This window comes from Puma concolor, chromosome B4 (genome assembly GCF_028749965.1).
Source record: "Puma concolor isolate L17-30 chromosome B4, mPumCon1.1.hap2, whole genome shotgun sequence".
NCBI lineage: Eukaryota > Metazoa > Chordata > Mammalia > Carnivora > Felidae > Puma > Puma concolor.
The window spans coordinates 29,765,320-29,909,498 of NC_141673.1; the positions used below are offsets into that span (position 1 = coordinate 29,765,320).

Here is a 144,179-nt window from a genome sequence, read left to right on the forward strand (position 1 = left end):
AAGAAAGCTCAAATTATATAATGCCACAGACCTGATAGATAGAATGATTTTGCTTTCAATATTCACAGATTCCATCCTTGAAGATTGATTTGTCACTATATTTACTGCTGATGTCAGTCCTCCTCTTTTAGATTTGGCTGGTCTACCTTGTATAGGGAATAGAGTGTGTTTCCATGAGGTGAGAGTCACTTTTGAACAAGGACTCATGGTCTCAAAATAATGAATATGTATAACGGAAGTAAGAAATGAAGTACTTCAGAGGAGAATAACACAACTAAGACTTGGATACTATGATATCTACCTATTTTACAGGTATTCAAGCATATAAATCCTTTGTTTTTATTAGTGAGATGAAAGGATCCATAAAAGTTACTGGACTCACTCAAAATCACAAAGCCAGCTGTGGTAGGCTGGATTAGAAGTGGGGTATCTTGGCTAACAGGAATCTTTTTTAAATTAAGTCAGTAAATGATCATTTGTTTACGGTGGTCATCTACCAAAAATATAGCAACTTATCCACACAACCAATCATCCAATGACATTCTGAATCCCTTTTTACACAAGGCTAAGTCAGATAAATAAAAAGGTACAAGATATTTGGTTAGCCTCAGGGAGAGTTTACAGGATTAAGACATTCAGGTAGAACTGGTTATTCATGTAGAAGGAGGCCAAATTCACCCAGGAGTTTAAAAATAAATAAGTCTCCAAAGAAAAACACCAACTGTGAGTGATTCAATCAAAGAATGGTTTCTTCCATTTAAATCCACATTTTAATAAACTTCGTTTTCTTTTAGGGTTTTCATAATAATGAATCAAAAGATATATATTTTTCCATGTATTTTAATGTTATTTTGGCTATTTCTAATCAAACAGTAGAGATCTGTAGGGAATCATCTCAAAATAGGCATACACCCATTGTTTAGCTCACATGACCTTGTTCTAACTGACTTCTCTGCATTCATATTTTTTAAATGCCATGTGAGATAGAAACAGCATAAATCTCTTGTTTGTGGCATTTAAGATTTCTGTATCTTTCAGACTTTCCAAGTCTACAGTGAATAAATAGTACATGTTCTACTTACTTTCAGTGGACTATAAGATGTAAAAGGCGCTGGAGATGAAAGCACTTTGCAATCTGCGAAGAGTTAAAAAGAAGTTAGTTGCCATTACGATAAAGGTCATGATGGTGAAGACGATGCTAGTTGCTTTAACACGTTTTCTTTCTGTTATCTGACACAGCCGAATATGCAATTAAAGTTATTAAAGCTGTGTTGCTGTTGATTGGCCCCTTATAGCAATGTAGTAAGTCAGTGGAGTTCTGAATTTTGATCAGGACTTTCATAAGTTATGTGAATGTTGGTAAGTTCCAAATCCACATCTGAATATTCTTTGCTATACCTAGACAAAAATTTAAAAAGAAAGAAAATCGCATTTTATTGGATCTCAGGATAGTGTGTGACTCATTTTAATTTTGATATTAAATATTTTTTAAAAAATCCTAGAATATTTTTGGCTAATTGGGAGATTAGAGGCCCTTTATAAAAGATCATAATGTATATGAATAAAAATATTAATACTTCTATTACTTTTACTATGTATTTCTATTTTAATTCTTATCCTCAGAGGCTCTGATATTATTTTTTAGGTTTATATATTTATTTTGAGAGAAAGTGAGCATGAGCAGGGGAAGGGCAGAGAGACAATGAGAGAGAGAATTTCAAGAAGCTCCACGCTGTCCGTACAGAGCCGAGCATGGGGCTCGATCTCATGAATCATGAGATCATGACTTGAGCTGAAATCAAGAGTTAAACGCTTAACTGACTGAGCCACCCCGGTTGTCTTCTGCTACCAATTTCAGTTTTTTTTTTTTCATACTTTAATTTATGGAAATTTTCTAAGCTACCTAAAGTGTATTCTCAAGGAAAGAAGATGAAAGTTTTCTCTCCATCCATTTCATGCATTCCCCCATTTTCTTTCCAAATAACCATAATTCCTTTATGGATTCAAACTGTAATAAGAGCTATTCTACAATGATGCAGTGATACTATTGTGACAATCCACTTTCATCACCCTCAGTGCTACCCAACTTGATAGAATATAATATGAAGAAGAGCCCAAATATGTATATTTCACAGTGAAATCATTTATTTCTAAATTTAAAAGCAGTAAGAGGATTATTATTAAAACTCATATTTTTAATAAATGAATTTATACTAGGTAACAAATATAACTTAATTAATGGAGATGAAATGAAGTCAAAACAGTAAGACAGTATCAAAGTTAGATTGCTCAACCCACAATTAGCTCCCAGAAGTGAGTAGGATTTTTTTAAAGCCTAAATTAAATAACTGAGTGATTCAGTTCAGAATATAATAGTTACTCCCTACAAGTTTGAAAAAAAGTTAAAAGAACTTGTTCTTACTTTGCAATCCTATAATTCCTTTCTTTTAAGCACATTTTTTGAATCCACAACTATATGGTCAATTAATCTTCAACAAAGCAGGAAAGAATATACGATGGGAAAAAGAGTCTTTTCAACAAATGATGTTGGGAAAATGGGACAGCAACATGCAAAAGAATGAAATTGAACCACTTTCTTTAACCATAAACAAAAATAAATTCAAAATGGATTAAAGACCTAAATGTGAGACTTGAAACCATAAAAATCCTAGCAGAGAACACAGGGAGTAACCTTTTTGACACGGGCTGTAAGAGCTTCTTTCTAGATAAGCCTCTGGAGGCAAGGGAAATAAAAGCAAACATAAACTATTGGGACTTCAAAATAAAAAGCTTCTGCACAGCAAAGGAAACAATCAACAAAACTAAAAGGCAACTGACAGAACAGGAGAAGATATTTGCAAGTGACACATCTGATAGTATCCAACATACAAAAAGAACCTATAAAACTCAACATCCATAAAACAAATTGATCCAATTAAAAATGGACAGAAGACATAAACAGACATTTTTCCAAAGAAGACATACAGATGGCCAACAGACACATGAAAAGATGCTCAACATCACCTATCATCAGGGAAATAAACATCAAAACCACAATGAGATGTCACCTCAAACCTGTCGAAATGGCTAAAATCAACAACACAAGAAACATCAGGTGTTGGCATAAATGTGGAGAAAGGGGAATCCTCTTGCACTGTTGGTGGGAATGCAAACTGGTGCAGCTGCTGTGGAAAAAAGTATGGAGGCTCTTCAAAAAGTTAAAAATAGAACTACCCTGGGATGCTTGGATGGCTCAGTCCATTGAGCGTCCAACTCTTGATTTCTACTCAGGTCATAATCCCAGGGTCATGGGATCATGTCCCACATCAGGCTCCATGCTGAGTGTGTAACCTGCTTACAACTCTCTCTCTCTCTCTCCCTCTGCCCCTGTCTCCAGACCACGCTCTCTCCCTCTCTCTCTCAAAAAGAAATAAAAAACAAAACATTGAACTATCCTGTGATCCGGCAATTCCACTATTAGATATTTACCCAAAGAATACAAAACTACTAACTAATTCAAAGGGATACATGCACCCTGATGTTTACAGCAGCATTATCTACAATAGCCAACTTACAGAGACAGCCCAAATGTCCATCAACCGGTGAATGGATAAAGAAGATATATATATACATATATACGTATATATATATATACGCATATGTAGTGGCATATATATATATATGTATGTATACACACACATATGGAATATATATATGGAATATAACTCAGCCATTAAAAACAATGAAATCTTGCCATTTCCTATGACATGGATGAAGCTAGGGAGTATAATGTTAAGCAAAATAAGTCAGTCAGAGAAAGACAAATACCATATGATTTCACCTATATGTGGAATTTAAGAAACAAAACAAATAAACAAAGAAAAAAGAGAGACAGAGGCAAATCAAGAAACAGACTTTAACTGTAGAGAACAAACTGATGGCTATCAGAGCGGAGGTGGGTAAGGCGGATGAATTAAATTGGAGTGGGATTAAGGAGTACACTTGTGATGAGCACTGTGTGATGTATGGAAGTTTTGAATCACTGTATTGTACACTGAAACTAATATAACACTGTATGTCAACTAACTAGAATTAAAATACTTTTCAAAAAGTAATAAAATAAATATATTTTTAAATATATTAAAATATTTTAATGGACAAAAATTACAGATATAACATTTTTAAATATATTACTATATTTTTATATTTGCATCTCATCTTTAAAAACTAAATATAGCTAACAACAAAAGCCTTGGCCACCATCTCAGTGTTTTGCCTCCCCAGAACTATTGCCTAATATCAGCAATATATTTCTGTGAATGTTTTTACACCTTTACCACATATGTCTATACCATTGACAATCATGCTGTTTAGTGTGCTTTAAGGTTTACATTATGATTTTTATATCGTACATAGCACTCCATTGTCTTAGTTCCCCCAAATCATAAGTAAAATCACAATAAGGTCAAATAAAATTTTAACTGTTTCTATTCATTGAATGTGTCTTTTAATTTTTTGTAATGTTTATTTATTTTGGGGCGAGACAGAGTGTGAGGGGGGAAGGGGCAGAGACAGAGACAGAATCTGAAGTAGTCTCCAGGCTCTGAGTGGTCAGCACAGAGCCGATGCAGGGCTGAACTCACAAATGGTGAGATCATGACCTGAGCTGAAGTCAGACCCTTAACCAACTGAGCCACTCAGGCACCCCAAATGTGTCTTTTAAAAAGCTCCCTTTCTGTCACCTTTTCATCAAAAGATATTTAAGAATGCAAAACAAGAAAGGTCAATAATAACATTCACCATTTGCAAGGGTGCCTGGGTGGTTCAGTTGGTTAAGTGTCCAACTCTTGATTTCGGCTCAGGTCATGATCTTGAGGTTCGTGAATTCCAGCTCCCGACAGGCTCTGCACTAACAGCATGGAGCCTGCTTGGGATTCCCTCCCTCCCTCTCTGCTCCTCCCCCCCCCTCAAAATAATAAATAAATAAACATTTTAAAAAATTCAACATTTGCAGTACCTACCTATAGCCAGACCTGTAGCTTTCACATTCTAGTAAGCAAATACTCCTTAGTTCTGTCTCCTCTTAAGCAACATGGTGTTGACACAGGAATGAATTAGTGTGAGACACTATTAGGATCTGATATAATACATTTAGCTAAGACAGTGACTTGGCATCATGAAATTCATTTCTTCATTTTCTGAACTGGTAAAATAAGTGTATAGAGAGATGTAGATCTGACACCTGCTTCATTCAACTTCATTATATAACTGAAAAAAAGAAAGCAGGGAAATGAGCTTACCAATTACAAATTGATGCAATGCAAATGTTCTTTGGAAGTCAATTATTTGGAATTTCACAGATATGTCTTCACAGATACAATGTTATACACAGTGATTATTATCCATTCAGCACAGGGAAGTCTAGTGATTTCGCACAATGAGTACAAGGTTTAGAACTCTATGCAAATTAAAAAGTACTACCAATATTTATATGAAGAAATGCTATATGATAGAAAATGTGAGTTTCTAGGCATATTTACATTCCTACTGCAATGAGTCAGGAAGTTCTGTCCACAGCTCCCCATCTCTACCAAGCATCAGGAATAAGATATTTCCACAGACAAATACTGTCTCTATTTGACAGCACTTGAGGCCAAGGATCCAGTTGGTGTCTCAAGAGTTAGCAGCTGCGGTGGGCCACTCTTTAATGAAAGACAATCTGAGGAAAAACATCAAGGAAGGGGACTCCACAAGAAAAGGCCTAAGGACTTATGGGTGTCAGTGGTCCCTGATACCATGTGCCTCCATCTTGAAACAGTTTATCAGTCACCTCCTTTCTCTTATTCCACTTACTTTAGACATTGGCCTAATATTCTCTATTTCATTGCTTCACTCTTCCTTTTGACAAGTGTTTCCCATTATGTCCTCCATGGGAGGAAATCAGTCTGATTATGTGGCCTATTTTCGGAGTCAAATTCAATGGACCATTTGGCCAAATCTCCATGAATGAAAGACTTCAAAATTTTGACTTCTACTTTTTTTTTCAAGTGTATTTATTTGAGAGAGAGACAGAGAGAGAGAGAGAGAGAGTCTCAAGCAGGCTCCATACTGTTAGCACGGAGCCTGATGTGGGAAACTCATGAACCACGAGATCATGACCTGAGCCGAAACCAAGAGTCAAATGCTTAACTGACAGAGCCACGCAGGTGCCCCTTGGCTCCTACTTTTATCACCAAATAAGCTTATGTATACAGTCATGAGAATACATCAAAAGGAATGAAAGATGATATTCATAAGTCTTTAATTATTAAATTTAAGGAATAAAATAATTTATCATATTTATAATATTGTCTTGTACTTCTTTGGTTTTTAATATAGTTAGATCTCAAAAGTATGTATGAAAACTGATCTCTTCTGAACTCTGAGAAGGCAAACCTATACCATTCCTAAAGACAAAAAAGACCTGCTCATTTGAACTTTCCTTTTGTAGTGAAAATTCTCATCATCCTCATTTTATGTTTTTGAAAGAGCACCAGGGTACAACCACCTGGCCTGAATGCCATTGCTTCTCCTACTGCAACTGAGAAAGACGTCCCTAACTGATGAGGGTGTTCTTTCTTGCTGAGACAACACACCGGACTCAAGCCTTTCTAAACATAGCATTCCAAGAAATCACTAAAGATTTATCAGTTAGCAAGTGAGATGAACTATACGTATGACCTGTAACTTAGATGGTATAGGAAATATCAAATTATAGTGATTTGCTAAAATGAGTCTCTGAGTATAAAAGGACTGAAGATTTAATTACCTCAGAAGAGGCAGAAAAAGAGACTCTGCCTCTCTAAGGCATCAGATTAGCTGAATGTGAAGGAATGCAGGATGTAGAATAATGTTGGGGCAACGTGAGTGACCTGAGAAAAATAGCATAAGGAACTGAAGATGCTACCCTGAAACCTTAGAGGTGGAAAGGAGAAGTTGGAAAAAAAAATTAAGTTTATTTTTATTCTCCCATATACCCTCTCTTCCACATCATTCCTGTTCTTCCCAAAGTCCCTTCTGGACCAACCTTGTATAATATAATATTAGAGTTGATATGAAGGTAGGGGCTACTTAGAAGTAGTTGACAGAGGAGAAGGAAAAGAAAATCCCCAAAAACAATAGTGAAGAGGGAAGCATAATCATCGCGCTCTTGGGAGAAATTCTCGTAAATGATTTTTCATACATAATGACATGTAGATGATGATGTAGTGTGTTGGAGTATGGCACAAATTGTACAGTATCCTTTATTCCAATAAATTTCCTCGTAAAAAAGTTTATTTATTTATTTATTTTGAGAGAGAGAGAGAGCACATGCGTGTGGTGGAGGGGGCAGACAGAGAGAGAGAGAGAGAGAGAGAGAGAGAGAGAGAAAATCCCTAGCAGGCTCCCTACTGTCAATACAGAGCCTGAACGGAGCTTGAACCCACAAACAGTGAGATCATGACCTGAGCCGAAATCAAGAGTCAGATGCTCAACTGACTGAGCCACCCAGGCACCCCTATTCCAATCAATTTCCTAATTAAGTTCCACTATGTGTATGTGTCCTACTGTCCCTAAAAGGGGAAGGAGAGAAACACTGGGATCATGTAGCATGGTGCCTGGTGGCAGGTGATCTTCTTTAAAGGATTGGATACTCCCCCCAACACAGGTTTTTACTGTTGCCACAGGAATCTGCAAAATGCTCGTGGTATCTTATGAACACTGAAATTCCCGGTGGTTTCCACAATTGATAAAATAGAATATGAAAACAGACAGATAAGCATAGAAAAAAATCTTTCAAATGTTACCGTTATTTTAAAATAAAAACTAATTGCACAACAAACATAAGGTACTAGCTGCTGTAATAACTACACCCCAAATCATAGTTGCTTAACACAAATATTTGTGTTTATGGGTGGGTGGCATTCCATATTATCATTCAGGAACCCTGGTTTATTCTATCTTGTGTAATTTTCATGTTCAACATATGGATGCCAAGGAGGCTTTGTAGGTCATCTCACTTAGCCTGCCAGAAGGGGAAACAATTGTATAGTTTGACTGTGGAGGTCTTTTCAATCCAAACCTAAAAGTGGTTCACATTCCTTCTGCTGCATTCCATTGGCCTGGTTTTAGTCACATCAACTCAACTGACCACACGATGTACTGAGAAATGCATTCTAGCTGTGTGTCCAGAAATAAAAGAAAATGGATTTGGGTGAACATATAACCGTCTCTTCCTCACCCTACCATAGAGACACTGTTCTCTCTGAACTGTGCTAGACAGTCTCCTTGTGTTTTTCATGTAGTCCTCAGAACAAATTAATGTGGATATTCTCTTCATTTTATAGATGTGGGAAATTCAAGATTATTTGGACTGGATCAGGACTTGCTGTATAGACAGCATCAGAACTAGAAATTTACTTATTTCAAAATTTAGTAAATGGATTCCAAAGGCCAGTCCATGGGCAGCTGCAATACAATTCTTTAGAGAACATGTTTAAATATAGCTTGATGGGAAAAAGCCCTGGAGATTCTCATTCAGTAACTTTGGGTTAAAGCCCAGTAATATATATTTTTAAAAAGCTCCCTAGGTGGTTCTATGTATGTCCAGAATTGGGACCAGCTGCTCTGAGTTTTCTTGAAGTCAATCACCAAATGGACCCTACAGGGGCATGAAAATTAGCTGTAATCAATTGCTCTCACAGGACATAAACAACATCAGACCATTCCCTCATTCTATCAATCTTTCATTAAATATGAAGAGAGGACATTGAAGTATTCAGTAGCTTCTCAGGACAAACTGGTAACACGATGATGATATTTGAATGGTAGCACTTGTCCATATGGGAGTGAACTGAAGGATATAGTAATTCCAAGTGACATTAATCATCAAGCAGACATGAAATAATAAGTTTGGTAACAACAACCAGATCATTACTCAGCTGGGTGGCATTTGAATTGGTATCCTAAAAAGCTCCCACTGTTTTGTTTCCAAAGCTGAGTCTCTATCTTAAAACACTGTGAGCATTGGTGTTACTGGAAATGATAATGGTTAGACAAAATTTTCCTCATTTGTCCAAACTAAAAGTGTACACTATACTTTGCATCTTCCCCTAAATGGCTGTTCCGAAAATCTTGGAGACATGGAGAAACTTTGCTAAAGGACATTTCCTGTTTTGAGCTCTTTGATATTAGTGTAATCTCCCACTGTTAACCTTAAGAGTACATCTGAGTTTTTAATCTAACATTGTTCTGTGTCAATTCAGATAACAACACATCATTCTTTAGAACAGATTCTGTTAGTCTTTGTGACACTTTTGCAGCTCTAGCTGGAAACATAAAAGGATGCATTCTACAGTTTGAAGTTAGGATGCAAACTACAGTTTGTAGTTACATATATGTATATATGTATGTATGTATATATATGTATATATGTATATATACAATGATATGTATTGTATACAATATATAATATACATTATAATATCAAATATATGATATATATTGTATATACAATATACAAATGTATATATATACAATATATAGTATAATATATACATTCTCATTATACTAGTATATATATCCTTAGTGTACACATATACTAAATTACCAAACACATGAATACACTAGTGGAGAGCATACACATATTGAAATTACCAGCTATTACTTAAATCCAAATTTACAAGACTATAAAACACCAGATTAAAAATAACTTGCATAGTCCCCTCCACTTAATTTCAAAAGGGTTCAGGAAACTGATGTTTGCTAAAGCACTCAGTCACACAACATTTGCACATTTGGACAATATTTAATATAAGCCATTATTTGAAATTACATATAGCTCACTTAATAAAAAGGTAAAATCTGCTGTTCTCTTTGTCTTTTAAAAATTATTTCCATGTGTTGTAATTTAGCATGGTATAATTTGTTTCGAAAATTAAAGTAATAAAACCTTAGTTTGTTGTGTGTCTGAATGGTGGCAATGATTGTCTCAGTGGGTGGCTGCAAATGTGGGGAGAAGTCATTGTCAAGATATGCAGACAGAATAAATACTATTTACTAAGGGCTAATGTATAAGAACTAATAATAGACATATTGTTGCATGAAAAAATTACCTCCCTAGGAGAACTAGAAGAGTTAGCTTCACTGCAGTTAGCATGCATATGTTTTCCTTCTAAACCACTAAAATAACCTTCTGGGGAAAAAAAAAAGGAATCTAGAGCAATCTTCTCTTTGTCATCTTTTTGTGTTGCATTTTCTGGGATTGTGTGGTAGCCTATGAAGTTAGTAGTAATTAATGATGATTATAATCATTGGATTATTAATATTTTAGAAGCATGTTAAAATGATTATTGTACTCATGTGAAGCACCATGAACACATGTAATTGTGATAATGCTGCCTATTACTTTAGTAATTCAAGCAATGAGTGCATAATAAGAGACCAATGAAGGACAATTTCAAAATGAGTGTATGTGTATTCATGTAAGAGGAAAATTATTAAAATGCAAAGCTAATCAGCTGGACAAGAAACTTTCTAGAACTGTTCATTCTCAGACCTTCTTCTGCAGAGAGTTTTGAATTTTCCCAAAGCAACACCCTCTACAAAGAGTGAAATTTTGAAAAGTTTTCTTGGATCTATAAAGTTCCAAGTGCCAAGGCACAGAAACTTTCTGTCAAGATCTAATGTGCTCAGATATGAAAATACCAACATAGATAAAAACGAAGATGTGGCTCTCACATACTTTTTTTCTCTGATGAATTCTTTCAAAACTACAAATGAGTTTGTTTCTGCTTTACAAGAATTTGGTCATGGCTGGTAATTTTGAGCCTATTAAATGGAAAATAGAAGGAAATGTCAGACTCCTCTGTGAAGCACCTTTTGTTGAATTTCTAAATTAATTTCACAACAGCTCTATGGGATCAATAATATCATTAAACCCATTTTACTAAAGAGGAAAGACAGACATAGAGATATTAAGTTGCTAGTCTGAAGATGCACAGTTCTCTAGCAGCAAAGATATCAAACCCTGGCAGGCTGTCTCCAGAATTTAAGCCCAAGGCTACTTCTCTACACTATGGTACACAGAATTTAAAAACTACGTGGGCAGAAAAGCATTCTTACCCAAAGGCTTACAGCTTAGTTGAGGAGATAGAACATAAATACCAAAAACGCATTTTCCGAGTTGTAAGTAGGCGTCTTTTTAAATTCAGACGAAAGAGTAGGTAGATCTCTTCCTTTGCATATACACTGACCGAGGTAGAATTCAGTGAAATACTTAGCTCATGCAACTGGATTTAAGAAGACTGATTATTACCTCTCTTCTGCTAAAATTCATTTGTCCACTATTTCAAAGGATATAGTGAAATCTGAGGTTCTATTTTTATAATTTTTATATAAATTCACAATTGTTCTCTTTGCACAATAAAACAAGCTATGTTCTTTTTAAATACATTAATCATCTGTAATTTGTTCATATGAATTTAATGAGTGGTTTCTATTCATTTGCTAATAGTTTGTCTGTGTAATATAATATTACAAATTTCAATGAGCGGAGTGAAAGTATTCCCTCTTTTTATAATATTTATTTTTTATATAGAAAAAGGAATTCAGGGCGCCAGGGTGGCTCAGTCGGTTAAATGTCCGACTTCATCTCAGGTCATGATGTCGCGGCCTGTGAGTTCGAGCCCCCTGTCGTGCTCTGTGCTAACAGCTCAGAGTCTGCAGCCTGTTTCGGATTCTGTGTCTCCCTCTCTCTCTGACCCTCCCCCACTCATGCTCTGTCTCTCTCTGTCTCAAAAATAAATAAACGTTAAAAAAAATTTTTTTAAAAAGGAATTAAAGTTGAACAAAAGATGCAAATGCCCCTCAACAATAAAATAAATAAATAAAATTTTACTAAAAAGATTCTTTTAAAAAATGACATGTAGGGGTGCCTGGGTGGCTCAGTTGGTTGAGCGTCCAGATTAGGCTCAGGTCATGGTCTCACCGTTGGTGAGTTGGAACCCCACGTCGGGATCTGTGCTGACAGCTCCGAGCCTGGAGTCTGCTTTAGATTCTGTGTCCCCCTCTCTCTGCCCCACCCCTGCTTATGCTCTTTCTCTGTCTTTCAAAAATAAATAAACATAAAAAAATGACACGTAAAATACTTTAAGTTTCATTAAAATAGAAGATCGAAATAATGGGAATATTCAATAAGTATTTTTCAGAGATTAGTAAAATGATTTGAAGACTATTAAAATCAAATTGAAGCTAAGATAGTATAGAAAATAATCCAATAGTCATCAGGTTAAATCCCACAGACAGGTTCACTTTACATCTTCAAAATGAGGGAAAAAAATCTATTTTAACATGTTTTCCTTTAAATTAAAGTTAATTTGATTGAAGACAAAAATCAGAAACAGAACATACAGTAAATACTGGCAATGAGAATATTACACATTGACATTAAAGGAATTTGAATAAAGCCATATATTTGAAGTTATGGTCATAACTTGAAAATTTTCAATTATTTAGGAAGAATGAGAATAAGCAAACTAAGCCAAATGTGTTGTATGTGAGAATTATCTGTGGAGCTCTGTTCTGTAAAATGAAAAAATCCACAAAGGTTCTGATTATTCACATTTGATGTTGGGGAAGAAAATTCTCCTGAAATTCTTTTATTTTTTTTAATGTTTACTTATTTTTTTGAGGGGGATGGGCATAGAGAGAGAGAGAGAGAGCGAGAGAGAGAATGAGAATCCCAAGCAGGTTCCACGCTCAGTGCAAGCCCCACACAGGGCTCAATCTCATCACCACAAGATCACAACCTGACCCAATATTAAGAGTTAGAGGCTGGGGCACCTGGGTGGCTTGGTGGGTTAAGTGTCTGACTTTGGCTCGGGTCATGATCTCACAGTCCGTGAGTTCGAGCCCCGCATCGGGCTCTGTGCTGACAGCTCAGAGCCTGGAGCCTGTTCCAGATTCTGTGTCTCCCTCTCTCTCTGCCCCTCCCCTGTTCATGCTCTGTCTCTCTCTGTCTCAAAAATAAATAAATGTTAAAAAATAAAATAAAATAAAAGAGTTAGAGGCTTAACCAAGTGAGTCACCCAGGCACCCCCTAAAGTCTCCTGAAATTCTAATGCAGGTGATCTTTGGCCCACTTTGAAAAACAGTAACTGAACATTAAACTCAAGATTCTGCTTTCCAAATGGAAAAGGGAATATCTAGTTTTAGGCAAAGCTTTTTAAATACTCACTTGTCACAAGCATCCAACATAGCACAATTAAATCTTACTTATATTACTAGGAGGTAAAACAACAAAACTGTACAGGAGGAAGAACAAATCTTTTACTTTCTTCCCTACACATTCTTTGATCTTGATCTCTGCCTTAGAATTTAATTCACAGACATGGAGTCATTAAAGAAAATTGCTAATGCCAATGTTTCTGTTTTCTTTGAACTAAGACTCTCTGAAGGTGTGTGCCTCAATAGGGTGGCAAGTTAGAACCCCAGAAAATTAGAGGCCAGTACTGGATTCTTCTATAACAGAAATGCCCAAAGGTCTTTAAGAAAATGTTCCCTTATATTTGACTTTAAATTACTCAGTGCTTTCTGTAACTGTCTAGTGTATCCAAAAAAAATTGAGCTTTAGGAAGAGAAGGAGCTTATTCTCAAATTTTTGTTATCAAAAGAGAACCAAGAAATGGGAGAATTGTATGGCATATGAATTACATCATAATAAAGCTATTTGGAGAAAAAAAAAGATGAGAGAATCAAGATATCTGGAACAACTCACAAATCCAATTACAAGGCAGTCTGAATAATGAATGACTAAAGAGCAATATATGGGAGGAAATATCTCCCTAGTATCCATGGGAATACTGGAAAGGATGTTGGACTTGTCACAGTATTAAGTGAGAGACTTCACAAGTTATTTTAAATAATAAAAGGAAGGATAGCTCTAGAATGCTAGATATTTTGAAGACACAACAATTATGCTTGGATAACCACCAAAGAAGAAGAAGAAGAAGGAGAAGGAGAAGAAGGAGAAGGAGAAGGAGAAGAGGGGAAAAGGAAAGGAAGAAAAAGAAAAGAAAAAACTAAAACTAAAAAAGCTAAAACTTTTTATAATATTTAAATTTTGTAATACCGCTTGATTGATAAACTGTCCTTGGAACACAGTACATATTGTGGCTCATGGGGTTCTAGAAGAGAAAACAGCTCATATAAGAGGGATCACATTTGTGCTAACATTAATATTGAGTAAATCAATAACCAAACGTATATTAATTAATTTCTGGCTTTTACTTTCTATATATTCACCTAAATACATGAGAAAAATATGAACTGACCAAATTGTCAAGCAATTATGTACCAAAATTCTTTTTACATTGAAGTTTTCTCTTGAGTTTGAAGAAAAACTATCACAGGAATCAGAATATGAGTAAACATAATGAAACAATGGAGAACAATCAGCAATCTTAAATCCTTTGCAGAACTCTATGGAGAATGAACAAATGGATGAACTAATAAGTTAAAGAAAGATTAGCAAATTTGAAATATATAATATATTTTTCCCTTTGTGGAATTTGTGTCCTACTTTATCATTTACAGCTTAGGATGTAAATAAATTCAGGATTTATATATAAATGAAAATTAAGAAGATATTCATAAGTCACTCTTTCAAAAAAGGGGGAGAAAGCCATATAAGTTCTATATATGTGAACAGAATAGAAAACTGTCATCTTTCGTTAGAAAAACAAGTGTTTTTTAGTGGTTATGCCCTCTTTTTAGTATCAATTATGCTGGCCATTGTTATTCTCAGATAGAAAGAACAGATTTTCTTCTTATTTCCCTTCTACGCTTTGTTTTGAATACCGCTACTTAGTTAAGGTTTCCACAGAGAAATTGTTGTTAACATAGTCATTTTTTCTTATACGTTAGTTCCAGCTCTGCAAGTTCTATCTCTGAATATACTAAAACATGTCTAAGAAAATGAATAAGGACAAAAGAAATTTATATAAGACATTAAGCACATTGACCCATATCATGGTTGTCCAACAGACCTAGTACTCTGAGTTGTATTAATTTAAGGCTTTATTGTGAAATCAGTCTTTTCTAAGACATAAGCAGAAGAGAACATGGGCCAGAGAGCATTACTTTACTAAAGACTTAGTGATATTTAAAGATCATACTGGCAAGATTTTAATTAGGATAAATTTTTGTTAATTTAAATGTATCAAAAAATATATATCTTAATTTTAAAATTCTTTCATCTTAAAGCAAACAAAGCTTGTTATTCTTTCCATAAGATGTTAATAAGATGGTGACAAATTCTTGGTATTTTTAACATAATTAACAGTAGATTATTTAGGATCTTTCAAGCTACTTTGCGATGTGGTTTTTGTTTTTAACCTCCTTATAATTAGGCCAAAGATAACAGTTTAAAATTAAAATTAAAATCGCTAAATTTTGATGGATTTTTTGAGATATCCTATTGCCCAATGTGATAACTCTCTCAGTAAATTTAGTATGTCATGATTGTAACAAAATGACAAAGAGTTTTGTGGTTGTAAAGCTTAAAGACCTCGGAAGACAATGACTTTTATCAACTTAGAGAGTATAATCAGAATGAGAAAAAAAAAAATCAAACTGGATCAAACTATTAAATAAGTGATTTATTTTTTTTTGCCTTGGAGGTAATTTATATACATAATTTGATCAGGTAAGATGGAAAGATCACTGATCACTGAGTCAGAATCCCTGGAGACTTGTCTTATTCAATACAGTTATGACCTGTTTCCACATCTATAAAAAGAAGGTATTGGACTGAGTCCTTAATGATCCTTTCCCGCCAGATTTCACACTTCATTATTACAACCAAAATATACATTTCCTCTAGAGATTTTCATTTCCCTACATTACAAAAATTACATAGTTATTGGGTATTCATGTTCTTGGAATCATGAAACATATTCTGTTTACTGTTAACTTGAAAACCTATGGAAAATATTGGAATTATTCTGTAGCTGTCTTCTAATCCGATTTGATAAATGTTTATCAAATATTTATACACTGAGAAGGAATTGTAATGGTAGAAATATGAAATCACAAAATTCCAGGCCAATGCTGGAAGATAAAGTATTACATGGTGAAGTGTCATCCATGTTGTTATGTGTTACATTAGCTTATAAAACAACTAAAAAAGGAGTGCTCTCTTTTGTCATGAAAGGAAAGTGTTGTGGAAGAAATAGCTTTGTGGCAATACTTAGATTGTTTGAATTTCAAAATGAAAGATTTTTGAGCGATATAAAGAGGAATTGAATAGAGGAAACAACAGACTTACACAGAAATAGTTGTAAAATCACAGAGTTCAGGTTATGGTGAATTGTAAATCATACTGATTAAACCAACTTGCTAGCTCTCCTAATCTAAGAGTCTGGCTTTCAGTGGAATGTGCTCTTCTCTTTTTTTCCTTTATGATTGATGGCCCTGGTCCAGCCACATTCTTCTTCTCAGGCCCCACTGTAACCAACAATACAATTTTCAGAAAAGAAAAAAAAAATATGTATCTTCAATGATTAAAGAATTGTTCAGGGGCACGTGGGTGGCGCAGTCGGTTAAGCGTCCGATTTCAGCCAGGTCACGATCTCGCGGTCTGTGAGTTCGAGCCCCGCGTCAGGCTCTGGGCTGATGGCTCAGAGCCTGGAGCCTGTTTCCGATTCTGTGTCTCCCTCTCTCTCTGCCCCTCCCCCGTTCATGCTCTGTCTCTCTCTGTCCCAAAAATAAATAAACGTTGAAAAAAAAATTAAAACAAAAAAAAAAGAATTGTTCATACCAAAATTAATTAATTGCACTTAAAGGACCCTTGCTTGGTCCATCTGCCTTCTGTGACACTCTAGTGGGACTTGTTGGATTTTTCTAAGAAAGAACTAAAGTATTCTTCATCTTTGGTTCTCTTATTTGTTCATTCACCTAATAAAAAATCAAAGAGAACGAATTACATGTAATATTTGTTTTAACCAATAGACATACAATTATGATAAAAAGAAGGTACTCTTAACTACAGAGAATAAACCAATGGTTACTAGAGGGGAGGTAGATGGGGAAAGAGTTAAATAGGTGATGGGAATTAAAAAATACACCTGTGATGAGCACAGGGTGATGTGTGGAAGTGTTAAATTACTACATTCTACACCTGAAACTAACATAACATATGTTAACTGGAATTAAAATAAAAACTCAAAAAAAAAAAAAAAAAAGACAGGTGCTAGCTTATATTCTAGTTGGGGAAAATGGTAGATAAATTACAAATAAAGAAATTAGTTTCACATAAGTTCTCTCAAATAAATAAAAAGAGAAAAATGAATTAGAATGAATTAGGGGAACAAATGTGAGAAGAGTTAAATTATGAGAAAGAGGAAGTCATAATAATATTGAAGGAAGGACTCCCTAGACCTGACTACATGACTACCTGACCTGTCTCACTCCCCTCTTTATCAGGCTTACTTCAACACCATTCAAGGCTCAGTTCAGATGTCATTTCACCAGGAAAATTTTTTTGATGACAAGATTGGATTAAGTGCCCAATCTCTACTCCAAAGTTAGCACTTATCCTAGTGAATTGCAATTTCCTGTTTCCTTGTCTGTTACCCCACTGGATATATTGAATGTAGACTAATGTAAAAATGATAAACTCTGGCATTCTATAAAACTGCATCTTGACTTATCTCTTGAGGCACTGGTAATTCATGTCTGATCTCCTGAGATACAGGGCTTCATGTCTAGGCCAAACTTTTTGGCAAATTCTTGTGTGACCTTTCTTTAATATAAGCTTCATGTTTCCTTTTTAAAAATAAACTATCAACAAGGATTTTTTGATCAGATGAGGTTCTAGAGACAGAAAAAAATTGTTTTAATTAATTTTTTTTTTACATTTATTTATTTTTGAGAGACAGAGAGAGACAGAGCATGAGCAGGGGAGGGGCAGACAGAGAGGGAGACACAGAATCCAAAGCAGGCTCCAGGCTCCGAGCTGTCAGCACAGAGCCCGACACAGCGCTCAAACCCACAAACCACGAGTTCATGACCTGAGCCAAAGTCAGATGCTCAACAGACTGAGCCGCCTAGGCACCCCTGGAGACAGAAAACTTTAACAGAACAAAAGAAAAAGTTAAGTTGCCATTACATTTAACTTAAAAGCTGCCAAAAGTGTCAAGTTTCCAGTTCCCTTCCAAAGATTTATAGTAAAAACAATGTCTTGATTCTGCAAAGCTAGAAAAGTGGCTCAAATCCTTAGAGTAGTTCCCTGCACTTGGGGAGGCTCCCCACATCTGTATTTAAAAAAAAAATAGAAGTAATCTTAGAAATTATCACACTGCTACCCTGCACAATAACATTTAATATAGATGAGAACGCATCCCTATACTTTTACTTTGAAGTATAACCTTTTTGTGTATTAATTACGTCACCATTCACTTCTCAGAGCATTTTTGTTTTACAGAAAAGAAAAATCACCAGAGTATACCTTTTCAAACAATGTTACATGACTGATTGATGTATGTAACTTTTCACAAGTATGTGTGTCTAAAAATGTATGTGAATGTGTATTATGCCTTTTGTTTTTCTGATTTGTCTTATTCCTAGCCCACTAAGACTTATTTCCATTAGTTCTTGTTGAATTGTCTTCTACAAAAATATCAAACCTCATAATTTCTTCCTTACTCATCCTCAGCGGCCTGGGTTCCATGGTGCTCCCTAGAACTTACGGTAAGCACCTGCAATTCATGGATTTCCCAAGTATCAGAACAAATACTAGAAATTAGTACATCCTCAATATGTGTTTATTTCAAAAACCTATTTCTTACATTTTCTGGAAATATAAATTTCAAACGTGGGACTATTCCTTATATACATTCTAATTTTTGTTAGTGAGGCAATTTGTTGTTGCCCTGCAAACTGCAATTCATAATTATTCTCACCTACCCTGCTTGGAAAGGGTAGGAGCTTTTTGTTGTTTATTAGCTCCTTAGCAAAGTCTCTTCCTGGATAAAAAAGAAGGCTCAAACCTGACATGCCAAAAACCAAAACTTTGATTTATTTTTCAAAAAACTATTTCTTTACAGTCCTCCGTCCATTCTCCTAGTTGTTATATTCAAAATCCTTGGACCCATCCTGTCTCTCTCTTTTGCTTATATCCCACATCCAATCCATCAATAAATGCTGATAGCTCTAATTTCAAAATGTATCCAGAATCTTTACCTTTACTACTGTCAGATAAAACTTTGACTATAATAATCTACTTAAACTGATCTACCTTTTTCCACCCTTGTCTTCCTACTCTTACCACCTAGACTGCACAAAGCAGTGGGAGTAGGCATTTAAAATCATGAGTCAGATCATGTCACTCAAAGCTCCCCAAGGTTCTCCCATCTCAGTCAGACTAAAAAAGAATTTTCCATGCGATGTAAGGCCCTACATAAGCTGCTTCAATTCCTCTCTCTTTTCTCCTACCCTACCAATTCCTCTTTCTTTCTTCCTTTCTTCCTTCCTTTTGTACTCAATCCATCTCAAATTGAGCCCTTTACCATTCTTTACACATGACAAGCAGCCCCCCATTTCAGACTTTATGTACACTATTTTTTCTTCACAAAACATTTTTCTTTCAGATGTCCATATAGCCTTCTCTGTAATTTATTTAGATCTCTGCTCAGAGATGTGTTTCTCAGGGACAGTTTTCCTAATCACCCTTTCTAACACAGCCATTCACTCTCTTCACCCAGTCCATGTCCATTCTCGATCTCCCTACACATTTTTTTTAAACCTGACTTCATATCATATATGTGGTCATTTTTAATACTAGCCTCTACCACTGGAATATAAGCTCCATGAAATAAAACTTCATTTTGTTCAGGGCTGCCTGAGAATTGTTTCTTAATCAGAGTAATGAAGGTAGTGCTTCCCTCTGGAGCAAATCCTGGACAGTTTGGTAGCATCCCCCCTCATAAGAAGGGGGTTTCTTAAACTTGGGGTTCTTTGGCTGTGACCCACTCTGTGCACAGGATCAACCTGAGTTATTTCTCATTATCCCTGTGGGATGAGAGAACACGGAGCTCTTGTTGCTTGCTGTGCTGTAAGTTGTAAACTCCTCTCTCTCGGACTCAGGATTCTGCAAGCATCTATGTAACTGTGGAAGGCTCCTTTATTTGTGGCAAGTAGGGCAAAAATCTCAGATCCTTTACAGACCTCACCACATAGGACCCGGCACTCTCTGCTAATGCTATGTACTCCATAATCCTCAATTTACACGGTCATAACTAATACAGTTTGGGACCCAGAAAAATGCTTCTCCGTGCCTCTTGCCATATGCTCTTCAGAAGACAAAGACAACTGCCTCTCAGTTCTTGAAGATGTGTGGGTTTTGCTGCTCCCCTGGGTGATAGACATTGCTTTGGAATGCAGGGCAGTTTTGAGGGATGAAATCTTAAGGTAGAGAATGATTAACTCATAATTAATCAGAGTAATTAACTCAAAATTCTTCTCGGATTACATGAATGCAGTATGTTTTTGCATAAAGTATCATTTCATAGTAGTATTGATGATTCTTGCTTCTTTCTCTTTTCGTTTGTAGATCTAGATGTACTCAAGAATTAATGTGATGCTATCAACAGTTGCACATGGTACTTGAAGACTAGTTTACAATATTTAAACAATTCACACTATTCTTTTCTTTAATGTTGATTTGTTTATTTTGAGGGGGGTGGGAAGGAGAGAGAGGGAGAAAAGAATCCCAAGGAGGCTGTGAGCTGTCAGCGCAGAGCCTGACTTGAAGCTCGATCCCATGAACTGTGTGTGAGATCATGGCCTGAACCGAAATCAAGAGTTGGACACTTAACCAATGGAGCCATCCAGGTGCCCCCAATTCAGATGATTCTTAAAATAGAATATATGTCGTTCCAGATACAGCATGCGTGGGACATGATACCTATGCTTTGAACTGGTTTTTAGATCTAGATGCTGCTTTATGAGTCAGTAAAAATTGTTTCTATAAGTGATAATAGTTTATGCGATAAAATTAACATTTCTGTAACATATGCTCCAATAAAAATAATTTAAGCAACTTCATTTCAATGTTTAAAAATAGTATGTGAAATTCATGGTTTATGTCCAAGTTTTCTTTGAGAATTTTATTCACAATTTCAGTTGCCTCTACTTCAGTAGTCCAAAGTTTCTCTAAATTAAAAAATTATCAAGAACTACAAAGAGTTAGGAAAAGTTAATTTGGCATTATTATCAACAAAACACAGATTATATGAAAATTGGTAACAAGAATATACTTAATGATTCTGTTATAATACAAAAAAGAAAATGAATGTCATAGAATAAATGTATAATAATTTATGAATTATGTAAGTCAAACGTCACTGGCTCAAACACACAACACCAAAATATTGATAAGAATAATTAAGTTCCATTATATCTTATATTTTGCTGATTTTCAGCCATATAAAAATTTAATTTATCACATATTTTTGAATTTTAGTATGAAGGTATATTTTTCAAAGTAATTCACTTTATAAATTTTAGAAGTTAGAAATTTGGAGTCTAGGGCTCCAGTTTTACCCTGTCCCTTGTATACACGTTGCTAGGAATGAAACCAAATGCTTTATTTGGGGTATGCAGATCAGAGCAGGTTATTTGACATATTTCTTTTTTTATTTTTAATGATTTATTTATTTTTGAGAGAGACATAGTGCAAGTGGGAGAGGGGCAGAGAGAGAGGGAGACAGAGAATCAGAAGCAGGCTCCAGGCTCTGAGCTGTCAGCACAGAGCCCAGCGCAGGGCTCTAACTCATGGACTGCGAGATCATGACCTGAGCCCGAAGTTGGATGCTCACGAACTGAGACACCTAGGCACCCCAACATATTTCTATTGAATAAACAAGTGAAGGGTCACATCTGACTTTATCAATATCGGCAGTTTCTCACTTGTATATATACTTTCAGCAATTTGTCTTTTCATGTGTAATATTTTCCACATTCACTATCAGTCCTTTTTTTCCACAATTAGCCTAATCCAAGCTTTCTAATTTTTAAAGAAAGATAATGTGTAGCTATAGTTACTAGGTTACATTATTTCCTCCTTTAAAGCTCTATACACATCATTTCTCTGTCTTAGGAAATTTATTGTTTTACTGAAGTCTCTTACTAACCTGATTTTAGTTCTTTGGGGGATAATTTATTTTCTTTGCTTGGATACGTTCAGAATTCTTTCCTTGTTTTTGAAATTTAAAATATTCAGACATGCTTCAAGGTAGATGCTCCTTTTATTCACTTGTCCTAAAAATATATTAAGGCTTTTAGTTTCCAGACCCAAAATCTTTTCCTTTTTATTTTTTCCCCCATTGCTCTGGAAAGCTTTCTTCTGAAAAATGTTTGATTGTTGGCTCTATTTACTTTTTTCTGTTTGCTTCTAAATATTTATCAATGTATAATAATTTATTTGTGATGAAAGAGGTAACGCAAGTTATTTGAGGAATTAATCAGTTTATATCCTCACTAAATTCCATACCAGTAATGTATTTGTAGGTTAAAAGATACAATTATAAGGGGCACCCAGGTGGCTCAGTTGGTTAGGTGACCAACTTCGGCTCAGGTCATGATCTCCCAGTTTGGGAGTTTGAGCCCCGCGTCAGGCTCTGTGCTGACAGCTCAGAGCCTGGAGCCTAGTTCAGATTCTGTGTCTCCATCTCCCTCTGCCCATCCCCCATTCACTCGCTCACTCTCTCTCCCTCTCTCAAAAATAAATAAACATTAAAAAATAAAAATAAATAAAACAAAAGGAATATGAATCTGAGTTTTATTTCATAATACAACTTGGTTTTCTCCCTGAAATTTAGTATCAATCTTTAAAACCATGATGCACAGAAACAAAACAAATAGTAAACAGGCATGTTAGCTCATATTAAAAGTTTTGATGTCAAAAGAGGGAGATATATAAATTCAACTCTGGAGAAAGCTGTTCTCCTATGTTGTTAAAATCATCTTAATGTAGCTTTTAGTTATAAAGCTGCAAACATTTTGAAATGGCAGTGTTTGTAAAAATGTGGCACTGAGGAGTTAATGCATTCTTGGCAACATAAGGGAAGAAACAATTTTCTTTGCAGTCAGAGGTATGTCCCTGTAGATTATGTTCTCCCAGTTTCAAAAAAAAATGTTTTTAAATTTTATACTTAGATTTTATTTGTCTGAAAATTATGCTTTTACTTGTATAAAATCCTGTGTGTAGGCATGTGGGTTCTTAAGTAGTTACTTAGACTGTGAGGTAAAAATTGGAGACTGTAAAAAGGATGTTAGGCATGATCCTCACCTCACCTTGACAGAAGGATGATAAATGAGAGTGAACTATTGACTTGGCAAGTTCAACTCCACTGGCCTAGACATTTGATGTTCTCCACATGATGTTATTTTTTGCATACACTGTTGTCTTACTCAACACTCAATCCCAATACTCTTTTCTCTTTACTGTGATTTCCCATTTCCTGCAACAAGAGATGGTCATGTGGCCCATTTTGGGACAACAGGACATAAGTAGAGGTGTGCTGGGTAGGTCTTCTGGAGACGTGTTTGCTCTCCTAATAGAAGAAACAGAGGTCCCCATTCCCCACATCTTCCTGCTTTAAATGTAGGTATGTTTCTGCATCTGAGCCAGATATCAAGCTATTACAAAAAGAAACTAAAAAAAATTACAGAAATGATGAGCTTGACATTGTTGGGCCATTGGCACATTAACAACATCCTCTTACTTCCTGATTATGTAAGAAATATCAAGCTCTACTCTCATTCATGGACACTGGGACTTGTCTGCGTGATAACGACTATAACTCTGTCAAATATTCCAAGACACTGTATACTTTGCATAAAAGTTAAGGCAAGGGTGTTAGATTTTATTCTGGAAAAATATTCTGGAAAAGCTTTATTTTGCTTTTTTTTTCTCAGTGTCTTGTGGCCCTTACATCTGGAAACAAAAGACCAAATATCTTTGATGCATCCTCAGTGGTGAAAGAGCTGGTCCCTGGTCCACAGGAGCACATGGAGAGATTCAGAAGAGTATTATCCTGTAAGGGATGCTGAGAATGAGCCCATATTCATTGAGCATAGCTTCCTATAGGTGGGGAATTTTCCTGAGTGCTCTCCTCTTCCCTTATCCATTACCCCTGAAAATTTAGGAAAGTATTACTGAATGTTGAGTCTGGAGTTAACTGGATCATGAAGAGATAAGTAAACCATTTCCATTTAGAATGATAAAGCAGGGGGAGGGGGGTGCAGTTGATTCCTTAGTCCACAGTGTTCACAAAGGATAATAGTGGTGTATACTTGAATGGTCTCATTAGTATTAGAGGAAATGATATGTGTGCTTAAAGGAGAATTCAGAGGAGAATGGTATATGGGACATATTCCTGAGTACCTGTGACACGACACTCAGGAACTCTCAGAAGCAACAGATGACACTGAGATATGCTCAGCACATCAAAGACCCTACATCATCATACATTGGATGCTGAAGAAAATGCAATTAAAACAACATCAGGAGTTAGTAAGTCTAAAAAATTGTTAGTAAATCTAGGAAACAATTGAGTTAAATGAATTTATATTAATATAAAATATTATATTTGCAAAACCAAACAACATACTCCTCTCTCTCTCTCTCTCTCTCTCTTTGCATTCAATGTGATGCTATGATTTCCAGTGTATTCATTCTGGGGAAAGAAAAAAATTGACTTAATTGAAGAGTGTTGACATGGCCTACAAAGTCCAACATCCAGAGAATTTCTTCTGTCTTGATTTTACCATACTTTGTGAAACCATAATCTCCTAAATGGCAGATAATGAAACATTATAATTTTTCAAGTTTGTCACAGCACTTATTGAAGAGAGATTATGCAAACAGGGTGGTTTGACACAATATTGTTTGTGTGGTCTAATAAACTAAAAATGATTCTGATTCACTGGTTAGTTTGATTTTTTTTTCTTAGGGACTTTTTATTAGTGATGAAGACAGATTGATGGTTTTTACTCTATAATTGTACTTTAATTATCATCAATTATGGTACACATAAAGACTATCAGGTAACTCACAGTCTTGAAGGTCGTTCCATGTATTCAACTATCCAACTTTATTTCATTGCCACATTTTTGTGAAGCACAATAAAAATATACACATTCTTTCTTGTAGTTGTTGATAAAGGATGATCACAAATTAAATAAAATAAATAAATTGCTCATGTAATTTAGATAAACAATGAACTAATTCTCATATCTAGTTCTTTACATTTGCTTTGAAGAAATGTTTTCTTCATTAAAGGAAACTGACAATATATATAACACTAATTTTTAAAACTATGACCATGATCTTTTTCATGAGCATATTTGTGTATTGGAAAGTAAATCAAGTTTTAAAATTCCTGCTCTATGTCCTTACAAATATGCCTAGAAAAGATGTATATTCAAACAATTGCTTTTATGAAATCTATCATTTTATAATCTAATTGGCACTTTGAGATTCCAGGGAATGATGAAGTCACTTGCAATGCCTCTAAAGTTGGCCAGATGAAAGGCTGCACAGGCTAACATTTCCTCCATTTTGATTGTCATTTATTTGGTCCCTTGTGACCATTTATCCATATATTTTTCCTAATTTATTCAAGTTACTGATAAATTTAAGTGTTAAATTTTAACACTTTTATTTGCTAGGTACTATGCTTACAATTTCACCTGTTTTACCTCATTTAACACTGTCTCCCCAACATATATACAAAAACATAAAAACAAACAAACAAACAAACAAAACACTTTACAATCTAATTAGATGTCAGGAAATTTATCATTTTCCACAAAATGGTTAAGTAATGTTTCCACCTTTTATTGGCTAATATATTGCAGAGCCAGAACTTGAACCCCATAAATCTAACTCCAGAGAACCTTTTTGAACCTCTCATTTGTCCAGCAAGGGACTGAGTATAGGTTTATCTTCATAGAAAATATTCTTCTAAATACAGCAATCAATGATCAGTAATGCTGTCACAGCTCTACAATCTTTTTCTAACTATTCCAAAGCCCTATTTTCTTCTTCTAACTGTTTGATGGAAACCTTGGGAGCTTCTTTGGGTGAAATCTGAAACTGGCCCCCAGACAAGAGGGCAAGGGGAGACTGAAGAAAGAGGCTGACCACTCCAGGTTAGTAGGTGGCTGGTTTAATAAGAGAACTAAAATATTCAAGGATTCTCTTGAATGTCTGCAGGATGACTAAATTTCCCCAGGTGCCCACTAGAATCTTAAAAGTTTATAAAGAATCCTTACCTGAGTTTAATCACATATGCCAAAAACAACGCATTGCTCTCTCAAGGCTGCATCCTTAAAGATAGCTTCCACTGTGGGAATGGTGGGCAGAATGTACATTCCATGGACAGGAGAGGGGGTGAGGAGCCTCCCATTGACTGGGTCCAGTTCATGGGTCAACTGGAGGTCATATCTCCTCTATGACCTCCAACATAAGGCATAGATCAAATTGTAACTATCAACATATTGTAAAATAGATTGCTTACATCATATGTAGAACCTATTATTTAATTATGTCAGTTGAGAAAAGAAGATTTTACACTGGCCTCATTTTTCAACCTAATATTTAATTGATCCTTTATCCTCACCTCCTCTAATTTTGAGTTTTATCTTCTAAGTTACTGTTTTTTTTTTAAATTTTTTATGGCTTATTTATTTTTGAGAGAGAGAGACAGACACAGAGCATGAATGGGAGAGGGGCAGAGAGAGGGAGACAGAATCAGAATCTGAATCTTAGGCTCCAGCACTGTCAGCACAGAGTCCCACGCAGGGCTCGAACCCACAAGCCTTGAGATCATGACCTGAGCTGAAGTTCGACGTTTACCCCATTGAGCCACCATGCAGCCTCTCTAAGGTACTTCTTAAACAGAATTTGGAGGAAACTTCTGGCAACATTCTTATGGTTTTGTTTTGTTTTTGTCTGTTTGTTTTTTGTTCCTTGCCCAAAGTGTTGTGTAGTTTTCAACTGAACACAATCTAGTAGTTTTCCTTAATTATTTGCATAATTAATTTTTGAGCATATCATTCAATTGTCAAAAAAGAAAAAAAAGTGTTTAGGTCCATTTTCTTTCCCACAATAATACAGACTATATTTTAAGGAAGCATCAAAAACTGTTTGTGCTTTCATAGACTGACTACTGCAGCTTACTTCTAATTGACTAGTTGTGGTATTATTTTCACTGTGAACAATGTCATTACTTTAATAACCACCAATGATTTGGGGTTATTACAAATATCCCTCATTATCTTGAGCATTTTTGTCAGATCGCAGACTAACAGTTCAAATTTTTGCTTTTAATAATTCATCCACTTTCTCAATTGAAAATGTAATTTTTAAAAGCTAACACTTGGAAAGCATATAAGTAGAATGTCATTTACTGGATGGTTGCTAATTATTAGCTGTCTACCATCAATTCCCTGCTCTTCATTGAAGCCTAATTTCCTTAGGGACAATCTAGACACCTACCTCCCACTAGCAAATTTGATGCTCATGATAACTGCCTCTTCTTCTCTACTCATCGTCCTATGGAGTAAACCCATGAGCTGAGCTTGGAATCAGGCTGAAAAAGGACAAACATCTCAACAATTTAAACTGATAGCCTTAGCCAGCCTCTGAGGATCTCTACAAACTTCCCTCATAATTTCTCTATAAATATATCTCCAATAAAGCCTGACATAATCTTCATGTATGTTAACACAATCCATTCTTCTTTAAGCCTCCAAAATGTCTCCCTGATTTCTCACTCTCATGATACTCTCTTATGTCTTTGAACTTCTATAGCACTTATATTTGTAGCTTTGGGTATTAAATTATATACTATAGATTAATGCCCTTGGGCACTAGATAATATACTCTCTTTTGCAATGTTACAAAGGCATTTTCTGAAGCCAGATTTGTCAATGAATTTATAGAGACAAAGGCCTCTTTCAGCAACCAGGAAATTGTAGCTGATATAAAATAACTGTTCAAATTGTTAACTTGAATATTACAATGTTTTTAGTCATTTCTGAAAATCTGTAGAGAGATATTTTAATTACTTAACTTTTATAGCTAATGCCTTTTGGAAGTTCAATATACCCAGTTTTTCTGGCCCATAAGAAAGGTTATGAAACAAGTTTGAATCCTGTACATAATGCATTTAAATCAAAGTTTGCCTTAGTTTCTTAACCTGAAAATGTACAAATATCTAAGTCAATTCATGAACATCATTCATTTTATGTAACAAGAAGGTAATTCATTAGACTCAAAAGAAAAGTCAAGATTATTCCATAGTCTTTCAATTCAATGAACCAGACTTTGAGTTTGTGGCATCTATGCCTATGCCACACACACACACACACACACACACACACACTTATGCATAAGTGAAAGCAGTGTTAAAGCAGTGTTAAAAGTTATGGGGAAAAATTAGGAGTAAGTTGTTATTCTACTGCCTGTGACATGGTATAATCTTATTTGAAAGTGAACCTAGTTTAATTGTAACTGTATATCACAAAACCCACATAAAATGCCATAGATAATTTGAATAGGCCTATATCTGCTAGAGAAATTGAGGGAATGACTAACACAAAATAGAAAGCACTGAGTGCAGAAGATGTGTTCACTGGTGAATTCTACCAAACATTTAAGAAAACACTGTACCAATTCTCTACAATTTCTTCCAGAAGATGAAATACTTGATAACTCATTTTATGAAACCCACATTAACATAATACCAAAACCAGAAAAAGATATAACAAGAAAAGTATGGATCACCATTGCTCATGACATAGATACAAAAATTATCAATAAAATATTAGAAAATTGAATCTTACAATGTATAAAATAATTATACACTATAACCAAATGAGATCTATCTCATATATATAAGCTGGTTCAACATTTGAAAATCAATTAATGTAATCCATCACATCAACATGTAAAGAAGAGAAATCACATGATCATATCAAAAGATGCAGAGAAAGTATTTGACAAAATCCAATAGCCATTTGTGATAAAAATTCTGAGCAAACTAGGAATACAGGAGAACTACCTCAACTTAACGAAGAACATCTACAAAACACTTACAACTAACATCATATTTAATGATAAGAAACTCAAACTTTTCCTGCCAAGATCAAGAATAATGCAAAGATGTCCCCCTCTTACCACAGCTTTTCTTTTTTTTTTTTCTTTTTTTTTTTTTTAAATTTTTTTTTTTCAACGTTTATTTATTTTTGGGACAGAGAGAGACAGAGCATGAACGGGCGAGGGGCAGAGAGAGAGGGAGACACAGAATCGGAAGCAGGCTCCAGGCTCTGAGCCATCAGCCCAGAGCCCGACGCGGGGCTCGAACTCACGGACCGTGAGATCGTGACCTGGTTGAAGTCGGACGCTTAACCGACTGCGCCACCCAGGCGCCCCTACCACAGCTTTTCAATGTTGTACTGGAAGTTCTAGCTTATGCAATAAAAAAAGGAAATATAAGATATACAGACTGGAAAGGAAAAAATAAAACTTTTTTTCACAGATGATATAATCTTCGATGTAGAAAATCTGAAAGAATTGACCAAAAAAACCCCTCCTGGAACTAAATAATTATAACAAGGCTGCAGAACGCAAGGTTAATATTCAAGAGTCAATTGCTTTCATATATACCAGCAAAAAAACAAATGGAATTTAAAACTAAAAACACAATACCATTTACACATTAGCGCTGCCCAAAATTAAATACTTAGGTATAAATCTAGTAAAATATGCACACAATATATTTAAAAACTAAAAAACGCTGGTGAAAGAAATCAAAGAACTAAATAGAGAGACATCCTGGGGCACCTGGGTGACTCAGTCAGTTAAAAGTCAGACTCTTGATTTCAGCTCAGGTTATGATCTCATGGTTTCGGGAGTTCAAGCCTGGCTTTTGGGCTTTGTGCTGACAGTGTGGAGCCTGCTTGGAATTCTCTCTCTCCCTCTCTGACCCTCCCCTGCTTGTGTGCTTTCTCTCTCTCTCTCTCCCCCTCAAAATAAATAAATCAACTTAAAAAAGATAGACATCCCATGCTTATCAACAGGAAGGCTTGATATTGTAAAGATGCCAGTTTCTACAAACTTCATCTATAGATTCAATGCATCCCCAATAAAACCTCAGCAAGTAATTTTAGATATTGACAAACTGAATCTAAAGTTTACATAGAGAGGAAAAGACCCAGAATAGCCAACTTAATATTTGAGGAGAAAAAAGGCAGTTGATTTATACTACACGACTTCAAGACTTTACTATAATTACTGATATAAGCTACAGTAATAAAGACAATATGGTATTGGTGAAAGAATAGTCAAATAGATCAATAAAACAGAATGGAGAGCCCAGGAATAGATCTTTATATAATCAACTGATCTTTGACAGAGGAACAAAGACAATACAATGGAGAAATAATAATTTCTTTAACAAATAGTGATTCAACAACTGGGTATCCACATGCAAAAAAATGAATCTAGATGCAGGCCTTACATTCCTCACAAAAATTAACTCAAAATGAGTCATAGTAGATAACACAGGAGAAAACCCAGTGATCTTGGGTATGATGATGCCTTTTTAGACACAATGCAAAAGGTATGATCCATGAAAAGAACAATTTTAAAGCTGGACTTCATTGAAATTTAAAACACCTTCTCTGTGAAAGGCACTGTGAAGAGTCCAAGAAGAATACAATCCACAGACAGGCACAAAATATTTGCAAAAGACACATTATACAAAAGACTGTTATCCAAAATATACAAAGATATTTTAAAACTCAACAATAAGAAAATTGAACAAACTGATTAGAAAATAGGCAAAATATCTAAACAGATATCTCACCAAAGAAGATATGCAGATGGCAAGATGGTCAATATCATAAGTCCTTAGGGAATTGCAAATTAAAACAACAATGAGATACCACTATACACTTATTAGAAAGGCCAAAATCCAGAACATGGACAACACCAAATGCTGGTTAGGATGTGGAGCAACAGGAACTCTCATTCACTGATGATGGGACTGCAAATGGCACAGCCACTTTGGAAGACAGTTTGGTGGTTTCTTAAAAAACTAAATGTACCCTTACCATATGATCCAGCAATTGAATTCTTTGATATTTACCCAAAAGAGTTGAAAACTTATGTCCACATAAAACTTCCACATGAATGTTTATAGCAGCTTTATTCATAATCGCCAAAACTTAGAAGTAACCCAGATGGAATGGATAAACTGTGGTATGTCTAAATAATGTAGTAGTATTTAACACTAAAAAGAAATAAGCTATCAAGCTATGAAAAGATATAGAGGAAAATTAAATGCATATTACTACATGAAAGAATCTGAAAAGGCTATATTCTGCATAAGCTTAACTATGGTACATCTGAAAAAGACAGAACTATGGAGACAGTAAAAAGATCAGTGGTTTATAGGGATTGAAGAGATGTATGACTAGGTAGAGTATAGAAAAATTTAGGGCAGTGAAACTATTCTGTGTGATATCATACATATCATTATACATTTGTCAATATTTATGGAATGTACAACATCAGGAGTGAAGCCCATGTAAACTACGGACTTTAGGTGATAATAATATGTCAACATAGGTTCATCAACTGTTTTTTTCAGTTTATTTATTTATTTTGAGAGAGGGAGCATAAGCGGAGGTGGAGAGAGAGAGGGGGAGAGAGAGGGAATCCCAATGTGGGGCTCAAACCCACAAACTGTGAGATCATGACCTCAGCCAAAGTTAGACGCTGAACTGACTGAGCCACCCAAGTGCCCCACATATGTTCATCAACTGTAACACAAGTACCACTCTGATAGTGGCGGTGGTTTTGGGACCGGTGGTATATAGGAACCCTCTGCACATTCTACCCAATTTTGCTGTGAACCTAAAACTGTCCTAAAAAATAAAGTCTATTAAAACGTTGTCAATTTCATAAAAACTACAATGAGATATCACCTCACACTTGTCAGAATGGCTAAAATCAACAACACAAGAAACAACAGGTGTTGGCAAGGATGTGGAGAAAGGGGAACCCTCTTGCACTGTTGATGGGAATGCAAACTGGTACAGCCACTCTGGAAAACAGTATGGAGGTGCCTCAAAAAATTAAAAATAGAACCATCTTACAATCCAGCAATCACACTATTGGGTATTTACTCAAAGAATACAACAACACTAATTCACAGGGATACATGAACCCCTATGTTTATAGCAGCATTATTTACAATAACCAGGATATGGAAACAGCCCAACTATCTATCAATAGATGAATAATAAAGAAGATGTGGTATGTGTATATTCAGCCATAAAAAAGAATGAAATCCGGCCATTTGCAACAACATGGATAAAGCTAGAGAGGACAATGCTAAGCAAAACAAGTCAGAGAAAGACAAATACACATGATTTTACTCATACGTGGAATTTAAGAAACAAAACAAATGAGCAAAGGGAGAAAAGAGAGAGAGAAATCAAGAAAGAGACTCTTAATTATACAGAACAAACTGATGGTTACCAGAAAGGAGGTGGTTAGGGGACAGGTTAAATAGGTGACACGGATTAAGTAGTGTGTTTAGTGCGATGAGTACTGGGTGATGTATGCAAGTGTTGAACTACTATATTGTACACATGAAACTAATATAACACTACATGTTAACTAACTGAAATTTACATAAAAACTTGAAACACAAAAAAAGACAAAAAAATTCAAAAATAAAAAAAATGGTGAATTTCAAATGTTCTTTTTATTTTGTCTTAAGTTTCTTTTCCTTGGGACTACCTTAGTAAGGAGTTTTTATTTGTAAATACATAATAAATAAACATATACTGTATATACTATGCTAATGTATTAGTAACAAATAAACTTTAGATGACTTCATGGTCTGAATTAGTCTTTTCCATTTATTTAATGTCATTTCTCAGTTAACAGAACCCAATAATAGGTGGTTACGAATATGGTCCCAAATATATTTCTTTTAGGTTTACAGGTTACTTGGGGATTTAAAATTTTCCTATGATATAAACTTTCCTTTTTTATTCTTTTTCTTTTCTCTTTCTTTCTTTTTTAGAATTGGCCAATGTTTGTAAATAGATTGTTTCAGTGGTATAGCTGCAGGATGTTTAAAGGACATATATGTGGCAGTGGAAATGAAATGGAACTCAAAAGGCTTAGGTTCATTTCTTAGTTGTGATCTTCACAATTTGGGAAGTTGTGAAAACTTGGGAAAGCCCTTAATTTCCTTAGCTTCAATTTCCCCATCTCTATAATAGAAATAAGGAGGTTCATCGTACATCTTTAGGATGGTAATCACTGTAAAAGCAGGTGAGTGAGGGAGAGGGGAGCCAAGCCCAGTGACTGACAAACAGGAAGTATTCCAAAATTGTTACCATACATTGAGCTCTTAATATATGGCAGGCACTGCTAAATATTTTGTGAATTGTAACCATAGCACCAACATGATAAATATATTTTATCCCCATTTTATGAATAAGAAAATGGAGGTTCAAAAAATTTAAACAGTTTTCCCAAGGTCACATGGCTAGAAATGAACATGGTGCTCAAAATCCTATCAGTCTGATTCTCCAGCATCCAGACCTTCCTGGGATTCCTAGCATTGATTGATGGATGGGGATTCATTTATATTGACAAGCAGTAAAATATTATTATTTACTCTTCTCCATTAGAGTCTGACTGACATGACAGAAACACAGTAAAAATCAGAAACGAATGGCATGGGAGATGTGCTGTGAATACGAGGTGAATAGCAACATAAATAGCAAAAAAATGAATTTTTCTAGTCAACGAAGAAGAAACGTGAATGGAAACCATGGAGGTTCTGCCCATAGCTTCATCTTTATCTTTCTATATTTTTTCCCTTAACATGCATTAAAGAATGAGAAAGAGCCAAAAAAACATTAACATTTCTAAGCAGAAATTACTGAGGAAAGTGGTTGCCTAGCAGCAAAAATATACTGTTTTGACATTATAGTGAGGGTTGGATGAAACCTTAAAATAGTTCATTTTAAAAGCTTAGGGTTGCTTTGGAAATGTAAGGACATCTGGTCTTTTTGTAGAAGTTTTTTGTAAGAGGCTTTGTATTAGTTTTATATGCTGTGTAACAAATTACCAAAAACTTAGTAGCTTAAAATAACAATTTACTATTTCACAGTGTCTGTAGGTCAGAAGTCTAGGCCCCACTTAATGTGCTCCTTGGCCCAGGGCCTCTCAAGGTCTCAGCTGGGCTGTGCTCATATCAGGGGGCTGGAGTAGGAAGGATCAGGTTCCAGGCCGCCTCAGGTTTGGGCAGAACTCATTACCTTGAGACTGGAAAATTCTTTGTCAACTTTGACAGTGATCTAAAAATTATTTTCAAGTGACAAGATCAAGTGTTGATCTTAACAAAATAATTTTACACTAATGTCCACATAAATGTTTTTCATATTGCATTAATTTTCGGACACAAACTAGTTTAATGAGTTTGGCATTCTGCATTATTTCTTGAGCAAAATCAATTTATAATTCTGTATATTTTTTTCCCTATAGATGAATCTTGAATACTTTGGTAAATGAGGTTCATCTGAACAGATACAAATGTCAAAAATAATTTTCCCTCTAGTTTTAAATGGGGTAAAATGAACTTAAGAAAAAAATCACAGGGGCGCCTGGGTGGCGCAGTCGGTTAAGCGTCCGACTTCAGCCAGGTCACGATCTCGCAGTCCGTGAGTTCGAGCCCCACGTCGGGCTCTGGGCTGATGGCTCAGAGCCTGGAGCCTGTTTCCGATTCTGTGTCTCCCTCTCTCTCTGCCCCTCCCCCGTTCATGCTCTGTCTCTCTCTGTCCCAAAAATAAATAAATAAAAAAAAAAAAAAAAAAAAAAAAAAAAAAAAAACGTTGGAAAAAAAAGAAAAAAATCACAGAATCTGGTTGAATCAGTATAATTGCTTTACTTCAATTTGTTTTTGATTCACCATAGAGCTTCCTTCTGATTTCTAGATATCTTGGCTTCATTTGAAAAAATGAACAACGGAAAGTTTAATTACACTTTGAATTTTTCACAAATCACTTCAATTGATTTTTTAAAAAGTCATCTAACTCAGATGACTTATATTTATTAAAATCATGTATGTTGATATAGAAATGTACTACCTATAGCTTTCTGAGATTACTGTTCTTTTATAAATAGATAAAGTGAGCTGAATTCTCATTCCCTATGGAATACCATTTTTCAACATTTTGAGGTTAACCAAGGATAGGTCTTACTTTTTCTTGTTTTTTTTTTACCTGTTACCTCTTGGGCTGATTTGCTACTTCATTCCTCAGGGCTCGCCCTCTGGCTCTCTCACTTTTAAAATGTTTATTTGTATATTTATCAAAGTTAGTTATGCACATAGTTCAATGAGGCCAAGTATTTTATAAGATATTTATGTTAAATATAGTAACTCTTATACACTCAAATCCAATGATCTCTCTCCCATGACAACTTTCAAAACTTCCTGCTTATACTTTAGGTATTTATCTGTGTATCAGTTGAAAGCATCAGCCCAATGCAGAAAGCACCACCGTAATTCCAACAGGCAGGAATTCTAGAAGGCAGATTATAAGCATAAATTAAGAAATGGTTGGTAAGGAAAGTGTAATTCTTTCATTTAAAATCCAACTCATTGTTTTTATATATGTTCTATTACCTACTGACCAGAATTCTATTAGAGAATCATTGCTTGCATTCTAGTCATTTTTATCACCTGCCTTCCCATTTAGAGTGCAGAGGTCCTTACATGCCCTTAATATTCATATTTAAAGCTACATTTTCTAAGAGAAAATCTGCTATATACTGGGTTCCTAAAATAGACTTTACCAAATCAAATTTTAACTATTTTTGGATGTCTACGTGGCATATGTTGTATGCTGACTTGCTATTATATTAGATTCTTTGGGGACCTATACTTCTTTAGGTTTTAAGAGTTATGAAGCACCTTCTGGAGAGTCATCACCCTCAAGTACTTCCCTATCTTATCGCTAGAACCCTAGTGTGCTAAAGATACCTCTTCAAGTTCATACACTGCAAAGGGAAATATATAAAATAAAACAATGATCATCCTTGTCTCACAAAATCCCTTAGCAGAAGCATAATACTGAGAGAAAGACCTATCACCCAAGATGAGAAGGGTAATCGAGGAAAACTGGCTATGTTGCCACACTTCCCACAGGTATTTTAATGCCAATTTTAAGGTATCATAGAATCCCTGGCAAACGGTAGTCTGTTTTATCACTGGTAATTTTAGGGCAGACATCCAGACACAAGTCTAGTCTACCTTTAATGTTTTTCACAAAATAGTTTTAAAGTATCCTATTACACATTCTAAAATACAGACCATAACAGTTGTAAGAAAGAATATCTACCATGTGCAAAACACTGCTCTAACATTTTAATGATTTCTGATCCTTTTAAAAACCGACACAGAGAATATATTAGGACTGGCTACAAGAAACAGAAGGCAAGTTGATCTAGGTTAAGAAAAATGGGGGGGCTATTATAAGGATACAGGGGTGGGTAATAGAACCCAGTGACAGACATAAGCAGAACTAGGAAAAATTGAAAGCAGAAACTTGACATTTGCCAGAAATGTTATGTTTCTTCTTTTATCTCGTTTTTTTCCCCCCTTTACACTGCCTGGCTTTAATTCATAAGCCTAGCCGACACTAAGGACTTGAGGTGTTGGTGCAGGTCAGTTTAGGAATTCTCCAATGTAAGCTGACAATGGCATATATTAGAATAATATATGTTATAATTGACTATAAAACCTTATTGGCCTTGATATCCAAACAAAAGTCATAGAAAACAATTTATGGTATAGAAATATCAGTATAGGAGATCATCAGTATTGTAATTTAGAGCACTGTTCAATAATCAGTGCAACTTCAGTTCAGAGAGAAGCACTTATTACTGTTGTTATTATTATAGCCAATATGGCTGTAGATGTTCAGCCAAACCCAATCATGTTTTTTTTTTCTTTTCCCCTGGCAGTAAAAATAATACATTGTAGCCATTGTAAAATTAGTCTAGATCTTGCATTTAATTTGTTCCCTGAAGGCCTAAATAGAAAAAGAAATGGCCATTTTCAATACCATTTCTTGAGTTTGTGATATTTTTGCTCTTTCTAATTTGCAGAACAATCATAGTTATTGCATCTCTTATAATTCCATTTATGTTGGAGCACAGACAATCCTCTGGGCACTGTTGTTTGTAATTTTAAAACGATATTGTGTTACGTTAGAGACTATTTTAAACTGTATTAATTACAAAATCAAACAATATACCACTTCATGAAGTCAAATCAAAATATTGTAGCATTGGGGGACAATATGTGTTTGGAAAAAATAATATATGGATAAATTTAAGAATATACTTTTCAAAAGTTTTGAGAGATTTTAGAGTTGATATTTGGGGAACAGATAAACTTAATGTGAAAGCCATATTTTATTGCCCTAAATGTTTGCAGCTTATAAAAAGTATTTGTAATTAATAGAAATACACATTCTAAAGTAATCCTAATATAAATGAATCTAGGACTTGTCAATAAAATATTTTGACTACTTTCATCATGGCATGTATCAATATGTATTGATATTTTTATTGGACAAATTAATTTTGTTCATTCTTTAGCTGAATAATAATTTCTTAAATATCTGCTATGTGTCAAATAAAAAATTAAACAGATGTGAGATATAAATTTTCTTCACAATGTATCCAGTGAGGTCAGAAAAATGTTTTTAAAATACATATGTAACAAGAACGTTAGGAGAGATTTTGAATAAAACTTTAGATACAGAAGAGAGCAATTTTTTCTCACTGAAGCACATTTCCGAAAACTATGTTTTTGTTTTTAAGTATCCATTTTACATATAAGAAAACTGGATTTCAGATTGCATAAAGAATCCATCTTCCAAGAGTCAATCACATAGATACAGAGTCTGAAATTAAAACCCAAGTCATCTAATTTTTACTTCATTGTTCCTGTCATTTGCTGCCCTAAAACACTCTTCCATGAGGAAATACCATAAACAGAACATTAAGCGGTGAGAAGTGTTTGTCCAAGAGTCTCTTATGTTTTGCCCTCCCCTCTGTTTTTATATTATTTTTACTTTCCTTCCCTTATGTTCATCTGTTTTGTATCTTAAAGTCCTCATATGAGTGAAGTCATATATTTGTCTTTCTCTGACTAATTTCGCTTAGTATAATACTCTCTAATCCCATCCACGTAGTTGCAAATGGCAAGATTTCATTCTTTTTGATTGCTGAGTAATACTCTATCGTGTGTATGTGTGTGTGTGTGTGTGTGTGTGTGTGTGTGTGTGTGTGTGTGTGTGTGTATGCCACATCTTCTTTATCCATTCATCCAATGATGGACACTGGGCTTTTTCCATACTTTGGCTATTGTTGATAGTGCTACTATAAACATGGGGGTGCATGTGCCCACATCTTCTTTATCTGTTCATTGGTAGATGGACATTTGGGCTCTTTCCATACTTGGGCTATTGTTGATAGCACTGCTATAAACATTGGGGTGCATGTGCCCCTTCGAAACAGCACACCTGTATCCCTTGAATAAATACCTAGTAGTGCAATTGCTGGGTCGTAGGGTAGTTATATTTTTAATTTTTTGAGGAACCTCCATACAGTTTTCCAAAGTGGCTGTACCAGTTTGCATTCCCACCAGCAGTGCAAAAGAGATCCTCTTTCCTCACATCCTTGCCAGCATCTGTTGTTGTCTGTGTTGTTAACGTTAGCCATTCTGATGGGTGTGAGGTGGTATCTCAATGTGGTTTTGAGTTGTATTTCCCAGATGATGAGTGATGTGGAGCATTTTTTCATGTGTCTGTTAGCCACTAGATGTCTTCTTTGGAAAAGTGTCTATTCATGTCTTTTGCCCAGTTCTTCACTGGAAGAAGAAATGTTGTTTCTTAGGTGTTTAGTTTGATAAGTTCTTTATAGATTTTGGATACTAACCCTTTACCTGATATGTTGTTTGCAAATTTCTTCTTCCATTCCATCGCTTGCCTTTTAGTTTTGCTGATTGTTTCCTTGGCTGTGCAGAAGCTTCTTATTTTGGTGAGGTCCCAATAGTTCATTTTTGCTCTGGTTTCCCTTGCCTCTGGAGATGTGTTGAGTAAGAAGGTGTGCAGCCGAAGTCAAAGAGGTTTTTGCCTGCTTTCATCTCTAGGATTTTGATGGCTTCCTGTCTTATGACTCCATCTTTTATCCATTTTGAGTCTAGTTTTGTGTATGGTGTAAGAAAGTGGTCCAGGTTCATTCTTCTGCATGTTGCTGTCCAGTTTTCCCAGCACCACTTGCTAAAGAGACTGTCTTTATTCCATTGGATATTCTTTCCTGCTTTGTCAAAGATTAGTTGGCCATACATTTGTGGGTCCATTTCTGGGTTCTACATTCTGTTCCATTTATCTGAATGACTGTTTTTGTGCCAGTACCATACTGTCTTGATGATTACAGCTTTGTAATACATCTTGAAGTCCAGGATTGTGATGCCTCCAGCTTCAGTTTTCTTTTTCAAGATCGCTTTGGCTATTTGGGGTCTTTTCTGGTTCCATACAAATTTTAGGATTGTTTGTTCTAGCTCTGTGAAGAATGCTGGTGTTATTTTGATAGGTATTGCATTGATTATGTAGATTGCTTTGGGTAGTATTGACATATTTTAACAATATTTGGTCTTTCTATCCAGGAGCATGGAATATTTTTCCATTTTTTTGTGTCATCTTCAATTTCTTTCATAAGCTTTCTATAGTTTATAGTTTCTACAGTGTATAGATTTTTCACCCCTTTGGTTAGATTTATTCCTAGGTATTTTATGTTTTTTGGTACAATTGTAAATGGGATCGATTCCTTGATTTCTCTTTCTGTTGCTTCATTATTGCTGTATAGGAATGTAACTGATTTTTTGTACATTGATTTTATATCCTGTGACTTTGCTGAATTCATGGATCAGTTCTAGCAGTTCTCCGGTGGAATCTTTTGGGTTTTCCCATGTCACCTGCAAAGAGTGAAAATTTGACCTCTTCTTGGCCGATTTGGATGCCTTTTATTTCTTTGTGTTGTATGAAAAGTTGCTCTTGTTTTGAGTCCAGATTAGAAATAAAGTAATCTGGAAGGCAGGAGATGGGTGGGTTAAAGAGATAATGAAGATTAAATCAACCCCGTGAGTCAGTGAGGGAAGAGATAAAATGGAAGGTGAAAAGGAAAGGATGAAGTGAAGAACTAGTTTTGTTTATCTGTAAACTATTAAGTTGATAGATTTATTTTATAATGCATCCATCCAGCATTTATCTATGCCTGGTATTAAGGAAACAAGAAAATTATAATTTTAAATGTTAGGAAGTTATTTACCATAGCTTTATAAGGTAAAGAATACATCAATTACTTCAGATTGTTTTTGCACAAAAGATTGTTTTCATTTACTCTTTCACTGCTTCATGCACCCAAAATTTGGGGGGGGGGCATTTATTTTATATTAAGCTGTATGGTAGGCAGTGTGTGTTCAATGGTAAGCAGAGTAGACATAGTGGTTGTCTTCAGAAGCTTAGTTTAGTGAGTGAAACAATTTTCATTCAAGTAATTACATAAGCAACGAAGGAAATGCCAGGAAAAAGGAGGAGATCGTTCTGTAAGACATTTTTTTAGAGAAAGTTAAGCTAGTTGGGGAAGAGTAAACCTTCAGGAACAGTTCATGATAAAAAATCTGAAGATGATAAAGGTTTATTTGGGTGAAGCGAGAGGAAAAGAGCACCTCAGGCAAAAATATTTCTTCTCTTAACTTTCTACTTTTTAAATTGGTTTTAAGTTTATTAATTTTTGAGAGACAGAGAGAGCACGAGTGAGGGAGAGGCAGAGAGAGAGGGAGACCCAGAATCTGAAGCAGGCTCCAGGCTCTGAGCTGTCAGCGTGGAGCCTGACGGAGGGCTCGAACTCATGAGCCGTGAGACCGTGACTGGAGTCAAAGTCATACACCGAATGGACTGAGCCATCCAGGCACCCGTCTTCTGTTCACTTTCAATGGTGGTACTATACCATTGCAGTGGTGAACTGAGACTCCTGTTGGTTGCTACATATTTCCTATGCTTAATTACATTTGGCATGTCCCTGAAAATGTTAGGCATTTGACTTGAATTTACCATTAATTAACAGTGAAAAATAAAAGGAAGAAGTACAAAATAAATAAATAAAACTAAACAATTTATAGTTACTTTTTTAAGAGCCCTGTTTAAAATACAAACGTGTGCATGCGTAAACACACACACACACACACACACACAAACACACACACACACACACAGAAACCATGCCAGAACAAAGAAGCTATAAATATGGATAGTAATTTTCACTTAATATACTTTATATTTTTCATTTTAAATTATAATAAAGGTTAATCACGTATTACACATGTGCTTTTTTATATGTCATTCTAAGTGTGGTTAATCAGATTTAGTTCTTCTGGAAACTGGGGCAAAATTATGAATTTGAAAATGGCAGTTATTTTTTCCCCCATTTCTTAAGTAGCTTTAATTCACTGAAACCAATTGGGCTAAAATCACTTTTTTAATGTAAAGCATGAATCATCCAGTAAAGTAAATTTCAAAATTGACTTGAAAAGCTTTTCCAGATAGAATAAAAGTGAGAAAGGGAAAATGCACAATATTCTTTCTTGCTTTTAAGCAGCTACTCAGATGGAATCATCAGATTTACACCTGAAAGAGAACAGTGATCATTTGATCAAATCTCCACATTTTACAGATTAAGTAGTCTTTCCATGTTTAAAAATCTGCTCTCTTCCTGTCCCCCATTCTTTTATGGACTTTAGTGTTCATCAAAGGACTAATTAGTAAGTGGAAGAAACTCATGTTTACCTTTTATTTTGAAGAAACATGTTATTATTGTTATGACATTAAAAATATCTAAAAACTCTAAAGGATAGGAAGAATGTCCCAGTAACCTGAAACCACCCTCTCATTTTATACTTTGTTTCCTTTTTAGCCAAGACAGTGAGAGAGGGAAAACAGAATCAGATTATTGTCCAAAAGTTCTCACTTCTTTCTTATCAGAAGATGAAAATCAACCATTGAAGCTAAAGACAGACTCAGATGGGTGGGACAGACAAGATAAGGGTTATTCTATTGAAGAAAGTGGACAGAATCATCTTATTCTGATGTCTGGTTAATAAAATTCCCTATGTCACAACTCTGTACTCACTACAAATCAAGCTTAATAATGGTTCTTCAGTAAAATCTGAACTTCTGATATGGACTTCAGATGCCTTCACCAATTCTTTCTCAGTTTAGCCTCATTATTCTCTTTTCTCACATGAAACTGATTGCCCACAGCCCAGAAAACTTCCTGGAGGGTGCAGAAAAAAACAAGCATGTAGCTCATAATTTCCTTAACTTCTTTCAAAAAATAATAATAATTTCCTTAATGTAATGAGACGCATGGCATCTTACACAAAACAGTCTGTGTGTAGTTAATATTAATTACTTGAATCCTTAATGATATTCACCCAAACTGAGATATTTATAAGGAATAAGTCTACAGGCATTCTATTTTTTGTTAATTTGTTTCCTTTGCCTACCCAGGATTAATTCTTACTATTCCTTCCCCCAAATCTCCACTGTTGTTCAGATTATCTACTCTTCATGAACTGACCATGAGCCTTAGAGAAAGCCTACTTCATTGGCAACCAAAATATTAAGTCTTATCTGTCTAAACACAATAATCTTATTCCTCTTGCCGGCTCTTGGTTCACAAAAGAACACACTACCCAATTTTCACCAATGGGATTTGAGGAAAAATTTGCTGGGGTACAGGGAAGATTTAGACCATGATCTCGCAGTTTGTGAGATCAAACACCACATTGGACTCTCTACTCTCAAGTGCAGTGCCTGCTTTGGAGCCTCTGTTCCCTTCCTCTCTCTACCCGTACCCCACTCACGCTCTCTTTCTCTCAAAAATAAATAAACATTAAAAAAGAGAAAGAAACCACATATTTTACATCATTATCAAATTTCTCAGTTAAACAACCTATACCCCGACTTATCTCTGGGTTTCTATTATGTGAGAGAATATATTCCCTATTCTTTAAGGAAGTGTCAGTAAAGTTTTCATTTCTTGAAGCAGAGATTATCCTAAGTGATGCAGATGGGATAATTATTTAGCTCGAGTTAAAGTATTTTACTTCGGGGCGCCTGGGTGGCGCAGTCGGTTAAGCGTCCGACTTCAGCCAGGTCACGATCTCGCGGTCCGTGAGTTCGAGCCCCAAGTCAGGCTCTGGGCTGATGACTCAGAGCCTGGAGCCTGTTTCCGATTCTGTGTCTCCCTCTCTCTCTGCCCCTCCCCCATTCATGCTCTGTCTCTCTCTGTCCCAAAAATAAATAAACGTTGAAAAAAAAAATTAAAAAAAAAAAAAAAAAAAGTATTTTACTTCAATTTTTCTATGTTGGTTTGGCCTTCTCAAATTATTCCTTTATATGAGGAAATAAATTTTCGTTAATATCACTTATATAGTGGTATAGCGATCTGAAGAAAAATATAGTGTAGCACTGTATCCTACCTGGTGCACTGATTCACCTGCCCATGCATTTGGTGTTTGGCAAAAAACATAACACAAAAAATAGGGTATTCAAAGCCTAGCTGCATTACTTAGGAAGGAAACAGCTGTTTTTAAAGTTATTTTGAAACAACATTTTAATGACCTATGAAGTAGAAACATGTGGATTAAATTTCCCACAAATCAGTGTTTAAAATAATGAAAATAATTAGAAAATATTTTCACCAAAAAAGAGATGCCCCCCAAAATCTCTGAAGATGTCCTCAACTTTTTTTCAAAGTTCAATCAATTCACTATAAAAATTTAAGGAGTTAGAAATAGCTAAATCAAGGTGACAAATGTGTATGAAAAATCTTGGCAAGTCATACCAAAATATAGAATGAAGCTGGGTAAAAAGTTAATACTTCTCCTCACACTCAGAATTAAAAGTAAGCAAACTTATGGTCACCTCTGACTCATAAATTGGGAATGCAGCTTTTTTGAAATGTTTATACAAAAAGAAAGACTAATTGTTTTAAGTTTTAAATGTTAAAGTACATGCCTTATTTCCCTCAGGACACATTCCATCAGAACAATAGCTAGAGATAATATGCTGCTCTCAGGATATCCTCCCAGTGTGAGTTGGCATTTTGTAGTTCATAACCCATACACAAAAGTATAAACAAGATGAAATATAGCCATCCTTAGGACTGCCAAAAAGACATGTTTCTTTTTTTTTTTTTACTATAATTTTCAACCTTTTCATTAAAATTTTGTCATACCTCTTTCTTTTCTTGAAGATATACTTGAAATCACTTACCCCTAGGTTTCTTACTTAGGATTAAAAAAAATAATAATAATCTTGATTTTTTTACAGTGTGAATAATTCAAAGAGATCAGGATTTTGCCTATCAATTTATTATCATTCAACTTTAATTTTTTAAGCACTTACATGGCAGGTACTGTACTCGGTGCAAAATGCATGATGTTGACCAGGATAGCACCGTGCCTGCCTTCTCTGTATGTTCTGTCTTTGGCAAAGGTAGAAAGTTAAACAAATATTAATCCCAAATGTGTCTAGTGCTATAATATGAGAGTACAGGATCTAAGGGAATCAGAACACGAGCATCAAGCTAGTTTAAAGGATCAAAGAAGACTTCCTAAAGTAAATGATCTTTAAGTCATATTTTTCAAATTGGAGCCTGTAAAAATCAATTTAGCAAATCAAGAAGAGAAGAGAACAGACACTATAGATGTACTGTACATAAAGCGTATGAGTATTGGGGCACCTGGTGGCTCAGTCAATTGAGCATCCAACTCTTGATTTTGACTCAGATCATGATTCCAGGTTTGTGGGATCAAGCTCCATGTCAGCCCCACATTGAGCATGGAGCCTGCTTGAGATCCTCTCTCTCTCTCTCTCCCTCTCTCTCTCTGTCCCTTGCCCCTCTTCCCTGCTTGGACTCTATCTAAATTTTTTTTAAAAAGTGTGAGTATTGTTACATGAAACATTTTTTTCTCAGTTGTGTTTATGTGCGAGAGAGATCAGGGTTTTAAAGTAAAAAAAAAATGTATATGCATATATATATATGTATAAGATATATATATGTAATATATATACATATATATAAAGTGTATATAAAAGATACATATATATAAATATATATGTATTTATATATATATATAAATTTACCTAATTTCTATATATATATATAGTGAATAGAAATTAGGTAAATTTATATATATATATATATATATATATATATATATATATATATATAGTGAATAGAAATTAGGTAAATTTATATATATATATATATATATATATATATATATATATATATATAGTGAATAGAAATTAGGTAAATAAGAATTTTTGTGTCAGGACCATGAGTTTTTCTGGCAGAGAAAAGCATGTGCTAATGCCCATAGGTATAAAAGTTTGTGTAATTCTAGAAGATGCAAGAAGTTCAGAAACGCTGGAAGAGTTGAGTGGAACAGTAGTACATGAGGGAGGGAGGTTGGTGACTGAATTCAGGGTGGAAAGGGGCTATAAAGCTTAGTCTCATAAGCCATGTCATGAAGTTTGGGGATTATTTTCAGGGTATTTAACTGCTAAATGGTTTTAAGCAGGAGAATACGATCATGGTTGCATGTTAGAGAATAGTTCTGACTATATTTTACAAATGGGAAAGGAAAATCAATATGGGAGACTTGAGGTTTGCAGTAATTCAGATGGCCTGTTCAAGCAAAGTGATTTGGAGGCTACAGAGAAGTGGATGGATGTGAATGCCTGGTGGAGAAGAATAGTACTAAGATTGATGTTTGGCTGTGGGAAGGAAGTATGGTAAGGGAAGTGCCTGTAATGCCTGTCAAATGGCAGGGGGTAACAACTGCTGCAGTAAGTAAACAGTGGAAAAGAAACACGTTTCGTGGATAAGGACAACAAACATGTTTGGGTTGCGACATGTTGATTGTTAAAATGCTCATCCTCCAAGAAAGATTAAAGAGACTTCAAAAGGTTTTTTGCTAAGTGTCAATTCCTGGTGCAACTTTCTGGAAGGTTTGCTAAGTGAGGAGCTCCATTTTCCAACTTATACACATTTCAATATAGGTTTTGCCGCACCGATTTTCTCACCGTAGTTTAATTAATCATGATTAATAAGTGGTGTTTCAATATGCTATCCTTTTGAACTTTACATTTGCTTTTCTTTTCAAATTCAAATTCATTTTTCTATAGAAAAATCTAGAGTTAGTAATCATTATACTAAAACAGTTTAACAAAAACAATCTTCAATATGACATATTGAACTATCCAACACATGGTAGAACTGAAGCTTAATTTTTTATATTTGGGTACATAGAATGAAGATCATTTACTGTTTAAGCTGATGCATATGTTTCAAAAAAGAGAAACTAAATTGCATAGATATAAAATTTTCATTTTGATAAAAAATAAGTGGAGATACATTTAGACACATGAGTAGTTTTATGGATATATACATTTAAAAAAAACAATAAATTCACACTGATACCACATCATTGTAATGAAGAGGTTTTCCATCCTGACAATTATAATTTTCTGCTGGTTGAGCACTCACAATGTACCAGAATCATAAAGCACAAATACCAAGTCTGCTCCTGTGTCTAGCGACTCAAGAGGAAATGTCCATAGAATTTTTGTATTAAGTTAATTCCTGTTCCTTCAATTTGGGGATGCATATATGTACAGCCTTGATATGAGTTTTTCATGTCAAAAAATGCTATTCAGTTCAATAACGTTACTGATCAATTATCAGATGATTACCATGATCAAGGATCATGTTTGCTACCTGAAAGTGCTTATGTTCCTTTTGCTGCAGGATTTTTTTTACCTCAATACTCAGGTTTGTTGTCTTGCCGCTTGGAAGAATGATGGACACAGAATAAAATGAGCAGCAGGCAAGTTTATTAGGGTATAGGTCAGAAAGTAAGAATAGTATGCAAGCTCTTTTCACAGAGAGGGGACATTCAAAAGTGATGCCCCCAACTATAGGCAAGGGACTTTCTTTTATAGGGTTTTGGTTAGTCCCCTTCCCTTCCCTTCCCCCTCGTTCCTTTTTGGGTCCTACCCTTATTGGCTCGATAACTCTAGGTGCTGAGTTGTCCATTCCTTTTTTTTTTTTTTAATCTTTATTTATCTTTGAGAGAGAGACAGACAGAGTGGAAGCAGGGGAGGGGCAGAGAGAGGGAGACACAGAATCTGAAGCAGGCTCCAGGCTCTGAGCTGTCAGCACAGAGCCCAACGTGAGGCTTGAACTCATGAGCTGTGAGATCATGACCTGAGCTGAGGTGGGTCTTCTAACAAACTGAGCCACTCAGGCACCCCTGGGTTGTCCATTCCTGATTTGGTCGATTCCATTGTGTGAGGAGTTAGACTATGGTCCTTCTGTACTTCCTGTAACATAAGTTTTATGGCTTATTTATTTTAATTAGGTTTTTCCCCACTCAGGAACCTCAGGTCCTAACCTTTCCCTCTCCGCCTATTTTCTCCTATCTTTCCCTATTATACTGCTGGGAGGATAGAGCCTTCTCTGAAGAATAGATGGTCCAAGGAAAATGTTTCTATTAGCCTCTTCCATTCCCACTAGAGGTAAAGTCGGGTTAAGCCTGAAATTAAAACTGGACTACAATATGAGGTGCTTCGGTGGCTCAGTCGGTGGAGCATCCAACTTCAGCTCAAGTCATGCATGGTCTTGCAGTTCGTGAGCTGGAGCCCCACATCAGGCTCTGTGCTAACAAACAGCTCAGAGCCTGGAGCCTGCTTCAGGTGCTGTATCTCCCTCTTTCTCTCCCCCTCCCCTGCTCATGCTTTGTCTCTCAAAAATAAATAAATGTTAAACACAGGACTAAAACATAGAATGTGAAAGTGGTAATGTAAAAGGGGCATAGAACTTGGAGGGTTATGGATGAAGTGGCATGCATTCCAGGCCCTGCTTGTATATACACTGTGCATTTTACACATGTAGGTGGAAACTACATGTTATCGTTCCTGTGTTTGAGGTTTGGTTTTGTTGATTTGAATTTTTTTCTTCTCTGAAAAAGCATGACTCTTGAAAATTAAAAGTTTTGGCTTTCAATACTGGCTCACTGTTTTCATTTCTTTCAGTTATTTTGAAAGGACAAGGCATGAACTCTCTTATTAGCCTATTTCTCCAGCAGTGGCCATTCCTGAGTATGTGTGAGGAGAGACCTCAGGAATGACCTGGAAAGCTGTCCTCAGTTTCATCCTGTCACACAAGCTAGGTCATAGTGTACACTTCCAGCGATGGTGGCAAATACGGTGGAAATCAGTTTCCAAAAAAAGGTCTAGAGAAACCAAAGCAGAACCTCCAGATAGAAACCATTCCATTAAAATATTTATGCTTACAAAAGAAATACTTGGTAGTTCACAAAAAGTTTGTATTGACATGCAAATATTTATATCATAAAGGAAGGTATAATTAGCAAGGTTTATCATGGTAAACAGTTGTCCAAGAAACTCAAAATAATAAATATATAGACTTAAAGGAATTTTACACAAGATTCACAGCATTCATTTCTGAAACGTAGTATCACAAACAAGTTTTCCTTTTTTATGTGGTTTAAACATATTTTAAAGTGAAATGGATTACTTACTAATGCAAAATATAACCTGTTATAAACAATTGTTTCCTTCTGCAAACGTGTACTCCATGCTATTATCCAAAGTCCAACCGCAAAAGACAATTAAGCAGATCATCTGCCTAGATGCTGACAAACTTTAAACTATTTTGCCACAGGTTTGGTTTTACAAACTAAGAAAACTTCCAGTTAGGTGTATCTCCATTTATTTGCCACAATTCTAATTTCTTATTAATATCAAGACTCTTGTCATTATGATGCTATCATTATCTTGTGTATTATGCTACAGTTTGATAGGAGAGAACTATCTTTGCAATAGTAAAATTTATTTCAATGATATAATCATAATCCATTTTCTTTCTGTACAAATTCACCTATAAAGAAATGGATATTTAATAGGTAGACTCTAAAAATCTAGCTCCAGGGGCACCTAAGTGGCTCAGTTGCTTAAGCATCTGACTTCAGTTTAGGTCATGATCTCAAGGTTCCTGAGTTTGAGCACTGCATAGGACCCTCTGCTCTCAGTGTGGAGCCTGCTTTGGATCCTCTGCCCCTTCTCTCTGCTTCTCCCCTACTCTCTTTCTCTCTCTCAATCTCAAAAATAAAAATCCAAAACATAAAAATATAAAAATCTAGCTCCAAAAAATGCACAATAGTAAATATTTCCATATCTGGATCCAAAGGTTGGACATTCAACTCAATATATTAAGATGGCAGTTGAGATCAAAAGGTACAAAGTAGGGCTGAAAACCATTCACCCATGCATTTTACATCCTGATGTCACCTTTATACCACAGTAGAGGAATATATAATCTCTCTCGCTTGCTCGCTCTTTCTCTATTAGCATGAAACCTGCTTTGCAGTTCTCAAAACTGCAATCCAATCAGACATATAGAGTAATTCCCTGTTTCAATGTTTTTCCCCCTTAGTCTAGTTCAGAATACAAATGCAGACAATATTGCTTTCCCAGAGGCAAGCTAGGAAAATCTTTTTCTTTCTATGATAGAGGCAGGGAATAAACATTTCAAGATTGAAACCCACTCATCTGTAAACAGAAATGACATAGCTGACATTTACTAGAAAAAAACATAAGCAGAGATTATCATTTCATAGCCTGCAGTAGATTGAAACTAGTTGAAAAGCAAATACTTCTTTTAGCATACCATTTTCCTCTCTCTGATAATGGGTGTTGATCTTTGTCTTGCAGTCCTTCTAATTGCTTTGCTTTTATTTTTAATGAACCCTCATTTCACATACTCATCAGCCACATATGTGAAAATGGATGGTGATGCACAATCATTTACAGGGGCACGTTCATTAAAGATAAAAAGCTTCTGGGACTGTGGTCTTTGGAGGCAGCTAAACGGTTTCATTCTTCCAATTCTTTTAGCTGTGTCTTTCAAGTTCTGTAAATCCTCACAGCAAAGGAAAGGAGTTCAGAATGTACATAAAATAAGAAACCCCTGAGTTATTATTATTTAATTTGTATGTGTACTCCAGGGAACTGAGCATATTGATTTGTGTTTGTGTCTCCATGACCTAAAAATTGGGACTGGGATTCTAAAGAGACATGTAGAGTTTTTGACATGTTATCAAGTGCCTGAGTTATCCGAGATCAAACGTTATCTGCGATTTTGTCCTTTCAGGAGGGAAGGTAGAACCATTCTGTCTAGAGCCTGAAGGTATTTAAAAATCACACTGAGCCAAGAAATCACAAAAACAAACTGGACGTGACCTTAGAGTAAGGAATGGAGCATAGGATTTGGAGGTCAAACACTGGAATTTGAATGCTTACTCAGTTTCATGAGAGCTGTTTAGCTTTAAGCAAATAAATCAGAGCCTCGTTTTCTTCACACTGAAAAAGGAGGCAGCAATACTATCTAATGAGCTTACCTCACAGTACCACAGCAAGGATAAACGAGAGAATGTTGGTGAAAACCTTCAAAACCATGGCTGTGTCTGTGAAGATATAGCATCAAGAAAGGGGACATTTCACATCAGTTTTAAAGGATGTCTTGTTCAATTAACTTTGTTGAGAAAACTGCCTAGATGTTTGAAAGGGGAAAAAAAGAATTTAGAGCCCTAGCTTACACCTTTTACAAAAACAAAGTATGGGTGTATCCAAACTTGAATGTATAAATCTTACCCACAACATACTAGAAGAAAATATTTTAATATACGTTTATGAATTTTAAGTAAGAAAAAGCTTTCTAAAGCAGACACAAAAAGTGAAACCCTGCATGAAAATATTTAGAGTATGTAACAATTTTCATACATGCATATTTAGAAATAGAGAAATATATAGGGTATTGTGAGAAGTAAATGAGATGATTCATTTTCAGAAATACCAAGTAAAAGCTGTGCTGTCTAGTTAACAATAGGTTTACAACCTATTAGAAATATGTACAAACCCCTCCCCCCGCCCAATGGAGTCCCAAACCCTTAGACACTTCACTTCCTGGTTCTTCTTCCACCTCACCATTTTAAGGGCTTATTTTTCGCAGGCTTTGCAATGAGCATGTACCAAAAACTGAAGTCTGCGTCATCTCAGGGAATGTACATTTGTTCCAGTCAGACTACTTTTTGGCCTTACATGGGCATAGGTGCCTCTGGGTAAGGCTATAACCTCTGTAGTACTCAGCCAATGAGGATTCAGAGAAGGGACTTCACATTAGGAGATAAATTGCCTGCTGTAACCACCCCAAGCGTGCCTGTCCATCAGACACACCTGTTCTTGCAAGAACGTTGATTAAAGCCTTGCTTTACTGTGCTCCAGTCTCTGCATTCCTCCTTTGATTGGGACAATGGGTTTATTTTTCCCAGATATATTCTTTTGAAAACAATAAGACAAATATTCTATTTAAAAATGGGCAAATAAGTGAACATATATTTCATTAGAGAGGAAACACACATGATATTTCATGCATAATTTTAATGAAGTTGGAATCTTTTATTATATTCATTGGGGGATATAATGAGCTGTGAAGAAATGTTACTTCTATATTTTGTTGGGAGAGTGTAAATGGTACAGCTACCAGAAAAGTAGTTTGACTCCATAAATTTTGAATTGCCACTCATTGATGTGAAGAACAAAGACAAAAGAAATACAGATAAAATTAAATCTTCTTACAATTTATAGCCTATTGACAAATACTTGAGACAGGTAGAAGAAAGTGCCTCCAGGAACTCCCAACTGTCTTAATGTTAATGTTTTGCTAGAGGCAAAAAACAACCTTAGCTTGACAATAGCCAGGCCTCCAGGATCCTGTAAGTCTTCTTTAACATACAAAAATCCTTTTGGAAACTTCCTTTGTCTCCACCCCTCAACTTTAAAGTATATAATCAATCCCTTCTCACAGTCCCATTGCAGCAATTTCTACCCACAAAACCAGTCCTCATGATTTAATAAAACCACGTTTTTTTGCATTAAAAAGTCGGAAGAATTCTTTCTTGACCATTTGCTTCCAGACCCCACATCAGATCACATCACTGATTATTACCTGTCCTAGAGAAATACCCACATCATTGCATAAGAAAGCATATACATGGGTAGTCATCACATCTTGCTTATAATAGCAAAATATTAAGAAAAAATGCTCATCAAAAAGAATGGCAAAATATCCATACTATACTCAAATTATGTAATATGATGAAGTGACTTAAAAATTATGACTTAGTTCCACATATAACAAAATGGAAAGAACTGGTAATTACATTACTGAGTAAAAAAAAAAAAAAAAAAACAATCATTAAATGACACAGATGATACCATGATATCAGAACATGCACAAGACAAGACAACTTAAGTGAGCCCTACAGTTGCTCCAGATGATTGACTTGAGAGTTTACAACAAATGGCTCAGAGAGAGGGAATTTGGCATCAGGCAGATTTGGCTGAGTTGAAAGAGACAGAGTAAAGGGTCCATGAAACCCAAGAGCTAGAGTTCACAAAACAGAGCAGTGGACATGAAAGAGCTTCACAGAGAGAATTCTGGAGATCAACAGAGAGAGTTCACTCTAGCAATCTGCAGAATAATGATCAGTGCATGCACTGATGCTATCTTAAGGAGACGAAAGCATCATCCAAATGAATTACAGGGAACAGTACACTGGGCTCATATAAAGAACAGAGCATGTTCCAAAAAGCCTTAAGGAAAAACTTTAAAATTCACAGCCATTGGTTAGAATACTCAGAAAGGTTTACTTCAGAAATGAGGAATAATTAGCACTAGATTAAATGATGCTCTGCTCCTACCAAAAAAAAAAAAAAAAAAAAAAAAAAAAAAAAAAAAAAAAAAAAAAACTAGTAAAAGACCTATAGGATCAAACAGTTAATATGTAACCTAACTGTGCCCCAGTATAAAGCTCCATAATGCATACTTGACCCTTGAACAGCATGAGCTTGGACTGTACAGGTCTACTTACACACTAATTCTTTTACAATGTGGTACTGTTAATGTATCTTCTCTTTCTTATGATTTTCTGAATAACATTCTCTCTCTCTCTCTCTCTTTCTATGTATATGTATATGTATATGTATATGTATATGTATATGTATATGTATATGTATATGTATATACATATATATACAAACACATACAAAAATGTGTTAATTGGCTGTTTATGTTATTGGTAAGGCTTTTGGTCAACAGTAAGCTATTAATAGTTAATTTTTCAGGGAGCTAAAAGTTATACACAGGTTTCTGACTGTGCAAGGGGTTGGTACCTATAACTCCAGTTGTATTCAAGGGTCACCTGTACATAGGAATGCAAAACCATGTGGCATCAAACAAGGTAATCTTCACAATTCCTGGCATACAAGCAAAGTTTTTCAGACATGCAAAGAAGCAGGAAAATATAAACCATAACAGGGAAGAAAATCAGTGAATCAAAACTGAGCCAGAACTGACATAAATGAAAGACTTAAACAGGAATATTAGAGACACTTGGGCGGGTTAGTTGGTTTAAGCATTCAGCTCTTGATTTGGGCTCAGGTCATGATCTCACAGTTATGAGATTGAGCCTCAGGTAGGGTTCCATGCTGGACGCTCTCTCTACCTCTCCCTCTGCCCCTCCCCTGCTTACATGCACTCTTTCTTTCAGGGAAAAAAAAAAGAATATTAAAATAGTTCTTGTCACTGCATTCTATATGTTAAAAAAATGTGTCTGTGAAACCCTTCAGAGTATATTATAAGAAAGAATATAAAAACAATACTAATTTAAAATACTGTCTTTTCATTCTTTTTTTATTGTTTCATGCTCAAAATATTAACTAAGTAGTTATTTCATATAAAGCAGTAAGCTAGGCAAGAGATATTCAATAGAATATTCAATAGAAGCACAGTAGACATGATGACTATCTTCAGAGGGCTTAGATTTTAAAAAAATAATAACAATGTGGCGTGGAGTATATATTGTATATAAAGGTGAAAATCTGTGAGGGAGGGAAATTATGAAAGTATACTACCTTAAGATTTCAAGAGTTTACATGATATTATATCATATCACTTGCAGGTAGACTGTGATAAATTAAAGATGTAAAATATTAAAACAACCATTAGTGTAACAAAACAAAGAGTTATAAGTAATAAACCAACAAAGATTAAGTGGATTATAGTTATACTAAATCCAAAAGATGGTAGAAAAATTTGAAAAAAGTCATCAGTGAAGAACAGATGAGATAAATGATATGGGGAACAAAGGCAAAAGAAAAAAATTAAATTTCCTTGAGACAGTCAGGGTGACCTTCCTCTAGGAATTCAACTGCCTCAATGTTAACACTTTGTGAAGGACCAAAGGCAACCTTAACATTATCCTGACCTCCAGGATGCTGCAAGTCTCCTTTAACATACAAAAATTCCTTTGGAAACTTTATCTTTAGCCCCCAAGATACATGTTAGCAATCATCCTCCAAGCATATGGCCCACTGATATGTATCTGAAAAGTCTCACGACTAATGCTTATTAGACAGTAATAAATGACATTTTCCTAGTAATAGCTAGCCCCCTCAAGATCCTGGAAACCTTGCTTCCAAAATGCCTTAGAGACTTCTGCTATCCCCAACCCCCTACCAACTTGAAAGTATATATAATCAATCGCTCCTCACAATCCAGTGCAGCTCTTTCTGCCTATGGATATGTGCTATATTCTGCCCTGTACTATAATAAAACCACCTATTTTCACCGAAGGTGTCTCAAGAACTCTTTCTTGCCATTCACTCTGAACCCCAACATTTCCACATCAGTAAACAGAAACAAGTATCAAGATGATGATTTATACTAATCATACTAATAATCACATCAAATGTAAATAAACACCCCCCATTAAAAGGAAGAAACAGGCATACTGAATATAAACAAACAAAACCCAGTTATAAGTTATAGAAAACTTAATTTAAATATGAAGACAAACATGATAAAAGTAAAAGAATAAAGAAAAAACATGCCACGCTAAAGCTCATCAAAACAAAGCTGGTGAGGTCATATTAATAATATCAAAGTAGATTTCAAAGCAAAGAATATCACTCAGGAAGAAGAATCTCATTTCATCATGATAAAGGAAGTCAATTCATCAGGAAGAACCAACCAACAACTCTAAACACTTATGCACTGATAACAGAACTTCAAATACTCAAAAGCAAAAACTGATACAACTTCAAGGGGAAATACACAAATTCACAAATATAATTAGATATTTCAATACCTCTCCTTCAATTCTTAATAAAACAGGCAGAAAATTAGTAAGGATATGGTAGACTGAAAAACACTATCACCCAAGCTTAACTTGATTAATTTTTAGAGAACACTTCATTCAACAATAACAGAAGGAGCACTTGGATGGTTCAGTCAGTTGTTGAGTTTGAGTCCCACATCAGGCTGTACACTGACAGCACCTAGCCTCCTTGGGATTCTGTCTCCTTCTCTCTCTGTCCCTCCCCACTCACTTTCTCTTTCTCAAAAATAAATAAAAAGATGGGGCGCCTGGGTGGCTCAGTCGGTTAAGTGTCCGAGCTCACCTTGGGTCATGATCTCGTGGTTTGTGAGTTTGAGCCGCACATCGGGCTCTGTGCTGACAGCTCAGAGCTCAGAGCCTGCTTCAGATTCTGTGTCTCCCTCCCTCTGGCCCTTCCCCTCTCGAGATCTGTCTCTCTCTCTCTCTCTCTCTCAAAAATAAACATTAAAAAAATTAAAAATAAATAAATAAATAAAAAGAAACTTAAAAAAAAAAAACCAGTAACAGAATATGTTGGTTTGTTTTTTCAAATACATACAGAACATTCACCATATTTACGTAAGATGCCAGTTTAACAACAGCCAAAAAAGGACACACACTTGTATTTGAATTTCAGATAAATATCAAATGATACTTATGTTTTATTACAGACTTTATTTTTTTAAGTCGTTTTAGGTTCACAACACAATTGAGAGAAAGGTAGAGATACCCCACGTGTTCCCTGCACCCACACATGCACACGCTCTCCTATTATCAACATTTGGCACCAGAGTGGTACGTATTTTTTCCAACTGATGAACCTACATTGATACATCATATCACCCACATACATAGTTTACATTACTGTTCACTCTAGGTGGTGTACTTTCTATAGGTTTGGATAAGTGTATAATGACATGTAGCCACCATGATAATGTCATTCAGAATGTATTCACTGACTTAAAAATTCTGTGTTCTACCTATTCATCTCTTCCTCACCACTAACCCCTGGGAACCACTGGTCTTTTACTATCTCCACAGTTTTGCCTTTTTTAGAATGCCACGTAGTTGGAATCATATGGTACATAGGCTTTTCAGATCAGATTCTTTTACTTACTAATACATGGTTAAGGTTCCTCCATGTCTTTTCATGGCTTAATATTTCATTTCTTCCTATCATTGAATAACATTCCAATGTTTGGATGTACCACTGTTTCTTTGTCACCTACTGAAGGACATCTTGGTTGCTTCCAAGTTTGGCAACGATGAATAATGCTGCTATAAACCTCCTTCTACAAATTTTTGTGTGGACATAAATTTTTAATTCCTATGGGATACCAAGGAGTGAGATTGCTGGATTTTATGATAAGAATATGTGTAGTTTTTTAAGAAACCACCAAACTGTCTCTCCTAGTGTGTGCACCATTTGGCATTCTCAACAATGGTGAATGTGTCTGCTGCTCCACATCATCACCAGCATCTGGTGGTGTGAGTGTTCTGAATTTTGGCCATTCTAATAGATATGTAGTGGTATGTCATTGTTGCTTTAATTTATAGTTCTCTAATGACATTGGGTATGGAATATCTTTTCATATGTTTATTTGATACCTGTATATCTTTCTTGGTGAAGTGTCTGTTAAAGTCTTTGGCCTATTTTTTATTCAGATGATTTGTTTCATTACTATTGAGTTTTAAGATGTTTTTTTGTATATTTTAGATAACAGTTCTTTACCAGATATGTCTTTTGCAAATATTTTCTCCCAGTCTGTGACCTGTCTTTTCATTTGTTTTACCAAATAATTTTTTTAGTATAACTATGCCCCATGTTATACTTAAAATATACTTACACTCAAAAATTATTCAGCGTTTACCTAAAATTCAAATTGACTAAACATCTTGCATTTTATAGGGCAAATTTAATTCCAGGTCATAAAACCACACACAATTAAATTAGACATCAATAAAAAATATTTTAAAATTCCTAAATATTTGTAATCTAAGTAATGCAATAATATAACCAATGGATCAAAGAGAAAAAAATGAAAACTTAAAACCATTTTGAATCAAATGAAAATAAAAACACAACATACCAATAACCAATACTTCTCATGAGTATAGATACAACACTCTTAAACAACGTTTTTGCTAATCAAATCCAACTGACATATTGTGACTAAGTGGTATTCATCTCTGAAATATAAGATTGATTTTTAACATTCAATAATGAATCAACAGGGGTGCCTGGGTGGCTCAGTCAGTAAAGTGTCCAACTTCGGCACAGGTCATGATCTCACAGTCCAAGAGTTCAATCCCACATTTGGGCTGTCTGTTGTCAGCATTGAGCCCACTTCATATCCTCTGTCCCTCTCTCTCTCTGCCCCCACCTCGCATTCACACGTGCTCACTCTCTCTCTCTCTCTCTCAAAAATAAACATTAAAAAAATGAATCAACATAATTTATTAGATTAGTAGGGAAATAAAACATATTATAATCTGAATAGATGCAGAAAAATAGTTTAAAAAATCCAACATGTATTCTGAGTTTAAAAACTCTCAGAATATAAGAGAACTGCCTCAATCTCAATCTGAGAATGGGCATCTATGAATAACTTACAGCTGGGATCATATAACAGTAAAAAAAAAAAAAAAATTGGATACTTTCCTCTTAAGATCAGAAACAAGACAAGAAAGTTTATTCTCATCACTTCTATTCAATATTGTATGGGAGATTCTAGTCTTTGCAATAAAGCAAGGAAAAGAAATAAATGACATCCACATTAGAAAGGAAGAAATAAAACTTTCTTTATTCACATACAACATAATACTCTATGTATAACTCAACACCTACACAAAACAAATAATCCAGTTAAAAAATGGGCACAAGATATGAACAGACATTTCTCCAAAGAAGATATACAGATGGGCAATAGACACATAAAAAGATGCTCAACATCACTCATTATCAGGGAAATGAAAATCCAAACTACAATGAGATATCACCTCACACCTGTTGGAATGGCTAACCTCAAAAACACAAGAAGCAACAAGGAACTCTCATGCACTGTTGATGAGATGTAAACTGGTGCAGCCACTGTGGAAAAGAATATGAAGCTTCCTCAAAAAACTAAAAATAGAGCTACATATGATCCAGTAATGCCACTAGTGGGTACTTATCCAAACATTATAAGAACACTAGTTCCAAAGGATATATGCACTACTATGTTTATTGCAGCATTATTTATAATGGCCAAACTGTGGAAGCAGCCCAAATGTCAAATGTCCATTGGTAGATGAACAGATAAAGAATATATATATTATTCATCCATAAAAAGAATGAAATCTTGCCATTTTCAACAATATTGATAGAGCTAGACAGTAGTGTGCTAAGCAAAATAAGTCAGTCAGAGAAAGACAAATACCACACAATTTCACTCATATGTGGAATTTAAGAAACAAACAAAAATGAACAAAGGCAAAAAGAAAGAGACAGACAGACCAAGAAACAGACTCTTAACTGTAGAGAACAAATTGATGGTTGCCAGAGGGGAGGTGGGTGGTGGGATGGAGAAATAGGTGATCGGGATTAAAGAGTACGCTTATCATCACGGGCACTGAACAATGTATATAGAATTGTTGAATCACTATATTGTACACCTGAAACTAATATAACACTCTATATTAACTATACTAGAATTAAAATAAAAAAAAACTTAATAAAATATAATCTCTACAAAATCTGATGTAATCTGTAAAGCTATTAGAACTAATAAGTGAGTTTGGCAAGTTTGCAGGTATATGATTAACATATAAAAATTTCTAGGGGCGCTTGAGTGGCTCAGTCAGTTAAGCATCTGAGTCTTAATTTTAGTTCAGGTCATGATTTCATGGTTCCTGAGTTAGAGCCCCAGTGTGCTGACAGTGCAGAGCCTGCTTGGGATTCTCTGTCTCCCTCTCTCTCTCTGACCACCCCTCCCCCCAACCCTTTCTCTCTCCAAAATAAATAAACATTAAAAATATATATTGTATTTTTATTTACTAAAAATGAGCATTCAGAAATTGAAATTAAAGAAACCATACCATTCACAATAGTACCAAATGAATTAAGTATTTAGGGATGAATTCAACAACAGGCATGCAAGGCTTCTATACTTAAAAGCACAAAGTTGGGGCGCCTGGGTGGCTCAGTCGGTTAAGCGGCCGACTTCAGCTCAGGTCACGATCTCGATCTCGCGGTCCGCGAGTTCGAGCCCCGCGTCGGGCTCTGGGCTGATGGCTCAGACCCTGGAGCCTGCTTCCGATTCTGTGTCTCCCTCTCTCTCTGCCCCTCCCCCGTTCATGCTCTGTCTCTCTCTGTCTCAAAAATAAATAAAACGTTAAAAAAAAATTTTAAAAGCACAAAGCATTGTTGAGAGAAAGTAAAAAATATCTAAATAAGTAGAGATATATAGTGTTATTAATATATAGTCCTTCCTAAATTGATTAGTAGGTTTAACACAATTCCAGTAAAAGACCTATTAGGTTTTTTGTTTGCTTGTTTGTTTGTTTGTCTTAGGAATTGGAAAGCTGATCTAAAATTGATGTGGAAAAACAAAGGACCCAGAAAAGCAAAAACAATTTAAAAAGATAAATATTCAATATTTTCTCTGTATTGTGTTTTTCAACAATATTTTATTTTTTCAACAATATTTTAAATAGCGAAATCCTTAACAGTATAAATTATTTAGAAAGTGTTGCTTTGCTTTAAAGAGTTAAAACTATTTCCAGAAAAGAAAAAAAAAAAAAAACAGGAGGAGACAGAAATTGTTGGTTATATTTTATACAGAGGAAACATTTCAGAAACAGAGGAGTAAAATGCATCAAAAAAAGCCATATGAAAAGTTGAAGAAAGTTAAAGCAAGCTCAGGTAGGATAGGATGCTAAAAATGCTAGTCTCAGTAAGGCATCCAATATGCAAAACAGTCCAAAGAGCTTCCTTCTGTCTTCTGTATAGTCCTTCTTGTTCTATATTGTATACAAGTTTCTTTTTTTTTTAATGTATACAAGTTTCTAAACACAGCATGGAGGGAGCACAGGTGAGATTTTCATTGTCTTAATGCTTCATTTTGGAACTGCTTCCATGCAGTTTTTTTCCAATTTTTGAAAACTATCAAGTGAATCACAGAATTCATTTAGATTTCTTCTTTTTTGTGTTGGCAAAGATAGTAATAATGACAATTAGTACTTTGGATAATTTAAATTTGATGAACTATGATGTCCCTGAAGTCCTAGCTGGTTTATAATAACCCAGCTTCTCTTAGACAATCTTTCTCTTTCTTTACCTTTCTCCATTTCTCCTACTCCATTGCAGGCTTTCTGTTTCTTTTTCTCTCTGTAGTATTCAGCAGGTCAGGATAACAATTTCTGAAAACAGTCTTGGTGCCCAGCCTGCTTATGCTTTTAACAAGCTCCCTTCTTGCCATCACCCTGAACTCTGTGTCCACTGCCATCGCCCGTTGATTTTATTGGACTGAAACACAGGTCCATTTGCACGTCAACTCTCCTAATAGTTCGTGAGTTCCTCGGTAACCGTGCTTTTTTTCATGCTTTTATTACCTGTGCCTAGAACATTGCTTGGCTTTTAATAGCCAATTCCTATCTATTGAACAGACGTACTTCCTTTAGTAATTTCTGTAAATACTGCACTTGTTTCTTGGTATACAATAAGATACTATGGAATTCACATTTGTATGTCATGGAAGAAGAGATAGATGAAAGGAGTTTGTGATATTAAAAAAAAATCCTACCTTAAGAAGCAATTTTTCTTCCATGGAAACATACTGCTGGCAAAGGAATTTTGGCAAAGATAACTCAGTAGTGGAAAATAAAGTGCTGATGGGGTGCCTGGGTGGCTCAGTCAGTTAAATGTCTGATGTTGGCTCAGGTCATGATCTCGCGGTTTGTGGGTTCAAGCCCTGCATTTGGGCTCTGTGCTGACAGAGCCTGGAACCTGCTTCAGATCCTGTGTGTGTGTGTGTGTCTCTCTCTGCCCCTCCCCCACTAGCACTCTGTCTCTGTCTCTCAAAAATGAATAAACATCAAAAAAATTAAAAAGAAAAGAAAGTACTGATAATTCTAGAGCATCAAGGTAGATCATCTTCCCTTCTAAATATATAGTACTGTGATCCTCTAAGTGGCCCAGGTTAAAAAATAACAAATACAATAATGACATGTTGAATCATCTTTAATTGTCTTTCTTTTCCTCACCTCCCTCCCCATATTTAAGCTATCACCTTGTTCTCTTTTTATCTTTTTAGCATTTTGTTTTGTTTTGTTTTAGATACCTTCTTAATGAGACAGGATATCATTAGGTTTTGATTTTTGACTCACTCTGAGACTAATTTTAGGAGGTGAGTTTGTCCCATTTACCATCTTGTTATGAAATGTGTTGCTTGACTTTTTTTAAAATTTGTTTTAATGTTTATTTATTTTTGAGAGAGAGAGAGCAGGGGAGGGGCAGAGAGAGAGGGAGACACAGAACCCGAAGCAGGCTCCAGGCTCTGAGCTGTCAGCACAGAGCCCAATGCGGGCTTGAACCCATGAACCGCAAGATCATGACCTGAGTCAAAGTTTGTCGCTTAAGTGACTGAGCCAACCAGGCACCCCGGTTTCTTGACTTTTAATTTTAGCATGCCATTTTATCTTTTCTTACTTTAATAATCCAATTTCTATATTTTGCTAACTGAATTGACATTGTTTTGTCTTGTTTATAAATGCATTCATTAAATATTTATTAAGTGCCTACTATTTGTGGGTAACACTGATTTAAGTGCTCGAATAAGCATGAACCAAACAGACAAAGTCTCTTCCTCTGGATCTGAGTGATTTTTCTAATGGTAATTTGGATTATTTTATAATCTATTTTATATTTTATATTAGTTACCTTTAATACTTTATATTTCATATGTAAAACTGTTTCTTAATTCATTTTATTTTTAGATAATATGACTGCCATCACCCCCATGAGGAATGGAGTTTTCATTCACATATTTGGTTGATGGTTTTAAGTGGCAAACTTCACCTATATTTCTTGATTTTTCCACTTTGGGTAACAGTTATATTCTGCTAAACCAGACTAGAAGTTTTTATCCTCACCCTTCTTCCCTCCACTAGCCCTTGATATAATGAGTTTTGGTTTTATTATTTTTAAATTGTCAACATTTATAATAATTATTTTCTGTAACCATACTTGCCTATATCTTGACTTAGTGCTCTGTTCAAATAGACCCAATGACCATCATTACATTAGAGCATGACTATGATCAGTCTGTAGTTTATTGTTTTTTTCTTTTGTTTATTTGTTTTTTCAGGAAGAGCTCAAGGGTTTATTAGACAACAGATTCTTGAATATTTGAGAATGTATACCTGTTATCAATACATTTGAATAATGACTTCATTTATTCATCTCTGGGAACAGAATTTGCAACTAAAATTCCGGGTGCCCTTCTCTTGGTCTTCCTTCCTGAGAATTTCTTCATGGGATCTGCCTTTGCAACTAGAGATTCTTCTGGGTAATTATGATGGTTTCTCCCTTCCTCTTCAGCTTACCTCCAAATGAAAGTCGAAATTACTGAGTCTAACGTGTCTCATTTCAAGTGAAATAATGTTGATGTTTTTTTCTACATCTTTTCCTTGGGATGCATAGGTATCTTCTCCATCCATTCGTTCCTAAATTGGGAGAATGTCTCATTTCTTGGACATTGCATCTGTTTGTTGTTGAAGTTTTTAATGAAGGCACAAAGCAAAGTGGTTGTTTGTCTCCTGAAAGTTCTCACAGGATGACATTTAACAAAGTTCAGCTCTTAACCTCAGCATTGTATGTTCTTAAGTCTCACTGACCCAAAGAAACAAATAAAAATTCCAGTTTTTAAAGTTATTAACATATAAAACTTTTTCATTAGCAACAAAATATTCTTATTGATATCACACAGCTTTTCATTGGAAGCACATGTGCATTGGAAGATAATCATAATCAGAAATATAGCTTCTGAGTCTCTTGTCAAACCAAAGAAGTAATAAGTTAGATGATTTTTGGAAATTTTCTTCACTTAAAAAATTTAATGTTCAAAGTCTATGAATGACCAAACACATCTAGCTCGTCATATTCTCCATTTAGATATGTTAACACTTTAAAGAGAGTCCAGGTTTTGTTCGTATAAGTTCTATCCTCTAGGGGTAATTATGTATTTGAACTTTGGTGCTACTTTCATAACAGAAGAATTGAGATTAATGATCTCAATTTTAGAGGGGAGAAAATAAAAACTTAGAGAAGTTAAGTCACTTGGTATAGATTATATAGCTAGATGACATAATTAAACCTAGTCTGATACCAAATCTTTTTTTTTTCTATTTTACCACCTAGGCATTAAAACTTATATATTTCCAAGGTTTTCATATTATTTCCTATGCTTGTTTACCTTGTCCCTTTTATTTTATTACAAGATCTTTGGAAACATTTCATTCATTCATTCATTCATTCATTCAATCGATACTCTTCTATGGAACAACATAGCAGATAGGCCAATGTCCCTCTGATATCTCCTTGTGACTCACTTCCTAAAGGCTGCTTCCTGGAAATATCTCTTATGTTGTACCATGGGACTGAATTTCCATTTTCCAGATTGAAAACTTGTCTGATGTCACAGTCATTTAGGCTTTCTTCTGTTCCCTTTCTCACTCCTTCACTTCCCTATTAGTTTTTCTGGATCATTTTTCAAACTACAGGCATTCAAATCCTTGCCTCAAGATCTGCTTCTTGGAGAACCTAACCGAAGACCAAAAAATACTATTTTCTCATTATTGTTGAAAGATTTGATAATACACACAGCAAAAAAAAATTAAATTATCTGACTTGTAGAAGACAAAAAAATATTTGCAACTTGGAAATAGACAAAATTGATTACTGAGTGTCCTTTCAATACATTTCTGAGCTTGACTTACCATCAACTGAGCTATTTTACAACTCTGTTGGAGCAGAGGTTAATTTGTAAATTTTGTCCAGTAGAGATCAAATAATTTCTGTCCAATGGAATAGATGGTGCCGAAGGTTATATTTTATTTCCTGTAAGATATTAATCAGTTCCGTATGTAACCCAGCAATCCTGTTCTGACATTTCTTTATTAAGTGCCTGGTTTCACCCAACACTTTTGAACAGATTTTAACAATATACTGGTTGTCTTATTAACAGCAACAATAACGAAAAGAAGATAACATTTTTGGTATGTGTTCTTTTTATATTTGTCTGAGAGTCATATTTTGTAAACTTTGGATAATTATACTTTCACATAATGGAAACAACGAATAAATAACAATAACTCTACACACTCACTTATGTATATTCATATATATATATATATATAATATGTCACAGCTTGCTAAATGTTAAAAAATAAAGCTGGGTAGAAGTTAGAGACTGATGGTTTGAGACGAAGTGGTTGAGAAGTCATCTGTGTGGAGACGTAAAGGAAGAGAGATAATGGGTTGTACCGATTATCTAAAGCACAAGCATTCCAAGAAAACAGACAAAAAAGTAGAAATGTGGAAACTCTGAAATAAGATTGTGCTTGACAACTTCAAGTAACACCAGGAAGACCACTGGGGAGAGATTGAGTGAGGTATAGCGTAGGAAAGGGGAGGGGAATGGAAGCAATGAGGACAAAGAAGTAATGTGGATCAGATCATGTGCGACCTTCTAGGAGGTGGCTTATATGCTAAGTGACATAGAAAGAAACAACTGGACAATTTTGAGATAGCATGATGTGATCCCCTCTGTTTCTAAAGTAATTTACAAGCTACATTATGGAGATTAGGGACTAGAGCAGATTCAGAGAGAATAGGAGAATTGTCAATATTCTTTTTTCTTTTCTTTTTTTTTTTTTTTTTTTAATTTTGGCAAGATATTTTGGTGGCCTGGACCCAGTGACAGACGTGATGAGATGTGATCTGATCCTGGATAAATTCTGAGATAGAACCAACATAATTCTCCCTGATAATTGGATGTTACTTATAAGAATTAGTATCAGTCTTCATTTATTCATTCTTCACTTCTTCAAATATTTAGTGCAAGGCACTGGGTTAAGTGTACAATAAAATAGCTTTTGAAATTCATGTGGACTTTGGTTGCAGGTCTAACAAATTTGAGATTAATATGGTCATGTCACTTCAGAGACATTTTAATATTTAAAACTGCCACTTTCACAAAATGGTGATAAATGCATCAGCAAGAAATCTCATCACAGTAATTTAAACATAGGTTATCCTGACAGTCAATACTGAGCCACACTCTACTTCTCAGGGAAGATATTCATATAAAGTAACAGCAGGTTTATTTTCCATTAATGGAATAAGAATATACAAAATGAAACTTGGAGTATGAAATCTATTTACAGCAACCCTAGAAATGTGAAACCGGCATCGTAAAATTTTAGCAATTTATTTTAAAAAATCATATTGGTTTCAGAAACTGGCAGGCCATCACTCAAAATACCCTGAATCACTAACTTCTGTAGTACTTTTGTTTGGTATTGTTTATAATAGTTTTGTTCCTAAATCACGTAAGTATCATGCATTTCATGCTAAGAATTGGCCTGTCATTTTTTCTGTCAACTAATCCTTTTTACCTTTAAAGAAATATTTGATTCATCTTCAGTAGTCAACAAATTGATCTTTAAAGCAAGATGTGCAAATCAGAGATGGTGTGAAAGATAATCCATTGACTAAAGGGAAAAAAATTAGATCTTCAGCTCATAATTAGTTCTATCTTTTTTTTCAATGTAAAATGTAGTATCTTTTAATAAAGTAATGCATGGATATAATTTCTAAATAGTAGATATACATGGGAGTATATTTATAATTTTTATCTAGGGAGGTACAGTCAAAAGGTTTGGACATATATCATAACATACATTTATTCATTATGCTTATTTTTTTAATCTGTGTCCCCCTATTACAATGTAATCTCTATGAGAGGTATGATTTGTTTTTATTGTTGGTCACTGAGGTCTCCCCCACACACAAAACAACTGTGCCTCACATATAATACACACAAAATAAAGGATGTGCTTACTTAAAAAGATGGACGAGCATTCATAATCATATCTTACTATATTTCTTGGGGGAAAAAAATCCAAGAAAGAAAATTCTCTGACCTGGAATCTGGATACATATGTACATTGTGAAGAACACAAAGAACAACAAAAGAGAAGGACATAAGGTCCTCCAAGGTTTTACTTTGGTATTGCTAAAAAAGATCCTCTATTATTTGAGGGCAGGACCTAACAATAGGCTAGACAGTATAGTGAAATAAAAGTCATTTGGGGTAGTAGAAGATGACGTTAACAATAATATAGCTATCATTTATTGTTTACTTTGGGCCAGTCAAGTATTCTTATGGATACTGTGGTTTTATCCCCAGGGACTAGAATTCCTGCTATATAATAAATGCTCTATAAGCATTTATAAGACTTAAATTTTCTCTTTTTTTTTTTTTTAATTTTTTTTTTTCTTCAACGTTTTTATTTTTATTTTTGGGACAGAGAGAGACAGAGCATGAACGGGGGAGGGGCAGAGAGAGAGGGAGACACAGAATCGGAAACAGGCTCCAGGCTCTGAGCCATCAGCCCAGAGCCCGACGCGGGGCTCGAACTCCCGGACCGCGAGATCGTGACCTGGCTGAAGACGGACGCTTAACCGACTGCGCCACCCAGGCGCCCCTTAAATTTTCTCTTTAATTTGCAAACAACCTGATGAAGAAGGACTATATTTTTATAATCCTTTTTTCAGATTATGATATCTGCAGCTAGAGAGGTTGAGACACTTTCCCCACATCACACAAAGAACCAATAAAATAGTCCAGAGTTACATCAAATTCTGAGATGAGAAACGAGGCTCTTACCCAATATGGCTGTCTCTGTTTTTAATGGAAAATAAGATAATTTCACAGTAATGAGTAATATATATGCAGTATTTTATAGAAAGACTAATAGGTGAGATGTGCAGACCTAATAAATCAGTTATTTTTGTAGAGCCTTACATATTTTTACCAGTCTGAAAGGTGAGGTGTGCAGTATTGAGTGAGGTATACAGTGGTAAAAAAAAAAAAAAAAAAAAAAAAGTAGATGTATAATCCACAAATCTAGTGTCCAACTCATGACTCTTTAGAAGTTTAGACTGATAAGTGTGGAAAGGACACAAGATGGAGCTACTGGGGGCATGACTGTGTACTGCAAAGGGGAGCTCTTACTCTTTCTCCACCTACTAGAGAGGACGTCGCACCTAGAAAAATCAAATTAGAATCCACTATTCAAATGATAAGGAAGGGGCAATGGGAATAGGTCATACAGAAAAAAAAAGGCATGTAAAAGTTAAAGTTGGAAGAAAGCAATGCTCTTGCCAGTTGATTCAGGCAGGATTGAAGTACTGAACATTGTAACCACCCCCCCCCCACACACATACCCTCCCAAGTTAGATGCAAAGAAAGAATCCCAATGATAAGCTTCTCTGCAAAATAAAAATAAAAACTTATTCCAGAACGACATCAAGAGTGTCTTAGCTGGCTCCTTTAGAAAGCAAAGATGAAGATGAAGTTGATGCCAGTATATTTGAGAGGTACCAGCCCAGGGGGGTGAAGGTAAGATAAAAGAAATCAAAGTGAAACAAAGAAATATGCAAAGCAATGCAGTGTGATGTGTCATTGTTCCAGCCATGGCTTCATGACAAGCTGTGAAAAGACAGAAAGGATCTCTCAGCAGGTCTCTGCTCAGCATGTGGTTCTTCTTGAAAAGGGCTGCAAGGAAGTCTCAGACTAGTCCATCAAGTACAGTAAGAAAGAGAAATGTATCTGTCCAATGTCCTTTTACCTTTCACTTCTCATTTGTCAAGATACAACTCCCAAACAACTGGGCTGCATCTAGCCCCTTTGTTGCTAAGAAGCCAGGAACTTTGAGATATTTTACCCAAGACGAAGAGAAGATTGATGACCCAGTATGAGTAGTATGCCAAGAAGACAGAAAAATTTTAAAAACTCAGAGTATTTGAGGAGACATATAGTTTTCGTGTCCCAATATGAAAGAAGATAGGTCAAAATAATACATTGCTTTGTGCTGTCTCTTTATCCTCATCTCATGGAATGCTTTGAGTAAAAGAGGGAAGACCTCAGAAAAGAAGGAGTTTGCCCTAACATTACTTTAGGACAAAACAGAAATGCTTGGGATAAAACAAAACTAAGAGTCCAACCCAAGCAAAGGTGTGGCAAATCCAGGTGAGACCGAGGTCAGTATCAAGATCCTAAAAGTGGGACCTAAGGAAACATTGATAGGTAAACTTGAGAAACGAAGAAAAAAATCAGTGGGTGCTGTGGTAAAAGCTGGGATACATGAGGAAAAGAATAATGTGTCCAAAAGGTGATTAAAAAACAGGCTCCAAACCTAGGAAAAGAGCTAACTGGATGGAGAATGGGCATTGTTGAATCCAAGAATGGGAGCAGAAGGGAGGCAAATAGACGACATGACTTCTCAATGAAGTTTTTCTTTTAATAATATCTATGATAATAACATTGACTGACATTTATCCCATTCTTATTTTCCAAGCTTTATAGAATCTTTATCTCTATTTTGGTATTTATGAGGCAGGTACAGTTACCACCCCACTTTACAAATGAAAAAAAAAAAAAAAAGAAGCCAAAGAAAAGACCATCAAGATGCCCAGATTACATAGCTGGATAAGAAACAAAGCCAAGATTTTGAACCCAGGTAGACAGGCTCCGGAGTACGTAAGGAAAAGGGGTGGTAGCCGCCACCAGCAACATGGAAGGATATGACAACTCTAGCTTCCTGTTTTCCAAGGTGGACACTCTGTTATTCCCCGTGAAGCTCTTTAGAAAGCCCAGGAAGGGAGTCTTGGATCATACTCTGTGCAGAGCTGATATGAGTCTAAAAATAGGAAATACATCTCTCCAACTCATTTAACATAATTTCAATACACAAATTCTCAAACTGACCCAATTAATTAAAAAAGGATTCCAACTTATTTTAATGAACATGAATTCTCAGGGGAATCTTCACATTGAAATACATCATATATGAAATGAAATCACTTATTGACAAAATGTCCAACACTCTTCACAATCACAAACACTGAGAAGAAAATGAAGAAGTTGAGAAAACCTCCCCATGACTTAGAAATTCTTATTATTCAGATAAGTTGGAGTTATCAACAATTGAGAGAAAATATAAAATGTAGAGTTACACTAAGAAAACATTTCAACCAAGAGCACACTTGTATACATGGTACATTAGCCAACTTAACAATAAATTATATTAAAAATAATAATGAAAAAGAAAATATTTCAGTATCACAGCGGCAAGGCTACCATTTTAATTCCTGCCCTCTGAAAGATTTCACTATTTTTAGGTTTTTGCCATGAGAAGGTAGCTTCTCTTTTGTATAGAGTACATCAAGTGAAAATTGTAGTGCATTTTATATAAAAGATAAACCATTATAACTTTGCTGGAATGCCTGTATCCAGAATGTCCAGGCATCTTTATAGAAAGAGTGTCTGTCATGTAAAAGTAAATGCATCTGGGCTGCATTTAGGATTTCTGTTTCAAGATACTATACTGAGATATACTTATCTTTTTTACATTTATTTATTTTTGAGAGACAGAGTGAGACAGAGCATGAGCTGAGGAGGGGCAGAAAGAGAAGGAGACACAGAATCTGAAGCAGGCTCCAGGTTCTGAGCAAGCATTCAGCACAGAGCCTGATGGGGCACTCGAACCCACAGTGAGATCATGACCTGAGCCAAAGTCGGACACCTAACCGACTGAGCCACCCAGGCGTCCCTGAGATCTACTATTTTAAATATTTCTTGAATATATTTAAAATAAGATAGGAGTATGCTTTACAGGGACCTTGATTTTGAAACCAATTAAATATAAATTAGCTTTCTCGCTTACATAGAATTATTAGAAGATTGCCTGCAATTTAAACTTCATCAGGTGTTGATCTGAATATTTTAACTTCAAAGCACTAATAATCACTTATAAAAATCTCTTTATGAAATTTTTCTCTTTTACACTTTGAACCAAAAGAGTGTTTCTCTTTTGAAGAAAATACTTTAAGAACAAATATGAATGTCTACTTCATGTTGAAAATAAAACCAATGCAAAAATCCAAAGCCCCCATGAAACTAAAGGTTTATTTGAAGAAAAAGTAAAAGTGGGTGGGAGAAACCCAATGTGTACTCATGTATTCCTGGCCTCTTTCCTTTAATCTTACAGAATGACAACTAACAGAGACACCTGTCTTCTCTGAAGGAAAAAACAAAAACAAAAAAACCTTTTAGTCCCAAATTTGAGATATTCACAGAGCTTTCACCAGCCATTAATGTTTATGTAAATGCCTTTTGGGATGATTTGCCCATCTAGGGTTACAAATGAGCAAAGCATTTAAAATATGGTACCTTTTACTTAAAGCAAATATCATGTTAATGGCTAGATGAGAATTGATGAAAAGTTCTTATTACATTTTTGTAAGAAATATCCACCGTACTGTGTACAGCTGGCACAAAGTCATACCCAATCTCTGATGGGTAGCTTATCTTTTTCCCTGTTAACACCTCTGCAAACTTTTCGCTCGCTTCTCTCACTCACCTTCCCTTTTCTCTTTATTCTTCCATCCTCTGGACATTCCTAGCATCCAATCTCTCCGGCGATTTTGTAGTGAAACTATATGGCAAATATTAGCTATTTTTCCTCTAACGTATTTCAGCAAATTCAAGAAATTGGTTAAGTATTTCCATTAATGAATCAAGAAGTATATTTAAGGTGGGTGGGAGTTTATGATATATCACTTCATTTCCTAGTTACTGCTTTTGTCCAAGGAAACCTTTGTAAATCATTTTTTTTTATTTTCTAACAAAGTGAAATATCAGGCTCAAAATAATCAGAACTTGATTTCTTTTAATCCTGAAGAAAAAATCCAATTGAGATATCTACTGTATTGACTCTAATCTTCATTGAACATTTACTACGGGCCCCAAAAGTTTTAAGAGTTTATGTGTGTAAACACAGTTAATTCTCATAACAACCTTCTGAGGTAAGTACTATCATAATCTTACTTTACAAATAAGGATAATATAAAACAGAAGGTAAAGTAAAATGCCTAAGTTTACATAGCTGGTAAATGCTGGAGGACTCAAACCCAGATCGTTTGCCTCAAACACCTCAGGTGTTGACTGCTATTCTATATTACCTTTTATTCCTGCGTTCTTAGCCACAATCCAGGCAGAAAAATTAATACTGAAAATAAATGTCACAAACACGGATGCCAAACAGTTCTGCAGACCTTGTAGAAATTATATACAATTGTGTTGTTTACAGACATGAATAGAGCTCTTTACCTATTAAGATTGATGTTTAAATATTTTTGGCACTTTATATTTTTATATTAATATGAAGTAGGCTCATCCTTGCCGGTATTTAAAATAAATACAGTTTTTTCTTTCTGTAAGTTTCTGCATTAAAAAAAAAAAAAAAAGATGATTTGTGTCTTGAAGAGCTAGCTACCCAGGTGCTTTTTATGGCTGGGTTTCACATTAAGAAAACATTTGCCATGGAAACATCTGGAAAACAGATCACGCAGACAACATTTTACTCAGGGGAATATACTTAATTCAGTTGCTCTTTTTTAAAATGGGCCACCCTGTTCATGCCAACTGTATGAATTTAACGCATATGAACCATAAAAATGCCTCATGCTTAAGCAATCAGCTTTTCATTTCTCTTAAATATTTTATCTGCTGGCTCGATTATATTCCACAGTCAAGGCCTTTCCTTTTCCTACTATCTTCCTATTCCTAACTCTGCTCTGAGATAAAGCATGGCTACGAGTCCCCTTCTCATTGGCCATGAAAGAAGTAGTTAATGCCCAGGAGAACCTGATAAATCATAAGGAATAGGCCCAAGAAAGAAAATGTCCATGTGGCCATACTTTGGTGTATAACTCAATAGCAACATATGAAGAATAAGAAAGTTAGGTCCAAAACAATGGCTCTTAACTGTGAATAGTAGAAGAACTGACTAGAGAGAAAGCACTCCTTCCTCTGATTCATAAATTTGGAAGGGACTCAGTAAGTGTGTATTTGAACAAGTTTCCCAGGTGATTCTGATGTACTACTAGTGAAAAAGCATTTCTATAAGTCAGTGTTTCCAAAAATTGCTTAATGATAAGAGTGGTCTGAGTTGCTTGTTAAAAATACAGGCTGCCGGGATGCCTGGGTGGCTCAGTTGGTTAAGCGTCCAACTCTTGGTTTTGGCTCAGGTCATGATCTCATGGTTTTGTGAGTTTGAGCTCTGTGTCGGGCTGTGTGCTGGCAGCATGGAGCCTGCTTGGGATTCTCTCTCTTCCTCTCTCTCTGCCCCTTCCCCACTTGTGCTGTCTCTGTCTCTCTCAAAATAAACAGGTACACTTAAAAAAAAAATACAGGTTGACAAGGCCTTCATCTGGAGAATCTGAATTAAATAAATTTGGGGGTGCGGAAGAGGACTTTTCAGCCACACTTCAGAAACATTGCACCAAATCAGTATTTTACTACAGTGCCCTGAAAGATACATTACAAAGAAATGACTGTCTTGTGAATCATTGCATATAAGAATCCCCTCCTTGAATATTCCCAAACATGGATTAACATAATAAAGGTCCTTAAAAGTCTTGCTAGTAGCAATAAAGTTCTTAATATTGTTTGACTTACATTTTTACTATGAAACACATTTTCTCATCTGACAGTCTCAATATTTCTGAAGAATTAATGTTCTTAAATCCATACTTTGGAAAATCATGCTAGTTCCTAAATACACATGCATAATCCCACCTAAGTAAAGTTGCAGCCAGCACATGTAGTCCAATTATACAAATTAGAAAAAGACAGTCCATTTGGGTGGAGAATTGAGATAAGAATTGTAATAAGATTGATTTTCTAAGCATTTGAAATACAAAACCTCTTTTCTTTGGGATTTTAGCCCCTTACTGTTTTTTGAACTGTGTGCACAACCTGCACAACTATCCACTGTGACCCTGTTTCTAAGAGCAGAGTAAAACTTGGTTTTTAATGAAATACGAATACCCTGAAAGAATGTTTGCCCTCAGTCCCACCTTGGCAAGAATGTGCTATAATATCACTGGCACAGAGTCAAAGTCTATAACGTGTTCAAGCAGGAGTCAAGTTGTAGTCACGGGTACACTAGGTGTGAGTCCATTATGGGAACAGGCCAGAGTAAAGCTGAAACATGAGTATATAAGATGTTGAGCCCATTGTGGGAATAGGCAGAAGTCAAGTTGTCAGTGAATATGCTAACTATGCGGAAACTGCTGGTTGCCTCATAATGCTTTTTTCCCTCTCCCGTTCTATGTGACAGAGCTCTTGATTTTCAGTTGGGTAAATGACCATCTGGAACAAATTTTATATTTCCCACACTCCTTTGCTTGGAGTTTTGGCTATAACACTAAGTGCTTGCCAATGACAAATAAATAAAAACTGTATGTACAAGTTCCAGGCAATGTTCTTAAAGGGAGACAGAACACCCTTACCTTCTTTTCCTTCCTTTCTGTTAGATAAAATGCAAATGAAAGGCAACGGCATGGCCAAGAGTGGACCCCTTGGAAAATCAAATGAGCTTAGGAATGGAGGCTATACAGAACAGACTAACAAAAGGGCCTGGGTGCCTGACACCACGGACAGCCATACCACCTGTCGCTGGACCATCTACCTGCAGACTGTGTTGTGAGAGAGAAAATAACTTTTATTTTATTTAAGACACTGTTATTTGAGTTTTTCTGTCACTTGCAGTCTGATTCAATCTTAAAAAATTCAATATGTGTGGTTGATGTGAATTCCCAAGCAAAGTTATTGTAATTGTTAAAGATTATCTATGCTGCTTCTTGCTTTCAATTAGCAACACTAATTAAAACTTGATTTTGCTTCTATAATGCTGTCTAAACTTAAAATACCTTTTCTATATTTTTATATGCACTGTTTCATGAAAAGACAAAGTGTTGATCTGAGCAGCCTCCTAAGATTTAAGAACCTTAGAGTCAGAAAAAGAAAAAAGAATCTGCAATATGTATATTATTTCAACTTTGAAATTGGATATTTCTGATTGAAAAGGAAGATTAATATATTCTTACAGTAAGTATTTTTCTAGATTCTTAATTTATACATTGGTATATAGAAAGAAATATGACACAATTGTCACATTTAACAACCACACAGCCTCTAGGAAAACAGCAAGTAGAAAAATCACTTATAATACAGTATGATAAGTCCTAGCAAAGACTGAATTAAATATATTTCAGTAAATAATAAACTAGCACAGATTGAGTTAAGCATATATGTTAATTAATATAATAGCAAGAAACATAGAACAAATTAATGTGTTTCATATGTCTTACAAATTGTACACATATTTTCAATGTTGCCTACTAATACATATCTCTAGTATAATTCATTTATCTTTAATTTTTGTTGCTTATTCTTTACTTGAAATATCATATTCCACTAAGAAATTTGACAATTTTATGTAGACTAAAGGAAGAATACTATAAAATCTTGCTGAACGAATTTGACTATATATATATATATATATATTCAAATATATATTTATATATATATATATGTAATATGTTTTTCATATATACATATACATACATACCTATATATCCTACACTTTAACATTTATGAGGTACTAATCTGACATTCCTCTCTTTTCCTGGGAATACTTCCTCTTCTACTCCATTCACACAAATCTATGTCATGTTCTTCTATGACCTCATTTTCCTAAACATAGGTAATTAATGGTTACTCAGGGTGACCCAATCAGATACATTTCCAAAGAGTTTGGAATTTGAGACTAGAGAATGACAATCTCAGTCACTATTCCTGTACTCATGGAAGCTGTGAGTTGTAAAACTCAGATTGTCAAAGGTCGTATTTCTCTCCATGTGAAGAGCACAAGTTCTCAATGAGAGGAAGTGATGCTAAGTAGACCAAGAAAAGTATGATCAACAGAGACAGAGAGAGTTCTGCAACATTCAGTTTTTGGTTCTAACTCTTCTTGAGGCCCAGATGAAATCACTGTCCTGCCAGTGGCTAGAACACTCAGTTTCTTTGGAATCGATGGACTAATCCATATCCCCTTGTGCTGAAGTTCCCTTTATTGGGTTTGGATGATTCCAAATAGGTTATATCATGGTCCAGTAACAAACAACCCCCAACTGTAATGGCTTAAAAAAAAAAAAAAGATTTATTTATCTCTCATATTTCATAACAATCATGGATTGGCAGGGAGAGCTTTGCTCATCAGAACCAATTGGGAGCTCAAGTAAATGATATAGCCAGTTGTCATGCCAGAGAGAAGTGAGAGAGCTTTAGAGGGTCTCACAGTAGCAATTAAATGCTTTAAACCCAAGTCAGAAAGTGAAACACATCATTTCCATTACCAACTCCTTGTCCAGAAGTGGTAATATGACCCCAACCAACCGTAAGAGGCTAGGGAGTATAGTCTGGCCACATGTGCAGAAAGGAGGAGAGTGGGAAATAACACATTAGCAACTGGAGTCCTAATTAATATAGCAGTGAAGTTTTTCTTTTGCCAAGGCAAACCAAGAAAAGGGCAAAGGTGTCTGAAATCTGTTGCAGTAGACATGTGTATTTGAGGGTTTTCTTTGTTGTGCAGCCAGAATTCTCCATGTTTTATAGGTCTTGATAGCCACTTGGAATTCCAGAAAAGTAGGAAAGGGTTCTACAGGTGAAGTAGCAACATGAGATGCGGGAGAAGGATTCCTCAGATCGGAGCTTCTGAAGAAACCCAGGCTCTGTCTAAGCACTGATGATATTGTCCCTGTCCAGTTCTAACTATAGTATGGAAAGAGACATGCAAAATAAAATCTTGAGACAGCAGTGAGTGACTGGAATGATGGTTTTCCAGTGTCACCAGGAATGAGACCCGGTGTCTTTCTGCTTGCTCATATTTAGCTCTAGGCATTGCACCATATGACAGGCAGGAGTATGGGTCAAAGAGGCTAGATTAGCTGTTTTCTTTCTTAAAAAATCTTTTATCAAAGCTCCTTCTGGCAGATGTCACATACATTTCATTGGCCAAAACTTTGCCCTAAGGGAACTTGGGGAAGAAAATTTTAGCCTTCCAGCCTCTGTAAGTTTAAAACACTGTATCTTGCACAAGTGTTTGTATGTAAATGTTAGAAATTTATGTTCTCATTGGGAACAAAGGAGGGCAAGGACATTTTGCTTAAAATTACTACCTATCTGTGGGGGAAGAAGGACCTGAATGTCCTTGAAGAAAACATATTTGTAGTATTGACCTTACAGATGATTCAATGATGTATTTTTGACATCTGGTAATTTATGGATTTTACTAAATTGATTCCATTATTGGGACACAGGTGCATTGCAAGATAAATAAAGTATGAGATAGAAAATAAAATGCAAAGATGATTTCTTGGTTTAGCTAATTTTATTATTTTGTAGAAAACTGAATTGACAACAATTTATTGGCTTCTGGATAATATCAAAGAGATTTTAGTGAAAGGTTCTTAATAGTTAAATTGCTTATGGTAGATTGTATTATTTCTTCATGGTTCTTCCTTCCTTTCCCAACCTTGCTCTGATTCACTGTTGTGATATAGAACACTCTACCCCACTGCCTTTGGGCTTGGACATGTGAGAAGTGACAATATGCTGGTTCCATACAGAACCAATGATAGGTATCATGTGTTCCTACTGGTCACTCTTTCACTTCCACTATCTAACTAAAGAAAGCATGCCCAAATGGTGGCTGTTCCTTTAGCTGGGATCCCAGGACGTAAGATATGTGGACCAAAACTAAACAAAGCCCAACCATGTTCAGCCAAGTCCTGTTGAACTACCTTTGATGAGCAGTCCCGTATTTATTGTTGCACTCCACTAAGATCTGGGAGTTGTTCAATGCCACAGAAGTAACTAATAGACCTCCCACTTCACATTTTCAGGTAGAGTCACAGAAGCTGTTGATAGGACTGGAAAAGTGATCCAAAATTATGTATGTGGTGCCTTTCTGGTATGCAACTGATCTCTTAAAAAAGGACAAAATCATCTCTGAATAACTATAAACTTAAATGACAGATGTACTGCCTTACAACAAGATTAGAACAACCTATATGGGGGAGCCTGGGTAGCTCAATCATTTAAGCACGGGACTCTTGGTTTTGGCTCAGGTCATGATTTCATGGTTCATGGGTTCAAGTCCCATGTCGGGCTCTGTGCTCTGTGGAGCCTGCTTGGGATCCTTTCTTTTTGCCCCTCCCCTGCTCATACTCTTTTAAAAATAAAAAATTAAAACTATGTTTAAAAAAAAGCCTATATGGAAGTATGGGCCTCATAACCTGACATCAAGAGAAGTCAAGGCTTCCTCTTTACCCACTCAAAGAAAAAAAAATTTGACATAAGGACAAAATGGAGATTCACTTAGAAAGTGATCAGACAAGTATTTAGACCCAAAGCCTTACCTCGTAGTTACGATAAGCATACATTTGCCTTTACTAGAGTATTTCGTGCATGCCAATTAAGGGCATATCAGAAATGGCAAGTATTTTAGGATCCTGGCTATAGTTTGCTTTATGTACAACCAAAACAACTTTATAAGCTGGTGTTAGTGTTGTAATTACTACCAAGTAAATTACTACCAAATGATAGTCATCTCAATACTCAGAGTTAAAACACAAACAATGCTGTGAGACAAACCTGGCTAGACTCCTGGCTATACACGTGCTGTGTATGCTCTATTAAGTGCCCATCACAGTGACTGTCTCCTCATAGGTTCTCAATAAAACATTTTGTGGGAATGAGCGAGGAAACTTTGTAAGTTATTTAAAGTCTCTAAGTTTCAGTTCTCTCTTTGTAAAATGGATACTGACTGTCCAGAATTGAGAGGAATTAGTGAGGTGTAACATCTTACTGTAGTGCCATGCACACTGAAAGGACTCAATACATTACAGTGTTGATTTTGTTGTTTTGCACCATTATTATAAAGTTAATGGTATGTAGATCAATGCTATATATAGTACGCTTCCATTCACCTACGGACCTGGGGGAAACTTGAATCTTCGAAATTTCTTCTTTGAGTCAACATAATCTTTACTGTTACAGAAGATCTGGGCGTTACGTAGCACAGACAATTAAGCTGACATGTAGGATTAACTATAACCCATATTATAGTAAGTTTAAATGCAGACTATGTGAGCTGGTAAAGTATAATTTATTAAAGAAAAATGTGATTTTATGTACTTTCTTCCACCTTTTGTTTAACGTAAGCCATCATGACCATTCTCAGATCCTACAGGCAAAGTTTAAAATACTTCATTAAGGGTTTTGTTTTATCTAAAACCAAAACATTTTGGTAAGAGGTCATAATTTAGTATGAAGCTTAAACTTAAATAATTTGACCTTTGGTACCTTTCCTTTCCTTTGGTCAAGCATCCCATCATGTAAGGGCATTGCAGTCGCTGGTAAGTATCAGGCAATGGAGAATAGGGACATAGATTCCACACTTCTTATTTCTCTGTGAACACAGAAACAAGCGCCCTATTTTTCATGACTTGCTACATTTGAAAGAACATAATGTTGTTTATTTAAACTTAATTCTAAAGATGTAAACATCATCATACTTCAATAAATATAAATCTAAAGTGTCATTTTTTTTAAAAAAATAACACTGTCCCATGTACCACTAAGAAATTTAAGATTATTCCTAATCAAACTATGACATACAATTACTTGTCAAGTCAGATCATGATTTATGTTAAAATGTGAAGAACTATGTGTATCTCAGAACTGAATATTATATTTTGCTAATTTGGAAAATGCAATTTAACCTGAAGACAGTAAAAATATCTCCATTATTACAAAAGTTATTGAGTGGGAGGAAAAGAAGTTTAGAGATCTGACAAACTGGGATTCAAATTCTTAACCATTTTTTAAGTTAGTAGTATGACCTTCCCCATGTTCCTTACATTTTTAGTTGAGCCTCAGATTTTCTATTCTATAAAACAGAAATAACTTCAACCTGTTTTCTACAGTTGGTCTGGACACTGGATGAAATTATACATATGAAAGCATAAGCACAATTCATGGCACACAGGAACAATTAAAAACAGTTTCTTTCTTTCTGTCACGTGAAAGAAGGAATATAGACCAAGACCCAGCTGACCTGCCTGCTCCTTGTTCCCAGGCTAGTATTTCATCAACACATTTGTCATTATCTTGTAATACTTATGTGATGCTTCCTATGCCATGGACATAGTCTCCATTAGTTTTCCTTAACGTTATTACTTTATGTAGTTTCTCTCCTTTTCCTTTTTTTTTTTTTTTTTTTTTTTTTTTTTTTTTTCCAGTTTTGGACTATACAGCTTTGTTTGCTTCACAGGTTTTCTCTGTTTTATCCCTTCAGAGCTTGATGATATTTATACAGCATCTGTTCAAATTTGCTTTCTTGCCCAGCCACTATCTGCATTTTACCTGTGCTGTTATAAATTTCCTCCAAAGCAATGGTAAGGTTAAATTCTAAGGGAATTGTCATTTTTTGCTACATATGTTTTGGTTAGCATACAACATCGGTATCTTCAGCGATGAGTAAGAAGTTTCAACATCTTTTAATTCTCATAGAATCATATCATTTTAGAGGTATGCCAGACCTTATTAGGGAATCCATTTCACAAATAATTTTTGGCAGCCAAATCCTTTCACTCAATTGAAAAGGAAACAAATCCAAAAAGATTATGTGACATGTCAAACGCTATAAAAGAAGATGGCCTATCTCTCATGTCTTTAAGACCAAATAAGAAAATTGTCAAAATATGGAAGAATGGGGAACAACTAATTCTAATATGCCCAGTTTGGACCAGTAATAGAAGCCCAAGATCTTGTAGAAAAGGCTAGTGCATCTTAAAGCATTTGTACGTGGGTTTTTAGAAGGTAACTTCCTTGGAGAATATAAAGTATTTCATTTTTAAAAGAGATAGTGTGGGGAAAAAACATGTATTGGAAAACATAAAGTCTGGATCCTTTTTATAATGCAATTTCAATCTGTTCCTAGGCAGCAACAGTTCTTTACTGCCTAAAACAATTTCTGCCAACAGAATCCACCAGACAGAGCATGCACACTTTCATTTGCATTTTCTTTTCCCAATTCCAAAGAACGCTCTCTGAGCCTATAACAAACCAATTGATGGTGAGGACAAGTAGGCAGTTCAAAATTCTAAATTAATTCAGATACTTTTCAAGTAATGTTTTAAAGTAATAAATTAGATTAAAAAAGAGAAAATCACTTTTTTGCAATATCAGGCTGAGTCCAGAACTTGTAGAAATAATTCAACAAACCCTAGATAGAAATAAAGAAAACAACCGCAAAAGAATCCGAAAGAATGAATGACTAAAAGGAGCCAAGTCCATAGAATTACTGGATTAGAACGTTGTATTGCTCCAAACCAATTACTAAACATTTGTTTAAATTCAGTGAGTTAATTTTAATTATGTTTGTATATGGAAAGACATTTCAATGCAATCTTTGGAACAAATTTTTTGCTGAATTTTGCTTCAATTTCTTTATATAGTAGTGCTCTTGAAATGGCAGAGCATATATATTTTTGGTGACTGTTGTTACAGAGAATTACATTTTAAATCTGTAGTTCCTACTATGTTGAAAGGTCAAGAGAACAAGTAAATTCAGAGCACTTTCTTTTGTTTGGGGAGAAATCACTCCATTCTTTTCAGCACATAAAATTAGCATCCTGTCCCAGGGAAAGAGTATAATAATAAAGCAGTATTCGGACTGAACAGTGGGAATCCCACCTTTTACCAAATACTATGCAATACTATTCTAAAGCTGCTGAAAAGATGAAACTGCAAAAGGGTGAAGAAGGATCTTAAACAAAAAAGATAAAAATCCTTTACTTTGGGGATTTAGGGTTATTAGAATATTTCTGATGGATTGACATTGGTCTGGAATAAGTTTACCTGAAAGAAAACAAAACCAAGACTCTCCCCAAAAGACAAGTTGACCAAGAAAATGCTGAGCCTAGGTTTATGACCAACAAAGACTAAACTCCTATAAGGGCAGATAAACAGTGGACAAGTACATGGATAAATCTGCACCCCTTCCCTGACATGGCCATCATAGAGTCGTGAGTTTGCTTAGAAGGAAAAGACTGTGTGTGACTGTAAATAAAGAGCCAAGACCTGTGAATTAAGGCATGTATTGGTCAGAATGAGATGGAGGACAGGCCCTCTTTTCCTTCACTGTCCATAGTTTAAATATAAGGTCAGACACTTTGTGTCAAGTAAGTGTTTTAGATAGAAATGCTGTGCCATAGAGCTCAGTAGAAGAGTCCTCACCATTAGGAGATTGATCTAGTTAAGGGGAAGAGGTAAAATGTGACTTACACTTAGGGCTAATTCTCAGGTTATTTCCATTGGCTTCACATTCCAATGGCAATTATGATGACAGCAGTGAGCACAGAATCACTTTGGATTGGCCAGATAATTGCTGCATACATCATTTTGGTAACATGCCAAGGTAGTGGATGATTCTGAAGCAATGGTGCTTTCCAGACAGCATGTATGAAAACTTCTACCTTCCCTGTGAGTTCTAGCTCCATTCATGATGCTGACTGATGAGGACATAATGGTGTGAGTAAACAATCTGGAGATTTGAGGTTATTAATAGGAGTGCCAACCCACTGGAGGAGAGAGGGATAAAGGAGGCTCAAATTAGTTTTGATTTAAATAATAATAATAATCTATGAGCTAGAAAATTGGGTCATATTAATTGCATATAAAATAAAAATGAAAGCACTACCTTATGGATGGAAAGATATGTGGAAAGGAAAACATGAGTGCAGGTAGTTTAAATTAATGGGAGAGAAAACCTATGAAGATACAGAATCCTTTATCTTCTAATGGTGATTAACTTTCCAGGAGTGGATCTTGATTTCCCATAATTACTATTTTCTAGCAAGTTCCAAGCTTCTAAAATGAAAAAAAATCTGGTATTAATAAAACCTTTATAATCATAGATCTGTGGAGGCAACCTTTCCCTGTAATAGGCAAGATAATAATTTTTTAAGGCTTTGTGGGCCATACAAATCTTTGTTGCTACTAAATTAAGCCATTTTAGCTTGAAAGCCGCCATGGACAATACTTAAGTGAATGGAATGTGGCTTTGTTTCAGTGAAACTTGATTTACAAAAATAGCAGGTAGCTGGACTTGGCCCATGTGAAGGCTATAGTTTGCAGACTCTTATGCTAGGATTGATGATGCACATATATAAAGACATATATAAAAACTTGCTAAAGTTTTGAACACTGCTTAGATTACACTAGCCTTTTAAAAAAACAACAAACATTTATTAAATTTCTATATTTAAGTTATTATGCTTCCAGCTAGAGATAAAAAGTAAAATAAGATATTGTTGCTTCTAGGAGGGCCAAAAGCAGGAAGACAAGTACTGATACGGAAAAGTATAGGGAAGACTGGCCAAATCAACCTTATGTGTGCATATGTTACCCCAATGCGCTTGGACTGTTTTCTGTAGTTAATAATGATAATGATCGTAATAAAAATGATGATCATGGTAAACATTTATTCAAGACTAACTAGGTCAATTCACAAAAATTTATTTCTTAAAACTTACTGCGTAATTGATTTTCTGAAATTCTGATGACTGATTTACTGGAAAGGGTTTTAAGTGCTTTAACAGGAATATTCAACTTCTGATACTGAATATATTCAACATCCATAATTGCATAAGGGATAGTGTAAAGCATGCTAATTTTTTTCAAAGCATTTTGGGACTTCTTTGCCAATGTCTTTAATATTTACCTTTTAGCACTTATAGAATAATTAACTAGTTTTTTTTATATCTTGTCAATTTCATACTTAGGACATAATATTTGAGATGCATTCTTTATACTGGGTGCAAATTATTTATCTGTTGACTCTCATCTCTAAACCAACCATCCTATACTCTGCTTTGTGACATAGGCACTAAGGCTCTTAATATTCCTTCCTCTCCCTAAACTGGCTCCCCATTAGGGTGCAATAGAGAAAGAAAGCAAGGTAAGAGGAGAAAATTGAAGCTTGCTACTTCCTGCTTTCTCCCTGCTTTCTTCCTATTCCTCTCATGCTTCTTCAGCCCCACAGGATCAATTCTTTCCCGTAGCAGCACTTGAATCCAGTTTGCTCTTTTCCAGGCACCAACCAGAAGTAAATAGTTCAGTATTACAACTTTCCTCAAGAAGTGGTATTTTAGCAATGGTTTCTAGACTTATTTGGTTATGGAACCCTCTGGGGGAACATCTTATTCAAAACATATTCCACAAAATACACTTACTCTTGACAACATGATCAACGTATGTTCAATAATAATGTTCACTGTGTTCATTGAGGGCCTACTATTGGGAGAATCTGTTCTAATCCAGAAACTGCTTAAATACTCTATTAGGTAGGTACTATTCATACCAAGTTCACACATTAAAAAAACTGAGGCAGGAGGGCTTATGTAATGCTCCTAATCAAAGAGCTATCAAGTGGCAGAGCTGGGATGCAAGTCCAGAATATGAAAACATAATGGATGTGGAGCACAAAAAAGAGAGGAGGGCAAAATGGCTGTGTTATTTATCCACCGCTGCATTGTAAATACCCTCATCCTAGTGGTTTCCAACAACAGCACTTATTTGGCTGTTAGATCTGCAAGCCCATTGGGAGATGGCTGATGTAGGATGGCTTTGCTCACGTGTCTGCATTCACCTGATGGGCAGCTGTGAGTTAGTTTTACTGTTCTTAGCGGGGTTTTCTCATGTGTCAGGGGCCTTAGCGTGAATCCAGGGATGCTACCACAGTGATAACTGAATATTTTGCTTGAATGGTCAGTAAGATGGTAACCATTAAGTAAGATATCTAAAACCATTAAATAAGGTATCTGAAACTATTTGAGGGGTGAAATGAGTGGAAACATTAGTGTTGATTGAGACATAAATAAATTTGAAGTAAGATAGGTGGAGATACCTCACAAGAAGTTAAATATAGGTCTAGAGGTTGACAGAGATAAAATAGTTAGAAATGGGAACATGGAAGTTAATTTAAAAAGTCACGGGTTTATATGGTATCATTCATGGAGATCATGTAGAGCAGTCAGGACCATTCTGAGACTGTCAATAATTCTATTTTATTTTGCTTCTTATACTTAGGTAACCTAAGTAATGACTGTCAACAAAAAGACAATTTCATATCATTGAGGTTGAGAGGTAATATTGGTGTCATATAGTTCTTCTGCAATATTAGATGCACTTTACTCTTAATTTTTAAGGAAAAAAAAACTAATGTCTTCTACAGAGAAAGAAAATAGAAGAAGCAGAGATGAAGTGATCATCAATTGCCAATGTCTATATTATAAGAGAAATACAAGTGACAGGAAAGAGCAAGCTTTCATTTGCCTAGGAATAGCTTCCTAACATCGAGAGGATGACAGTGATGTCTCTAGACTCGAGGGCAATATTTTTAAGCAGGTTTGTAAGTGATACTTTGGGGATTCAAGGGAATGTATGAAGTGATTTCTTACGGTCTGCACTAGCACCATCATTCCACAAATACAATGTATTCACGGACCCTAAGAAATGTATCTATCACCAGTTTTGTGTAATACACAGCACACTTAGAATCCAAGTGTTAATAAGCATTCTTGCCATTTCCTAATTCAAACCTGAGGCATACGATTTAATTTAAATAAAGATTAATAACAATCACAATAATCAATATACATTTTAAGTGTATGAGAACATTTTAACTAACAGGCCTCACCATTATTTCTCACAGTTATATAATCCTTTTTTAAAATGATTAACATATATAATACCAAAAAATCCAACATTTTTTGGTGTGGCGAGAATAATATTCAATGGTTTTCTCTTTTAACATTCTTGAATTTGGCTGTCCTTATCAATAATATTCTAGATGCATGGCCTTGCCTCTTTGAAGGATCAAAATTATGCAACATATATACAAAGTGAAAGAGGGAGTAAAATTCTGGTTTTGCAATCTAGAGTCAAATTTCTTGCCCATAACAAAACAATACGTTAGAAAATCAGACTAGGTTGAGAAAAAGAGAATGTAAGTTATTTTAACTGCCTTTTATATAACATTCAAGCTTGCCCACTACAGCATGGATTTTACTATCTATAAACTAGAGACAGAAGGAGTGCAGAACATGACAAAAAGAAAGGTTGGTGAGGGAAGCACATTTCTTGTAGCTCTGAGCATTGTGAGAATGAGAAACGAGAAAAGAGAGTGATTTGGGAAGTGGACGGTTACCACTCTGTGCCTGACCCTCCTCAGCATGTCAGATAGAGTGATTGGAAAACTAGAACAAAAAGACCTTTTGGTCAGTTTTCCCTTAAAACTGTGGGGCAAACCACCATGTTGGGTGGCACAACTCAAACCTGGGGGGTGATGCCCCAGCACAGCCAAGAGAGGTGTGTAGATAGATGAGCATGAAGCATCACACCTGAATCTCCACGGTCTGCACGTAGTCTAGACGTGTCAGGCTTCAGTAAGGCAAAGCAGAGTTCCTGAGATGGCCAGGAGATCAGGACACAGAGACAAAAGTGCAGGGACTTTGTGTCAGAGACAAACAGTGGAGACCACAGACGTTTGTGATAAGAACCAGAGGGAAAAGCCAGACAGAACTAGTTGTGTACCTCAGCGGCCATCAGTCAGACTAGATTTGGCATAAGGAGTCGCAAAGATCAAGAAAATATGCCACAGACCTTGTATGAGTTTCCTACTGCTTCTATAATGAATGGCCACAAACTTAATGGTTTAAACATCACAAGTTTGTTATCTTAAATTTGGGGAGAACAGATGTCTGAAGTGGGTCTCACCGGGATAGAACCAAGGTATTGGCAGGGCTATATTACTCTGGAAGTTTTAGATGAGAATCCATTTCCTTGCCTATTCCAGCTTCTAGAGACTGCTTGCATTCTTTGGCTCATGGTTCCTTTCCATCTTTAGCCTCTTTTCACCCTGCATTACTCTGGCTTTGACTCTTCCGCATCTGTTTTACTTGCAAGGACACCTGTAATTACATTGGGCCCACCCAGATATTCCTGAATAATCTCCCTATTTCAAGGTCAGCTGATTAGCAAGCTTCTTTCCATCTGCAACTTTAATCCCCCTTTGCATTGTAACTTAACCTATTCATAGGTTCTGGGTAGCAGGGTATGATTATTCCGGGGGGCTCATTATTTTGCCTACCACGGAGCTGATGCATTTTTTTAAATCTTTAAACCAACCTACATACCTGGACACCATCTTGGAACAAAGCAGAATACAGAGAGGTAATATAAAAGACAGGCTTTCTCAAAAGAAGAATGAGTCATGCTCAAGAGACTATTTAAAGCTGAAGAGAAATGCCATTGATGCATCTCCCCTTTGCTCTTCACTGCAGCGGCTTCCACTTTCCAGTTGCTTTCCAAGGATAGAGAGAGGCTCTTGAGGAAGCTTAGATCAATTACAAAACAAAGAAGCTAATCTTCCAATGCATATCTGAGGAGTGAGTTAAATTTCTGAATCTGCCACATGATTGCGAATCACAATAATAACCCCTAATGATGAGCTTTAAAAACATAACGGATTTACTTGATCCTACAGAAATGCTTTAAGAAGAAACTTGCACATCACTATTTGACAGATGAGACTGTTACCTGTTAAGAGACTTGTCCATAAAACTGAGTAGCAGAGGAATCTGGAGGACCCTCAAGTGGAAAAAAAACTTTTTCCACTGAGTTTGTGTCCTCTACCTCCGTGTCATTGTCCCTGAGCAGAGGATTTAAGTAAATTAATTTTCCTAAGAACTTGCTCTATTTATTTATGACACGTGTCCCTCCTAAACTTTCAGGAAACCCGTCACTTTAGTTACCAGAACTAAAATAGTAGAGATGGAAAGTGAAATGTCACTAATCGCACACTCTCTAGGTCCTCCGCAGAGTCTTCCTCAAACACGTATGAAACCATTAAGCAGACAAAAAGAATTTAAGAGCTAAGTACTTCGTAAGACCATGTCATAAGTGTGTTTAAGGGAGAAAGATTGATTTTAGAGGTGTTGGCAGTTTTATGAAGTTATTGTGGATGGAAAGTAAGAAAGCATTTCAGAAAATAAACTGGAAGAGAAAATTTCAAAGTCCTAAATCCAAAGAGTGGCACTGAACTGTGAAATTCAGGAGAAACATTTCCAGCAGCACATAAAAGTGTCAAAGTGGCAGTAATGGGGCTTATCATTACCCAGGTGTGTACCTGAGTCCATTAAGGTGATGGAAAGGTGGCTGCAGAATATCTGTGATGCCGCAGCACAAGAAAAGATAGAGTGCCTTTTTCTTTAATTGGCAAATCAAGAGCAATAAGAGAACTGCGATCCATTTTTAACCACTTCTCTTCATTGCACAAGGACTTTTACTCAAGAGTGGCAATATATCACGGATAGAAAACAGGACCCAGATTCTTTAAGACCACCAAGGTAAATAACAGCCAGGAAGAAAGACATCAAAAATTATGTTAAAATTAATGATTCCAAAATTCAAATAGAAGCATCCTGAACTGTGATGAGAGAAGAAACCATATTTTAGTACCTATGAGGCAATATATATAATATATATATTATATATAATATATATCAATATATATTATTATACATATATCATATACCATATATATCAATATGATATATATTATACATATATAATTATATATACACACACATAGATATATATATGTGTGTGTGTGTGTGTATATATATATATATATATATATATATATATATATATATATCAATGAATAGGTTTTACTAAGTAAGTCTCATTTGTTCATAATACTCTGAAGTGACTTGGGAGATATTCAGTTTATGGGGTTTTCCTTTTCTCCAGAATTTAACTAACCTATGCATACAGTAGAAGTCAGCTGATTTGCACAAGACCTCATATGGAAGTCACTGCAGAAAGTGCCTCTTACTCTTTGAGCACATATGGTTTGTGAGCACTGCAGAATTTTCCATAGATGAGTCCTTATACAGGACCGTTTTTTTACATACACATAGTTTAGGCTTAGTGGTTTTATTCATATATCACTATACGCATTTTTTTCTATTTTTTGCATTTTTTGTTTTAGTAACAATTTGAGTTGATATGTGGACAGATACCCTTCGATCCTTTTATTTATAATTTGACCACTTGAATAAAATATATTCTAGGGGCTATTTTTTTTTCTTAGAAAGGATAAAGTTATATAAAATGGTTGGAGATTTTTTCTTTATGCAGAGAATTATTACATATAAAGGATTTTCAAATTGAAAACCATCCTAATGAATATAGTAATACCATTTATTTTTAAAGCTTAACATCTTTTGTTATGAAGATATTTGCAATTATACATTGATAGCTAATATTTATATAAAAGCATTAAATACACTGTCAAGTGCAAACACACACACACACACACACACACACACACACACACGTACACATGGTACTAGTGTTGTCAGGGAAGAGTCATAAGAAAAGAAAAGAACATATAAGCAAAGATTTGAAGGAATCAAGTGATTGACCCAGGTGCCCATCTGGGACCAGTGGCTTCCAGGCAAAAAGATAAGTTTAGTTTTAGTCATCACTAATGCTCAAGAAATGAAGAATTTCTTAGCTGGCCAACTAGCTAAACTTTTGTCAAGGTTCTCAACATTGAAGTTTCTTAGCTGTACGTAATAAATATAGTAATGTCATTTAGTTTTAAAACTTAGCATCTTTTGTTCTGAAGATATTTGCAATTATACATTGACAGCTAGTATTTATATAAAAGCATTAAGTATATTGTCAAGTGCACACACACACACGTACACAATGTGAATGCTATGAGAATCAACTCTATTATATATATAAAGAATATATAGTAGGAAAATCAGAAACAACACCACCCACTCCCTGTATGCTTACTATTAAAAGGATTCTTTAAATCCCACGTATTTAATCAAGATGAGTGTCTTTTTCCTCAAACACAGAATATCCATTAATGTAATTATGATAGATTCTAAATCCAGGAGCAATCCATGCATTGCATAACTTGAAATCCTCTTGCTACACACCTAGAAATATTATGTTACATATAATAGTAATGATAGTAAGACAGTCGTTTACACCAATTTGGTAAAAATAACAATAATAAAATGTAACAATACCAAATGTTGGTAAGAATGTGAGTAACAGAGACTCATACACTGCTGGTCTGAGTATAAATTGGAACAACTACTTTGAAGAGCAATTTGGCATAATCTAGTAAATTAGAAGATGTGCTTATTCTTTAACTCAGCAGTAACAATCTAGAGATACAAATTCTGAATACACACACACACACACACACACACACATATATAGACAGAGAGACAGAGAAAGAGAGAGACTGTTTTTGCAAATTTTTAAATAATAAAATGGAAAAATAAAAGCCCATAAACTAAAAGGGAATAGATAAAAAATTTATGTCACTTTTACAAAATGTGATAAATCGTATCGAGTAGCATGAATAATCAAAACCACATTTTGTGAATAACAAAGTTGAGGATATACGTGTATAGTTTAATATCATTTATATAAAGGTATAAAAATTGGCAGGCAATATATCATGTTTACATATATGCACATGTATAGCAATGGCATAAATTATGCATAATAATGAACATTAAAATAAGAACAGCTCCCTCTGTATAAATGTGGCCAAATACTAACATTCAACAAAATTGCATAGTACGTATATTTATGAGTCTTTGCCACATTCATTTTTACAATGTTCTGTAAGCTTGAAATTTTTCTAAGTCAGTATTGCACTTCTATACAGATGAAAGTCCCTGTGGTAGAATAGGTTAAACATACACAAAAATGGGAACACACTGATTTCAAAGGGCAGGAGAAATGTCCTGCTACTTGAAAATGGTATCTTACCTCAATATTGTTGAGTCAGTATTGTGACAGGCATTGTTCTAAGTGCTTTACACCTCTGATCTCATTTAATCCTTGTAACAATTCTCTGTAGAAGACACTATTATTTCCCCCTTTTAGAGCTAGGGAATTGAAACACAGAAAGGTCAGTAACTTGGCCAGTGTCACATAGCTAATAAGTTGGAGCACTAGAATTTAAACCAGAGAGTCTGAGCTCACTATGCAATACACAAACTGCCCTTGGTAGATATGCTTACATTAAAGAAGCAGTTCTCAAAGTATGTTCCAGGGCCCAGCAGCACCCGAAGCACCTAGGACCTAGCCAGAAATGCAAGCTTTTGCGTCTTACTCTAGACCTACTGAATCAGAAACTCTGGGACTGAGCTTAGCAAAATGTATTTACAAGTCCTCACTGTGACTCTTACCCATGCTAAAGTTTAAGAACTCTTAGGTTGAGGTAATCTACAGGCCTGTAGATCTCACTCACGAATGGGAAAACTAAAAACGGGAGTTAACAATATATGTTTTTACATCAGGTGAAACCTGATACTACTTGGCTCATACTTTAAAATGCTGTGTGAGTTGCAGACAGGTTGCAAAAATCAGTGTATTTACTTGGGAATGAGGCAAAATTTTTGTGGTGGAAGGGCAGAATTTTCAAAGAGAATAACTTGAAGAAGATGAGACTTGGAGAGTCTATGTCAAGCTGGAGGTACATGATCAAGTTAACATAAATGGAAGATTTCATATGGGATACCCTTCTCCCTTCCATGAATTTCAATTTCTTATAGGAGACTTAAGAAAATCCAAATTAGCTCAAACTGATACTTTTGTCCTTTGAGCCACATGTATTCTGAAATTGAACAGTCTTTTTCAATTAAAAAAAATTTACATTTACTAGTTGAATCTGAACTGGTAATACTATAGATTTTGTAGGGGCAATGCTGCAAAGGGGAAGAGGAATTGGAGCTTTTGCAATCCATTTTCCCTCCTCAGCAAAGTCCCAAAAAGCATTGTCCCATTGAGTGTCCTGAGGCATGGAGTCCTACAGTGTGAAGTGTGGTACTGAAAGCGAAGTCAAGCATAGAGAAGCCCATGACCTGGTAAAGCATTCCAGAAGGGACATACACCAGGGAATAAGCCCAATTGTTATATTGTCCCCACGGGCTGGAGAATGGTAGGATGGATTTCACATATGTGCTTTGTTTTATGTAGCATCACATTAACAGAATTTGGTTCAGATGATTCACCATAAGCATGTACTGTGTGGAATAAAGAAAAAAGAGACTTTCTTCATGGGAGACTTTCGTTATTCAACAAAAAAATCTAAAGCTTTTTTTCTGAGGGTTCACAAATTATTTCTCTGCTTCCAGCCCTATGACTAGTTTGTGTGTTTGTTTTGTTGTTGTTTTTAATGGCTAGGATATGAAAAAGAGAGAGAGAGACTTTCCATCACCTTGACCCCACTTTGTACCCACTTAGAGAAATGCATTTTAAATAGATTTACAGTGGAAATATTCAGCAGATAATTCTCTCCAGTATAAGCATCTTTCCCTCTCTCCAATATACTTTGCAAATGCTTAAGTATATTAACAGGGAATGGACAAGACTCTCTCCAAATAGATAGTGATTTGACAAAAAAAGCTGTCTTCCTCTTGGAATTAGTCCACTTTGCCTTGGACACCCACCAGCTCTCATCTGTGCCCCCTGCAAGCCTTTGCCTAGCACAAGTTCATCCAGTTTATATGATTATTTAAATGTGAGTGAAAGTCATCTTACCTCTTTTTTTTTAATGCCATGACTTATATATAATGTGTACAAAACCTTTGGGTTAGTTTTGATTTGGCAATGCTACCTATCCTCTCCTGACGAACCATGCTAATGTAGGCAAGAGAAGCATTTGTACCTTACCCTTTATTTGCTATTTTAAAATTATCCTCTGCCCCTATAAATTTGTTTTATTTCTTTGCCTTCTGAATTTTTACTGTCAGGAATTTTACAAATGTGTCTCTCATGTTACCAAGATGGTAGATATTATGATTTCCTAAATTAAAGATTTAAAAAAAATCATGGTTCTGCAAGTCTGGATGATTTGCTGAAGACAAAGCAGGTAGTAAACACTGAAGCTGGATTTTGCAGCCAAGATCAGGATGGTACATTCTGCAGCCCTCTCTACTCTGTCTCGTCACCTCTTAGAAGAAAGAACCTAATATAGATAGTCAAGCACATTTTTAGGTCCTCAAGGACCAAGAATAGGGTATATTGGCCTTTGTGCCATGGAGGTGAACTACAACTTTCCCATATTTGACCACTTTTATGATGAACCAGTTATCAACATGTGCCCTAAGGACGGCTACATGTTTTCTCACTGAAAAGAATTTTAACACACACACACACACACACACACACACACACACACACACACACACACACACAGTTATAGCCTCCTGCATGTCTCTCTTCATCTAATCCCTGTCACTCTGCAAAGAAAACCATTGTCCTGAAGTTGGGGGATATCATTCCCGTACAGGGTTTCAAACCCTTATTAAATATGTGTAATTCTAATTTCTTACTCTTATAAGTAATATCGCAATAACCTTTCTTATACAACTCCCATTGTCCACCCAGCAAGAGAGCCTCTAAATGTTGTTATTCGTGCATTAGCAGCAGCAGCATCAACTGGGAGCCTGTTAGAAATACAGACTCTGAGGCCCCACTTCAGACCTTATAAATAGAGGCGTATTTCTGCTTTGGAACGATATACTCAGGTAATCCAGGAGCACATTCGACTTGGACAAGCAATGCTTTAGGGTATATAAAAAAGAGTGGAATTGCTGAGAAGAACACACATTGCTTCAACTTTATTAGATATTCCCAAATTGCTCTCCAAGTGATGATGTCAACATGCAGTCCCACCAGAAATCAGTCTTTTCAAAATTTTTCCGATCAGCTGAATGTGAAAAGCTGTGTCTTTATTGTCTTGACTTGCGTTTCCCTCATTTTAATGAGGTTGAGCATCTTTCCATAAATCCACTGCCCATTGGTGCCGTCTCCTGGTCATATCTCGTGCCAGATTTTCTGTTGGTTTCTTTGGTTTGTGTTCTGTTCCTTTATGCCAAGTCAAAGTAACCTAAAGAGGTCTCTTTACCTTTATTTTCTCCTTTTTCTCCCTTTTATCTTTCCTTCTCTCCCTATTTGCTAAATTAAAAGAGGTTGCAGGGTGTCGAGTTTATTCAGATATTCTAGTTGTTGGGATATTAGGTGTGAACAATTACCAGAGTCCTTTATTGTTGTCTCCTTGACTAGGACAAAATACTAACAATAACAATAATAGCTAGTCCATACGTGAATTGAACCGAATTTGAACCCAGTTCTGCCTGATTTCAAGGCCTATTCTCAAAAGGTTTTTTACTCTCCAATTGTTTCTTGTGATCAAAACATTAATTTTACATTAAAGCTGAAAGTTACCACTGTTTCTTTTCTCCCTTTAATATATAATGTCTTAATATATAATAGTATATAAGATGTATATTATATGCATGTGTAAGAGATGATACCTATAATTTATGGCATGGATTGCATATACATACAACTGTAATGATAGAATCTTTTTATAGCATTGGGGTATAGCAAAGCTAACCTCTGAATTACAGTCTTTAATAATGAGTAGGTATAAGAGATGAAGTAGTTCCAAAGCCATTCATGAGATTTGTTATACAGTTCTACTTCCATTAATATTTTTGAAAAATTCTTGTAAGGATCATCTACGAAACCCTAAATAAATAAGACTGTTTATTTGCGTGTAATTGTTTTGCTAAGCCTCTCCTCTGGAAATTCTGATTCTGTAGGTCTGGGTTGGAACCCAGGTATCTGTATTTTTACAGAAACACAAGTGAATCTCTTTATAAGCATATTTTGGTGGAGGGGGGCTTCTATTTCATAAGTAATAGATATATCTGCTGCTTCTCATCTGAATAGTGACCCAGCATAATTCAAAACATGTGGTAGGATCAGCACAATGAGGCATGCATTTTGGAAGGAACATTATGATCAGTTTTGCTTAGGGAGGAAATATCCTCCCACATCCCAAGGGGGTATCTACTAGGCAAATGTCAAGGCAATTACAATTAGGACCCATTTAAACACTGCACAGCTACTGCCCTGTCTCAAAACACCAATAAAGCATCGAGTCAAAGTGCTGACTTCGTTTACAAGCCACCCACTCTCCTAGCACAGCTGCTGTCCCTTATCTCCTTGTGACCTCTACACAGACTGCAGATAAGGGAGGCTTCGAGGCAGCAGAAGCTCTGGCCTCAACTGGGTCTCCAGGCAATGGTCAGAGCTCAGTCCGGCCCTCTTGCTCCAACTTCTGTCTCAGTCTGTGCAGCTCTTCCAGTTCTAGACTCTTGGCTACATTCTCTGCACACCTATAAACTGTGCCTTAGTCCTCATTTCAAAGTTCTGAGATGCCTATTTTGGAAGATGCAAATAATTGCAAGAGAAGTGAATCTGATTTGATGTGACAGAAGAAAGCAATTGAAGAGGATATTATAACTACTCAAGTTTGCAGGAACTCTTTCATTGCCAATGAAGAACTTTCTCAGTTTGGACAAAACACAAGCATGAGGTGTTTCTGATGAAAGCTTTTGTTTCTAAAAACCTAAAAATAATTTATAAGTCGCTATCATACATTTACAAGGGTGCTGTCAAATGCTACCACTCCTTCAGGAAAGGGGGAAGGGTGGTAAGAAATTTTTTAAACACACACATGCACATACATTCACATCAAGCAGTAGCAGATTTACAGGTACAGAACCTTTCTTTTTCCATCCATCAATCAAGCAATAAATATCCATTAAATAGCAAATAAAATACTGTGCTATGAAAAAAGAATGAAGGATAGGAAATATAAGGTAGTAAGCATTTGATTCCATTGATTATAAGAGTTATATGCATTAATACATTGGAAAAGCACTTACAGCTGAGCTGGAGATACAGGAGAAGTTCAGTAAATGTTTGTTGTCTTCCTTAATTACTTTCCTCTAAGAAGTTAAGGTACACACATCTAATAATCTAGTTCATTATTGGGAAGATGTTTTGCTTATTTTTAATTTTGTATCCTCAGCAGCTAATTCATAAAATGATTAATAAGTATCTATAGAATTCAGCTGAATTCAGCAAATATTAAATTATAAATCAATGCTAGATGCAATAAATAAGAACAGTGGTTCTCAATCAGGATGATTTGCCCCAAAACCACTAGAAACATTTTGCAATGTTTGGAGATATTTTTTTGGTTGCCACAGCTTGTGCGGAGGGGGTTACAACTGGTTTCTAGTAGGTAGAGACCATGGGTGTTGTTAAATATCTGACAATGCACAGGGCAGCCCCACAACAAAGAATTGTTAGGACCAAGGGAATAGTGAAGGCTTTGCATTTCAAGAATGGAAGATATGTATTTCAGACACAAGAGAAAAGTAGGGGGAGGGAAAATGTTAATATGAAGAATAATAAGAGAAGAATGAAAAGTCTGGAAGGGGTGTTTAGGAACAGTGAGGATATCACTTTGGGTTTTCCTTTCCATTCCTGAAATTACCCTGTGTTTCTTCTATCCTTTCATTCCTTGTGTTGTTTATTAGAGCATTTAGTCATGTGACTCTGCCCCACGAATCCGCCCTACCCTCACCTCCATTTCCCTCACACTTCCTCTCTTTGGTCTGCCTGTCTGTACAAATCCTAGAGCTCTAGAATCCACAGAGACAATTCCATTCTCCTATCTTGATGCTTTGCTTAATGTAGACACGTGAAGTATCATCTTTTTCTTTAAATGTCTATTTCACCAGACATGGGGATAGTGACTGTACATTTCTCTGGAATGTCCAACTTTCCATTAAACCCATTTCAATAAATTACCTGCAACTAAGTGTTGAAAAGAGAATGATTACCAGGTTTCAGGAAACCTCCATCTTCAGCCATATATACAACAGAATAGTATTAGATGCACACATACCATCCCAAGCCATTAGTAACTACACATTTCTCCTTCAATCAATCATTTCTTCAATTATGTCTATTTTCCCTATGCAAATGGTAAAAACTGTGAGAATTCATTCCCATATTTGGAGCTTCTTACTTGTAAGGATTTCATCCAAAGGAAATTAAGTGGTTGAGCACATTTCTTCCATTACTAGAATCTTATTGTATTTTCCTACTTATGTCCCAATATTAAAGAACATTTAACTTAAAGACACTCAGCGAGGATAGTGCTTGGGGAAAATATCCTTTATGAGTTTATAAAATGTAAACAATAAGGATTGGAGGGTAATTTCATAATTGACATTTGGTTTGTTTTGCTTGTTTGATTTTATTTCTACTGAAAGAAAAACAATGACATTTTCTCTATGTCTTGTTATTTTAAACATCCTAGTAATTTTGTGCACATCTGATAAAAAAGGCGGAATGAAGGAACTGAAAGATTATGAAAAAATATCTAGCAGCTGCCCAATTATAATAACCTCAAGGCAAAGAAGTTGGTCAGAAGTGCAATTCTTTTGTTTACTTTTAATTTCCTTCTGGCTTTTAAAAATATAACTTGTGTTCATGTAAATGCTACATCAAAGCAGTCATAATAAATAATTAGAGTGTTATCAAAGACCGTTTTGTTCTTCCAGCTGCTAGAACTGTTTTATTTACATAGTATTGTGAAATGAGTCAAAAACAGCTGCTATTTTATGTAAGTAATTCTATGATTTGATTTGAAATGCATTCCTCCAGTAGATCTAATGGCATTTTAAGAGCAATGGCAGACTCATGACAAAACATTTCTGGACTGTCATGCATCTCAGAAGGAAAATAACTTTGATCGGTGGATGAGTGTTATGAATGGAAATACATTCTTTCAAAAGGGAAAAGTTAGCTTGAAATTGTGTGCTCTCGGGCTGAGCGTGTAAATGGCACAGCTGCAGAATATGGTGCACAGGTCAGACATCTAGAGGTCCTTCCGGGGAATGCATCCTCCCTCAGAAGGAGACAGACAATTCACTTGCTAATTTGATTTACTGCACCTCTGGAGTCCTCCATTCTCAGACGCTATTTAAAGACAGTAATAGTGTTAAGTTCTCTGGAGTAGAAGTAAGCATAAGCAGGGCAAAACAAAATCAGGATGAGAGAAAAAAATTAAGCTGCTGCAGAGGATGAAAATGGGTAAAGGAGTCAAAAAAGAACAGAAAGAGATAAAGAGAGGAGAGGAAAGAAAAGAATACCCCAATCTGTCTTATTTTTTTGTCTATTCCTTTTTTTTTAATTTTTAAATTTTATTTAAATCCAAGTCAGATAACATCTAGTGTAATGATGATTTCAGGAGTAGAATTTAGTGATTCATCACTTACACAAAACATCCAGTGCTCATCCCAACAAGTGTCCTCATTATTCCTTATCACCCATTCAGCCCATCTCCCTACCCAATACCCCTCTAGAAACCCTCAATTTGTTCCTGTATTTAAGAGTCTCTTATGGTTTACCTCTCTCAGCAAAGCCCCTTTCTTTTTTTTTTTTTTTTTTTCAACGTTTATTTATTTTTGGGGCAGAGAGAGACAGAGCATGAACGGGCGAGGGGCAGAGAGAGAGGGAGACACAGAATCGGAAACAGGCTCCAGGCTCTGAGCCATCAGCCCAGAGCCTGACGTGGGGCTCAAACTCACGGACCGCGAGATCGTGACCTGGCTGAAGTCGGACGCTTAACCGACTGCGCCACCCAGGCGCCCCAGCAAAGCCCCTTTCAATTATCCTGATTAACTAATGTTAATCAGGGTTGTTGTACAATTCTCTATCCCACACCATTTATACAAAGAAGTAGAAATGCCTCCTTGTTTTTCTCAGAGAAAGGTGTACAACTTGGAGAGTAATTTCAGTAATATTTGACCACAGCTAAAACATGCTATGAGCTAATGCAACAGGAATGAACAAGACACCTCAGGATAAGTCACTTTCTAATCAGATTGTTTATGTACTTACTGACACCCCAACTCAAATGCATTATGTACTTAGTAATGGGAAATCCAAGCATATGTTCCCAATCAACTTGTCTCAAACTTATTATTGATACCATTTAGAAAATTACAGGCTTTTCTATGTCAACAACTTTTGCCAATAATTTATTTCTTCAGACTCAAGACATTTTATCTTTGGGAGATAACAGTGCACAGAATATATAAACTGGTAATCTTCTTTTCATGTCATAAAATTGTATTATATTGAATGTCTTATTTAATGTAACTTAAGGGTATCAGTCTGTAAGAAATAAATTAACTGTATTGTTTTTATTTTATGTTTATGACTAAATGTCTGTGTATTTGGCCTTTACACTTACTTTTGATACTATTTTTTATATAATCCATTTTCTTTAAGATACTTATATGGAATGTCTATGAATATACAGTTAGCTAAATTATGAAATAAACACAGAATGAAACATTATACAGCAATTTAAAAGAATGAGCTAAATTCTTACATTGACCTAGAGTGAAAAAATAGAGACTAACATATACAACATGCCCTTATTATTTAAAAACTAAACAAATAAAAAAACAAGTGTATATTTATATTTATATTTCCCTCAATAAGAAGGAAGCTAAATTAACTATAGTTAGTTCAGGAGTACTGAAGGAGATAGAGAAAGAAATTTAAGTTTCTCTTTACTGAACTCTGTTTTTAGTCATCATGATCATGCATTATAGTACAATTTTTGCCATTCATAAAAAACAGTGCAGTTTAAATAAGCAAATACAATGTTTTAATAATTTTCTTACTGCCTCTTCAATACACTTCAATAGTATAAATGGCAAAATATACAATATAATTAGACTGTAAATATTTACTTTTATCTAACATAACAGACTAATTTAGTTAATACTTAGCAGTGTTAGTATTTATTACTTACATTTATGAGTAGTAAGCCCTACTATGTGCAAAGAAACTCCAGTTTTTATATACTATTTCATTTACTATTTGTAACAAGTCTAAAAGTAACAACTCATAAAAGTTTTTGCAACAACTCATAAAAGTAAGATGATTAATTCTATTACATGTATAAGTTAACTAAGACTTAGAGGGGTAAATTAACTTGTCAAAGTTAGTAAGTAGCAAAACTGAAATTAAAACTGAGGTCTGTTTGATTCAAAACCCATGCCCTGCAGCACTGAACATCACTGCCTTAATGATCTGTTTTTTGGTGCATAAATATGCATGGGCACATACACTCAAATAGGAAAAAAAAAAATATATAAATATATATATATATATATATATATATATATATATATATATATATAAAACAATAATACAATTGTAAATTACTTTATTTGGCTGGTACATATGCCCCTGTCCCACAAACACCTAGAAGAATAAAACTTGTTGCAGATAAGAAGGAATATAAAAGTGCCAGTAGTATATGCCTCAGGCATAAATGATTCATTTATAAATGTATATTAATGTCACATACTACCTAATCTAACCATCCAAAACAACTTAGAACTTTCTTGGATTAAGTTTGCCTGAATTTTAAAGTTATAGCTTGACATTTTGTAGCCTTTGAACCACTATGGATTTTCATACTATTCTTTGCATTCTTCCCTTTGATTTTCTGTATTGTAAGTACTTGGGCTGACACATATACCCAGATTTTAACTTAATTGCATTTTTAATACTTTTCTAATTCCCAATAGAAATTCTGATGTTTTAATCAAGAGCTCTGCTTTGTTTCAGCTATTTGGTAGATTTAATTAGTCTATTCAGACTTATGTTTATAAATATGCATTCTATTAAAATATTAATGATTTTCTACTTGAAGTTTACACCATTATTTTTTTTAAGTTTATTTATTTTTGAGAGAGAGAGTGCTCTCTCATGAGCAGGGGAGGATCAGAGAGAGAGGGAGACAGGAGACAGAGAATACCAAGCACAAAGCACAAGGCCTGATGCAGGGCTTGAACTCATGAACCAGGAGATCATGGCCTGAGTTGAAATCAAGAGTTGGACACAACCAACTGAGCCACCCAGGTGCCCCTCACTCCATTATTATTATTACTATTATTATTATTATTATTTATTTATTTATTTTTAGTGAGTTAAGGCAAAGACTAATTTCTGAGTTAAAAAATCAGATCTTTAAATTATCATTATATTGTTTGTTAAGATAAAGAAGGAGTTTAATTAGATATTACCCAAGGTCCAAATATAGATCCTATGAGTTTCAATGTAATAATTTCATTCTTCCTCAACTATTTCCAAAAGTCTAACACTTATGTGATTACTTGATGTTTTTATATGCTTTCTCAAATAGCTAACCAATGTGCAAAATTTAAACTCCTTATTTTATATATAACAATGCCATTAGTTAGCATTTTCAAGTCTTGACAAAAATTAATGAAAATTTTAAAATAAGTTGGAATGGGGGTAATTGTGAAACTCAATTTGCAGAAGTCACTGATATTTGTAGTATATTATGATATAAACACATATATGAATGCATACTAAATATCCATTTACTAAGTTATTTTCCTATAGTACTATACACTATTTAATATGTGATTCTTAAAAGAAGACATACAAATGGCCAATAGGTACGTGAAAAGATGCTCAAAGTCACTAACCACCAGTGAAATGCAAATCAGACCACATCAAGATATTATCTGTCATCTGTTAGAAAGGTCATTGTAAAACAGAAATCAAAACAAAACAAAGCCCAGAAAATAACAAGTGCTAGCAAGGATGTGGGGAAATTGGAATACTTATGCTCTGTTGTGAAGTAATGCAGCCACACTGGGAAATAATATGGAGGTTTCTAAAAAAAAAATTGAAATAAAAACTACCAAAAGATCTAGAAAACCTATTTCTGGGTATTTATCCAAAAGAACAGAAATCAGTATTTCAAAGAGATATTTGTACTTCCTTGTTCATTGTAGCATTATTTTATAGTTGCTAATAGGAGGAAGCAAACCAGGTGTCTATTGACAAATGAATGGATAAAGAAACACAGTACATACATACAATGAAATATTATATAGCAACTCAAGAAGGAAATCCTGTCATATGCTAAAACATGAATGAACCTTGAGAACATCATACTAAGTGAAATACTCCAATCATAGAAAGACAATTCCTGTATGCTTCCACTGACATGGGGTATCTAAAATTTACTGGGACTCATAGAAGCAGAAAGTAGACTGGCGATTGCAGGAGTTTGAAGGTAGGGGAAATGGAGAGTTACTGTTCAATGTCAATGAAGTTTCAATTATGCGAGATGAAAAGTTCTAGAAATCTGCTGTGCATTTCACTTATACTTAACAATACTGCACTGCATCCTTAGAAATTTGTTAGGAAGGTAGATCTCATATTCCGTATTTTTTATCACACACAAAAAAGAAATTTGATTCAGTATAAAAGTTTATATTCATGCAAACTTATGTTGTTCTTTGGCAGAATAAATACATTTTGCAGCAACTGCATCTCCTCATTTGTCTGTTAAAGCTTCCTGTATAAGCTGGCTGGTGGTGATGAAGGAAAATGTCTCTCACCATGCAACTCATCATGGGATGCATCAGGACATAGTGACAATTGTCACACACAGGATTTAGAATTTTATGGACCTAGATCTGGGTTCATACTCCCTAACCTATGGTATTCTGTAAACTTGATACGTTGCTATCCTCTCTGAATTTTACTTTTCTCATCATAAAAAGTGAGAATAAAGATAAATAGATCATAAGTTTGCTGTAAGGTTAATAATACATTTCATACAAAATGGAGTACCATGGGGCGCTCAGTCAGTTGAGTGTCCAACTTTGGCTCAAGTCAGAATCTCGTGGTCCATGAGTTCAAGCCCCGTGTCGGGCTCTGTGCTGACAGCTCAGAGCCTGGAGCCTGCTTCACATTCTGTGTCTCCCTCTCTCTCTGCTCCTCCCCCACTTGTGCTCTCTCTCTTTCTCTCTCTGTCTCAAAAATAAATAGACATTAAAACTTTTTAAAAAAAAATGGAGTATCTTGCATTCAGTACATACATAATAAGAGCTCAGCAAGCACTGGTAATAATGGTAATAATAATAATAATAGTAGCAATAGTAGCAGTAGCAGGGGAAGTAGTAGAAGCAGCAATAGTAATGATTGTAAAAGGAGTAATAAGGGCAGTAGGAGTGATAATAAAGTAGTAGTTGCAATAGTAGAAGTGATAATGGCAATAGAAGGAGCAAGGATGGTGGTATTAACACTAATAATAGTAATGGTAGTAGTAATAAAATTATTTCGGTAGCATACCTCAATCTCTAAAAACATCTCTCATCAAACTTAAGGCTTCAGTCTTCATCCTGTGATGCTACTACACATACATTTGTTTCTGGTGAGTAAGGACAGTCCCCATGTACCTAGTCTTTGTGTTTAGAACCTTCTGGCATCTAAGAGTTTAGTGGCTTCTGCCAATCACGTTTTCATTCTATTCAGTTGTTATGATCAGCATTTAATAGGAGTAGAGAACTTATTGCATTTAGGTATTTCTACAAACTTTGCATGTAATGCCATTGAATCGGCCTAAATAATTTGTCTTAAAAATAAATGAAAATTAAAACATAAAAGAGAAAGGAGTGAGAACAATGTAATTACTAGAGAGTTAGGGAAATAACAGAGATTCAGAAGTTGGGTGGGCCTGCTATTCGAAATTTTCTGTTCAGAACATGAGAGGGTCTTGACTCAGATGTGGAAGGCATACAGCAGAAAGATGGGCCTGTCCAGGCATGGTTCAGCCTGTGGATTCACTAATTAGATGTCTTCCTCGGGGCCACAAGGTGGCTACAAATAGAGATTTGGACCTTCCTGATTCAAGGAGCTTCTTCTTAAAAGTACGAAGGAATTCTTTTAACTCAAAAACTAATTCGTTGTGAGGAACTAAACGAGTACTTCAAAATAAATTACATAGAATTTACTATCTTAACCCAAACTATGTGAAACCAATTTATATATTTATAATATGGTGAATTAAGTCAAAGACGAATTTCTGTATTAAAGAAAATGTATTATTTAAATCATGTTTAATAATTTCCATGATTATTTAAAAACAAAAACAAACCGCAGCATTTCCTGTCCTATTTCAGATTGGCTTAGTGGCTTAGTTGCTTAATTGTGTCTCCAATTACAGTTCGTTCCCAAATTGTTCTGCAACTGAAACTAGTCCAGATACTATTGGTCTCAGTGGCATATTAACAAATATTTATCATAGAGAGTTACCAGTGTTTCTGTTTTGAGACAGTTCCACACTCAGCATCCAAATATGGAAACTTTCTATGATGTAAATATCATCATCTAAAACTCTCTCTGTGCCATTCTAGAAACGCATGAAGTGCAGCATGAGCTGGATGGATTACTTTTCCTGTGTTTGAGTGGGATCTGCTAAGGCTTCAGGGACAAGCCTTAAGTGGTTACACTGTGAAGAGTTTTCATAAGCTTTCCTAGATATTTTGCTGCAAGCGAGTAAGTACCATTAGGCAGGGACTGAAGAGAGGGGTGCAGACTAGTGATGGGAGAGATAGACGCCAAAGTTAGATAAAAGAATTGAAGAGCCACATGAATTTGATGATTATGAATGCATAGTCCTGATATTAAAGAAACAATGCATGGAAGTTAACAATAAAAATAAATAGCCAAAAGTATAAATTAATAAAAACCAATGTGGGGGAAAAAAGTAGAGACTGTATCATACCATTTTGCTTTTTAAAATTTTTTTAATATTTATTTTTGAGAGAGAGAGAGGGAGAAAGAGAGAAACAGAGTACGAGTGGGAGAGGGGCAGAGACAGAGAGAGGCACAGAATCTGAAGCAGGCTCCAGGTTCTGAGCCGTCAGCACAGCTGACAGGGCTCTGGTGCACAAACCACAAGATCATGACCTGAGCTGAAGTCGGACACTCAACCAACTGACCCACTCGGGTGCCCCTACCATTTTGTTTTTTAAACTTTACCTGGTGTTACTCAAAACCCAGACACAGTGCATCTTTGCAATTGAAATAATATTTTAATAAGGATTAAGTAGAACCCAGACATTTTTTTTTCCCTTAAACTTTGCTTAGATAATGTCATCTCTTTGAATCCCAAACATAAGACTTGCTTCATACTTTTCAACATCATCCAGATCCTCATTATCAAGGACAACTTTATTAAGTACAGAATATATGTGACAAAACAGGCAAAAGAGAAATTAGAATAGGATGTAGTTCTATCATAAAAATATATTTTCCTAGGTCTACTATAATTTCTTTTTGCAAGCATCTAATCAAAGTCATGATTGCTTTTCTCTGAAGCTCCTTTATTTGGAGTTTAGTTTTGCAACAAATATTGTTTAGTGTTTTCTTCAAGTATCTTTCTATAATTATCTTCCATGAATTAGCAAAACCAGAGAAAACTATTTTGTTTGGTCTTCTCATTTACTGGAACTTTTTTAGCTTTACTAGGTGCTAAATAAAAATTTGTGAGACTCTAATGATTTTGTCATTCTGAAGATACTATAGGAAAATGCCTGGGATTCCCTTTAATCTTCCTCTCATCCCTCTTGCTGAACATCCTTAATCAATCTGAGGTTTATCTTTTGGATAATGCTACTCAGATTTATTTTTTGTTTCTCTTCGATTTCCAATTTCTCTCCTGACTTTGAATCCATATGATTCAGATTTTGGCAATCACTAAGTGGATAATATGCCAGGAAATCATCTATTGAAACCAATATCATTTTTACAATTTTTTAATACATAGACTACAAATCCTTTCCTCATTAGGAGATTCTGAGCAATCAACATTGTAGCTAGTGTTACTAAATGAACTGGTATCTATCGATGATTCCTGAAATAATATGTTATGCTCACACTGATACTTTCCTATTACCTAAGGGTTGTTTTGTTTTATATAACTTATCTTTACATGCCTTTTGAACATCAACATGTTGCTAAAAATAATAGGCTAAAATTCTAGTAAGCAAAAGCCTAGACATCAGCTAAGTAAACAGAATATTAAATTCAAAATAAAAATAATGATATTGGAATAGCTCACTCATTTACTAATTAGATAGAGCACAATCATATATGTGTGGTGAGTACAATAAATTATATACATACAGGCTTATAAAGATAGTGTCAGTAATATATCGATCATTTCACTTAATCTAGTATATGGCTGTCAAGTTCTACGTCTAGCATTGTTCACTAAGGAAAATACCCATTTGACATATATTATTAAAGATATTTGACTATTTTTTAACTCTATATTATCTTCTCAACTCTCATATTTTGTAGCATAACAGTATTATTATTCTAGGTTATAATTACCAGAGGTATTGGCCTACATTCAAAATTTTAGAGAAATGTTACAAAAATTTTTAAAAACTCTTAGGGAAAAGAATGTCATCAAACTTTAATGCATATTGAGCTATCTCTGGTTGGAACAATCTAGGGCATAGTCATGCCTTAATTGTGTTAATCACTTATATTCTATGAAACCACAATGTTTTTATGTAGCACTTTAATGTATATCATCTCATTTTATATCCCTGACACCTGCAAATAGGCTGGTAATATTAGTCGTTTTTCAAAATGAAAAAAATGGTCTCAAGAAAAGTCAAGTAACTTGCCCAAAGTTAAACAATAAGTGAATATATAGAAGCTAAAGCTCCTGGAAAGATCATGCACCAAATCATAAAAGATATCAAATGAGAATGGAGGTCTCCTCACCCCAGGTATAAGGCATGATTTAAAATAACAGATTACAGTTTTCAGTATTCACCGAGCCTGTCAGTATAGTTCACAATGTGTGCTCAATTCTGGAGATAAAATAGTGATGAAAACAGTATTTTTATTTTCATTGAACTTGCCCTAAAAGAGACAGACATTAATTAAATAATTGCATTAACAAATATCAATTTACAACCAAATCAAAGTGTTTAGAAGGAAAGGAATAGGATTGTTTGAGAAATAAAAAAAAAAAGGCTTCTGACCCTAAGATGGGGAAATGACTTATCTTAATGTCTATACAACAGATCTTCCATATAAAGGCAAGATAGATGGTAAGTAGAAGAAATTTATTCTGGAGGGGAAATAGCATGTACAAATGGCTTGGGGTAGGAAAGCACATGTAAAATTTGAGGAATTGAATGTCCAGGATGTCTGGAGTACAGGAAAAAGAAGAAGAGAGGTTTGAAATGAAACTGAAATAGGGACTACCAATGCAGGACCTCAAAGACAGTGTCAGAGATTTAGATATTTATCCTTGGGGTAATAGGAACCCATTGCACAGTAATAAAAGGTGGCCATGGAGGTATAAGATGATTTTCATTTTGAAAAAGTAATTCTGCCTGCAGTGTAGAGAATAAATATGACAAGACAAACTGTAGTTTCTGGGAGATCACTTAACATGCTAGTCCAGATATCATGGTAAGATATGATAGTGTCTGGGACAGGAATGGTTTTGATGGTGATAAAGAGAAGTGGACACATTTAAGAGTTTGCTAATAAAAAAAATACTATTGAAAGGACTTGGTGATACCCTGGGTATGTGAGTGAGAAATAAGGCGGTACCATCAGTGAGTCAGAGGGTTTTTTTTGTTACCCAATAGATAGCAGATAAACGTGATTAGGTGAACACAACTCATCAACTGCATAGATGCACTTGTGAGAGGAAGCAAACCAGCTGAACAAACCATAATAGTGGCTAACATTCATATAATGTTTACTATGTGCAAGCACTGATCCAAAGACTTTATTGTTCTTTTAGTCCTACCAACTCTATGAACTGGTATTATTATTCCCAGATTACAAATGTGGAAACTGAGGCATGGAGATTTGAATAACATGCTGAAAGATACACCGTTGATAAGAGATGGGGCTGGAGGGGTGCCTCGGTGGCTCAGTCAGGTGAATATCTCTTGGTTTGGGCTCCAGTCATGATCTCACGGTTCGTGAGTTTGAGCCCCTTGTCGGGCTCTGAGCTGACAGTGCTAGAGACTACTTGGGATTCTCCCTCTCTCTTGCTCTCTGCCCCTCCCCCACTTGCTTTCTCTCTCTTAAGAACAAATAAACATTAAAAAAAAGAGAGAGGGAGACGGAGCTGGAATTTGAAATCAGGCAGTCAGCTCCAATTCAGTTCTCTGGACTACTACATGCAGTGCCTTTGTATAGTAACCTCATTGTCAGAATAATTTATTTCCATTGTCAATTCCTGATATCAGCTGCAGAAACAGATCAGCACAGTAAAATGGTCTCCTATTCTAAAAGACTGTATTGATGTCAAAGTAGAACGCAGATTCACCCTAGCCCTATTTTAGGCTTGATGAACCTGCCAAACTAAACAGTCACATAATTCATAGTATAGATAAACTTCTTACATATTGAATTTACTGTTGTCATTATTCTACATCAAGCAATTCAAATCACTTTGGTCCTCCTAGTTCCTTTGACAAATTAAAAAAAAATTACAATGAGCTCAAATCTTCAGTGACAGCCGCATGTTACAGTTACAGTTTCAAAGTGTATTTGCTGAGTAACACCCTGAATTCTTCTCTGCGTGTATTTTCAGTCTAGTTGGTACACATCAATCAGTGACTTCTCTGTACATTCAATACTTCTCTGTACATTCAATGTACATTCTCTGTACATTCAATGTATTTTCAGTCTAGTTGGTACACATCAATCAGTGACTTCTCTGTACATTCAATGCGTGGTATTTTACCAATAGCCAACAAGCAACGGACTCCTTATTTACTCTTTGATAAACTCTGTAGATAACTATAAATAAAACCTGTAAAATATATGATGAAAAAAATTGATACCATAATTTATGATTTTAATTATAATACTATTTTGGGGGAATTCTCTTTCTCTTCTTTCTCTCTCCCTCTCAGCATAATCCCACACATTTATCCTCCTGGAAGTGGCAAGGTCCTGTTTTTGTCTTTGCCAGAAATAAACATTATGACTCCAGGAGAAAAACCCGTATGGGACAAAAAGCCAAAATGTGACTAAAGATCATGATACAGAGAGCAATGGATTTTTCTTTGCAAATGAAAAATTAGCCATTTATCTGATACCTCTTCCATTGCAAATTCTAAATCTCAATAGGAAATTGTTAGAACTTTATAATCATCAAACCAAAATTGTTAAAAGTTGTCTTAAAATTTATTTTGAAAAATATAATAATAGCTCGTTGGTTTGTAACCTACTATGGGTCAAATGCTTTTAGTATAAAATACTTAAATATAAGTGATTTAAGTATATTGTTACAGTTAATATTCATAATACATTATTACTCTTTCATTTAAAAAAAATAAAATAAAGCTCAAGAAAAGCCAAACATCTAGTGCACAGAAAGTGAGAAATGGAGCCAGAAATCAAAACTAGTGTTCCAGCTGTCTATACAACCGTTACGTGTGACAAATACACTATGAGAGAGTCAAAATCTCCCCACATGTATTCATTTGTAAGACTGATGTCTTTCTACACCTTAACAGTTTTAAAATTATTGAAGAATTTTAAAATTAAGATGCCTTTCATTATTGATTTCAATAGAAATTTAGCAATCACCAAGTTTAAGAGTAACTTATGACTTTTAGGTGTGCCTGTGTATGAAATTGGCCATGTGCCATCTATTAATGCAGTTAAATTATTTGCACTATGGAATCACATAGGATTGTAATGTAACTTAAAATTGTAATTTAACTACCAATTTAAATGTCTTTTAAAAGATTACATTGAAATGCAGCTCTAAAATGAGAAGTTAGTAGGTTCATAGTCACTGCTACATTCCAGGCAAAACAATTAAAGGCTGTAGAAATGTCAAAAACTCTGAACAGATTACACAACTTCAAATTAAAGAAGTGACTGGCTTACACATTCTAAAAAGCTACTACTTTTGCATTGGAAATTTATCTTCCTTAAGCCTACTTCAAATACAACTATTGTTTTTTAGGGTACCTAGTCCAATTGAAGAAAATGAAAGTATGAATTTATCAAAAAAGACAAAAAGATGATCTTAGGATCTTTAAATTGACATGAACATATAGCTACTCCTATGAATTTGGAAGATTAGGATATATGCATATAATTAAGGTCTAAAACATATGGAATCAATATCTCAATATGGGAAGTTGAACAAACAGAATAAACAAATGTATAAACAAACAACGTGACAGCCAAGAATCCCTTCTGATAGTGTACTTCCAGGGATCTCCTAAAGACTTGCCATTGGTTTTCTATGAGACAATTTGAACTTTCAAACAGAAACCTGGTTTTTAATAACTTTTTTATGTACAGGAGATTGTCTCTTACATGATTGACATTAAGAACTCAATAACTTCCATAAAGTTTCATAATTCAATAACCTTTACTGAATTTGAAATTCACAAGCCCAACAGACATATGTTAGACAAGAGGGACTAATGGACACTATATTGAACTACACCATGTACAGGGAAGTGGTGCTACTAGCCTGAGACAATTGTTGGTAAGTCCAAAATTGGGACCCAGTGAGAACCTGCCATTTGCTTATTTGTTTTTTCCTCAGTACCCCAAAGAATTCTGAAAACATTTTATGTTAAATATTTTGATATTTAAATATTGGTTCAGCTAAAAAAAATAATAGAAAGAGAAAGAAAGAAAGAAAGAAAGAAAGAAAGAAAGAAAGAAAGAAAGAAAGAAAGAGAAAGAAGGAAAGAAAATAAAAGAGTAAGAAAAAAAAAGGAAAGAAAGACAGCACTCTTCATGCAAAAAAAAAAAAAAAAAAAAAAAAAAAAAACCCAAACACACCTGCCAGCCAAGTATGGAGCCTTCTTCTGCCAGTTAGTGACATATGACATTTAGGAATAAAATTCAACAGTTAATGAGTTTGGGATAAGCAAAGGAAAAATGACCCTTCTAAGATGTTCTTTGGGGGAGATGGGACACTAAAGAGAAATTCTGCTTATCTCACACTTTGGAATAGCATGTAGGTTGTCCTGGGACTTAGAGGAGGATCATGTCAATATTGTCAGGAAAAGGAGTGAGGGCTTCAAAAGCAGAGCCTAGAGCAGACTTAGAAGTGTAGGGTCAGGTATTTGGGGAGAAAGCCTGTATAGTCTTTGAGAAAGCCTGCAAAAGCGATGAGTGAAAATGCTATCCTATCTAGAACAAAGTGAAAAACATTAATCATTTTCAACATTAAGCTTCTATACTCTTCTAGAAACACAGAGCTTAGAAAAGTCTTCTGGACTATAGGTAAAATTATGTGAGGCAGAACTGCTAAGTAAAGAAAGGCATCAACTCATTCATTGATTGGGATCCCCCATACACATTTATGAAAATTTATCATTGTGTTGGGTACTTTGCCAATTAAATTAAGAGGGTCTGGCACGCTGCCTTGGAGGAGAGAGTAAATCCTGAAGTTTACTTAATCCTAACTCTCCTTCATAATTCCCTCAGAGAAAACCATACTTGATTCTTTTCTGTTGAAATTTAACCTCTTCACAAAGAGTTCCCTATCTCCACTGTCTTAGTGCTCCCCTGATACACCTTTGAAAACAGGCAATAAATATATCAAATTCATGTGGCTCTGATTCCTCTTACTACTTCATATTGCATTCAGAATAACTTATTGTTCCATATTATTTATAACAGTAAAAAAGCATCCCAATCTTTTCCAGATGTTAGTATCATTTAAAAACAGAGTTGATTCAGACATCAGGATTACAGACACTAGAAATGAAGTTAATTCTCACAAAGCTCCAACAAATACCCTCTATTCTGTTTTCTTTTTTAAAATAAAAAAAATCTGATTATGAAAGGAATGCTTGCTAATCATAAAGTATTCAAATTGTCATAAAGTATATGAAGTAGAAAATGAAAGTCTCTTTAAGCTTTTTTTCCTGCACAGACTCCTACAACCCAACCCCTTCCCTGTGGATAATTGCTGTTATCACATTGGTATTTTTCCTTCAGGGATGTAGGGTTTTTGTGTGTGTGTGTCACACATTACATATAGGTAGATGATAAATAAGTCAGTAGGTTTACTGAAAAATAAGGGAGATATTTGTAAGCTGAAATTGCATCCCCTTCCACGTTCTGTTTTGCTCTTATTACCTTAATAACCTTGCCTTTCCAATTATTAAAGATTTCATGCTATTCTATTATATAGAGATGTTCCATAACTGATTTAATCAATCCACTATTGACAGATAAATATTTGATTTTTCTCAGAAAAAAAAAAATAGGACATGGATGAAAAAAACTTTAAAATCCAATTGAGTTTGAAATCTCAATTTTAAAAAATCTATGGATTGTGATTATGGAGAGTTATTTTTATAAGCACCTCTCTGTCTTTGAGACTGTTTTGTACTTTCCATTGAATGGTTCCAGTAGGTGGGTGTCTTAAAATGTCTCAGTGTTCAGCAGGGAAGATTTATTTGTCATTAGAGGTTTATTTCCATGGTAAAAATTAAAGAGCATATTTTCATTTCTTCATTTTTTCTGAAGTATTTGTTACCACATTCAACTAGAATCTATATAAAATATTAACAAATAAATAATTTGATCACAGATAAGAAAGAAATTAATATTTATACTGATTTGCATGGCTGAGAAGTAATTTATGAAATAATAATGGCTTGTCTGGGAAACCAGAAGAGAAAGCAATAATTATAATCTTAAAATTAACCTTATTTTGTTAATTTGCTATTGGAATTTAAGAATATTTAGGGGAGGAAAAAAAGCACAATGTTCCGCTTTTTTTAATTAGTTATTGTCAGAGCTTATTATTCTATTGAAATCCAAAAACATTTTTTTTTAATTTTTTTTTTCAACGTTTTTATTTTTATTTATGGGACAGACAGAGACAGAGCATGAACGGGGGAGGGGCAGAGAGAGAGGGAGACACAGAATCGGAAACAGGCTCCAGGCTCAGAGCCATCAGCCCAGAGCCTGACACGGGGCTCGAACTCACGGACCGTGAGATCGTGACCTAGCTGAAGTCGGACGCTTAACCGACTGCGCCACCCAGGCGCCCCGAAATCCAAAAACATTTTTAAAAAGAACTTCTTTTCTAAAATTATTACCAGGGTTTACAATATTACACTATATGTTAAATAACTAGAATTTAAATAAAAATTTGAAAAAAAATATTATCAGGGTTTAGATCACGTGGCTTTGTTCTTTTCATTTGAACGTGTTCCATTAATTTGGCTTGATTTATAATATTTATAATTGGCTATCATATGGGGAAAGAAAAAAAAAACTTTCACGAAGCTTGGTGAATTTAGCATTCAATGTCTATTGAACTTTTTTAACTACCTTAAAATTTAATTAACCAAATGAACAACACTTTCGAGTTTATTCAGAAAAAAAAAATTCTATCAGTCAAGTTATAAAACCATTTAACTATAGAAAGTTTGTTATTCAAGTGCACATTTAAATTGTAGAGAATTAGCTATATTACAAAAATATATATGGCCTCTTCATGAGAGCAAATGATTACAAATATTAAAAATTTCCCTGAGGGTCACCTGGGTGGCTCAGTTGGTTGAGCATCCAACTTCAGCTCAGATCATGATCTTGCAGTTCATGGGTTCAAGCCCTGCCATTGGGTTCTGTGCTGACAGCTTAGAGCCTGGAGCCTATTTCAGATTCTGTGTCTCCCTCTCTCTCTTTCTGTCCCTCCCCTGCTGCTCATGCTCTGTCTCTTTCTCTCTCAAAAATAAATAAACATTAAAAAATTAAAAAAAGAAATTTCCCTGAAAAGCAATTATATTTACATAAGACTTTTCAATTATGTATTTAATGAGCCATAGCCATATATGTGTTTCATTGCTATTATCCTTAAGCTAAAATTGGAGTAACTGAGGAATCAAAAACAAATAAATAATAAAATATATACAGAGAATGGAGCATCTGCATTCTGTGAGAATTTGGATGGTATAAGGACAAGAAGCTATACTTTTACTCGTTAATTTTGGTGGCTTCTGTAGAGTTCCAGTCTTCTTCCACTATAGAGACTGTTGTGACCCAATGGAATGAGTTTTAGACCTGGAATAAAAAGTTCACTTTCCTATTGGTTGAAAAGTAGGTAAAATTCATCCATCATCTCTGAGCCTCTGTTTCTTCTTTAATAAAATTTAAGTGAACTTAAAAGAAATACTTTAACAAGCATTTTGAAAAGTAGTTTTGAAAATACTTGGTAAATTTTGAACTGCTATGCAATTTGTTGAAAATATATAACCATTAAAACTATCTTATGATCTTGGTACTCATATTTTTGTTCCCTAAATATACTTCCAATCTTAATTATTTGTCACTATCCTAAAATAATTATGAAATTAATATCAGTTTATGTCTGATTTCTTCCATTCCTTATAAATCAGCCACCAGGTTTAGATTCAGCATTCATAAGACAAAAAGAACCAGTGAGAATGTAAACATGTTTTACTACCTAACCCAAATTCTCTGTGTATTGACGTTCATTGTCAAAAGCTATGACAGATCTCATATTGGTTTGGTAATTTTTTCCAAAGTGCACATTTATTGAATACCAAGTTTGTATTTAAAACCTTTCTCGATCATCTGCAGTTCTCTCTTGAGAAGCACTTTGGAACTAATTACTGTATTTCTTATTGTTCTGTATGTTGAAATGGCACACACTTCATCGACAACATAGAAAAAGCAGATTGAGCTGGAGCAAGGAGGAAGAGAGCACAAATGCTTTCACTAGGTCAAGCCAAGAGAATAAATTATAGAAAAGGATATAATTTTATTCCATATACAGATGGAAAGAGAAAAAAGTGAAATTGTGTATTTGCAGGTACCATGATTTTCTACACTGAAAATCCCAAAGAATCTAGTAAATACTCTTTGAACTGTTAAGTAAGTTCAGCAAGGTCACAGGATTTAATATAAACATAAAAAAATTGTATTTATATTATTAGAAAAGAATATGTGGGCAATGAAATTAAAATTACAAATACAAATTTGTATTTGTATTGTAAGCTGCAGAGGAGAAAGTATTTGTAAAACACATACCTAACAATGAATTGTATCCAGACTATATAAGAACTCTAAAACTGAGCAGTTAAAAAAAAAAAAAATCAAACAATCCAACTAAAAAATAGGCCAAAGACATAAAAAGATATTTTACCAAAAGAAATGTTCATATGGTAAAGCAGCACATGAAAAGCATCATTAGCCATTAGGGAAATGCAAATTAAAAATGCAATGAGTAAACACTACTCACATATGACAATGACTGCTAAAACAAAAAATAATGAAAATGCCAAATGCTGGCCAGAATGCAGAGAAACTGAATCGTTTGTTCATTGCTTGTGGGAGCGTAAAATGATAGCCACTATGGAAAACTGTTTCTTGGTTTCTTAAAAAAACAAAACCTGCAACTGCCATATGACGTGAAATTGCACTTCTGGGCATCTCTCTCAGAGAAATAAAAACCTATGTTCACACAAAAACCTGTACACAAATGTTTATAGCAGCTTTTTTTTCCCCATAAGAGTCCAAACCCGAAAACAATCCAAATGTCCTTCAATGAAGGAATAATTAAATGAACCAGGATACTCCCATAGCGTGGAGTACCATTCAGCAATAAAAAGGAATGAACTGCTGATACAAGCAACAACCAGGACAATTCTCCAGAGAATTACGCTGACTTCAAAATGCCAATTTCTACAGGTCACATACTATATAATTCTATTTATGTAAAGTTCTCAAAATGAAAAAAAGTATATATAAAAACAGGGAACAGATTATGGGTTGCCAGAGAATAACGAGGGTCTCTCCACATTGGAGAGAAGTGTGGCTCTAAAAAAGCAACATGAGAGATCCTCATGCTAGTGAAAATGTTCTGTATCATGACTGTATCACTGTCAATATGCTGGTTCTGAAACTGAACTATAGTTTTGCACGATATCAGCAATGGGGAAAATCGGTAAAGAGTATGTGAGATCCCTCTATTATTCCTTTCCACCGTACTACAATTATCTCCAAGTAAAAAGGTTAATATACAACAAATGATTCTCCTTGAAAACCTGCCAGAGCTGACACATGTTCTGGCTTACTATTGCATTCGTTTAAGGGAGCTACTCTAAACAGCTTCAAACTACAAATTTAACTGACTGTTAAAACTTAGAAAAGCGATATATGGTTGCTATTCTTGGTCCTATTGGTTGAACTTGAAGTGATTATTTCTGTCATTAGAAATAATGGTAGTTTATCATTTTTGCAGGACAGTCCTGCATTAATTAAGAATGATATGGGGGAAATTTCCGCTTGTTACCATTTAAAGAAGAATTCTTGTCATTTGAAAAAGTATTCCTTTTTTTTCACATTCTATCTCAGTGACTCTGCTGCTAAAAGGAACACAACTTTGATGTGATTTTTGTGCTTCTTGGGCTAGTGTGGACTCATGCAGTGGTTCAAAAAAAGACTTCTGATGCATTGAAACTACAGAACAACTCCAACTGGCTTACTCCCTTGATCTTTAAATAAGATTGCTATTTATTATCAGTTTTCTCACCAGGCTGAAAAATCAATGCATTTTAATAAAGTTCATTTTTCAATTGAACCTCTAAGAAAACAAGGAATGGTATGTTTCTAGGGACAACTGTTACATACACAGGCACACAGAGGCATATTCACATACTGTGAAACTCCATACTGTGCTCCACGATGGCTGTCCATTCACATATTCTCACCAACAGTGCACAAGGGTTCCCCTTTCTCTACAGCATCAGCAACACTTTCTGTCTCTTGTCTTTTTGATAGTAACCATTTTAACAGGTGCAAGGTGATATGTCATTGCATTTTGATTTGCATCTTCCTGATGATTAATGACATTGAGCACCTTTATATGTACCTTTTGGCCACCTGCATGTCTTTTCTGGAAAAATGTCTGTTCAGTTTCTCTATTCTTAAATTGGATTGTCTTTTTGCTATTGAGTTCCATGAGTTCCTTATTTTTTGGATGTTATCCCTTATCTGGTAAATGATTTGTAAATATTTTCTTCCATCCTATAGGTTGCCATTTCATTTGCTGATGGTATCTTTTGCTGTGAAGAAGCTCTTTAGTCTAATGTAGCCCCACTTATTTATATTACATTTTTAAAAAATGTTTGCTTATTTATTTATTTTGAGGAAGAGAGTGTGTGCACATGCAGACAGGGGAGGGGCAGAGAGAGAGGGAGAGAGAATCCCAAGCAGGCTCCACACTGCCAGTGCAGAGCTTGACATGTGGCTCGATTCCATGTGAGATCATGACTTGAGCTGAAATCAAGAGTCAGACACGTAACTGACTGAGCCACCCAGGAGCCCCATATTACCTTTTGATATCTATGCTTTTGGCATCATACTCAAAAATTCATTGTCAAGACCAATGTCAAGGAGCTTTATCCCTAAATTTTCCTCTAGAAGTTTTGTAGTTTCAGGCCTTAGATTTAGGTATTTAAATTAATTTTGAGTTAATTTTTGTTAGTTGTATAAGACAGGGGTCCAGTTTCATTCTTTACCTTTTGGATATCCAGCTTTCCCAACACCGTTTATTGAAGTGACTATTTTTCCCCATGGTGTCAGTGGTTAGTTCACCATGTATATGTGGGTTTATTTCTCGGCTCTCTCTTCTGTTTCACTGGTCAGAAACAACCTAATTTTCCACTGAATGGGCAAAGAAAATATAGTATATATGGAATGTTATTATGGGATATTACTCATAAATAAAAAAGAACAAAATTCTGCTATTTGACATAACATGGATGAAACCGGAAATTTAATATTTCATTAAATGAAATATGCCAGACAGAGAAAGACAAATACTGTATGGTATCACTTATATGTGGAGTCTTAAAAAAGAAAGCCAATATCATAGAAAAGAAGGTTACAGGATCTGGGAAGTGAGAGAAATAGGCAGATACAGGTCAAGGATATAAACTTTTAGTTATAAGATAAATTCTGAGGATTTAATCTACAGCAGGGTGCCTGTAGTTAATAATAAGGTATTATATACTTCAAATTTGTTGAGAGTAGATCTTGGGCATTCTCATTATGAGACAGAGAGAGGAGAGAGAGAAAGAGAGACCCAGAGAAAGAGAGAACTATATGAGGTGATGGATGCATTAATTAGTTTGGTCATGACAATCATCCTACAACATATATGAACACCAAATTATCTTGCACACTTTGGTTATATACAGTTTTATTTGTCAATTATTCCTCAATAAATCTGAGAAAAAAAGCAGTTATAAATGATAAAGTTAGCTGTGGTAGTCACAGAGACTGTGATGGATATATACTAGTCTCAATGTAAATAGCACCAACAGGACTTTGTGGAGTATAACTTCCTCAAAGAATAATAAATATTATGTTACGTGACTTTTCTCCTTTTAAATTTCCCTCTCCTTTCTACTTGCTGTCTTTCCTTCCTACCAGGTGCCTATACGAAACTTCAACACTGAACATACCCCTCAGGGTTGTTCTGTTCGGACAGTGTCACTAAGTCTCCTCCACTGACGTCTTAACACTATTCTGTTTTCTCTTTGCCAAACTGCGTTTTGTAATATCACAATGCAATCAATCACACAAGAAACTGTTTTCTTACCTAATCACTTATTGCCTTGAGATCATGAAAATCCACATTTGACATCAGGAATTTCACTGTATTTACTGCTAATGCCATCAAATACTGTATATTTCTTTTAAGTATAAGTAGCAAAGAACTTGGTGTTAGTAACTGATAATGCTTGGATAAAACATTATACAAGAGATTTCACTTTACCTCTCTAAGTAATGGACCTGGTATCTATCTACAAAAAGATTTCAAAATTATCCACTCTCTTTCGCTACGAGGCAACATAGTATGTGTAAAGGATGCAGCTGGTGAGGGTAAAACTAGGTACCAAACAATGTTAAATTACAACACCCAGTCAGGAAACCCTCCACAACTCTCGGTCTTCAACTGTAAAGTAATGTTTGTAAAATCATGTTTTATGCTCCAGTGCCTCAAATTATTCTGTACGATTTTGTTGTATTATACTCTTTATTCTTCTAGCCTACAAAAGGAAAGAAATGATGATAGATTTCTTTAAGCAGAATAAAAGAGTGTGTTGTTCATTGTGAAAAATAATATTTAAGAAGCTATAGGGTAAAGAAAAAAATCGTGTACTTTGCATTGTATGTATATATATGCTCTTTTACAGGATTTCTAAGTTAGTTACTAATGTTTGATGTAGTTTCATAAAGTCAACATTAAGATAGTTCAACTGTATGTAAAATAGAGGTAAATTTTCAGCAAATTAAGATTGGACACACAGAATAATAGTCCTATATAAATATGTAGCTAGTTTAGAGAAATATGTTAATAGTATTATCTATTGTTCTATATTACTTGGGTGTAGGTACTCTAATAATGTGAACTCTAGAGTTACAAATTTTTAATATATACATATTTACATTTTTTTTAGTCTCTGACGACAATAGGATGGTTAACTATTCATGGATAATGATTGTTGAATCTTCTCATCTTGAACTGGTCTAATCCTCACTTTGCATATTTATTTTTACTTTTATTTTTTAAATTTTAATTTAAATTCCAGTTAGTTAACATATAATGTAACATTAGTTTCAGTAGTAGAATTTTGTGATTTATCACTTACATAAAACACGCAGTGCTTATCTCAAGTGCCCTCCTTAATACTCATCACCCGTTTAACCTATTCCCCCACCCACTTCCTCTCCAGTAACCCAGTTTACTCTCTGTAAGTAGGAGTCTGTTTTACCATTTGCCTTTCTCTTCCTTCCCCCATGTTCATCTGTTTTATTTCTTAACTTCTACATACGAGTGAAATTATATGGGATTTGCCTTTCTCTGACTTATTTTGCTTAGCATAATAAGCTAAGCTCCATCCACATCGTTGCAAATGGCAAAATCTCACTCTTTTTGATAACTGAATAATATTCCATTGAATACATATACAATCCATTTATCAGTCAATGGACCTTTGGGCTCTTTCCATAATTTGGCTACTGCTGTTAATACTGCTATAAACATCGGGGTGCATTTGTCCCTTCAAATCAGTATTTTTGTATCCTTTAGGTAAAAACCTACTAGTGCAATTGCTGGATTGTAGGATAGTTCTATTTTTAACTTTTTGAGGAACCTCCAAACTCTTTTTCAGAGTGGCTGCGCCAGTTTTTCATTCCCACCAACAGTGTAAGAGTATTCATTCCCTTTTATCTGCATCCTTGCCAAAACTTGTTTCCTGGTGTTGTTAATTTTAGCCATTCTGACAGGTATGAGGCAGTATCTTCATCATGGCTTTGACTTGCATTTCCCTGATGATGAGTTAAGTTGAGAATCTTTTCATGTGTCTGTTAGGCAACTGTATGTCTTCTTTGGAAAAATGTCTATTCATGTCTTCTGTCCCTTTCTTAACTGGATTATTTGTTTGATGGGTGTTGAGTTTGAAGAGTTTTTATAGATAGATTTTGGATACTAACCCTTTATTAGATATGTCATTTGCAAATATCACTTTGCATATTAAAGAGTTTATATCACCATAAATACCCTGCATATATATATAAAGTTTTTTGTTGTTGTTATTATTCATTGAAGGGATGACAAAGGTCTACATTGCTAGACTATGCTTATGTCTAAAAGAACCAAAACATCTTTTAATTTACCATAGCTGTTAGTTTCATTAATTTTATTTTATTATATTTATTTTAGTATAATTTATTCTTCTAGTCAAGTTGGCTAACATAGAGTGTATACAGTGTGCTCTTGGTTTTGGGGGTAGATCTCATGATTCATCACTTACATACAACACCCAGTGCTCATCCCAATAGTGCACCCCTCAATGCCCATCACCCATTTTCCCCTCTCCCCCTCCCCCCATCAACCCTCAGTCTGTTCTCTGTATTTAAGAGCCTCTTATAGTTTGCCTCTCTCCCCAGAAGATGTGGTTCGTATATACAATGGAATACTACTTGGCAATGAGAAAGAATGAAATCTTGCCATTTGCAGCATGGATGGAACTGGAGGCTATTATGCTAAGTGAAATAAGTCAGACAGAGAAAGACAGATATCATATGTTTTCATTCATTCTCATATGGAACTTGAGAAACTTAACAGAAGACCATGGGGGAAGGGAAGGGGAAAAATAGTTTCATACATTTTAAAAATATTTATTTTTGATAAGAAAATACTTGATGCTACAGAAAATTCAGAAAGCACAGAGTAGTGCAAAAAAACTAAAGAAAAACACACAATAATTTGCAATTTAAAAATTCAGAAAAAAATACTATTAACATCTTTCTGTACTTCTTTTACCCTTACACACACACACACACACACACACACACACACACACACACACACCATAAGGGATGAAGGACACTAATCCACAAACTCATTGTGCCATACACTGGGAAGAATGGCTCTAACAATGTAAAGGAGTTCAGAAAACTAGAGGTATGAGGATATGGTGTGTATAAATGAGATGAACTTGGCTTTGTATGATATTCTAGTATCTGGTAGGATTAGTGATTCCACTTTCTTGCTGTTCTCTTTCTCCCTCTCTCTTTTTTTCCTTCCCCCATATATATATATATATATATATATATATATATATATATATAATTTTTCTCTACCATTTAAATGATAAGATCTTTTTTTCTATCCAAACTTCTATCACCAACCTGGCTAATGTTAATCCCATTACCCACTCGATGCTCTGCTCTCTCCATAACAGTGGGGAAATAGTAATGTTTATATATAGAAGTCCATAAATAAGTTAGTATAAAAGTAAACACAAAACTTTCCAAAAACATCAGTGAATTAACAGTACATTTGCTATTAAAAGAATTCACACCACTGTCCAACCAGAAAAACGGTTTGGCTGAACAAGAAGCAGATTCTCCCACTGGTGTGGGGGTAGCTGATAGAAATGCCTAATTACTGAAATGCCCTGTATGTGGCAACTCTATCTCTCATGATGCCATCTTACTTCCTCTTTCATATCTTTAAGAAAACAAAAACTGTACTGAAGACTTGCATACTCAATTCTAGCACTTATCATTCCCCATATAATCAGCAAACATACTCATTATTGTTTCTTATATTAAACAGTGTACTGGAGATCCTAGCTATCAAAGGTAAGAACATATAAATAGAAAATATAAGGAATTCAAAGATAGCAACAACATTATAATTGTTCTCAGCCAAAATGTTACCTATTCAGAAAGTCAAATGAATCTAAAACCAAATTATTAAAAATAATGACAATACAGAGAAATTAATGAACATAAGATAAATTATTTTTAAAATCATATTTTTCATTTTGTCAACTGGAAAGTCTGAATATAATTTTAAAAATATAACTTTCCTGATAGCAGCAAAGTAAAGAGAACAAAAAAGCAGGCCATTTGATAAAATGATTAAATATCATAAATATGATAGTTCTCCCCTCATAAATATACAAATTTATGAAATTCCAAGCAAAATCCAAAGGTTTTTCATAAAACTTCAAAGAAGGCTTTTAAGAGGTATATGGAAATGAAAATTTCCTAGCATTAAAGATATTACTGCAGAATAAGAAGAAAACGAAGAATAAGATGCAGGGACTTACTCAACTGGGTATCAAGATGATTATAATGCTGCATTGATGAATGCAATGTAGTATTTCACAGAATTAGAGAAAAGGACTAATGGAACAAAACAGAGAGCTCAGAGACAACCCCACATATGTATAAAAACTTGATTTAGAATGGTCACTATAGATGAGTGGGAAAAGATAAACCCTTGAATAATAGCTTTCCATATAATGATGATGATGGTGATTAAGACAATGATGATGATAATAATAATAATATAAAAACCATACATAAAAATCAATTCTGGTGAATTATCATCTCACATATGAAGAGCAATATTTTAAAAGTTTAGAAGAAATGTTTCCCTCAGGAATATGATACAACTATTTTATAAAAACACACAACTCATAAAAGAAAATATTAATTCCAATACGTTAAAATAAAATACTTTTGATTATCACAAGACCCATTCAAAAATGAGAAAAGCCAAGCCACAAGGCAGAGACATTTGAAGAATACTGAGTAGAAAATAATTGGTATTTAGAATATATAAGCGCTACCTATAAATCAGTAAGAAAATCAAAAATGACCCAATAGAAGATAGCAAATATGAAAATAATTGATTCACTGAAATCATATTGCCCCCCCAAAAAAGTTTAAAGATATTGTATCTCACTTGAAATAAAGAAAATACAAATAAAAATCAGGGTGATAAGTAATTTAATGCTTCAATTATTTTATAATTTTCAATATTTTATAAAAATTAAGAAGTCAGCATTGGTTTATAAACTTTGGAGATTCCTGGATGAAATCTGAAACTGGTCTGCATATGGGGGAGAAGGAGAGACAGAAGAAAGAAGTAGACAAACCCAGATTGGTAGGGGGCGGGTTTAATAAGGGAAGGAACTCATATACAAGGCTTATCTTGGGTGGTCAAAAGACTAGTAAACCTCTGCACCTGCCCTCCAGAATCTTAAAAGTTTATATAGCATCTTTAATGAGGTTAGTCACATATACTGTCCAGATGATCTCAACAACACATTGTCTAAGACTATTCTTGAAAATGGCTCCCAATGAACCTGGCTGGCTCAGTCAGGAGAGTACAGCATGTGACTCTTACTCTCAGGGTTGTGAGTTTGAGCCCCATGTTGGGTGTAGAGATTATTTAAATAAATAAATAAATCTTATTAAAAAAAAAAAAAAAAAAGGAAATAGCTCCCAATGTGGAAACAGTGGGCAGAGTTTGCATTCCAAGGACAAGGGAGGGGGTAAGGAGCCTCTGATTGCCTTAGTCTAGCTTTCAAGTCACACATACATGGACACACATGGACAGGCACACATATGAAGAGTATGAAAGCATACATGAAAATGATAGACCTCCAATTCAAGACAGAAGTTCCTGTGTAAGGCTTGAGGCAGCAGGGGAATGTAGTCAAGGAGTAGCATTATATAGGCTACTTCAACTATACAGTTATCATTTTATTTCTTAAACTAGGTACTATTTGCTATTTACTTATATTATGTTATGTGTCTAAGGTTTTATGGCTTCTAGAAGAGTATGCAGCACTAGCACAGATGAAAGATGCCTAGGGTTTAAATTGTGGCATAGACCTTTTTGAGTAATTCCTCTTATACGGAATACTTAAGAGATCACATCATTACAACTTTGTCATTGACTTGGGAAGAAAGAAGAGGTTTCTGGCTGAGAATCTCAAGCTGATAGTTTACCAAGATAGGGACTGTGTGGGGAAGCGTATGAGGTAGGCAAACCCTCTGTGTCTCAATGTGTGTGCAGATTATTTTTGGCTGTTACTCCTGAGCCAGGTTTCACTTTCAGGTTCTTGAGTCAGATTAACACAGTTTCTGGTAAGTTTATCTACAAGCCCTAGTTTCCACATGTATTTATATTTCTGCAGAGTAAAAAGCCTTCCATCAGTTTGTAGTGGAGTGCAAAAGGTCAAATGTGTAAAATGCAGGGTTGGGTTATTGCAAGGTTAAAGAAATGACCATAGTGAGTCTGCTATGGAGAGAGGTGCCAATCTCAAATCAAATTATAATGGGATTCTGGTTATTGCAGTTTCACTCAATCTCATGTTCCAACATGGATTTAGAAAATCATTGCCCATCTGAGCTGCAAAAGACCTCATGAAACACTTTGGCCCAGACCCACTCTGTCGGCATGTGGATAGCTAAGCCATTCCAGACAGATGCTTTTTTTAATGGCTGGCCTCTGACTCTTCTCCAAGTTCTCCATGTTCCATTCAGCCTTATATTGCTTTTCAGCTTTTCAGTTGGATAGTTGTGTGTGTGTGTGTGTGTGTGTTTTTTTTACATGGAGTATCATATAAGTTAAAAAAAATCATTTCCTTCTATGAACTATCTAGTCTTTATATAGACTTATATAGACTAGATAGTCTTTATATAGAATTGTGATTGAGTTAAAATGAGTTGATTGATATAAACTAGGAAATAATACAATTTGTTTTTTAAATAAATTACAATACTTTAGAAGTTGAATAACTTAAAATTAGGTTGAACAAAGCATTTGATTGTGGTTGGTAATCATGTAGCGGCAGGGGGCTAGTCAGGATAATAATGAGGAAGGAAGAAATAATGTTTCTCTATGTTTAGAACCAACCCAAATCTTGTGGATTCTTAGTTTCAGACCAAATTTAAATTGCCTGGTGGAGTTTGTTTACTCTCAGGCAGACATGACTTCCTGTTTCTCCAGGGGGAAAAACAAGCTTTGCACAGTCCTAAAATAATCTCATAAGACTTTTGGGGATTTTCTTCTGCTCTTATGAAACATTTTGGTAAGTTAAAGGAATCATAATCATAAAAATGCTAAATTTTGTGTTCCACAACATGAACTTCAAGAGACTCTACAAAATTTATTCAAAATTTACACCATCTCAAAAACTGATAAAAGAATTCTGAAATGAGTATTAAATATGCATATGTTGCAGTGTTAACATATTTGATTTCTAAATTTCAGTATATATTTTTAAAATATTCAGTAATAATAAATAGCACCCCTTTGTAGAACTATACCATGAGCCCCATGAGGAAAGTGACATGTCTGTCTTCTTCATCAATCTGTTACAAGGTTTAACAGTCCTTGACCCAGTGTGGGAACTCATTGATTTTCTCGCTATTCTGAAAACCATGGGCTATTTTTACCTGTAACAATATAGTATTGATTCTTAATATTCATGTTCTTTTTAACGAATGGCCCTAGGACAGATGGATATCCACACAAAAAGAGGGAAGTTTGACCCTGACCTGACAAGTACAAAAATTAATTCAAAAAACAAAAAAGACCTAACAGTACGAGCTAAAACCATACAGCCCCTAGAAGAAAACATAGGTATAGATCTTCATGATCTTTGGGCAATGCCTTCTTCAATATGACATCAAAATTGCAAGCAACCAAAACAACAAAAACAAAAACAAAAACAAAAACCAATAGATAAGTTAGACTTCACTAGTAGCAAAACTTTTATGCTTCAAAGAACACCATCAATGAAATTCAACCCACAGAACTGGGCACTTTAAGGAAGGACTTGTATGGTATACACATTGTATCCTAATAAAGCTGTTAAAATATGAAATATGGATCAATTTAGAAAAAATCTGGAAGGCCTGAATAATGAATACTAAGATTGCAGGAAGAATGAGAGGTTCTAAACAAATGAAGAGAGAGACTAGGTCTATGAAAAATTAAATATTGGTAAGAGGGGAGATGTTCTCTGCTAACCGACATGTGGATTCAAGGAGATCCCAAATAAAACATGAGGAAGTTTGCTTCTTTTAATAGAAACTGTTTCAGGCTTTATTTGTTGTTCTTTTTTCCAGCTCTTTTGGATATAGGTCTTTGAGACCTTTCTTCCTTCTTTAGAAGGCTGAATTGCTATATGGGACTTCTCTCTTATGACTGACTTTGCTACATCCCAGAGATTTTGGACTGTTGTGTTTTCATTTTCATTGGCTTCCATGTACTTTTTAATTTCCTCTTTAATTTCTTGATTAAACCATTCATTCCTTAGTAGGATATTCTTTAATCTCCAAGTATTGATGGTCTTTCCAAATTTTTTCTTGTGGTTGATTTCGTGTTTCATAGCGTTATGGTCTGAAAATATGTGAGGTATGATCTTGATCTTTTTGTACTTGTTGAGAGCTGACTTGTGACCCAGTATGTGATCTATTCTGGAGAATGTTCCATGTGCACTTGAGAAGAATGTGTATTCTTCAGCTTTAGGATGAAATGTTCTGAATATATCTGTTATGTCCCTCCTGTCCAGTGTGTCATTCAAAGCCATTGTTTCCTAGTTAATTTTCTGCTTACATGATCTGTCCATTGCTGTAAGTGGGGTGTTGAAGTATTTTAGTAGAAACAGTTAAGCTTCTTCTAAAATTCATGGGGATAGGGCATCTGGGTGGATCAGCTGGTTAAGCTTCCAACTTTGGCTCAGTCATGATCTCATGGGTTCATGAGTTTGAGCCCAACATCAAGCTCTGTGTTGACAGCTCAGAGCCTGGAGACTGCTTCAGATTCTGTGTTTCCCTCTCGCTCTGCCCCTCTCCCTCTCGCACTCCATTGCTCTCTCTCAAAAATAAATACACATTAAAAAAATTAAAATTCATGGGGAAATGCACAGGAACTGAAATAGCCAAATAACTTCTTTTAAACCCATGAACCTTGAGATCATGACCCAAGCTGGAATTGGACACCCGACTGACTGAGCCACCCAGGAGCCCCTAGCCAAATGACTTTTTAAGAAGAATGAAATTGAAGAACTAAAATGACCTAACTTTAAGAGTTATTATAAAGATAGAGTAGCTAAAATAGTAGGTCATACTCACATAAAGATAGATAAATGTTTCTAGGTAGAATACAGTCCAGAAAAGTGTGTAGATAAAATTTACCAGGGAAAGTATTGTCTTTTCGACAAGTATTGGAACAATTGGATATTAGTATGAAAAAAAAAAAAAGAACTTTAACCTATACTTTCCATGTTAAATGCAAATGAACTTAAAATGGGTAATTATCCCAATGTGGAACCTAAAATTATATGGCATAAGATGAAAACAAGATACACATCAAATGCATGACCTTTAAAAGAAAAACTTGATGAATTGGAATTCATCAAAATTAAGACCTTCTGCTCTTTGAAAAGCAGAATTGATAAAATATTTAGAAATCACATAAATGATAAAATACTTATATCCAGAATATATAAAGAAAACTCAAAACACGATAATAAAAAAAATTTAATGGGCAAATATTCTTCACTGAAAGAAAATATATAAATCAAAACTAAGCACATGAAAAGATCTTCAATGTCATTATACATCAGGGAAATGATATTTAAAATCATTATTTACCAAAAATGTTGGTCATGTTTAAAAGTAATTTAAAAGACTATCTATTGTTGATAAGGACAGGAAGCAATTAGAATCCTCATTCATTGTTGATGTGTGTATACAATAGCACATGCAACTTGCCAAACTATTATATAGTTTTTAATTCAGATAACACATGCCTACTCCATGTGTCCAGTTCTACTTCTGTGGGAGAATGGGAAAAAAGTGGTTGTATATGCTTATTCAATAAAATTCATAGAATCTTCATTCATAATTGTCATCTAAACTAAAAAAAAAAAATTAAAAATATACCAATATGAGAATCCATAAAAAAAGTGGTAGTATAGTTAGCCAAATGAGCTCTAAACATGAAAATAAATGTATACATAAGCTACTACTATATACATATATATACTATATGCCTAGGATGAATCTCATAGATACAAGAGTGCAACAAAAGTACATAAAAGAGTAGACACTAATTTCTGTTTATAGGGAGTTTAAATACTAGAAAAACTCATTGAGGTTCTAGAAATATAATGGTAGCCTTTGCAGTTGATGATTGAAAGGGAATAGGTTACAAAGGAACTTTCTCAGTTCAAGGGAAGAGTTTTACAATAGCCATCATGGCTACAATCTAAATGTCATATGGCTAAAAGACTCAAAGCCTTTCAAGTATTCTTTTAAAAATCTAAGAATACACAGAAAAATAATAAAAATTTGCAATGCCAACTGTCAAGATTATTAAATAATGAATAATAAGAACTGGAGGAAATTTTTATTAGCTCTCAGCTACTGATATGGGATTTTTAAAAAAAATTTTTTTTAACATTTATTTATTTTTGAGACAGAGAGAGACAGAGCATGAACAGGGGAGGGGCAGAGAGAGAGGGAGACACAGAATCTGAAACAGGCTCCAGGCTCTGAGCTGTCAGCACAGAGCCCGACACGGGGCTCGAACTCACGGACTGTGAGATCATGACCTGAGCCGAAGTCAGACGCTTAACCGACCGAGCCACCCAGGTGCCCCCTGGGTTTATAGGAAGGTTTATCAGACCTTCCTATCTTGAAATAGTGTAGTCATCATCACCTTAAAAAAATAGTATTTTCACCCCTAACACCTATCCTTTTGATAAAACAAAAATCAAGGATTATTGCTAATAAGGATACTGGATACTCATAAAGGAACAATTAATCCACTTGTATCAGACTTTTTTCTACTATTAATTTTTGAGGTGAAAGCCTATAACCTAAATTTTAATGTCAACCAATATAGAATGGCAATAAAAATATAATCTAAAATATATAAATCCTCATAAATTATAAAATCTACAAGTTTATCTTGAAAAAATTACTATATGAGACACACCAACAATTTAATAAGTGTACCACATTGCAAATTCAAAAAGAAGAAAATTTTAGTAAGAAAGACTGGTGGTGTACCAATTTAATATTGGTAATAAAGTATTTATGAATATTGTTACAAAGTTAAAGACTATCCAAAATATTTTTAACTATAAGAGTTTTAGGGTAAAGTCATAATTTTCAAATAAGCATTTAATTTGTAAACACTACAATATAGTGAAAATGAAGTATTTATTCAAGTGTGTACACTTAATATTTATGTGTGTGTGTGTGTGTGTGTGTGTGTGTGTGTGTGCGCCACAAGTAGCGGGAAAGAAAAAGGTGCATTTCAAGAAGTGAGAAAATTAAGGAACATCAACTTTATCAACTTAAATGGGAGTAATCTAATATGGTTGGATGTGAAAATTCAATAAATATGTTCAGAAAAGTAAAATTTTCTCCTCAGAAGAAGAAATGAAATCAAATACATGAGAAATGTTTTCCTTTATGAAGAAAGCTTGTAATTAAAGAGAAATTATAAAGCAATCCATGGACCTGTATTTTTTTCAGATGAAGTATAATTACAGGGCCTCATCTCTCAGAAGATTAAGGTAGACATTAAGGGCTCAATTCAGAATACATTTTGCTATGCTTGTTTTTTTTCTTCATGGATTATACCTTCTCTATGTTTCTTGAAACACAAGATGCAGAAAAATAAGAGCTTTCTCATATTTACTGTCTTAATCATTTTAAAACATAAAGATATAGATAGGCTTTATGTTTATGTCAAGTTTTGTGAAGTATGTTTTTGATAATACATGAAGTCATATGATATGGGTAATGTGAAATAAAATTAAAGTTTATAAATTACTCCTATGTATTTCTAAAATTTATAATAAATTCATAGAAATTTGTATTTCTTTTTCCCCTTTCTGACTTCCCCTGGATATTTGTTCTCTAACCATATGTAGCCCAAATATAAATTCTAACATTGCTGAAGAGGGGAGCCTGAGTGGCTCAGTCAGTTAAGCATATGACTCTTGATTTTTGGCTCAGGTCATGATATCACAGCTGTGAGATCAAGCCCCATGTCAGGGTCTGTGCTGAAAGCATGGAGCCTGCTTGGAATTCTCTCTCTCTCTCTCTCTCTCTCTCTCTCTCTCTGGTCCTCTCCTGCTCACTTGCTCCCTCTCATGCTCTCTCTCAAAATAAATAAATAAAAATTTAAAAAATAATAAAGTTGGTGAAGCAGTTTGTCCTGCTAAGTCATTCCCTTGAAGCTGAAATAATTAAATGTCTAGGTGCCTCTGGCTCCGTTAATGGCTATGAGGTAGTAACTACTAATGGACTATTAGTCTTCCTTCTGCACACAATTCTAAACATGACTGAAGTATAAGGTCATTGTTTATAGTCATTGAACAATGGGCAATGTTCTGAATTGCCTGAATCCCTGACAGAGAGGACATTCAACATGATTAGTTTAGTAATCACCTTAAGTTTTACATAGAGACAATTTTCTAACGATTGCATTGGAAGCTAGAGACCAAGCGAAGGACAATGAACTACTGAAATGAGGAGGAATACCTTGGTGTTTAGTACTGCTTAAGCTGCTGGAATCTTTGGGAAAGAGCACCAGAGAAAAAGGGAGCAATATGCAAGTAGGAAAATACATCAAGATAAAATAGAATTTAGCCAAGAGTGCAAGGTTGGTTTAATATTCTAACAAACATTCTAACATCAAAATAAAAGAAAATAAAAGAGTAATATAATTGTATTATCTCAGTAGGTGCAGAAAAGTAATTTTAAAAAAATTAGTATCTACTTATGATAAAAACTTTTGGGAAATGAGAAATAAATGGGAACTTTTGCAAACTGATAACAGGCCTGCAATAAAAACCTACAAACTAACATTATACTTAATGGTGAATAATTGAATGCATTCCCTTTAAGACAGGAAACAAGACAACCATACTCAATATTTACTCAAAATAAATTAAAAGTCAGTCCCACAAAAGCCATGAGCATCAATGTGTATAGCAATTTTATTTACATTGGTCGCAAACTAGAAACAACTCAAATGTCCATCAACAGAAACATGTATAAAGAAATTGTAGTATACTCACAAAGTTCCATACTATCCATTAATAAAAAGCAATTTACTGATGACAACATGAGTTGATCTCAAAAACATTATCTTAAGTGAAAGAAGATGGATACAAAAAAAATATTTTTGCATGATTTCCTTTAGATGATATTCTGAAATAGTTAAAGCTAACCCATAGTGAAAGAAAGTAGTTTAATGGCTGCCTAGTGATGAGGGTGAGGATGAGATTGATTGCAAAATGTCCAGTGGGAATTTTTGTTTGATGGAAACATATATCTTGACTTGGGTAGAGACTATATGGAGTTACACGTTTTTCACAACTAATCGAGCCCTACAGTAAAAATGTATGCCCTACGTTGTAAGTAAATAATACCTAAGTAAAGCTAATGAACAAAAATAAATATAAAACTTGTGCTCTTGAATTTTTCTGAATTCAAAAATAATAGCTTGTTTTGTTTTTACTTTGATACAATGATCATCACAAGAAACAAAAGCAGCAATACTTCATGACCTAGTAGTCCACAAACATCTTTCAGCTAGCCAAAAGCAGGCTCTATTCAATTCTACAAGTAATTATGAGGTGTCTGCAATCTTCCTGGAACTATGCAAGAACTAAAGGACATAGAGATGTATAGGATACTGTGTCCTCAGAAGTTTAAAGTCTAATAGAGAACAAAGACACCAGGATGTTTGGTAATTTAACCTCATTAAATTGCAGTTTCCACAAATGAAAATGAGGGATATTAATACCTATTCCACAGTGATTCTCTGATGATAAAACTAAAGTACATAAATCAATACTCCTAGAAAATAAAACAGGCTCAATTAATTGTAGTTTGAAAAATTACTAGAAAAATGAAAGCAAATAAAAATCCACATGGCAAAAAGGAGAACAGAATTTTAGTTTTAAATGATAGAATAGTGTGAAAACAATAATAGAAAATATGTCACAAAAACACTGGCCCAAATAGATGGTCATACTCTTTATAATTTCCAAACAACAGATTATTATCATGTTACATAAACTGTAGAGAACATAAAATGGTAGAAATTCCTATTTTATTTAGCTGGTGTGACTTTGATATTAAAACCCGATTAAAACAGCTTACAAAAGAATAAACTGTAGTCTACTTTGACTTATGAACTGTAGTCTACTTTGACTTACTAGAATAAATGTATTTATTCTAAATAAATTATTAGTAATTCAATCCCAATAGTATATGCAAATAATATAGCATGATGAGTGATTATTCCAGGAATACAAGGACAGTTCAACATTAAGAAATCCATTAGTGTTTTTGACATTAATAATTTAAATAAGGAAAAAAAATGTATGTTCATCTCTAAGGATTCCAGAAAAGCAAATGATAAGATTAAACATCCGTTTTGATTTTTAAAAGCTTTTAGTAAATTAGAAATAAAAGACTGCTTTATAATCACTATTTTCAATCCTTACTTTATGCTTAGAAAACCTGAGATAATCCCTTGATAAATAAACAGAATATTTCATTAAAAATGTCTATGCATATGCATATGATAAATATTTTTTAAATCCTTAGTTATCCTTTGTACTAGATATTATTTACCAGGAAAACACAATTTTTTAAAGACCGCAAATATGAATGATGTATGAATAACTTTAATAAAATTTTGGGGAACTGTATGACAAAAACAGGAATGCTTCATTTAGAAGGTTAAAAGAAATGAAGAAATGAGAAAAATAATGTATCTAATACTGAATATTTTCTGAATTAATTATTCTTTCTGGAATTGTCATTGTTTATCACGTACTGTGTAGTAATTTATTTCTTTTTTATGTTTATTTATTTAAGGAGATAGAGAGAATGCACACGTGCAGGCATGGGTGTACATGTGTGGGGGAGGGCAGAGACAATAAGAGACAGAATCCCAAGAAGGCTCTGCACTCAGCACAGCCCCACATGGGGCTCAATCCCACCAAATATGAGAACATGACCTGAGCTGAAACCAAGAGTCAGACGCTCAACGGACTCAGACATCCAGGCACCCTGACTACACAGTAATTTCTAACATTGTTTTCTAGTTCTTTTGTTGGAAACACTTATGTATCTTTCAAAACCAAGCACCAATTTCTCTCCTTCCCAAACTTTTCATGAAAGTCCCAGTGTTTTGTTCTCTAGCCTTCTACAGCTCTATTGCAGACATCCTAATTTGCTGTTGTTGTTTATTGACAATCATGTTACATGTCTTTTACTCTCTGTTGACTTTTGTTAACAGAGCCATTAACTGAGCCTAGCATACGGTAGGTATAGATACTTAATACTTTTTTCTGATTAACTATTTAGCACCTAAATCCATATAAAAGCTTTCTGGATTATTGTTGGTGGGTACAGTTTTTCCCATTTCAACTATTTCTAGAAATACTTAAAACTGAAAACAAATTACATTATGCATAGGTAAATGAAAATCCTTTTAAATACATATATTCAATATTAAATGTGTAGATTTCTAACAAACAGAATCACTAATGGATCACGAGACTCAAAATTCATTCATCTAAGCTATACAAAAAGCTGAAACATGTGTTCCATTGTACAGTTTTCCTTGCAATGGAATTCAACAGATTCCTTAATTTTACGTCTCTTCATAAAACCTGTAACTTTCTCCAAATGCTTATGTTTACCATTTTGTAGTGTCTGAATTCTCAGAATGCTATACCGTCTTTCTTTGCCTACGTATGAGTGCACCTGAAGCTATGGGAGACAACTTGTAACATGCTGAAACCATCCCACCTCGGTGCCTGTCTGTTCTACCTGAAGATCTCTGCTTCAGAAACCAAGGGAGGCTTGTTGCAGGTGCACCTGAAGGGCCAATGTTCCAGCCCTCCTCAGCTCCTAAGGCACAATCCGAAAGTGAGTTCCACATGGTTTCTCAGCGATCACCTGTACCTCGCTGCACACTGCAATAACTTTTCTCCCTTCCTTCTCATCCTCCCCACCCCTTCACATGTGTTTCCGAGGATTATCTCCTCAGTAGACAACCTGCTCCAGTCTACTTTGACTCAGGTCCACTTTGGGAAGACTCAGAACTAAGGTTTACTTTTCTGAGAGGGAATAAGGAGGATTTAGTTCATTTTGCAGGAGGTTACACTTTTTGCTTTTGTCTCTATCTATTCCAATGAATCCTTTGGATTTATCTTCCTTAATAGTTCTCTAAAGGTTTTCACTTCTTATTCAATCTTTTCTCTCCTCTCTGTGCTAGTAACTTGATCCACATTTGTACAAAAATGAAGTTCAAATCATATAAAATGAAATATTAAATAAAAAAAATAGAGGAAACCGGAAGAGCAAGATATAAACAATAGGGATCACTTCCTTATTTTCTCTCTCACACTCTTTCTCTTAGTTTTGCATTTTCATTGAAATGTCATTGAATAAGTTTAGTTTTTATAAGCCTAATTGAAATGTGTTACATGCAATCCATTGAAAACATAAAGCTAAGACTGGAACAGTACACTCTGTTAACCAACTCTCCACCCACACATTGACTACAGTTCTTTAAGGAACTTATTTGGCTTATAGCACTGAAGAAAAAAAAATAAATCTTGAAGTCCTTACATTCCTGTGTGTGTGTGTGTGTGTGTGTGTGTGTGTGTGTGTGTTAACATTTGCACAAAAATTTCAAACACTCTAAGTCCAAGAATCAGTCTATTATTGTGTTAGCCTGCTTTGAGGCATCTTGACATATTTAATGATGCATTTTTTAAAGATAATCTCTAATCTCAGAAGAATTTCATCTAAAGTATTTTAAAGCTACACTACATTTTTGCATCCACTAAAATGCACATTTCTGAAGGTGGTCAAGAATACTTACTGAATTTTTTCAGTAGATCTCATAACAAACATTCCTAACTGTGTTCTTGAAAGTTCTTTCACAATTTCTTAAATTTTTCATACCACTGAATATTTTTTTGCTTTTGCACAGTCAATTAATATTGACAACATGCCAACGATAGACTTCTTACTATTATAAATACTTCTGCTATCTGGCAGAATTCAATACACCTACTGTTTCTTAGAATCAAATTTGCCTCTACACTTATGAATGGTAAACTATTCTTTCTAAAGGTTACATTGTTCTTTAAACACAGGTGTTGGAAGTTCTCTTTGGCATTCAAAAATATCACAGAGTAAATGGAAAGGTTTTATATTTTTCATTAAATGGTCATCTACTTTGAAAATTTTCTATTTAAATTGGCCATCAAGTAAAGAAATAGAATTAGTCTCACTAGAAAAAATAGAGCCTCTAGATTAATTGTTTTGAGAGAATAGAAAATATTCCTCTATATTAGTAAATTTTTAAAGTCATGAACTTTATAATGTTTCGGGTGAATTGTTTTGCAGTTTCAACAGATTATATATTTTTTTACTTGTTTTTTCTTTCTTGATCTGAATTATAATATCTGCTGAGTATTTAGTTTGATAATATTCTCAAAAATGTAACCAATAAAATGTCACTCTAAATTCAGAAAGGTTTTATTATTAGCAACAATATTTTCTATGTAACTCCTAATAAAACAGCACTGAAATATAAGAAGCTGGAAAATTAGCAGACATTATAAAGAGAACTGTACTGAAGTAAAGAGGATCTCCTCTTGGTTTTCTCTTATATCAGGCCATGCATCTTTCATGTGAATATTTTTCTGAGGGCTGTTCCCTTGGGTCTCCTCTTTTCTCATATCCTATTAACAGTTTATAAAGATGACAGCTTCCACCCTAGGAAAGCTAGCCAGACCATGGTAGTGCTTCAAGAAAGAAAAACATTAAAAAGGAAAGTTATTCAAACTCCTTTTTCTCATTAAAGAGAAGACTTTCCCTTTTTTGTGTTATTTGTTATCCTCCTTCACCTATAGTTAGGATATTGCATAACATCTTGAAGGTCAAGTCTAAGGCGGAGACTTAAGAAATGGCAAGTATCAGACTACACAGTCTGAGTCTAACCTTCGTATTAGGTGAACACTGTAAAAAAAGTCCAGCCTTGCTCACCAAAGCAGGAGACCACACAGAAATTTAGGAGTCAAAGCCAAAGCCATGTTCTGAAAAGAGCAATGTTCTGAAAAGAAACCATTTATCAGAATTGCCTTTAAAGCTTTTTAATTTTTTTTTTTTATTTTTCAACGTTTTTTATTTATTTTTGGTACAGAGAGAGACAGAGCATGAACGGGGGAGGGGCAGAGAGAGAGGGAGACACAGAATCGGAAACAGGCTCCAGGCTCTGAGCCATCAGCCCAGAGCCCGACGCGGGGCTCGAACTCCCGGACCGCGAGATCGTGACCTGGCTGAAGTCGGACGCTTAACCGACTGTGCCACCCAGGCGCCCCTAAAGCTTTTTTAAAAACACAAAATCTTGTGTTTGATCTAGTGAATTAGGTCACATGATAATTAAACTCAGGTGGCTGGATTTTTTTTAACTTTACAGATGATTCAGATGTGCAGCCAGGATGAGGATAACTGGTTAGCATATTATAAAGAATGTGCATTTTCATTAAATGACATTTCTCCATGAACTCTCTCTGGAAATTTCTACATAAAAGTTCCAGGGATCTGATATGATGGTACCTATCTAGGAGAAGTTCCATGATAAAACAATTCTTATTTCAATAAACAGGGGCACCTGGGTGGCTCAGTCAGTGAAGTGTCCTACTCTTGATTTCAGGCTCATATCATGATCTCACAGTTTGTGAGATCGAGCCCTGCATCAGGCTCTGCACTGACAGCATGGAGACTGCTTGGGATTCTCTCTTGCTTTCTCTCTGCCCCACCCCTGCTTACTCTCTCTCTAAAAATAAATAAATAAACATAATAAAAATAATAAATAAGTAAACTTTTGTACAATTGATTGACTTCTAATACCCTCCTAGACTTAGCCTAGATGTGATATATCCACAGGTTCTGGATACTAGATACTGTATCTAACTTTACTGATCTAACTGCGAGATACAAAAAGATGAGTAAATGAACTGTAAGCTAGCATATAATTTTACATTATTTTTTACTTTGTATGTATGCTTTTAATATAATAGTTGAATTATTTTTAAAGTGTATATTGATTTTGTTGTAATTAGGTTTGTCGATCAGACTTTTCTATAGATTTATGATGTCATTTCAAATATGATATTCCTGTTATTCTCTTTTAGGATGGAGTTTTATTGTTAGTGTTCCACTGACTTGCATTTAAAAATTTTACCTCATGACCCCCTGACCTTATAAGAGTCAAGGGTAACAATGACATGAGTAACATATAATTTATTGTCCAAATTGTGGCATTATTAATATGTATGACAGGACTACAGGTATAAACCGAGACCACACCAGACAACTGGGACAAATAGTTACCTGACTGGTAGTCCTAAAAAATGTCTAGATTCCTAAGGAGAATACTTATTTCAGTTGTTTGTTTTAATCATTAAAACACCTTCCTTGCTGCAAAAAAAAAAAAAAAAGGATTCTTAATATGTTTTTCTTTAATCTTAACAAATACATATTGCTTTTCAAAGTCTGTCATTGCTTATTAAATAGGTGGTAGAAGCAAAAATATATGTAAGTTAGACACAGACTTTCCTGGTGTCGTCAATCCCTTTTTATCTTTTGTTAGTTTTTTTCTTATTGACAGTGTCCAGAAAAGATGATTACAATAAGCTACTATACCCTTACTGAAAGAAGGTATATGTACGCATTCTCTCTCAGACCAGTCTCACACAGGTTTTTGTCACCAAGCTCTCAGCAAAGAAATATGCTGAATTCATTATTCCAATTCCATGAAAACTAGTGAAAAACTATGAAACAGTTGACAGTTCCTGCTAAGATTTTATAGAACACTATAAGCCATCCTTCTCTGAAATTGATTTTCTTCAGATTGATCAAGAAAAGGATGTGACATTTAAAGCTGTTTTTATTTTCAGATGTCGGGCATAAAGGATCTCTATCAGACTCAGACACAGATATATATTATCCCACGCATTTCATCTTGGCATTGGAAATCCCTGTTAAAATATACATTCTTGGATATTTTAAGTGTCAGGATTTCAACCAGTTTTTTTTTCAGAATAACTTTGCAGAACCAAAGTAGAGTCCATGCTCTGTATTGATCTCCAAGTTCTTACAAAATAAATCATAATATTTACTTTTGCCAAAGAGACTGAGGATCCAAAGGCATCTGATGGTATGTACACACAATTTTTCAGTGTTAGAAAAATGTTTAAGAGCTAAGGGGCAGATGACCCTGGACCTGAAAGAAGAAGTGTCTGACCAGCCCAACCATGCCCCTGGAGCCAAATCTACTTATCTCAGTCTGACTCACATCGTGAAGTAATCCTGTAACCCAGTTCCTACTTCTCTCAGCCATACTCCTCCAGGACCCAAAAGGAGACATGTCTTAAGGTGTCTCTGGAGGCAGGTCCACCGGTATCAGTTAACTGTGGATCCTAAAGTAGCCCAACTCTGGGAGAGTCCTGCCCACCCAGAAACCTGGAAGGGGGCATATCCATCCATGCCCTGAGAGACAGGCTTTCAGACTTCAGTCTTATCCATCAATCCTGAAACACCCTTGGACTCTGTTTTAGTTCTTCTCAGCTGTGATCAGGGCCAGTTCTGCCCACAAAGGGACCTCCCAGTGACATATCACTGGTTAGAGACCCAGAGGGAGCTACACACACAGACACCTGGCAAAAGCCCACTGTCTGTAAACCTAAAAGCATATCATTGTCCCAGTGTCAGCCCTACCAACAAAGGTTTTGAAGGGTATCCTATCCATCCACAGTCCAGACAAAATATGCCAACACAAACCCCTGGTAACAGGCCTTTGGGGGACAGACTCCCACTGTGGACCCAGTGTCAGCTTTGTGACTGGCTCCAATAGAATTAATACCATCAACCATGGACTTGACAGAAGAAATCTTTACTTGTTAAAACCAATATGTAAACACTAAAAAATATATTGCTTCTTCAAATATACAGATACCAACACAAAGCTACATGGATCATGAAGAATCAGGCAAACATTATACTACTAAAGGAAACTAACAAAGATCTAGTAAACAACCCCACAATTAGGAATTGGAAAATGGAGAAAATTCAAAAATACTCTGAAATTAAACAGCATGCTCCTGAATAACCAGTGACTCAAAGAAAAAAAAAAAAAACAAAGGAAAACCAAAAAGCATCATAAGACAAATAGAAACATGAATACAACATACCAAATCCTATAGGATACAGAAAAAGCAGTTCTAAGAAGAAAGCTTACAGTGATAACTGCCTATGTTAAGAAAAAAGAAAGATCTCAAAGACAAAGGCAACCTAATTTTACATATCAAGAAACTAGAAAAATAAACTAAGCCCAAAGTTAGCACAAGGAAGGAAATAACAAAGATCAGAGCAGAAATAAATGGAATAGAGACTAGAGAAACAATAGAAAACAATGAAACTTAGAGCTGGTGTTTTGAAAAGAAACAAAGTAGAGATTCCATTAGCTCACATAAATAAAATCAATATTAAAGAAGAGACATACAAATGATACACAGAAATACAAAGGATCATAAAAGACTATCAATTACATGACAATAAGTTGGAAAACCTAGAAGAAATGGATAAATCCCTAGAAACCTACAACCCACCAAGCCTGAATCATGAATAAACAGAAAATCTAAAGAGACCAATAACAACTAAGGATGAACAAGCCCAGGACCAGATGTCATCCTAGGTGATTTCTACCAAATATTTAAAGAAGAATTAATGGCCATCCTTTTAACTCTTCCAAAAAACTGAAGAGGAGTAAATACTTCCAAACTAATTTTATGAGGCCAGCATTACCCTAATAACAAAGCCAGATAAGGACACTACAAGAAAAGAAAATTACACACTAATATCTCTGATACATATACATGCAAAAATCCTAAACAAAATACCAGGAGTCAATTTGAGAGTGCATGAAAAGGATCTTACACCATGATCAAATGGGCTTTAACAACATACATATCAAGAACATATCAAGCAATAAAAGGTAATCACCATATTAAATGAATGAAAGATAAAAAGCCACATGATAATCTCAATAGATGCATAAAAAGCATTTGACAAAATACAACACGTTTTCATGATAAAAACCCTCAACAATTAAGTACAGAAAAAATGTAGCTCAACATAACATAAGCCTATATATGTGGCAAATTCACAGCTAACATCGTACTTAATGATGAAAGCTATAAAAGCTCTTCCTCTGATATCAGGAACAAGACAAGGTTGCTCATTCTCACCACTCCTATTTAACACTGGAAGTCCCACTCAGAGCAATTAGGCAAGAAAAGGAAATAAAAATCACCCAAATTGAAAAGAAGAACTGTTTCTGTTTGTCAATGCTGTCATCTTATATACAAAGAACCATAAAGACACCACCAAAATACTATTAGAAATAATGAACAGATTCGGTAAAGCCTCAGGACACAAAATCAATATACAAAAATCAGTTGTATTTCTATACACTAACAATTAAATATCTGAAAAGAAATTAAGAAAATAATCCATTTAGGAAGCATCAAAAAGAATAAACTACTTAGAAATAAATTAAACTAAAGGAGATAAAAATTTGTACGCTAAAACTATAAGACATCGAAGAAAGAAATTGAAGACAAATAAATGGAAAGATATTCCATGTTCATAGATTTGACAAATTAATATTGCAATAATGTCCTTATTACTCAAGTGGATCTATAAATTCAAAGCATTTCCTAAAAATTCCATTCTAAAATCTGTACAGACACACACAAAATCTTGAATAGCCAAAGCAATCTTAACACAGAAGAACAAAGCTGAAGGCATCACTCTTCTGGAATTTTGATCTATATTAGAAAGATATAATAATCCAAACAGTATGGTACTGGCATAGAAACAGACATACAAATAAACATATAGATAAAAGGATAAAATAGAAAGCTCAAAGATAAACCCACTTTCATATGGTCAACTAATCTCTGGCAGGAGCACCAAAAATACACAATGAAAAAAGAATCATCTCTTCATTAAATGGTGTTGTGAAAATTGAATATCTACATGCCAAAGAATGAAACTCAGCCCTTATTTTATACAATTCACAGAAATTAACTCAAAATGGATGAGACTTAAAGGTAGATTCTGAAACTGTGAAACTCCTAGAACAAGACATAGGGAAAATGCTCCTTGACATGGATCTTGCCATTAAATAATTTTTGAATATGACACCAAAAGCAAGTTATTTGCAATTTCATTAATCATAAATACTGCTTCAAATTTTTCAAAGACTCATTTCCAACTCTAAAGTTGATTAAGCTTTGTTACCTAGTGACTTAACATACTGATATATTGGTTTGGCCTACCCACTTGATTGTGATCTCCTATCTTATTAATCATAACATCTCCAGAAAAGTATATAATACATACAAAGTCCCCCCAAAATATATAAAATTGAACCGAGCTAATAAAAATGATATAAATGGTAGTGTGAATTTAATAAGAGTTATATGTAAAATGATTTAAAAATATACTGAACATTAAATTCTTGAATATAAATATATGCATATAATGTTAGGATTTTTACCAATGTTGTGGTTCACTTCAAGTTAAAAATTTGGACCTTTTATAGCTAGAGATAGTATATTTTAAAATATAGGTTTGCTTCTAGACGTATGTTTCTTGTACCTTTGTCTCTGAATCTTCCAACCAGAAAGCCTACAAAGTTTAAATATAAGGGACCTGTAAACTCTTAGTGATGCTGATACTTTGAAAATGTATATGAAAATGCAAGTGAAAACCTTTGGAAGAAGGTATCATCACCATGGTAAACACAAGTTTGCCTCTGAGTCAAGTAGCAGTTGGTTACATGACGAAAAACGACTAAAGAAACTTTCTACTTAGAATTTAAAATGTTTTAAAATCTTAATGTAACAATTCAAATATGTAAAATTTTAAAGCAATTGCTTTTTACATGATACTAACAGTTGGACATTGGTTTGGGTGAGGCTTTTCATCTTCAAAAAAGTCCAGGTATGAGAAAAAGTCTTACATAATAAGCTGTTTATCCCCTTCTAGGGGATAGGAGTAAAAAATGCAAAACTAAACAAGCAAAAGTAAACAAAAAACCCAAAACAGCTTCATCAAAAAACACTTGATGGGTCACCTGTGGTGGCTCAGTCGGTTAAGCATCCAACTTCAGCTTGGGTCATGATCTCAGGTTTGTGAGTTTGAGCCCCATGTCAGGCTCTGTGCTAACAGCTCAGAGCCTGGAGCCTGCTTTGGATTCTGTGTCTCCCTTTCTCTCTGCCCCTCCCCTGCTCTCTCTCTCTCTCTCTCTTTTTCAATAAATAATAAACATTAAAAAAAAAAAAAAAGACTTGAACACTTGAGAGGGGTGGTCCTACTCACAGCGCAACCCCACCCACACATGACAAACAAGCTGGGAAGCTCTTCATCCTTGCTGATAGCATGCATCTCTGATGCCAAGTGTTTTGATCCAAGGCCAAGGATAAGCTTGCCACTGATGTTAGTTAAAAAGGCAAAGGAAAGGTATTTCAGAGAAAAAGAGGGAACTTAACACTTTTATTTATTTAAAATCAAGATTTTAAAGATTTGTATTCTTATTGTATTAGGACAAAAACTGTTCTTGCTGCTCTAAGACTATACAAAACTGTCCAGTATGTTTGCCAATTTTATGCTAAGAAACAAGCTATTTTCATTTTGGAAGTTATTAATGACTTCTGAAAGGTGTTTGAACTCACACATAATTTTAAAGCCACATAATTTGTATTGCTGAGGTTTAAAAGACTCAAAGAAAATTATCTCAGGCTGAAACCTTAACTACCATGTTTCAACCTGGAGGTACTTTTTAATCAGAAACTCTAATGGATCTTTGACAATAATGTTAGGAATAAAGTTGCTTTAACTCAGGAGGGTACCTTCGAAATGAAAGAGAACACAGCTAATTGCATGGTAATTGCTTTATATACAGTACCTGAAACATGGTATTAGTCATTATGGATGATGACAGATGGGTCATGATGCTTTTGCTCACTTTAGTACAGCAGTTGCCAAGCGTGATTCAATTAATTTTCACATTTCCATATGAATGTTCTCATCTATAGCATTTAACAAGCTTTTCCTTTTTACCCTATTTCATAAGTTGTTTACCTCCTGCAAATGATGTGTTAGGCAGAGATGACCAATTGAAAATAACTGCTAAGAAATATTATGAAAAACAGTTTTCTACTCACATGGATAGAAACATGGAGACTAGCCCTGATCTATTCTACCAAATTTAAGTATCCCAAGTCTATTAAAATGAGTTGTTCATGTTCTTCCATTATCATTCTCCCTCAGATTCACAGCCCTAATTGATAAATAGTAACTTCCTGATGACTTATTTCCTAAAAGTTATTTCCTAAAATAAAAGATTAGGGTCCTATGGTAGGCTTTAAATGCCTCATTTCGTGGTGTTCCTATCTTGCAAAGACACAATGAGACTTATGCCCACCCTAAATAAACACTTTAATAAATGCTAAAAAGCAAAAAGGAGCTGTCATTTGAAGGCCATCTATACAGGTCTGCGATGAGCTTTCACAAATATGATTTAACTTCTCACAAGTAAACACTGAGATCTAAAGTAAACAACTAAAGGAAGGATCTCTATGTTGTCAGCAGATCACTGAGGCTCAAAAAAGTGGTGACTTGACCAAAGTCACACAACCTACAAGTGAATGAATCAGAACACATATCCTTTGGCTGCTGCTCAAGGAACATTTCCCCTAGGCCATATTTCATCTGAATTAATTTCTTAAGGGTGTTTTATAGCCAAACAATAATTTGAGGGGAAAAAAGGGGAAAAGACGAGATGAGCTGATGTTTCCTGCACCAAGCACTATTAACTACATGCTGGTTACAGGAGTGTCTCACTTTTTTTTTTTTCTTTTTATCACATTCCTATGGGACACATGTTGAGAAAGCACATTTAAAATCAGATCAAAAAACTCATTTGCTATTCTTTACTTCTGTTATTTTATAGTAA

The 144,179-nt window shown here is 34.9% G+C and overlaps 1 long non-coding RNA gene across 1 annotated transcript; it reads right to left on the reverse strand.

The window, feature by feature from the left end:
- Window positions 1-1,082: 1,082 nt before the first annotated feature.
- LOC147578998 (uncharacterized) lies at window positions 1,083-82,244 on the reverse strand. The gene is made up of 3 exons (XR_015253111.1): window positions 82,088-82,244; window positions 79,103-79,208; window positions 1,083-1,135 (listed from the first exon to the last, which is right to left on the reverse strand). It is a non-coding gene; the product is annotated as an uncharacterized LOC147578998 (long non-coding RNA).
- Window positions 82,245-144,179: the final 61,935 nt, after the last annotated feature.